Source organism: Zeugodacus cucurbitae, chromosome 2 (assembly GCF_028554725.1).
Source record: "Zeugodacus cucurbitae isolate PBARC_wt_2022May chromosome 2, idZeuCucr1.2, whole genome shotgun sequence".
NCBI classification, from domain to species: domain Eukaryota; kingdom Metazoa; phylum Arthropoda; class Insecta; order Diptera; family Tephritidae; genus Zeugodacus; species Zeugodacus cucurbitae.
This window is the reverse complement of record NC_071667.1, coordinates 37,326,330-37,470,508: the sequence shown is the minus strand read 5'-3', so window position 1 is coordinate 37,470,508 and position 144,179 is coordinate 37,326,330. Positions and strand designations below refer to the sequence as shown.

At 37.3% G+C, this 144,179-nt stretch overlaps 2 protein-coding genes and 2 non-coding genes across 7 annotated transcripts; 1 reads left to right on the top strand and 3 right to left on the bottom strand.

Annotated features, from left to right (window-relative positions):
* The first annotated feature begins 62,858 nt into the window (after positions 1-62,858).
* On the top strand, positions 62,859-111,368 carry LOC105219968 (alpha/beta hydrolase domain-containing protein 17B). The gene is made up of 5 exons (XM_054225515.1): positions 62,859-63,578; positions 89,356-89,535; positions 89,589-89,721; positions 109,623-109,878; positions 110,306-111,368. Exons 1-4 carry the CDS (start codon positions 63,115-63,117, stop codon positions 109,704-109,706), a joined length of 861 nt encoding a protein of 286 aa, XP_054081490.1. The 5' UTR covers positions 62,859-63,114; the 3' UTR covers positions 109,707-109,878; positions 110,306-111,368.
* On the bottom strand, positions 88,420-88,526 carry LOC114805062 (U6 spliceosomal RNA). The gene has a single exon (XR_003753156.1). It is a non-coding gene; the product is annotated as a U6 spliceosomal RNA (small nuclear RNA).
* On the bottom strand, positions 109,695-135,107 carry LOC114804414 (uncharacterized). 4 transcript variants are annotated; one of them, XM_054225514.1, is made up of 5 exons: positions 134,189-135,107; positions 133,988-134,051; positions 133,712-133,923; positions 123,368-127,205; positions 109,695-123,302 (listed from the first exon to the last, which is right to left on the bottom strand). In XM_054225514.1, the coding sequence occupies exons 1-2, from the start codon at positions 135,105-135,107 to the stop codon at positions 134,044-134,046; spliced, it is 927 nt and encodes a 308-aa protein (XP_054081489.1). In that variant the 3' UTR covers positions 109,695-123,302; positions 123,368-127,205; positions 133,712-133,923; positions 133,988-134,043. The 4 variants fall into 4 exon arrangements, with proteins under 4 accessions (XP_054081489.1, XP_054081487.1, XP_054081488.1 ...); XM_054225512.1 differs by having other exon boundaries at positions 133,988-135,107; XM_054225513.1 differs by having other exon boundaries at positions 133,712-134,051.
* Positions 135,108-143,163: 8,056 nt separating this feature from the next.
* LOC114805061 (small nucleolar RNA U3) lies at positions 143,164-143,377 on the bottom strand. Its single transcript, XR_003753155.2, has one exon. It is a non-coding gene; the product is annotated as a small nucleolar RNA U3 (small nucleolar RNA).
* Between the last annotated feature and the right edge of the window lie 802 nt (positions 143,378-144,179).

Genomic DNA, 144,179 nt, shown 5'->3' with positions numbered 1-144,179 from the left:
TCGTCTATGTGTTCAGCAATTCATAGACCAGCGACAACTTTGCATCAGACGTGTCGTTGCTACGGTTGCAGTTGGCTCTCTGTTTCAGGGCGACTCATAGATCAATAACAACTATAAATTGCGGCCAAACAAAAAAAACACGAGAGACAACTTTCCGTCGGATGTGTCATTGCTACCTGATGGACCAGGGACAGCTATCCGTGTTCAAATCTATAAAATGATCATGTTTGAAATTATTACAGTACAAATATATTTGTAAATTCATACATTTGTCATAACTACATTTAAAATATAAACCACAAACATTTAAAATTACTAACAATATGTTTCAAATTAGACCATCCAACAGATAGACCAACAACAATCACCCTAAAGGTTCAATAAATAATATTGAATAGGAAGTAGGCGTGGCTGTGAAGCGATTTGGCCAATTTTCACAACATATTATTGGGAGGTAAGGAAACTATTACAAACCAAGTTTAATTGAAATCGGTCGAGTAGTTCCTGAGATATGGTTTTTGACCCATAAGTGGGCGATGCCACGCCCATTTTCCATTTTGTAAAAAAACCTGAGTGCAGCTTCCATCTGCCATTTCTTATGTGAAATTTAGTGTTTCTGACGTTTTTCGTTAGTGAGTTAACCCACTTTTAGTAATTTTCAACCTAACCTTTGTATGGGAGGTGGGCGTGGTTATTATCCGATTTCAACTATTTTCATGGTGTGTGGTGGGGTACGTAAGAGAATCGACTGCAGAAAGCTTGGTTTATATAGCTTAATTAGTTTGCGAGATATATACAAATAACCGATTTGGGGGCGGGGCCACGCCCACTTCCCCAAACAAATTACATCCAAATATGCCCCTTCCTAATGCGATCCTTTATTCCAAATTTTACTGTTATTACTTTATTTATGGCTAAGTTATGACACTTTATGTGTTTTTGGTTTTCGCCATTTTGTGGGCGTGGCAGTGGTGATTTTGCCCATTTTCGAAAGCAACCCTCTAATGGTCCCAAGGAACATGTGTTCCAAGTTTCATTAAGATATCTCAATTTTTACTCAAGTTAATGAGGAGTAGTCATCCTTTAGGATGCCAGCGTTTGTTGCGAATTTCAAAAGGCTTTGTGGCTATACAAACGAAATCTCTTCCAGATTAACGTAGTGTGCAGACCCCAAATGCTGAAGCCGTTGTCTTGATAATGCAGGACATTCACAGAAGAGGTGCTCCATTGTCTCTCTGGTGCCTTGCTCTTGACATTTCCTGCAGTCTTCACGATCTATCAGCCCGATCTTGTACGCGTGCGCCGCCACAAGACATTTACCATTGAGTATGCCTACCATTTTCCTACATTTGCTTCTATCGAGCGCCAATAGAAATTTCGTGTACTTCTTATCTACCGCCTTGCACATAACTTTTGCGGTTTTGCATCCCGGCATATTCTTCCAGCGCGCTTTGAACTTTTTTACCAAGTTTTTGTCTAGATCATCATATAGACAGTGTATAGGTCTATCTACGTTCATCATATTTTCAGATGACATTTTTACGCCTCGTTTGGCAATCTCATCCACTATCTCGTTACCTTCTATGCCCTTGTGGCCTGGCACCCAGTAGAATTGAAGTCGCCTATTTCTGGCGACATCATCCACTGCTGTCCTACCACTTAAGACACTTTTGGCCGATACGCTGAAAGAGGATATTGCCTTGCTTGCCGCCTGACTGTCTACGTATATGTTTACTTTAGAGTATCCTTTTGGTGCGCTTAAGGATAGCTCAGCGGCTTTTCCAATTGCAAACACCTCCGCTGGAAATATACTGCAGTGGTCCGGTAGTTTGAATGGTTGCATTATACCTAACTCTGGGCAGTATATCCCCGCGCCTACCCCGTCCTCCATTTTCGAGCCATCCGTAAATATGTTTAAATTGCTGCGTGCAGGTGCTATGCCCTTGCGCCAGCTATCTCTTTCTAGGTTTACTTTGAACCTTCTTTCCCATTTGAAAGATGGGGTCGGGTAGTCGGTGTCCGCCAAACTGCCATTACACACTGAGCTATGCCCAAAAGTTCTATACTTAAATTCTCCTGCTGCCATAAGGCGCCCCGCCGATTTTGCCGCGCTGTTTTCGGCGAAGAAATCTATAGGCGGCAGGTTTAGTATTATTTCAAGAGCCGCCGTTGGGGTGGTTCTTAGCGCTCCCTTTCCATTGGCTTTCGATACGTTAATTTCCGTACCCCTGTCCACCACACTAGAGCACCGTAGAGCAGAATCGGTCTTACCACTGCTGTGTAGCACCAGTGCATAAGAGAGGGAGAAAGCCCCCAGGTAGTACCCAGCATTTGCCTGCACGCATATAAAGCATTGCTGGCCTTTCTTACTCTCTCCTCTACATTGTACTTCCACAGTAGTTTGCTGTCCAAGACTACCCCCAGGTGCTTGGTACGGTCCTTGAGAGGGAGTTCTATCCCATTTAGCGAGGGGTGTCTCCATGTGGGAATTTTGTACTTCCTCGTAAAAACAAGCAAGTCAGTTTTCTCCGCATTTAACCCCAAGCCTGCGTGAGTTGCCCAGTTCAGCACAGTACTAAGGGTGGTTGTCATGATGTTGCTGATAGTGTGTAGACACCTGCCCGTTATTAAGACGGCAATGTCGTCCGAATATGCTACTATCTTAGGGGCTCTGCCGACTAACTTTCTTAATAGTTTATTCACAACTAATGTCCATAGGAGCGGAGATAGCACCCCACCTTGTGGGGTCCCTCTGCGGACTTCCTTGGTCATGCTGGCGTCATTCCATTCTGCTATTATCCTTCTTGAAGTCAAGAGGCTTTTGACCCACCGTTGTATTGCAGTCTCAACGCCCATTGACTCGATACTGTTCAGAATGGCTTCCGTTGACACGTTGTTAAAAGCTCCGGAGATGTCCAGGAAAGCTCCGAGGGCATATTCCTTATATTCCAAGGCTTTTTCAATGCTGAATACCAGCGAATGGAGTGCAGTCTCCACGGATCAGCCTTTTGTATAAGCATGTTGCGCTTTAGACAAGCTGCCGCTGCATCTCTGATGTGCGCATCTAGTATTTTCTCTAGCGTTTTCAAGAGGAAGGAAGTTAAGCTTATGGGCCTGAATTCTTTCGAATAGGTTGGGTTATTTTTACCTGCCTTTGGTATAAACACAACCCTAGCCTCTCGCCATGAATGCGGCACATAGCCGAACCTCAAGCACCCCTTGAAAATCGTTTTTAACCACGGCACAACCAACCATTGAGCTTTTTGCAGCATGGCAGGAATAATTCCATCCGTACCGGGTGATTTGAATGCGTCGAAGGACTGGATCGCCCATTCTATCTTCCGTTCTGTTATGATATTTTCGGGTACACTTACAGCCCTATTCCCTTCGTTAATGGGACTAGCCGTGTTCTTGCAGCCCGGGAAGTGCACACTGAACAGGTCTTCTAATGAATCCTTACAGTTTCCGTCCACTCCCCGTCATCTTTGCGAATTAGACCAAGCGGGGCAGGGCTTTTGGAAAGTAGTTTCCTGAGCCTCGCAACCTCGTTGGTCTTTTTTAAGCTGCTACAAAAGTTTATCCAGGACTGTCGTTTAGTCCTGCGCACCAACTTTTTGTAGTCCCTTAAAAAATCCTTTTACTCGTTCCAACAGTCCTCACTTTCTGCTAGTTTGGCCCAGTTGAACATATCACGTACCATTCGTCTGTGCAATCCGAGCTCCTTGTTCCACCAAAGAGGCTTCACCTCTTTGATTAATGTCGGTGCTGCCCCAGATCGTGTGATGGGCGTTGGCATCGGCTCCCACTACTAGCGCCTGCTTCCTTTCTCTGGATGCCGCTACCAGCCTATGGACCTCCGCCATGGGTGCCTCGTCATCATGTGGCAGGTAACAGGATGCAAGGAGTATAGGCTCATCCTTGACATCCTTTACCGTCACAACAGTCAGGTCGTCTGTGGAGAGGTTAAGATCAATATGGGAATACATATTTTTGCTCACTAATATGGCTGTTCTTACCTTGTTAATAACGCTCGGGGTGTATGTAGTAAAGTTTTGTGACTTTAGTCCAACGAGCACGTTACCCGATGCAATCCATGGCTCTTGCACTAAAGCCACATCGTAGCCGCTCTTCTCTAAGTTGAGAAGGAGCTCGGCGGAGGCGACCCTACTTTTGTGGAGGTTCTCCTGTATTACCCTCAGTTCTCGGTTCTGCATTTCCAGAGTGCTGGGTCGGTGCCTTCTCCACCTCCTGTAGGACCAGTGAAGTCGCCAGGATCTCTTCTAAACCGAGATCCTTCTCCACTTCACCTTTCTCGAGCGTGTTTACATTGCTGTCTGCGGGGTGGCGCTTCTTGATTGAAGGAACACGCTACCAACGCCCCACGCCATCTTCCCGAACCTTGCGTACAGAATATTGTCCGCCGCCTTATTGATCTGGAGGATGTAGCTTTGGCCTCCATCTTCATTAGAAGATTTTGCCACGCTCAACACCCTCCAGTCGCTAGTCGGCACGTCCGGATTCTTTCGTTGTAGCAGTCGCAAAGCATATTCCGGGTCCACCACGCGAGGTATAATTACCTTCGCCTTGGGCACCGATGGAATATCATTGCGGTCCACCACCTCCAGTCTCCCATTCTCCCATAGGCTACGAAGCGTTTTTACTGCCTCCTTTACCCATGTAAGAGACGGGTCATCCTTACATTTCAGCATTTTAACTCCGCTTAGCCACCCAGCTCCATCAAATGTGAGCATGGGCGCGCTTGGCTGAGCATCCATCCTCGCGAAGAGGGCTTCTAAAAGCTTCATTTCCACTATTTTCAACCGCTCCTGTGACATCTGCCCCAGCGGGTTACTATGGTCAATGAGTGCCACGATCAGATGTCGTTTTGCAATCTCACTGGCCCCCGCCGCTGCTTTGGATATCATTGGTCTGTCATCCGCGTGCCTGACTTGTTGCTTTTCAGCAACGTCCTTGCACTTCCTCTTTTTCGCCGGTGCCTTCGGTTCGCTCTCCGTCGAACGCTGCCTCTTTTCAGCTATTTGCTCCTCAATCCGATTAGCAAATGCTGGATCCGAGGCATTGCACCAGCTCCGTGTTGCGAAATGCGCACGGCCGGTCTTCACCTCCTCTCTGGCCCAAGCCAACCGTTGCATCTCATCCTCCTTCAGGTTGGACTTGCCCTCGAGTCGGTTACATATTCCGACACTAGTGCGCTGTAAGGTTGGTTTGGCAGTAGTACTGCAACCACTGCAACCTGCTCCCGTTGCAGTGGAGGTGTGCCCGCCGGTGGTAGCAGCCTCATCTCCTGCCGACGTTTGGACTGATATCCCAGCCCGCTTTTCATTCTTCATTGCGCTCTCCATTGTGAGTTTTTTTAGTTCGGGGTCCTCTACCCCTAGCGTTTTATACCTACCGCCAGGCACCTCAATAGCAATGGCCGACATCTTCCCCCATCCATCTCCCTTTGGGGAGGCGTTAAAAGCAGTCCACCTCAGGAAAATGAATGGAGAATTATGTCAGCCTTCGCTGGGAAATCTATAGGCGGCAGGTTTAGTATTATTTCAAGAGCCGCCGTTGGGGTGGTTCTTAGCGCTCCCTTTCCATTGGCTTTCGATACGTTAATTTCCGTACCCCTGTCCACCACACTAGAGCACCGTAGAGCAGAATCGGTCTTACCACTGCTGTGTAGCACCAGTGCATAAGAGAGGGAGAAAGCCCCCAGGTAGTACCCAGCATTTGCCTGCACGCATATAAAGCATTGCTGGCCTTTCTTACTCTCTCCTCTACATTGTACTTCCACAGTAGTTTGCTGTCCAAGACTACCCCCAGGTGCTTGGTACGGTCCTTGAGAGGGAGTTCTATCCCATTTAGCGAGGGGTGTCTCCATGTGGGAATTTTGTACTTCCTCGTAAAAACAAGCAAGTCAGTTTTCTCCGCATTGAACCCCAAGCCTGCGTGAGTTGCCCAGTTCAGCACAGTACTAAGGGTGGTTGTCATGATGTTGCTGATAGTGTGTAGACACCTGCCCGTTATTAAGACGGCAATGTCGTCCGAATATGCTACTATCTTAGGGGCTTTGCCGACTAACTTTCTTAATAGTTTATTCACAACTAATGTCCATAGGAGCGGAGATAGCACCCCACCTTGTGGGGTCCCTCTGCGGACTTCCTTGGTCATGCTGGCGTCATTCCATTCTGCTATTATCCTTCTTGAAGTCAAGAGGCTTTTGACCCACCGTTGTATTGCAGTCTCAACGCCCATTGACTCGATACTGTTCAGAATGGCTTCCGTTGACACGTTGTTAAAAGCTCCGGAGATGTCCAGGAAAGCTCCGAGGGCATATTCCTTATATTCCAAGGCTTTTTCAATGCTGAATACCAGCGAATGGAGTGCAGTCTCCACGGATCAGCCTTTTGTATAAGCATGTTGCGCTTTAGACAAGCTGCCGCTGCATCTCTGATGTGCGCATCTAGTATTTTCTCTAGCGTTTTCAAGAGGAAGGAAGTTAAGCTTATGGGCCTGAATTCTTTCGAATAGGTTGGGTTATTTTTACCTGCCTTTGGTATAAACACAACCCTAGCCTCTCGCCATGAATGCGGCACATAGCCGAACCTCAAGCACCCCTTGAAAATCGTTTTTAACCACGGCACAACCAACCATTGAGCTTTTTGCAGCATGGCAGGAATAATTCCATCCGTACCGGGTGATTTGAATGCGTCGAAGGACTGGATCGCCCATTCTATCTTCCGTTCTGTTATGATATTTTCGGGTACACTTACAGCCCTATTCCCTTCGTTAATGGGACTAGCCGTGTTCTTGCAGCCCGGGAAGTGCACACTGAACAGGTCTTCTAATGAATCCTTACAGTTTCCGTCCACTCCCCGTCATCTTTGCGAATTAGACCAAGCGGGGCAGGGCTTTTGGAAAGTAGTTTCCTGAGCCTCGCAACCTCGTTGGTCTTTTTTAAGCTGCTACAAAAGTTTATCCAGGACTGTCGTTTAGTCCTGCGCACCAACTTTTTGTAGTCCCTTAAAAAATCCTTTTACTCGTTCCAACAGTCCTCACTTTCTGCTAGTTTGGCCCAGTTGAACATATCACGTACCATTCGTCTGTGCAATCCGAGCTCCTTGTTCCACCAAAGAGGCTTCACCTCTTTGATTAATGTCGGTGCTGCCCCAGATCGTGTGATGGGCGTTGGCATCGGCTCCCACTACTAGCGCCTGCTTCCTTTCTCTGGATGCCGCTACCAGCCTATGGACCTCCGCCATGGGTGCCTCGTCATCATGTGGCAGGTAACAGGATGCAAGGAGTATAGGCTCATCCTTGACATCCTTTACCGTCACAACAGTCAGGTCGTCTGTGGAGAGGTTAAGATCAATATGGGAATACATATTTTTGCTCACTAATATGGCTGTTCTTACCTTGTTAATAACGCTCGGGGTGTATGTAGTAAAGTTTTGTGACTTTAGTCCAACGAGCACGTTACCCGATGCAATCCATGGCTCTTGCACTAAAGCCACATCGTAGCCGCTCTTCTCTAAGTTGAGAAGGAGCTCGGCGGAGGCGACCCTACTTTTGTGAAGGTTCTCCTGTATTACCCTCAGTTCTCGGTTCTGCATTTCCAGAGTGCTGGGTCGGTGCCTTCTCCACCTCCTGTAGGACCAGTGAAGTCGCCAGGATCTCTTCTAAACCGAGATCCTTCTCCACTTCACCTTTCTCGAGCGTGTTTACATTGCTGTCTGCGGGGTGGCGCTTCTTGATTGAAGGAACACGCTACCAACGCCCCACGCCATCTTCCCGAACCTTGCGTACAGAATATTGTCCGCCGCCTTATTGATCTGGAGGATGTAGCTTTGGCCTCCATCTTCATTAGAAGATTTTGCCACGCTCAACACCCTCCAGTCGCTAGTCGGCACGTCCGGATTCTTTCGTTGTAGCAGTCGCAAAGCATATTCCGGGTCCACCACGCGAGGTATAATTACCTTCGCCTTGGGCACCGATGGAATATCATTGCGGTCCACCACCTCCAGTCTCCCATTCTCCCATAGGCTACGAAGCGTTTTTACTGCCTCCTTTACCCATGTAAGAGACGGGTCATCCTTACATTTCAGGATTTTAACTCCGCTTAGCCACCCAGCTCCATCAAATGTGAGCATGGGCGCGCTTGGCTGAGCATCCATCCTCGCGAAGAGGGCTTCTAAAAGCTTCATTTCCACTATTTTCAACCGCTCCTGTGACATCTGCCCCAGCGGGTTACTATGGTCAATGAGTGCCACGATCAGATGTCGTTTTGCAATCTCACTGGCCCCCGCCGCTGCTTTGGATATCATTGGTCTGTCATCCGCGTGCCTGACTTGTTGCTTTTCAGCAACGTCCTTGCACTTCCTCTTTTTCGCCGGTGCCTTCGGTTCGCTCTCCGTCGAACGCTGCCTCTTTTCAGCTATTTGCTCCTCAATCCGATTAGCAAATGCTGGATCCGAGGCATTGCACCAGCTCCGTGTTGCGAAATGCGCACGGCCGGTCTTCACCTCCTCTCTGGCCCAAGCCAACCGTTGCATCTCATCCTCCTTCAGGTTGGACTTGCCCTCGAGTCGGTTACATATTCCGACACTAGTGCGCTGTAAGGTTGGTTTGGCAGTAGTACTGCAACCACTGCAACCTGCTCCCGTTGCAGTGGAGGTGTGCCCGCCGGTGGTAGCAGCCTCATCTCCCGCCGACGTTTGGACTGATATCCCAGCCCGCTTTTCATTCTTCATTGCGCTCTCCATTGTGAGTTTTTTTAGTTCGGGGTCCTCTACCCCTAGCGTTTTATACCTACCGCCAGGCACCTCAATAGCAATGGCCGACATCTTCCCCCATCCATCTCCCTTTGGGGAAGCGTTAAAAGCAGTCCACCTCAGGAAAATGAATGGAGAATTATGTCAGCCTTCGCTGGGTGACGCCTGCCACCACTGTCATGCCTTAGCCAACCAAGCGGCAGCTTGAGTCCATGACAGTGCAAGCAGCGCCACCCATTGCCCAGTCGACACCCGCGCGGAGGATATAGCTAAGAGGATTTTTGTCGACCCGATGCTTATTAACAGAAGGATAATAGTTTCAAACGGCGCTGCTACACGAAAGAGTTATGTAAGCAGGGGGACACCTCAAGGAGGAGTCCTCTCGCCACTCTTATGGGTGGTAGCGTTGAACGAAGTACTACTCCAACTCAATGAAGGAGGAGTAAAAACAATAGCATACGCGGACGACATAGTGCTGATGGTATCAGGCATGTTTCCCTCAACAGTCAGCGAGATTATGGAAAGAGCCTTGCGAAGGTTAAACCTATGGGCCATGAATAACGGACTAGGTGTTAACCCCAACAAAACAGAACTGATGCTATTTACAAACAGAACTAAAATACCCCAATTTCATCTACCGGAGCTCAATGGTACCCCTCTCTCTCTGTCACCTACAGCAAAATACTTAGGGATTGAGATAGACACCAAACTGAACTGGAAAATGAACATAGAAAGGAGAACAAAAAAAGCATATATGGCCTACTACACCTGCAAGAGAATCGTCAGCATAAACTGGGGCCTTAGAACAAATATAATAATGTGGATGTATACTGCTGTCATCAGACCAATACACAAATATGGAGCTTTGATTTGGTGGCCTGCGTTAAAATAACAATATAATATCAGGAAATTAAATGGACTACAAAGAGCAGCCTGCGTAGGAGTTACAGGTGCTATAAGGTCCTGCCCGACCGAGGCACTTAATGTGCTTCTATACCAACTTCCCATAGACATCCATATCCATAAAATAGCTGCATGCTCTGTTATAAGAATTAATGAGATAGGTGGATGGAAACAGAAAAATTATGGGCATAGCGACATTCTGAACAGAGTTAAAGTAAATGCCAATAAATCAGATTACATTATCCCAGAGTTAGACTTCAATAGTGAATTCCAGGTGAGGATGCCCTCTAGACGAGAGTGGAGAAGAGGCATAATAAGGGAGGAGAATACTATAGTAGTCTATACAGAAGCCATTCTAGACGAATCCGAAGCTGAGCCAATACTATACCCGCTAGGAACGATCAAAAGAGAGCTCAACATTCAATTGGAACAATTAGCAGAGAACAGATGGAAGAATACAACAAAATATAAAATAGCTAAACAGATATGGCCTAAATACGATAAGACTAGATCTACGGTATTATTAAATAGGTCCAGGAAAAGTATTTTCAGGCTTACAGCTACTCTAACGGGTCATTGGCCATTTGGAGAACATGCAATGAAAATGGGCATACCCTATAATAACATTTGTCGAGGATGTGAACAGAAGGGAACTAAGGAAACAATTTTCCATTTTCTCTGTGAATGTCCAGCCCTATCGCAGATCCGACACACGACACTAGCCTGATGGCTTCAGGCATCAAGCCTTGAATGGATATCAACTAAAAACATATCGGATATAAGTAGCTTCATCGAAAACACAAAGCGGTTTGAACGGAAAGATGTAACGGGATAACAGTAAATTATAAGGTCTGCGAACAGTGTATCAAAATAGCACATCTAGTGCTAATTGGGCCATAAAATGATATGGCAGCACTCCTACCTAACCTACCTAACCTAGAACAACAGACGAAATACCCATTCACACCAAACCATTTTGGTATAGCGAAACTGAACGGCAATAAATAAGGAAACAAATGGACAGCTATTGGAACAAAACATAATTAGACATAGTTATTCTCCATGGGGTGCTCCAACGTTCTTAGTATCAAAAAAAATGGACTCCTAAAAAAATGACGTTTAGTAGTAGACTATCGTGAACTAAATGAAAAAACTATTAAAGACAAATACCCCATGACTAACATAAGTGATGTTAGAATTGGCAGGGCAAAATATTTTACAGCATTGGATTTAGCTAGCGGCTACCATCAAATCGAGATGCATCCGAAAGATTCATTATATTTTGAAATTAAAAACTTATTTATTGATTAGGTACATACATATATGTGTAACCTTTTAAATAAAAAAACGCAAAAATTGATTATTTTTTACAAGCGTTAAGTAAAAACATGTTCAAAAGGGGCCGCCAAATAGGTTTTGAACTGCGCGAGTTAGTGCTAAGTATTATAAAAACGGAAAAAGTCAACGCAAAGTCGTGTAAATGGTGAAAATGAGTCAAGGAACTATGCGACATATCATTAAACGTCACGTTCGTGAAAATCTTGTCGCAAATATAAAAAAATCGGCTCATAATAAAATATTTATTAAAAGTGATTCCCGTTGGATTATACGGAAATACGAGAAAATCCACATTTAAGTGCTCCAGCTTTATGCAACGAAGTAGAAAAAAGCCTTGGGAAGGACAGTCATCCCAAAATTTCACTTATTCCAGTGGCTGATTTCAGTGGCCGCACAGCCCGAAATAAACCATACATCAATGCTAAAATTCGAAGTGCACGGTTGAAGGTTGCAAACGAACAGTTACATATACACTAGTTTTCCGAAATACGAACACATTAATTGTCAGGCCTGTTCGTTACATCGAATTTTTCGTTAATTCGTAAACTCAGTTAGAGGTATGTTTTTCAATAGAAATGAGTTAAATATCCGTTAATTGCAGTTTAATAAATTGTTTTATTAATTATTTGTTAAAAAATTAAAAATCATAACAAAACAATTCAAATCTAATAAATTCTTCCAAAATGGACCAATAGTGACACTTATACTTCAATTTGGTGCTGATCAATAATTTTAAGCTTTTTTATAAAATTCAACATTTTTTCAATTTGCACATTTCTTTTGAATTTTGTCTCCAGATGCGTCTCGCTTCCCTCTTCAGATCTCGGTATCTATCCCAGCCCGCACGTGTTGTGGTCGTTTGCAACGTTGCGAGGTGGGCAGTCTGTTTTCTCTCCGCTGCGAGACGGCATTCCTGATCGTACCAGCTGTTTTTTTTTACTTTTCCGAAAGCCAATGGTTTCGGTTGCAGCGGTATACAGTGAGTTTAAGATGTCGTCCCACAGTTCTCTTATACCGAGATGCTGATGAGTGCTCTCAGAGAGCAGGAGTGCAAGTCGAGTAAAGTATTTCGTGGCTGTCTGTTGTGTTTGCAGCTTTTCAACGTCGAACCTTTCTTGTGTTTGTTGACGGGCGTTCTTTGCTGCACAGAGGAGAGTGCGTATCTTCGCTGCAACCAGATAATGGTCCGAGTCTATATTTGGTCCTCGGAGCGTACGCACGTCTAAAACACTGGATACATATCTTCCGTCTATCACAACGTGATCGATTTGGTTACGCGTGTTTCTATCAGGAGACAGCCAAGTAGCTTGATGTATTTTCTTATGCTGGAATCTTGTACTACAGACGACCATATTTCGGACCCCAGCGAAGTCGATCAGCCTCAGGCCGTTTGGCGATGTTTCGTCATGAAGACTGAATTTTCCGACTGTTGTGCCAAAGACACCTTCTTTACCCACCCTGGAGTTAAAATTGCCAAGCACGATTTTGACATCGTGGCGGGGGCAGCGCTCATAGGTGCGTTCCAGTCGCTCATAGAAAGCATTTTTGGTCACATCGTCCTTCTCTTCCGTTGAGGCGTGGGCGCAAATAAGCGATATGTTAAAGAACCTCGCTTTGATGCGGATTGTGGCTAGACGTTCATCCACCGGTGTGAATGCTAAGTCTCGGCGACGGAGTCTCTGTCCCACCACAAATCCAACACCAAATTTGCGCTCCTTTATATGGCCGCTGTAGTAGATGTCACAAGGACCCACCTTCTTCCGTCCTTGTCTCGTCCATCGCTCTTCTTGGATGGCGGTGATGTCAGCCTTTAGTCATATGAGGACATCAACCAGCTGGGCAGAGGCACCTTCCCAATTAAGGGTCCGGACATTCCAGGTGCATGCCCTTATATCATTATCCTTAAAACGTTTGCAGGGGTCGTCATCAAAAGGGGGTGTCTCATCCGAGGCTTTATTTTTCGATTTTTCATTGGTACTCCGTTTTTATGTGGTGGGTCCCAAGCCCTACGCACAACCGCAGAAGCGGATTCGCCTTCTCACTTTAGCTCGCCTTCAAACGGATGTTTGTTAGCTACCCAGAGGATACTTGGTCTAAAACCGGAAGTCGTGAGCTGCTTGAATCATGATGAGAAGAATCGTTTCTGGACACTCCTAAGTGAATGACAATCAAAAACTTTCCTCACTTACGTGAACTTCTACACATGATCCCATCCTCCAGTCGGCGCAATCGCGGCTTGGCTCCCACGTCACTGTTGACAGTCATAACTTTGAAGTAGTAGATAATGTACCTGGGAACCAGTATCAACAACACCAACAATGTCAGCCTCGAAATCCAGCGCAGAATCACTCTTGCCAACAGGTGCTACTTTGGAGTAGGCAATTGAACAGTGAAGTCCTCTCTCGAAGAACCAAAATCAAACTCTACAAGTCGCTTATCATCCCCGTTCTGCTTTATGGTGCAGAAGCTTGGACGATGTCAACATCAGATGAGACGACACTAGGAGTTTTCGAGAGGAAAATTTTGCGCAAGATTTATGGACCTCAGAACATTGGCAACGGCGAATACCCCAGACGATGGAACAATGAGCTGTACGAGTTATACGACGATATTGACATAGTTCAGCGAATAAAAAGACAGCGGCTACGCTGGCTAGGTCATGTTGTCCGAATGGACGAAAACACTCCAGCTCTGAAAGTGTTCGATGCAGTACCCGCCGGAGGAAGCCGAGGAAGGGGAAGGCCTCTACTCCGTTGGAGGGACCAGGTTACACTTGGAATCTCCAACTGGCGCCGAACTGCGAAGGAAAGAGAGGAGTGGCGCGCTCACATCGATTCGGCTATAACCGGCTAAACGGTTGAACGCCAATCACATACATACAATGTAACAAATTTGATTGTTCGTTATAAGCGGTTTTCTTTCAAACGAATATTTGTTATTTCGGAAAACTACGGTACAAGCCTGAAAGCTTCTGAAATACAGTAATTTTTACAGATGAAAGTAATTTCAACCTGTTTAGATCGTATAGAAATACTAGATATGTATGGGCAAAAGCAATTCCTGAGCTACAACCGCAAAATCATTGTAGTACCGTAAAACATGGTGGAGGGCATGATAAGGTATGGGGATGCAGGTCGTCTTCTGATGTCGGGAATTTGGAATTCATCGATTGTACTATACTATATATATGTACTATGTACAAGAGTGTGTATCTGAACATTTTGAAACGAAATATGCTACAAAATGACGCGAAATTAAATACTTTTTATAACTTCCGGTACTATCAAGATAAAGAGTTGTGCCAAGTTGGCTAATTTAGAACTGTCCACATAGTGCAAACGCCAGCGCAATCTTCAGACTTGAATGCTATTGAGAATCTGTGGTCAGTTTTGGAACGAGACATGTGAAAATACCAAATTAGAAATAAAGCCGACTTGAAAAACGCCCTGCAAACAGAACGGAATAAAATTGCTCCAAACTAAACAAATAATTTGGTAGAATCCATGCTGAAACGTAAGAAAGCAGTTATAGATAGTAATAGGCATCCCACAAAGTACTAATCGACTACTAATTCGGAAGAATGCCGTTCGGACTTACCATTGCCCCAGCCACATTCCAAATGGTTATGGATAATGTTCTGGCTGACCTGAATTGTAAATGTTGTCTTATATACCTAGACGATATAATGTTTTCTGCATTCCTACAAGAACGTCCTCAGAACAGTTTTCAAAAAACTTAATAATGCTAACCTTAAACTTCAACCTGCAAAATTTGAATTTTTCAGAAAAGAAATCGAAAATCGTTTATATGAAGTTTACCATAAGGCTGAGTATGAATTAAAATTAATATTCTGTATGTTAGTTGTTTGGTGGAGGGCGCTTCAAAAGTTTTCAAGACTATTTTAGCGTTTTTAAAATGCTAAAAAAGTAGCAGGGGATCTACTGCTTCGAAGCGTAGCGTCCTGACAATTCAGGAAATTGTAGGAATACACATGTCAGTCTTATTGAAAGGAGAATAGAAACAAGTAGGAGCACTACCTATCCTATTGTGATTTTCTACTGGACAGTTGGGCTTCAGCTGAACTGCACAAACGCTAGTAGTCAGTAGCAAGATCCTTCTGACCCAAGGAAGATCTCGACATCTTGGGAGCTCTTTGCCCTCAGTAATTTTTTTATTCTTAGTTGAAGGAGTTATTGTCCCATTAAAAATTGGAACTGGCTGCTAGCTGCAGAAGTTGCTTGGAAGAACATGAGGCTTTATAAACGGAATCTTCATAAAATGGCTAAAAAGAACCAATACGATTCATCAAAATACTAAAGCAAAAATATTTGCCTAATAAAGGCCGAAATTCGAATATAAGTTTTTATTCACACAAAATTTATAATACGAGATTTTCTTTTGTGTGGAAATAAAAATTCATGGGAAGGCTTTATTCACATGAAGTTTACAATAAGGCTGAATATCATTTGCTAGACGTACACTCACAGATACTGAATTAAAATATTCAACCATTGAAAAAGAGATGTTAGCCATAATATGGGATACTAAATATTTTCACCCTTTTTTATCCTTAAACAAACCAATTAACGAATATAACATACAGATTATATTTAAAATTGAGAAAAATTCTCAAATAATAAACTCAACCCCTCTTAAAAACAAAATAAGGAGAGTCATTACAGAAAGTTCGTTTGATAATAAAAAATTAACGATAATTTTAAAAACAAATTTAAAACCAAATAAACTACAGTACTTTTCGTTTAATTGACCCTATTGTTAATTGGTTTCCCCGTTTAATTGAACGGTGTTATCGGGCAAAAAATATAGCAAAGGAAAGCACATGTAAATTTTCTCGGATAATTGGACTCGGTAATTGATTTTCCCGCTTAGTTGATTCAACATATGACATATATCATCAAAAATCATTTACCTTTTCAATTTCCCCGGTTAATTTCAACAAATAATATTGTTGAAAAAACTGATCTTCTAATCAACACTGTATAATTTTTTAATAATAAATTTGAATAACAAATATATATACATATGTGCATAAATATATTCATAGATACCTATGTTAGTACGTAAAATTGTTATTGCATTTTTTTCCTATAATGGTAAAAAATATTCAAGTATTTGAAAAACTTTAAGTGCACATATATATGTGTGTATGCAGTTTCCTTTAAGGGGTTAGGTGGGTTTAAAAGGTTGAAAACATGAGTATATTTACAATTTTTTTTTTAAGTTATACAATCATATATTTCATTTCGCCATATACTGACTCGAAAAATAGTTGTAATAAAGATGTGTAGAAATTTTTCAACAGAATCGCTTCATAACTTTTCAAGAAATCGTGTCCACTGACTTCAAAATTCAAATTTTGAGATATATCCGTTTAAAGTTTTACATTCTTGAAATTTTAATCATATCGATTTCATCCTTTTGGATAATATTTTAATATTGTACTATTTAATAAGACAAACAACTTTCAAATTTTGATTACCACGTAATCGTTTAAGTCACCAAATGGTCCAAATAAGCGTGATTCCTGTAATTAAACATACTGTTCATTTAAACGGGATTCTTTTAATTGAACAAATTGTACAATTAAGCGAGTATCCGTTAATTGATTCCCCGGTTAATTGAACGAAAATTTGTGCAAAATTTGATGTGCAATTAAGCGAAAAGTATTGTATATGCTATTTTTGCTACTGACAAAATTTTTGACATCGTCCAAGATGTAGTCAAAAAATATTTGTTACCAACAAATCTTTACAAAATTGTAAGAGTTACTATAATCCTCAAAGATATAACAAATATAGAAGAATTAAACGATGAAATATAAAAGTATCATATAAATAATAACCATAGAGGCAAGAAGAAGCGATAGCTCATTTAAATAGAGAAATTTATTCTCCACAGCTTAAAACCGTCCCGATTAATTAATAATTGTGATGTTTGTCAAACCATGAAATACGATAGACAACCACCAAAACTAGTTTTCCAAGATACAGAAATCACAAATTTTCCTATACAAACAACCATTAATGGAAAAACAATTATCGACAAATATTCAAAATTTGCAATTGGATATATGATTCTAGGAAGAGACAGTCTAAACATAGTTAAAGCCATGAGAACCTCCTTTGCCATATTCCCATCTTCGGCACTTCTATTAAACTGGTCTTCGATGAAGGCGCAGAGTTTTCAGGAAGGATATTTAAAGATTTTCCAATACATTTTACTTCTTTCCAACAATCCTCTAGCAACTCTTCAGTAGAGAGATTGCATTCTTCTATAACAGAGATTTATCGAATTATAATGAATACTAACTCTCGCAATTTATTGCTATATTTTTATTAAGATAACACTAAATTAAAAAAATATAAAAAAGCATTATATATAGTATATAGACTGAGGTAATTCCTGAACCGATTTCACTCATTTTCACCACCAGCATACATTATATCTAAAATTTAGGCTCATTTAATTAGGCTAAGATACTTCACATATTAACTGATTTATAAGACCATCGTATTTTTGAAAATCCTATAATTAAGTATATGAGAGCTAGGGGAAGTTATGACCCGATTTTAACCATTTCTGTTACAGAGGCACAATATTAGAAGAAAAAACTTTCCTCTGAATTAAATTAAGATACCTGAGAGATTTACCGAAATTTTCTGTGAAAAATTACCATGGGACCCTGAGTTCTACATATTCGATATCCGGGGCATGGAAAAGTTATAGTCCGATTTCGACATTTTTTCACAAGTGATGCCAAAAATCATATACAGTATTTGTGTAAAGTTTTATTTCGGTATCTTCATTAGTTTCTTATATACTTATATATTATAAAATGAAGGAATAAGATAGAATTCAAAATTGAGTTATATGAGAAGTTGTCGTGGTTGTGAACCGATTTCATCCATTTTCCACACGTGTCATCAGGTTGTCAAGAAAATATTATATACCGAATTTCATTGAAATCTGTCGAGTTCTTCCTGAGATATTGTTTTTGACCCATAAGTGGGAGATGCCACACCCATTTTCAATTTTGTAAAAAACATTTGAGTGCAGCTTCTTTCTGCTATTTAGTGTTTCCGACGTTTTTCATTAGTGAGTTCACGCACTTTTAGTAATTTTCAACCTAACCTTTGTATGGGAGGTGGGCGTGGTTATTATCCGATTTCTTTCATTTTTAAACTGTATTAAGAAGTAGTAGAAACGATTGCAGAAAGTTTGGTTTATATAGCTTTATTGGTTTGCGAGATATATATACAAAAAACTAAGTAGGGGCGGGGCCACGCCCACTTTCCCAAAAAATTACATACAAATATGGCTTAGTTATGACACTTTATGTGTTTTCGGTTTTCGCCAAATGTCGTGGGCGTGACAAATTTTGCCCATTTTCGAAAGCAACCCTCTCTCCCAAGGAACATATGTTCCAAGTTTCATTAAGATATCTCAATTTTTACTCAAGTTATCCGATGCACGGACGACGAACGGACAAACAGACATTCGGATTTTGATTCGTCTCGTCACCCTGATCATTTTGATATACATATATAACCCTGTATCTAACTCGTTAGTTTTATGTCTTACAATGAACCGTTATATGAACAAAACTATGATATTCTCTTAGCAACTTTAGTTGCGAGAGTATAAAAATTAAAACTAACTAGATTGCGACCATAAAGATATTCTTAGCGAGACATTCGACAACTAAATACACTCCATATGAGATTTTTTATGGAAGACCACATTTAGAAGAGATGACTTTCAAAAACGAACATGACTACATATCTTCAAAAACTTAATTACTTCCAAAGAGTAATATATCTCAAAACTAAAAATGAAGATAAGAATCAGTAAGTTGAACAATAACTGAACAAACCCGGGTCCGTAATCATTAAAAGTTTTATTAAAAAAATCACAAAATAATGATTATATATTTATTTTTATGATTTTCTTCGCAGTTAATGATTAATTTTGAGTACTTTGTAATAAGCGTAGCCGCTGTCGTTTCACAGCTCCCTTATATCGAGATACTGATGAGTGCTCTCAGAGAGCAGGAGCGCAAGTCGAGTAGAGAGCAGGAGTGCTGTCGGTTGTGATTGCAGCTTTTCGACGTCGAACCTTCCTTGTGTTTGTTGACGGGCGTTCTTTGCTGCACAGAGGCGAGTGCGAATCTTTGCTGCTACTAGATAATGGTCCGAGTCAATATTTGGTCCTCGGAGCGTACGCACGTCTAAAACACTGTCTTCCGTCTATCACAACGTGATCGATTTGATTGCACGTGTTTCGATCAGGGGACAGCCAAATTGCCTGATAAATTTTCTTGTGCTGGAATCTGGTACCACAGACAATCATATTTCGGGCCCCAGCGAAGTCGATCAGCCTCAGGCTGTTTGGCGATGTTTCGTCATGGAGGCTGAATTTTTTTCTTTACCCACGCTGGCGTTAAAATCACCATGCACGATTTTGACATCGTGGCGGGGGCAGCGCTCATAGGTACGTTCTAGGCGCTCAAAGAAAGCATCTTTGATCACATCGTCCTTCTCTTCCGTTGGGGCGTGGGCATAAATCAGCGATATATTGAAGAACCTCGCTTTGGTGGGGATTGTGGCAAGACGTTCATCCACCGGGGTGAATGCCAGTACTCGGCGACGGAGTCTCTCTCCCACCACAAATCCAACACCAAATTTGCGCTTCTTTATTTGGCCGCAGTAGTAGATGTCACAAGGACCCACCTTCGTCCGTACTTGTCCCGTCCATTGCACTTCTTGGATGGCGGTGATGTCAGCCTTTAGTTGTATGAGGATATCAACCAGCTGGGCAGAGGCACCTTCCCAATTAAGGGTAAGGACATTCCAGGTGCATGCCCTCAAATCATGTTCCTTAAAACGTTTGCAGGGGTCGTCATCAAAAGTGGGGTTTCTCTTCCGAGGCTCTGATTGTTTTTTCATTGGGGAGGTTTTTTTTTATGTGGTGGGTCCCAAACCCTACGCACAACCGCCGCAGCGGGCTTCGCCTTCAAACGGGTGTCTGTTGGCTACCCAGGGGATACTTGGTCTAAAACCGGAAGTATGAGCTGCTTGAGTCATGTGTAAAATAATCGTTCCTGGCCACTCCCAAGTGAATGGCAATCAGAAACTTTCCTCACTTGCGTGAACTTCAACATATGACCCCACCCCCCAATATGGCATTATTTAAATAATATTTAAATGACAAAGCCATTTGAATAAAAATTAAGTCAAATGGTGAAACTGAAATTAATTATTTTTCACTTAAATTTGTTTCGTGAAACCGGCTGTAAGTGATGGATTTTTTATTTAAAAATCAGAACGATAATCATTATTTACGGTCCCTGTAAAAAAACCCGAAAGGCCAGAAATAAATAATGTAATATTCAGAAAAGAAAATAGAAGAAAAAAGCTACACCAATATTTACCAAACATAGAGTATTACTAGTTAAAGGTGTGACCATTGTCACAACCAAAAATCAGAAGAAGAAGATTCATAAATCAAAAATAAAAAGAAAAATAAAAAATCAAGAAACTTTGTCCACTTAAATATTTAAATTTTAAACCCAAGCTTTCTATACTATCTATAAGATAAGTTATATTTCGAAATATGGGGTTTCTATATTTCACTTATGAATTTATCTTATTTTTGCTCTATTACTTAGACACTAGATATTACTTAGTGTTTTAACACTGAATAACAAATATTTTTATATTTATAAGCAAGCGATGTAATAGAAAACAAGTAAGGAAGGGCTAAGTTCGGGTGTAACCGATTACTTTAAACTCTCGCAATTTATTTATTTAATTTTAGTAATATAACACACACTTTTGACTCACATATTCGGCATAATGGTATAAAGTCTATTGAAAGTTGGAAACCCTTATATTAGGTATATGGGAGTGAAGTTATGACTCGATTTCACTCATTTTTTGGCACCAATAAGTGGGCGGAGCCACGGCCATGATAATGAAATTTGAGTTTTCTGGTGTTTTTCCTTACTGAATTAAAACATTTTTAGTAATTTTCTATAATCTTTGTATGGGAGGAAGGCGTGGTTATAATCCGAATCTCTTATTTTAATAGCTTTATTTATGGCTTAGTTATGACACTTTATGTGTTTTCGGTTTTCGCCACTTAGTGGGCGTGGCAGTGGTCCGATTTTGCCCATCTCTGAAAGCAAGCTTCCCATGGTGCCAAAAAACTTGTGTACCACGTTTCATCAAGTTCCAGACGGACGGACAGACATCCGGATTTCGAATCAACTCGTCATACTGATCATTTATATATATATAACCCCATATCTAACTCTTTTATTTCTGGGTGATACAAAAAACTATTATAGTCTCTTTAGCAACTTTGTTGCGAGAGTAAAAAATATGTATAATAATCGCACACTAATTCCTATTAAGTTAATAAACTAAGCAATGCACAATCAATATTCCACACTGCGAGATGTACCACGCTACAAGGAGGACACCTTTGTTCGTACGATCAGATGTGTCATCTTGCTGGTCCACACTCGGCACCTGGGTGGGAGGAATCACCATCTCAACTCCCTTTGAGATGATACCACCTCGGGTCGGTGCGGGAGTTGCCAACTCAACATCTTCTGTTATGATGCCACAAAAAGCCAGCACGAATGATGCGACTTAAAACAATCGGGAACTGCCGTTACAGAACATAACGAAGAAACTTAGGAAGAATGACGCAACAGGGACCACGAGTCAGTCAATGTTTGAACAGCCAATAGGACATTGGTTGAGCCTATCGGTAACTCACGCGCACTACGTCAGGTAAATAGGGGTACCCAGCAAGGTGGCGGATGGAGAGTGTTTTCAAAGTCGGTTGTCAATTGTTCTCGAAAACTACACAACCGATCTTGACGAAATTTTCGAGATACAATATAGTCGAGCTTGAATGAAGGATTTTTTTCCAATTACTACGATTTAAAACAAAAAAAAATTCAAGCAAATTCGACCGAAATTTTTATTTTTTTTGGAAAAATAAAATAATAAAAAAATATCTGCCAAAATTCCAATTTTTTACATTTTTTGTCTTTTCTTCATTCAAGCACGAGTTTATGGTCTTACCTAAATCAATTATTTTTATTTTTTCATTTTGGATGATCCTGTCAGGAGTAATGCTGACAACTCTGTCGCACCTTTTTTCCGAGGGATCACCGGAAATGACGTCAAAATGGGGGAGTTTTAATTTTTTTTATTTCAGAAATTATTTTTTAAATGCATATGTATCTATAAGACAGAAAAAAGTTTGAATTAAATAAATAATTTTTTACATAGAAAATAAAGATTAAAACAAGTAAGGAAAGGCTAAGTTCGGGTGCAACCGAACATTTTATACTCTCGCAATTTATTGAAGAAACTTACAAACATACAAAATTGACCCATAACTTCGGCATAAAGTTTAATAGAATATGTAATAATATATACTATATGAGGGCTGAGGTAATTCTTTCATTTTCACCAGCTGGGTACACTATATCCAAGACTATACGCTCACTTAATTTTGCAAAGATATCTCACATATTAACCAATACATGTATGTGGAATAAAGCCCACCGTATTTTTGAAAAACCTATAATTAGGTATATGGGAGCTAGGAGATGTTATGACCCAATTTTAATAATTTGGGTTAAAAATTTACCCTTAGGCGCTGAGTTCAACATGTTCGATATCTTCAAAAGCCTTCAAAAGTTATAGTCCGTTTTCGACAATTTTTTCACAAGTGAAGTCAGAGATGATATGTACTATTTGTGTTAAGTTTTATTCCACTATCTTCATTGGTTCCTTATGTATAGATGATAAAGTGAAGGAATCAGATGGAATTCAAATTTGAGTTATGAGGAAAGTAGTCGTGGTTGTGAACCGATTATCCGTGTTATCAGGGTGCAAAGAAAATATACCGAATTTCATTGAAATCTGTCGAGTAGTTCCTGAGAAATGGTTTTTGACCCATAAGTGAGCGATGCCACGCCAATTTTTCATTTTGTAAAAAAAAAATCTGAGTGCACTTCCTTCTACTATTATTTATGAGAAATTTAGTATTTCTGTCGTTTTTCGTTAGTGCGTTAACCCACTTTTAGTAATTTTCAACCTAACATTTGTATGGGAGGTGGGCGTGGTTATTATCCGATTTAAACTATTTTCATGGTGTGTGGTGGGGTACGTAAGAGAACCGACTGCATAAAGTTTGGTTTATATAGCTTTTTTTGGTTTGCGAGTTATATATAAATAACCGATTTGGGGTGCCACGCCTACTTCCCCAAAAAAACTACACCCACATATACCCCTTCCTAGTGCAATCCCTTATTCCAAATTTTACTTTTATAACTTTATTTATGGCTTAGTTATGACACTTTATGTGTATTTGGTTTTCGCCATTTTGTGGTCGTGGCAATAGTCCGATTTCGCCCAGGCTGACAGACGGACAGACAGACAGACGGACAGACATCCGGATTTCAAATCTACTCGTCACCCTGATCACTTTGGTATATATGACTCTATATCTAATTCCTCTAGTTTTAGGTGTTACAAACAACCGTTATATGAACAAAACTATTATACTCTCGTAGCAACTTTGTTGCGAGAGTATAATAGTCCTTTTTTCATGTAAGCCCTAAACTTACTAACGAAAAACATCAGAAACACTAAATTTTACAGAAGAAATGGCAGAAAAAAGCTGCACTCAGATTAAAAAAAATATAATGGAAATATTCGACAGATTTCATAGAAATTCGATCACTTTATAATATATAGTACTTAGGAACCATATCTGTAAATCTCTCAGATATATAAATTTAATTCAGAGGGAATATTTTTCTTCTAATAGTGTGTCTCTGTACCAAAAATGGTTAAAATCATAACTTTCCCTAGCTCGCGTATTCTAGTGGATTTTATACCGAATATATAGGTCATTTGTATCTTATCTTAATACAACTATATCAATAAATTGCGAGAGTATAAATTGTTTGGTTGCACCTGAACTTAGCCTTCCCGTAGTTGTTTTCATTTAGAATGAAAAACACATTTATTTCTTATTAAATAACAAAATACAAAAGAAAAATAAACGTTACAAAAATATGTATATCAGGCATGTCCTACAATTCGTTTTCGTACGAAATTGTCATTTTAAGGTGAGCTTTTAAAGAGTACGGACGTGTTTAATGCACTCCGTGAAAACTTTTATAAACAAATAATAATAAAAGCAAAACAAAAAAATTAAACAACCAATAAATTGTATAACCGAAATTGAACCCAAAATACAAATTTACCCAAAACAAATCAGTATAAAATAACAAACAACATATAAAAGTGAAGAAAACAAACAAATAAAAAACAAACATGATCGCTGCGCAGCCGCAACAGCACGGTCGTAGGCATTCTCTGAACGCCTACTTCAGCTTTGTTGAGCCTGCAAAATCTGCTCTCACTAATAAACAATCCAACGGTGAGAACGAAGAGAACGAAGAGTCATCGAAGCGCTCAGCCGAGCAGCAGAAGGGATCAGCAGACACAGAAAAAAACAGCAAGTACGCAACAACAAATCAGCAGCCAACATCAAGCAGGCATGTATCAGCAAACGAGCGGACACCAAAGGAAAAAACAATGCAAGGTGAGCATGTAACAAATAGAAAAGTACAATCTGTACAGACTAGCATTGACCGTTACGTCAAGATAAAAAGGAAATCAAGTCCTATCAAGACAGCGGTTAATGCCAAAGAGTTTCAACCCGCCACGCTTAATACAAATAAGCCTGGTAATTTAAATGTTACTAAGCAAGGAGGATGGGATCATGTGTAGAAGTTCACGCAAGTATGGAAAATTTTTGATTGTCATTCACTTGGGAGTGACCAGAAGCGATTCTTCTCCACATGGTTCAAGCAGCTCAGGACTTCCGGTTTTAGACCAAGTATCCTCTGGGTAGCCAACAGACATCCGCTTGAAGGCGAGCTAAAGTGAGAAGGCGAAGCCCGCTTATGCGGTTGTGCGTAGGGCTTGGGACCCACCACATAAAAACGGAGTACCAATGAAAAATCGACGAAAGCCTCGGATGAGACACCCCCCTTTCGATGACGACCCCTGCAAACGTTTTAAGGATAATGATTTAAGGGCATGCACTTGGAATGTCCGGACCCTTAATTGGGAAAGTGCCTCTGCCCAGCTGGTTGATGTCCTCATACGACTAAAGGCTGACATCACCGCCATCCAAGAAGTGCGATGGACGGAACAAGGACGGGAGAAGTGGGTCCTTGTGACATCTATTACAGCGGCTATATAAAGGAGCGCAAATTTGGTGTTGGACTCCGTCGCAGAGTCCTGGCATTCACCCCAGTGGATGAACGTCTAGCCACAATCCGCATCAAAGCGAGGTTCTTCAACATATCGCTGATTTGTGCCCACGCCCCAACGGAAGATAAGAACGATGTGACCAAAGATGCTTTCTATGATGCTTTCTATGAGTGCAAAAGTCGTGCTTGGCGATTTTAACGCTAGGGTGGGTAAAGAAGGTGTCTTTGGCACAACAGTCGGAAAATTCAGCCTCCATGACGAAACATCGCCAAATGGCCTGAGGCTGATCGACTTCGCTGGGGCCCGTCTGTAGTACCAGATTCCAGCATAAGAAAATACATCAAGCTACTTGGCTGTCTCCTGATCCAAACACGCGGAACCAAATCGATCACATTGTGATAGACGGAAGACATGTCTCCTGTGTTTTAGACGTGCGTACGCTCCGAGGACCAAATATAGACTCGGACCATTATCTGGTCGCAGCGAAGATACGACCCGCCTCTGTGCATCAAAGAACGCCCGTCAACAAACACAAGGCAGGTTCGATCTCGAAAAGCTGCAATCGCAACAGACAGCCACGAAATACTCTACTCGACTTGCACTCCTGCTCTCTGAGAGCACTCATCAGCATCTCGGTATAAGGGAACTGTGGAACGGAATCTCAAACTCACTGCGTACCGCTGGAGCCGAAACAATTGGTTTTCGGCAACGACAAAAAAAAAGCTGGTATGATGAGAAGTGCCGTCTCGCAGCGGAGAGAAAACAGACTGCCTACCTCGCAACGTTGCAAACGACCACAGCACGTGCGGGATGGGATAGATACCGAGAGCTGAAGAGGGAAGCGAGACGCATCTGCAGACAAAAAAAGAAAGAGGCCGAAATGCGTGAGTACGAAGGGCTTGAGAAGCTGACAGACAGAGGTAATGCTCGAAAATTTTATGAAAAAATGAAGCGACTTAACGAAGGTTTCAAGACCGGAGCATCTTCATGTAGAGACCAAGGTGGTTATCTGGTAACCGATGTCCAGGGCATACTGGGATTATGGAGGGAACACTTCTCCGACCTGCTGAATGGCAGTGAGACTACAACACCAGGAGATGGCGAACCCGATCCCCCAATCGATGACGATGGAACAGATGTTCCATTACCCGACCATGAAGAAATTCGAATAGCAATTACCCGCTTGAAGAACAACAAAGCTGCGGGGCCGATAGATTACCGGCAGAGCTATTTGCAGAGTATGGTCGGAAGAAAGCATGCCTGACGATTGGAATCTCAGTGTGCTCTGCCCAATCCATAAAAAGGGAGATCCCACAATCTGCGCCAATTACCGTGGGATCAGCCTCCTAAATATCGCATACAAGGTTCTTTCGAGTGTACTGTGTGAAAGACTAAAGCCCACCGTCAACAAACTGATTGGACCTTATCAGTGTGGCTTTAGACCTGGAAAATCGACAACTGACCAGATATTCACCATGCGCCAAATCTTGGAGAAGACCCGCGAAAAGAGGATCGACACACACCACCTTTTTGTCGATTTTAAAGCTACATTCGACAGCACGAGCTGCCTTTACGCCACGATGTCTGAATTTGATATTACCGCAAAACTAATACGGCTGTGTAAGTTGACGTTGAGCAACACCAAAAGCTTCGTCATGATTGGGAAGGACCTCTCCGAGCCGTTCGATACCAAACGAGGTTTCAGACAAGGTGACTCAATATCGTGCGACTTCTTTAACCTGATGCTGGAAAAAATTATAAGAGCTGCAGAGCTAAATAGAGAAGGTACAATCTTCTACAAGAGTGTACAGCTCCTGGCGTACGCCGATGATATTGATATCATTGGAAACAATACCCGCGCCGTTAGTTCTGCTTTTTCCAGACTGAATGAGGAAGCGAAGCGTATGGGTCTGGAGGTGAATGAGGACAAGACGAAATATTTCCTGTCATCATAACTTCGAGTCGTAGATAATTTCGTATACCTGGGAACCAGCATCAACAACACGAACAATGTCAGCCTCGAAATCCAGCGCAGAATAACTCTTGCCAACAGGTGCTACTTTGGACTCGACGAACCAAAATCAAGCTCTACAAGTCGCTTAACATTCCCGTCCTGCTTTACGGTGCAGAAGCTTGGACGATGTCATCATCAAATGAGACGACACTATGGTCCTCAGAACATTGGCAACGGTGAATACAGCAGACGATGGAATGATGAGCTGTACGAGTTATACGACGACATTGACATAGTTCAGCGAATAAAAAGACAGCGGCTATGCTGGCTAGGTCATGTTGTCCGAATGGACGAAAACACGAAAGTGTTCGATGCAGTACCCGCCCGAGGAAGGGGAAGGCCTCCACTCCGTTGGAGGGACCAGGTGGAGAGCGACCTGGTTACACTTAGGATCTCCAACTGGCGCCGAACTGCGAAGGAGAGAGAGAGGTGGCGCACTATCGTCGATTCGCCTATAACCGGCTAAACGGTTGCAACGCCAATCACATACATACAAGCATTGGATTGGACGACGATACGGCGAACGGTACAGTGGTGAATGCCAAGCCGCCGCCAATATATTTGCGAGAGCGTAGCCCAAATGCAATTGTTTCTAAACTAATACCCGGTTTCACAGTCAGTGCTTAGGTTGTGCTTAAGATAAAACAGAAATATTGCGTTTTACAGTTCATACTTAAGTTTTGCTTAAGTACTGAAAATGGGAGACTTAAGCACGCTTAGGACTCTGCTAAAGACAATATAAAATAAATCTAACGGGGGATCGTGGGGGAACACAGTTAAATCTTTATGTAAACACATTGAAGTCGCAGAAAAATGATACAAAAAAATAGGTAATATAAAACACTTATTTTACTAAAAACACAAATCTCGTAAGACTTAATTAATTCACAAGTTAAAATATATACCTTTAACTTCAAAATTCATTAAAAATAATCTTAATTCGTTACCCTGATCAATTACCAGAACAAATTGAAGTTCGTTGTTGCTGCGAGATTAAAAAAAAAATTTTGATGTGCTTTAAAAAAATACAGGTATTTATGCGTTTAACTCAATTTTTAGAAAGTACCGTTAGATTTTTAGCAAAACCCGGTTTGCAAATAGGAAGTTTGGACAATTTAGAAGACATCTGTATAGATTTTGACAAAAAATCCTGAGATGGATTTTTTGATTTTTGGCCTATGGCGGAACTACTGTGGACATTTTCATCTATACTATTATTATAAAAAAGAAAGATTTGTATGTATGTGTGAAATTTCTGGAAATAGTTCCCAGGTGAGCATATCAAAAAGACTCTGTGATGGAAAATCTTAATCTGAAACTGAAAATCGTCTTGCAAGCCATTCTCTTCGCATCGCAATCGCGTGTCAGAGAGTCGAGTAACGAGCGCTCACAGCTGCTTGCTGAACAAAATTTCAAAGCCTCCCAAGTACGCGCTTGAGAGTCGAGTACGGAGCGTGCACAAAATATTAGAAAAATACTAGGGCGTCGAATTCTGAGCGTTCCCAACGCCTTCATAATCGGAGAGAAAGACAACTGACACCAAAGACTAGAGGTCATAATCAAGTTTTAGCTCATTGCAAGTAAAGTATAATTTCACGTTCGAATTTTCCTCATTTTACTTTTTTTAAATGAACCCACGCAAGTAACGGAAAAGTACATACATAATGTATGGGAGAGTGTGTATAAGTGTGTAAAAATTTATAACTTTGGAAATCTTTGTTTAAACCCGTGCGAAGCCGGATCGATCTGCTAGTCTTGAATATTTTCTAAGTCTTAAGTCTTCCAAAATTTAAAATATGAAGGCAACGAACATATGTTGTGGAAAGCACAGCACACATGTTCTATCAAGCGCTGGACCTCTGAATCCCCTTTCCGCAAAAAATTTCAACGTGCTGCTAATTTCAACTCCAGCTCAACACTATGGTCGTTGGCTTCAATATATATATATATATAACCGCGATTATAGCCACCAGAGCTCGCCACCCATTCCTCCTTTTTTTTTTTGGTGCCAACTGGGAACACCAAGTGAAGACAGGTCACTTTCCACTTGGTTCTTCCAACGGAGTGGAGGTCGTCTTCTTCCTCCAGTGGGTACAGCATCAAACACTTTCAGAGATGGAGTGTTTCCATCCATTCATACAACATGACCTAGCCACCGTAGTCGCTATCTTTTAATTCGCTGAACTATGTCAATGTCGTCATATAAATCGTACATCTCATCGTTCCATCGATTGCGGTATTCTCCGTTGCCAATGTTTAGAGGACCATATATCTTGGGCAAAACCTTTCTCTCGAAAACTCCAAGAGTCGTCTCATCGGCTTTTGTCATCGTCCACGCTTCAGCGCCATACATCAGGACGGGAATAATGAGCGACTTGTAGAGTTTGATTTTGGTTCGTCGAGAGAGGACTTTACTTTTCAAGTGCCTACTTAGTCCATAGTAGCACCTGTTGGCAAGAGTGATTCTGCGGTGCACACCCACTGGCTCTGGAAGATCTAAAGTATTTGAACGATCTCGAAAAATGCGTGGGCCAATTTTCTCATTATATTTTCGATCTTTTCGGTATTCGCAAAAATATTTGACCTAACATTGTTATTGAATGTCAGTTGTTTGACTATCAGCAGTTTCGAATTTAAGTTCGAACCAGAAACAAATCAGGTGAATTTCATCACACCTCAAATCAATTCGTGTGATTTGCCATTTCGGTATCAAAATTATCCTAAAATCCTGTTGACAATGCTCAGAGCATTCAAAACCAAAGTTTTGAAAGGCACTTAGAAGATGAAAATTGCAAATAATTTTTATGTGTGGCTTAAATGTTACAGGCATTTAAGAAATTGAAGTACTTAAGAAGGAAGTTTATATGTAAATTTCGAGAAAACGATCCCGAAAAATTTAACCACTTAAGAGGGAAGGAACTGAATCGCCGTTGGCTCTATTTTTTTCCAGGAAGTGGGCGCGTAACGGTCCCTTTCTAATTTTTTTGTACATAACTCGTAAACTTCGAAATCTATATCACCCAAACGTTCAAGAATAATTTCTTTTAATCTCTTCATTATGCAGTCTTGAATCGAAGACCACCCGACCAGACCAGATATGACCACACCTACTTTCCATACAAAGGTTCTGTCCCCATACGAGGACACCTCTTCGTTATTATTTTTTGGTGTTTAAGATATCTGTATCTGAGTTTACGATATCTGAAGTGGTGTCCTCGTATGGCGGCGATAGGCAGTAATGGATTAATTCAATAAGGAAAAACACCAGAAAGCCAAAATTGATGGTAAAGATGATACAGAAGGGCTACAGATTTGCAAAATTGCGACAATATAATTTGTTCGGTTACAACCGAAGGGTGCAAGTCCTTTCTTACTTGTGTTGTGCTTGAAATATCTTTCATTTCTTTCTTATAAGCGTTAATCTTATATGTTTAATATGGCAGTTATATTACGACGTACTTGGTGAAAGAAAAACTTTTTAATATATGTATACAATTCTTTCGTATAGAAGATAATTCTTGTAAAGGAATAATGTTTTGAATATTCAAATATAAATTACAAGAAATATTTTAATGTTTAAAGTTCCATTGCTATGCCTTTTCCGCGTTACTATTTTGTTGCACTGGCAGCATAACGCAACAAAGTATTGGTTTATTATTCCATTTATACCCTTTACAGAAAGGCAGCTACCGTTCGTAACCCTCAAAGTTTTAGAGAATTAGTGGCAATTAGTTTCGTTGGCAACATTATTAAAATGGTCGGGTTTAATCTATTGTGAATGAAAAACAAGCAACATTGCCAGCTATTTTTCAATGAAATGTAAACAAATATATAAAATGCAATAGCTAGACTTTTCTGAAATGGAATGCAAATTCTTATATTGTTATTAGGCTTTTTATTTTCTTGAACTTATTCGCATACTTTTTGAAACGTCTCTTTGGTGAAGCGAAAGTTTTATTTCAATCTTTTTCATTTCATTCATAAATTTTATATTATATAGTCTATCTCTGGCGTTTTGTCATAACATCTTAAATCCAAAAATCGTATTTTGAGATATAACCGATTTCGTGTAAAATCTGTAGTGTTGCAGTTTTTGAAAATATTTTTATTAGTTGGATTATTTCTAAAGAAAAATTTTTGAAAGTATTGTTTTTTTGGTTATTTTTAACTTAAGATGTTTTCGAACAACGGAGATGAAAGAAAATATTGCTTTATTAAGAATTAAAATTTTGTTACGAAATAAAAACGAGAAACTTAAAATATTTCAGCAGCACTGAAAGGAAGTGTAAAAATATGTAATGCCTACCTATAAATAAATAGAGAAGGTACATTCTTCTAAAAGAGTGTACAGCTACTGGCGTACGCCGATGATATCGATATCATTGGAAACAACACCCGCGCCGTTAGTTCTGCTTTTTTCTCGCCTGGATAAGGAAGCGAAGCGAATGGGTCTGGTGGTGAACGAGGACAAGACGAAATATCTCCTGTCCTGGGCACCAACATCAACACCGATAATAATGTCAGCCTTGAAATCCAACGCAGAATCACTCTTGCCAACAGGTGCTACTATGGACTGAGTAGGCAATTGAAAAGTAAAGTCCTCTCTCGACGAACAAAAACTACACTCTACAAGTCCCTCATCATTCCCGTCCTACTTTATGGTGCAGAAGCGTGGATGGTGCCAACATCCGATGAGACGGCACTAGAGTTTTCGAGAGAAAGGTTTTGCGGAAGATTTATGGTCCCTTAAACATTGGCAACGGCGAATACAACAGAAGATGGAATGATGAGCTGTATATGTTGTTCGACGACATAGACATAGTCCAGCGAATAAAAAGAAAGCGGCTACGCTGGCTTGGTCATGTTGTTCGAATGGACGAAAGTGCCCCATGCAGTACCCGCTGGTGGAAGTCGAGGAAAAAGGAGACCTCCCAGACCAGGTGGAGAAGGACCTGTCTTCGCTTGGTATTACCAATTGGCGCCAAGCTGCCGAAAGGATAGATGCGTGGCGCGCTGTTGTGGACTCGGCTATAACCGCGTAAGCGGTGGCTACGCCTGTCAAGAAGAAGAATTTATTGATATATTTTTATTAAGATAACACACAATTTGACCCAATTTGAATATCCTAGAATTTAGATATATGAGAGCTAGGGGAAGTTATGACCCGATTTTAACCATTTCTGGTACAGAGACACAATATTAGAAGAAAAATATTTCCTCTGAATGAAATAAAGATATCTGACAGATTTACCGATATTTTCGTTATATATATATTATAAAGTGAAGGAAAGAGGAAGAAGTCGTGGTTGTCAACCGATTTCACCCATTTTCCACACGAGTCATCAGGGTGTCAAGAAAATTCTATATACCGAATTTCATTGACAATTTGAGTACAGTTTCCTTCTGCAATTTCTTCTGCAAAATTTAGGGTTTCTGATATTATTTGTTAGTGAGTTAACGCACTTTTAGTAATTTTCAACATAACTTTTGTATGGGAGGTGGGCGTGATTATTACAGATTTCAACTATTTTCATGGTGTAAGATGGGGAACGTTAAAAAGCGTGGGCTCTTTTTCGATTGATTTTTAACCAAAAAACAAATATTTTTTTTATACTCTCGCAACAAAAGTTGCGAAAAGAGTATTCTAGTTATGTTCACATAACGGTTGTTTGTACGTCATAAAACTAAACGGGTTAGATATAGGGTTATATATCTCAAAATGATCAGGGCGACGAGACGAGTCAAAATCCGAATATCTGTCTGTCTCTCCGTCCGTCCGTCCGTGCAACGGATAAAAATTGAGATATCTTGACGAAAATTGGCACACATGTTCCTTGGGCCCGTGAGCAATATTTTCTTGACACCATGATAACATGGTTAAAAAAATGGATGAAATCGGTTCACAACCACGACAACTTCCCATTTAATTCAATTTTGAATTCCATCTGATTCCTTCACTTCATAAGATATACATAAGGAACCAATGAAGTGAGCGAAATAAAACTTTACACAAACATTGTATATGATCCGTGGCATCACTTGTGAAAAAATTGTCGAAATCGGAATATAACTTTTCAATGCCCCGGATATCGAATATGAAGAACTCTGTGCCCATAGTAATTTTTCACCGAAAATATCGGTAAATCTCTCAGATATCTCAATTTAATTCAGAGGAAATCGTTTTCTTCTAATAGTGTGTCTCTGTACCAGAAATGGTTACAATGGGGTCATAAGTTTCCCTACCTCTCAAATATCTAATTATAAGGTTTTCAAAAATACGATGGGCTTAATAGCTTATAAATCGGTTAATAATATGTGAAATATCTTAGCCAAATTAAGTGAGCATATACTCTCAGATATAATGTATGTTGGTGATGAAAATGAGTGAAATCGGTTCAGGAATTACCTCAGCCCTCATATACAATATATGATGATTTTCGCGAGACGCATCTGCAGACAAAAAAGAAAGAGGCCGAAATGTGTGAGTACGAAGAGCATGAGAAGCTGGCAGACAGAGGTAATGCTCGAAAATTTTATGAAAATATGAAGCGACTTAATCAAGGTTTCAAGACCGGAACGTCCTCATGTAGGAGGTAATCTGGTAACCGATGTCCAGTGCATACTGGGATTATGAAGTGAGCACTTCTCCGACCTGCTGAATGGCAGTGAAAGTACAACACCAGGAGATGGCGAACCCGATTCAACAATCGATAACGATGGAATAGATGTTCCATTACCCGGTCATGAAGAAATTCGAATAGCAATTACCCCCCTGAAGAACAACACAGCGGCGGTGGGCGATAGATTACCGGCCGAGCTATTCAAATACGGCGGCGAAGAACTGATAAGGTGCATGCATCAGCTTCGTTGCAAAATATGGTGGGAAGAAAGCATGCCGGACGATTGGAATCTCAGTGTGTGTAAGCCTCCTTAACTTCGCTTATAAGGTTCTATCGAGCGTGCTGTGAGAAAGACTAAAGCCCACCGTGAACAAACTGATTGGACCTTATAAGTGTGGCTTTAGACCTAGAAAATCCATAACTGACCAGATATTCACCATGCGCCAAATCTTGGAGAAGACCCGTGAAAAGAGGATCGACACACACCACCTTTTTGTCGATTTTAAAGCTGCTTTCGACAGCACGTAAAGGAGCTGTCTTTATTCCGCGATGTCCGAATTTGGTATCACAGCAAAACTAATACGGCTGTGTAAGTTGACGTTGAGCAACACCAAAAGCTCCGTGATGATTGGGAAGGACCTCTCCGAGTCATTCGATACCAAACGAGGATTCAGACAAGGTGACTCACTATCGTGTGACTTCTTTAACTTGATGCTGGAAAAAAATAATACGAGCTGCAGAGCTAAATAGAGAAGGTACAATCTTCTATAAGAGTGTACAGCTGCTGGCGTACGCCGATGATATTGATATCATCGGAAGCAAACAAATATACAAAATAAATGATTATGAATAAATGTTCTTTATGTTTCGATTTGTCGATAAACAACTTGCAAGAAAGTGAACTTTGATCATAAATCTGATAAAATTAAAAATAAATGATTATGAATAAATATTCTTTATGTTTTTATTTGTCGATAAACAATTTGCAAGAAAGTGAACTTTGATCTTAAATCTGATAAAAATACAAAATAAATGATTATGAATAAATGTTCTTTATATTTCTATTTGTCGATAAACAACTTGCAAGAAAGTGAACTTTGATCATAAATCTGACAAAATACAAAATAAATGATTATGAATAAATATCCTTTATGTTTTTACCGTTTGTTCTGCTTTTTCCTGCATGGATAAGGAGGCGAAGCGAATGGGTCTGTAGGTGAACGAGGACCAGACGAAATATCTCCTGTCATCAAGCAAATAGTCGGCGCATTCGTGTCTTGGCTCCCACATCACTGTTGACAGTCTTAACTTCGAAGTCGTAGATAATTTCGTATACCTGGAAAACAGTATCAACAACACCAACAATGTCAGCCACGAAATCCAGCGCAGAATCAGTCTTGCCAACAGGTGATACTTTGGACTGAGTAGGGCAATTGAAAAGTAAAGTCCTCTCCCGGCGAACCAAAATCAAACTCATCATTCCCGCCCTGCTTTATGGTGCAGAATCTTGGACGATGTCAACATCAGATAAGACGACACTAGGAGTCAAAATCGTCGTGCTCATGTTGATGATTTCTCAGATAGAGTGTTTAAACAGTCAAACATCTTGATGTTATCAGAAACATTTATGAACGACAACGAGCCTCCTGTATCCGTACCAAATTTTGATTTCGTTGTAAGATTTCAACGAAATGAAACAAGAAATTCAGGCGTTGCTATTTATCACAATGAACAAGACAAATATCATATTCTCACTCCTCATTTAGATATAAAAGCTCCGTACGCGAGTGATGCTGATGTGACGATATAAACATCAACAAGAATTGGCGATTTGTGTGCGGTAGAATGCAAAATGAACCCTAGCGATAATCATAATAATAAATAATTTAATTTAATTGCCATTTATATATCACCAAATTCATCGATGAGATATATAAAATTGTTCATCGGTAAAGCTTTATTACCGTTGTCAACAGCAGGTTCGCAAGCTTTTGCAGATATTATCGGTGAACCAGTAGAGTATAGCGAACAACCGGTACTCCTTGCGGGAGATTTAAATGTAAATTTCTCATTGCCAGAAGCTGAACAATTACTGGCATTCCTCAGAGAGAAATTTTCGTTAGAAATGATCAATGGAAGAAATGATCCTACGACAAAAGGAGGTACGACTATTGAAGCGGTATTCGCGAGAAATATATGTAGATAAAATAGATGTAAGACATTTCATATCGTATTTTAGTTATCATAATCCAATTGTAAATATTATAGATATCAATCCGTCAGAACCCAGAAATGTTAATTGATTTGGACTTTGGTTTATAAAATGTGCATAATAAATTTATAAAATGTGAATTTAAGAAAGTGTCATTTCTTGCATTTCTTGGAATATCACTAAAAAGTATAACTTCATCCGCGCGTGGGGACTCCAAAAAAAATAAATAAATTACTTAAACAAAAAAACAATACGACTTTAAATTACACTAACAAAATAGAAATCTGGTAGAATATATTATGCTGGAACTCTAATTTAGTTTTGTTATTAATTTAGAATTTAAAATGCCAAAAGCAAGTTGTGTTTTGTGCAGAACAACTTGGACGCATGAGGGTTTTAAATTGTTTCAAGTCCCAAAAAATTATTTAAAAAGAAAGAAGTGGTCACATTCATGTGGAGTCGATTTAAAACCGACTTCGAGAATTTGTTCACTCCATTTCTCATTCGAAGATTACGTGTCTGGGTCAGACCGAAAACGCAGTAAATTAGCAGAGGATGCATTACCAGTAGCTGTCGACAGCCTATGTGAATGGCAAGAAAATACGCCCAAATTTATTGATAGCTCAACGCAAACTGAGTAAAATTATAATTTATAATTTTTATACTCTATTTTTATACTAGATATAGAGTCATATATACCAAAGTGATCAGGGTGACGAGTAGATTTGAAATCCGTCTGTCCGTCTGTGCAAGCTGTAACTTGAGTAAAAATTAAGATATCTTGACGAAACTTGGCACAAATATTCCTTGGCACCACAAGAAGGATAAGTTCGAAAATGGGCGGAATCGGACCATTGCCACGCCCACAAAATGGCCAAAATCGAAAACACATAAAGTATCATAACTAAGCCATAAATGAAGTTATAAAAGTAAAATTTGGAATAAAGGATCGCTCTAGGAGGGGGCATATTTGGATGTAATTTTTTTTGGGGAAGTAGGCGTGGCCCCGCCCACAAATCGGTTATTTGTATTTAACTTGCAAACGAATAAAGCTATATAAACTAAACTTTCTGCAGTCGGTACTCTTACGTACCCCACCACACACCATGAAAATAGTTGAAATCGGATAATAACCACGCCCACCTCCCATACAAAGGTTAGGTTGAAAATTACTAAAAACGTCAGAAACACTAGAAACAGAAGAAATAGCAGAAGGGAGCTGTACTCAGATTTTTTTACAAAATGGAAAATGGGCGTGGCATCGCCCACTTATGGGTCAAAAACCATATCTCAGGAACTACTCGACCGATTCGAATTAAATTCGGTATATAATATTTTCTTGACACCCTGATAACACGGACAAATAATGGGCGAAATTGGTTCACAACCACGACAACTTCCCATATAACTCAATTTCGAATTCCATCTCATTCCTTCACTTTATAATATGTACATAAGGAACCAATGAAGATAACGGAATAAAACTTTACACAAATAGTGCATATCATCTCTGGCTTCACTTCTGAAAAAATTGTCGAAAACGGACCATAACTTTTCAAGGGCCCAGATATCGAACATGTTGAACTCAGCGCCTAAGGATAAATTTTAACGAAAATATAGGTAAATTTTTCAGATAATTTAATGTAATTCAGAGGAAATTGTTTTCTTCTAATAGTGTGTCTCTGTTCCAAAAATTATTAAAATCGGGTCATAACATCTCCATATACCTCATTGTTGGTTTTTCAAAAGTATCTTCTCCTAGCTCCCATATACCTAATTATAGGTTTTCCAAAACTACGGTGAGGTTTATTCCGCAAATATGTATTCGTTAATATGTGAGCTATCTTAGCAAAATTAAGTGAGCGTATAGTCTTGGTTATAGTGTACCTTGCTGATGAAAATGAATGAAATCGGTTCAGGAAATACCTCAGCCCTCATATACTATATATGACGATTTTCGTTATTCTATTAAACTTTATGCCGAATTTATGGGTTAATTTGTATGTTATCTTAATAAAATTTATTCAATAAATTGCGAGAGTATAAAATGTTTGCACCCGAACTTAGCCTTTCCTTACATTAATACTTACTTTGCCTGCCCACGAGTTCTTTTTAATTCGATTAGTTTCTGGTTTATACGTTGTTTTTATACTTTGAATTTTGGTTTAAATTTTATTTTAATTTATAATTTCACTTTAATCCACTTTTCTAATTCGGTACGATTTTAAATTTATTTAAACGATGGTTGTTCTCGGGGGGAACTCGGCGGGATACTCACTCACGATGATCGATGCTGCGACGGGACGGAAATCTCGATGAAAAAAGGGGCGTTTTCTTCGCGTGAGGATCCTTATAAAGTTTGTTGCGTGGTGAATATGCGTGGGTGGTGTGATGTGTTTGATGATTGTATTGTGGATTTAGTTGGTGGATGGTATGGTGAGTATGGTAGAATAGACTGTAGGGATGCCACATGATCACTTATTCTAACTCATGTGAACATTAAATATTGTTTCATTAACTTTAGTGTCTTTAGACCATATGAAGATCAAATTGCATTACTCGAAGCAAGAATTGTGGAGCTTAAAGCCCAAAATCAATATTTAGAAGATCTTCAAAAAAGCGTCTGTTCAATATTTAGTTCTGGCCAAGTAAGAAAGCTTCAAAGTCCTGAAAAACCCATTCATTGGAGTTGGGAAGACATTGCTTATTCCATTGCAATTCATGCGGCAGGACCAAGGGCTTATGTCCATTTGTGTAAGAAAGGATTTCCATTTCCATGTGAATCCACAATAGCAGAAAATAAAAGTGGGTGTGATGCGAACAGCAAGTGATATACCTTTTGCTGATAGACTCACAATTTTAAGTTTTGATGAAATGAAAGTTGAGCCCGTATACGAATACGATGCGCAAACCGATGTTGTACGCCAACCATGCAATTATGTCCAAGTTGTTATAGCACGTGGACTAAAGTCGTCTTGGAAACAAACGGTTTTCTGGGCATATGATTGCAAAATGACAAAAACAATTTTAGACAACATTATAGTGAAAATGCATGATGTTGGTTTCACTGTTGTTATAATTGTATCAGACATGGGTGCGGGAAATCAGTCCTTATGGGAGGAATTAAAAATAACAAGTGGTATGAAAACGACTTTATTTATCTTTAAATATACTGTGACGAACATGTATGCTAGAATAAACTAGAATCAACAACGAAATCGATAACTTGCCAGATTTATCCAGACATCGATATTCGTAGTTGCCAGAATGTTCGAATGACGACAATTTATTTTGGAAATCCGTTACAATACATACATATGTTATTCTTAAAATATATACTAATTTTTCTAGATAAAACATGGTTTAACAATCCGGCAATAGATGGTAAAATTTTTGTCTTTGCTGATGTACCACATTTACTGAAACTTATTCGTAATCACTTTCTCGACGTGGGATATGTATACAAAGAAAATTTGCTAACTCCGAAAACTATAGCACAGTTGCTTGCCTTGACGTTAGCATCAGACGCTTCCATTGTACACAAATTGACGGAAGAACATCTTACGGTTCATCATGCTAGACGTCAAAAAGTGAAGTTGGCTGCGCAGTTATTTTCACATAGCACATCAAGCGCTATACGTAGGTGTTATGCATTGGGGCATGAAATATATAATGCCATTGAAACCGCAGAGTTTGTGGACATTATAAACAATTGGTTCGATATTTTGAATTCGAAATTAAATACATACCAATCAGTTCCATATAAAAAGCCTTGTGGAATGGATTTGGCACCCCAAATGAAATTTTTGGGAGATGTAGATCATTGCATAAGCATTATAAGAGAAAACTCGTCAGTCATTGTTGCCATTCCAAAAAGGGATACTGTTAAGCAACAATTCGTGGTTTATATACTTATTTAAAAAAATAAGTATAACATACAGTACATCTTAACGTATCGACTCAACCAAGATATACTCGAAAACTTTTTTGCAGCAATGTGGTCAAACCAAGGGAGAATTGGTACTTTGACGCAGGATGTTTAGTTGGATTAAAGTTCCACATTGACGGGTATAGGCTTTCGATGCTTCCTCCTTTCACTGAATTATTTACATAAAATTGCTTAATTATTTAAATTTCGTATTAGTTAGTACATAAGAAATAATACAATTTAAATCCATAAATTAAATAAATAAAAGTAATAATTCATATTCATTTATTTACACAATTTGGTTGTTAAAGTATTCGTACTGATTTTAGAACAAAATCTAGTCAGTTTACTGATACTTTAGTAGTTATAACGTTGATTTATTTGAAAACGACTCTCAGTGAAATATGATTATGGACTTCACAACTGAATGGTCATTTTAGCCCGTTGTATAATTTCTTTTAATGGTCGGTAATAGATTTCATTTTGAGATATTAATTTTATATTAAACCACAGCACTTGACTCATCTACAAATTAATGAGAATTCCAGATTATTATTAGAAGATAGACGAACAGAAAGTTTATGCAATTAATTCGTTTTGTTTTGGGAATAGTAGTATATTTTATACTACAAAGAATATAATTTTTTACTACGTTCATACAAAAAGCCTATAAATTTTACCCTTTTTCCTTCCTTCGCAAATACAACATTTTGTAACGCAGTGTCAAAACTTTGCTGTCACTACTTACCAAACCTTTTATAATTGAATCATGATGATACATTCTATTAAATTTACTGAATATTGTTTAATGAATATTAAGTTTATCTAAAGATTTTATATAAAATATGATTAATAACCAATGAGACATATCAAAAAGTTTAGGTTTACTTAAGTTATTAAGATGTTAGGAATATAATCCAAAAGTATGGAGGTGGAAAAAAAAATCCAGATAACTTTGAAACGGATTCGATTAAAGACAACAAGACGAATCAGAGTATGACCTTAACTCTATTTTGACTTAACTTGGCTAAAGATGTTATAATATATTGCCACAGATATACATACATATATGTATATATACAGTTCAAATAATAACGTATGTATGTATGTGATTGGTTTTCAACCGTTTAGCCGGTTATAGCCGAATCGATGAGAGCGCGCCACTTCTCTCTTTCCTTCGCAGTTCGGCGCCAGTTGGAGATTCCAAGTGTAACCAGGTCGTTCTCCACCTGGTCCCTCCAACGGAGTGGAGGCCTTCCCCTTCCTTGGCTTCCTCCGGCGGGTACTGCATCGAACACTTTCAGAGCTGGAGTGTTTTCGTTCATTCGGACAACATGACCTAGCCAGCGTAACCGCTGTCTTTTTATTCGCTGAACTATGTCAATATCGTCGTATAACTCGTACAGCTCATCGTTCCATCGTCTGCGGTATTCGCCGTTGCCAATGTTCTGAGGTCCATAAATCTTGCGCAAAATTTTCCTCACGAAAACTCCTAGTGTCGTCTCATCTGATGTTGACATCATCCAAGCTTCTGCACCATTAAGCAGGACGGGAATGATAAGCGACTTGTAGAGTTTGATTTTGGTTTGTCGAGAGAGGACTGTAACAGTTGTTGAACAGTAACAATTGCCTACTCAGTCCAAAGTAGCACCTGTTGGCAAGAGTGATTCTGCGCTTGATTTCGAGGCTGACATTGTTGGTGTTGTTGATACTGGTTCCCAGGTATACGAAATTATCTACAACTTCGAAGTTATGACTGTCAAGAGTGATGTGGGAGCCAAGACACGAATGCGCCGACTGTTTGTTTCTCCTCGTTCACCTACAGACCCATTCGCTTCGCCTCCTTATCCATGCGGGAAAAAGCAGAACAAACGGCGCTGTTGTTGCTTCCGATGATATCAATATCATCGGCGTACGCCAGCAGCTGTACACTCTTGTAGAAGATTGTACCTTCTCTATTTAGCTCTGCAGCTCGTATTATTTTTTCCAGCATCAAGTTAAAGAAGTCACACGACAGTAAGTCACCTTGTCTGAAACCTCGTTTGGTATCGAACGGCTCGGAGAGCCCCTTCCCAATCATGACCGAGCTTTTGGTGTTGCTCAACGTCTACTTACACAGCCGTAATAGTTTTGCAGTGATACCAAATTCAGACATCGCGGCATAAAGGCAGCTCCTTTTCGTGCTGCCGAAAGCAGCTTTAAAATCGACAAAAAGGTGGTGTGTGTCGATCCTCTTTTCACGGGTCTTCTCCAAGATTTGACGCATGGTGAATATCTGGTCCATGGTGGACTTTCCAGGTCTAAATCCCCGTATGCCCTGGACATCGGTTACCAGATTACCACCTTGGCCTCTACAAGAGGATGCTCCGGTCTTGAAACCTTCTGTAAATCGTCTCATCTTTTCATAAAATGTTCGAGCATTCCCTCTGTCTGCCAGCTTCTCTTCGTACTCATGCATTTCGGCCTCTTTCTTTTTTTGTCTGCAGATGCGTCTCGCTTCCCTCTTCAGCTCTCGGTATCTATCCCATCCCGCACGTGGTTTGGTCGTTTGCAACGTTGCGAGGTAGGCAGTCTGTTTTCTCTCCGCTGCGAGACGGCATTCCTCATCGTACCAACTGTTTTTTTGACTTTTCCGAAAGCCAATGGTTTCGGTTGCAGCGGTACGCAGTGAGTTTGAGATGCCGTCCCACAGTTCCCTTATACCGAGATGCTGATGAGTGCTCTCAGAGAGCAGGAGTGCAGGTCGAGTAGAGTATTTCGTGGGTGCGTAGGGCGGGTGCGTATCTTCGCTGCAACCAGATAATGGTCCGAGTCTATATTTGGTCCTCGGAGCGTACGCACGTCTAAAACACGCATTCTTCCGTCTATCACAATGTGATCGATTTGGTTACACGTGTTTCGATCAGGAGACAGCCAAGTAGCTTGATGTATTTTCTTATGCTGGAATCTGGTACTACACACGACCATATTTCGGGCCCCAGCGAAGTCGATCAGCCTCAGGCCGTTTGGCGATGTTTCGTCATGGAGGCTGAATTTTCCGACTGTTGTGCCAAAGACACCTTCTTTACCCACCTTTGCATTAAAATCGCCAAGCACGACTTTGACATCTTGGCGGGGGCTGCGCTCATAGGTACGTTCTAGGCGCTCATAGAAAGCATCTTTGGTCACATCGCCTTCTCTTCCGTTGGGGCGTGGGCGCAAATAAGCGATATGTTGAAGAACCTCGCTTTTATGCGGATTGTGGCTAGACGTTCATCTACCGGGGTGAATGCCAGGACTCGGCGACGGAGTCTCTCCCCCACTACAAATCCAACACCAAATTTGCGCTCCTTTATATGGCCGCTGTAGTAGATGTCACAAGGACCCATCTTCTTCCGTCCTTGTCCCGTCCATCGCACTTCTTGGATGGCGGTGATGTCAGCCTTTAGTCCTGTGAGGACATCAACCAGCTGGGCAGAGGCACCTTCTCAATTAAGAGTCCGGACATTCCAGGTGCATGCCCTTAAATCATTATCCTTAAAACGTTTGCAGGGGTCGTCATCGAAAGGGGGGTGTCTCATCCGAGGCTTTCGATTATTCATTGGTACTTCGTTTTTATGTGGTGGGTCGCAAACCCTACGCACAACCGCAGAAGCGGGTTCGCCTTCTCACTTTAGCTCGCCTTCAAAGAGATGTTTGTTAGCTACCCAGAGGATACTTGGTCTAAAACCGGAAGTCGTGAGCTGCTTGTATCATGTGGAGAAGAATCGTTTCTGGCCACTCCCAAGTGAATGACAATCGAAAACTTTCCTCACTTACGTGAACTTCTACACATGATCCCATCCTCTTTGCAGTGGTCGTCATCAAAATTGGGGTCTCTCTCCGAGGCTGTTGCTTCCTTTTCATTGGGGGGTGTTAAGATACGCACCCGCCTTTGTGTAGAAAAGCGCACACTTGAAAAAACACAAGGAAGGCTCGACATCGAGAAGCTGCAATCACAATCGATAGCCAAACGATTTTCTGCTCGACTTGCACTCCTGCTCTCTGAGAGCACTCATCAGCATCTCGGTATAAGGGAACTGTGGGATGGCATATCAAACTCCTTACGTACAGCTGCAACCGAAACCATTGGCTTTCGGAGAAGTCAAAAAAACAGCTGGTATGATGAGGATTATCGTCTCGCAGTGGAGAGAAAACAGACTGCCTACCTCGCAATGTTGAGATCGACCGCAACACGAGCGGGATGGGAAAGGTACCGAGAGCTGAAGAGGGAAGCGAGACGCATTTGCAGACAAAAAAGAAAGAGGCCGAAATGCGTTAGTATGAAGAGCTTGACAAGCTGGGCGACAGGGGTAATGCTCGAAAATTTTACGAAAAGATCCAGCGACTAACTGAAGGTTTCAAGACCAGAGCACACTCCTGTAGGACCCCCAGAGGTGATCTAGTTATTGATGACCAGAGTATACTGAGTTTGTGGAGGGAACACTTCTCCAGCCTGCTGAATGGCAGTGAGAGTACAACACCAGGAGATGGCGAACCCGATTCCCCAATCGACGACGATGGAGCAGATGTTCCATTGCCCGACCGTGAAGAAATTCGAATAGCAATTACCCGCTTGAAGAACAATAAGGCGGCGGGTGCCGATGGATTACCGGCCGAGCTATTCAAATACGGCGGCGAAGAGCTGATAAAGTGCATGCATCAGCTTCTTTGCGGAATATGGTCGGAAGAAAGCATGCCTGACGATTGCAATCTCAGTGTACTCTGCCCAATACACAAAAAGGGAGACCCTACAATTTGCGCCAATTACCGTGGGATAAGCCTCCTCAACATCGCGTATAAGGTTCTGTCGAGCGTATTGTGTGAAAGACTAAAGCCCACCGTCAACAAACTGATTGGACCTTATCAGTGTGGCTTTAGACCTGCAAAATCAACAACGGACCAGATATTCACCATGCGCCAAATTTTGGAGAAGACCCGTGAAAATAGGATCGACACACACCATCTCTTTGTCGACTTTAAAGCTGCTTTCGACAGCACGAAAAGGAGCTGCCTTTATGCCGCGATGTCTGAATTTGGTATCCCCGCAAAACTAATACGGCTGTGTAAGCTGACGTTGAGCAACACCAAAAGCTCCGTCAGGATCGGGAAGGACCTCTCCGAGCCGTTCGATACCAAACGAGGTTTCAGACAAGGTGACTCACTCTCGTGTGATTTCTTTAACATGATGCTGGAGAAAATAATACGAGCTGCAGAGCTAAATAGAGAAAGTACAATCTTCTATAAGAGTGTACAGCTACTGGCGTACGCCGATGATATCGATATCATTGGAAAGAACACCCGCGCCGTTAGTTCTGCTTTTTCCCGCATGGATAAGGAAGCGAAGCGTATGGGTCTGGTGGTGAACGAAGACAAGACGAAATATCTCCTGTCGTCAAACAAACAGTCGGCGCATTCGTGTCTTGGCTCCCACATCACTGTTGACAGTCATAACTTTGAAGTTGTAGATAATTTCATATATCTGGGAACCAGCATTAACAGCAATAACAATGTCAGCCTGGAAATCCAACGCAGAATCATCTTGCCAACAGGTGCTACTATGGATTAAGTAGGCAATTGAAAAGTAAAGTCCTCTCTCGACGAACAAAAACCAAACTCTACAAGTCTCTCATCATTCCCGTCCTACTTTACGGTGCAGAAGCGTGGACGATGTCAACATCCGATGAGACGGTATTTAATTTTATTAATATAACAAACAATTTGACTCACATATTCGGCATATATAGGGTATTAAGTCCATTGAAAGTTTGAAAACCCTAATAATAAGTATATGGGAGCTAGGGGAAGTTATGATCCGATTTCACTCATTTTGGCAAGAAGACATATTATTAGAAGAAACATATAAACATAAACAAAATTGTTAGAAGAACTTATAATCGATATATAGGGTTTTGAAATTTTATGGTCCGATGTCGACGATTTTTAGAAGGCCAATTTTTAAATGCGGTATTTTTGCAAAGTTCTGTTCCGATATCTTCACTAGTGCTTACTTTATATATTGCAAAGTAAACGTTTCATATCGACTTCAAAGTTCTGGTATATGGGAAGCAAGCGTGTTTGTTAACCGATTTGGACTATTTTCACAACATATTATTGGGAAGCTAGGAAGATATTATGAACCGAATTTTATTGAAATTGGTCGAGTACTTTCAGAGGAATGGTTTTTGACCCATAAGTGGACGGAACCACGACCATTTAAATTTTTGAATACCATTTTGAATGCAGCTCTTCTGTACCATCTTTATAATGCAATTAAGGTTTCTGGTGGTTTGCCTTACTCAATTAAAGCATTTTTAGTAGTTTTCTACATAACCTTTGTATGGGAGGTGGGCGTGGTTATAATTCGAGTTCCTTCATTTTTGGACTGTATAAGATAGTACCTGAAAAAACGACTCTAGAAATTTTCCTTGATATAGCTTTAGTATTTTACGAGATATGTACTAAAAACTTAGTAGGGGGCGGGGCCACGCCCGCATCCCCAAAAAAATTACATCCACAAATGTCCCTTCATAGTGCGATCCGTCATACCAAATTTTACTTCAAAAGCTTATTTTATGGCTTAGTTATAGCTCTTTATATGTTTACGGTTATTGCCATTTTGTGGGCGTGGCAGTGGTCCGATTATGCCCATCTTCGAACATAACTTTATTATGGTGCCAAGAAATACATATTCCAAGTTTCATCAGTTTGATCTGGCTAGTTTTAGTCTTGAAATATTCGTGGAAGGCCAGGAAAAGATTATGCGAGGATGATAATAATAAGAGAGTTTTATTCGAGTTGACAACAAATATATAAAAAAAGAAAACAAAAAATAATAATATTTTGAAGGTCAATGTTGCTGTGTTAAAATATTTTTGTCATTGTTCAATAGAATAAGGTTGTGTCGATAGCCCAAAACAATTTGTAACAAATAAGAAGAGGCTAAGTTAAAATTAAGATAACACACAATGTAATTGATGTAATTCCTGAACCAATTTCACTAATTTTCAGCATCAAGGTCAACTTGGCACCTGTTAGTAGGCAAACAAACGGCATATTCGGCCTTGAAATTACTCATAAATTGTAAATCAACGAAACGACAGTCTGCAAATTGCTGGAGGTACTGCACAGTACTTTAAAAGATTTGCAGGACAACCAAAACGTTTTTCGTGGAGCCATAATTCTGTAGGCAAATGATTTACGCCAGACTCTTCCAATTATTCCTGGATCAACTGTTGCTGACTAACTAATCGCGTACCTAAAATCATGAATTTGCGACACATAAAGAATCACTAATTAACAACTAACATACGAGTGTTTTTGCAGCAATATCAAATTGCGATTGTAGAAGCGGTTGGAAATGGTAGGGTCGTAGTTGACACCTCCATGGATTAATAACATTTCCAAAAGATTTCTGTCACGTCATCGACTCGAAAGAGAAGCTGACAAGCTGAGAAGCTGTGATTTTCTTGACATGAAACAACAATATGATAACCATAAATTACTGATTTAATGACCTACTATACATTGGTGGTAAAAAACAATGATCTCGATGATCTTAAAACGACAATTTAGAATTTCGTTCCAAGAGAGTTGACACAGCTACAAACCAGGATGACGTTGCCTGGACTATCTATCCCCACTCACTTGCAATTAAAAGTTGTGTGAGTTGTCAACATTCTGCGTAACATAAATCAACCTCAGATTTGCAATATAACAAGACTGACTGTGAAGAAGATAATCAATATCGTCATCGAAGCCATGTTTGAGCAAACTTTGAAATATGCTTCTCAAAAAATCAAAGTTTTATAAATTATGATAATTTACACTTAATAAAGATCTAAAATAATTTATATCAATCATTTTAAAATTTACCGATTATAACGTTTTCATCTTTATGCGTAAGAATTTTTTCTCTGTATTGAAAAATTTACTAATGTAATGTATACCTTATCCACAAAAAGGTGTGACCGGGTCTGCTAGTTTATATATGTATATATATTTTATTGAATAGTGGTTTTGTACCAATGTTCTGGTCTGGTAAAATGAACATCAGCCAGATATCGCTACTCTATGCTCGTGGAAGAGACCACCGATGTGCCCTCCTCAACTGGCTCCAACCAACAGGCTCCCTTTAATCGTTGGATACACGCGAATGCGCATCACACGGAGTGCGGAAGCACGTTGTGCCATGCAAGGGGTGACCCTACTATAAATTTTATCTCATTTCGGAGCCATCCATATCAGATCACAAGATAATAACGTTTGTACTCGGAGTCGTAACCAAACAGCTTCCCAACCCAAGAAACATAAAACTGATGACTTATAGGACAAACCTGACTCTGAATCTAGATAGAGTTGAAATTTCTATGAAAGCGTCTCGTTGACGCCTGAGGCTGACAAATTGCAAAGGCCGTAGTAAGTGAACTGTTAAGTAGGCACTTCCTAGAGTCGATCCCGGAAAGTCAAGTTGGAGAGATGGGTCCATGCAGCAATGGCCGCACTGGCTGGGTATTTGCGAGGTCGATATTCACAGTGCACTCGGTAAGGTAGTCATTAGGAACCATTAGGAAACTTAAGGCTCCTGGAGCGGACGAGATCCTCCCAGTCCTACTACACATGAGGGAGACTTCTTGCTAAGGCACCTAGTGAGAGAGATGAGAACGAGTCTTGCGTTAGCATATATCCTACTTCATTGATGATGTTTTTTCATACCCAAAAAAGGAAAACATTACTACTCTCTGGCCCAGACCTTCAAGCCAATTCCTTTTTGTTGAAAGGCATTGAGAAGATAATTGATAATGAGATCAGAACAAAGGCACTCAAAGTTCAACCTTTGCATGGAAATCAGCACTCTTACAAAGCTGGTAGGTCTACAAATACCATACCAGTTGAAATCTCTAGAGGAAGGGGAGGTACCAATAAGTGCCTTTCTAGACATCGAAGAAGCGTTCGACAACGCCTCACATATGTACCAGAATTATTAATATTATATCAGCACGATTCAGATTGTCACCAGAAGAAGCTGTTCGCAAGGGAGGGGCTCTCTCCCTTCTACTCTGGATTCTCTTGTTGGATGACCTATTAGTGCTGTTAACGCAGAATGGAATCCGATCCGATCACGAGTTGAGGGGATGCACCTGGAATGTCCGTACCCTTATGGATGGTGAATCCTCCTACAATGCCATCAACGAAATGCGATGGACGGGACAAGGATGGTGTTGGATTTGTGGTGGGAGAGAGACTCCGTCGTCGAGTCCTGGCATTCACTCCGGTGGATGAACATCTTCTTCAACATATCGCTGATTTGCGCCCACGCCCCAACGGAAGAGAAGGACGATGTGACCAAATATGCCACGATGTCAAATGTGCTTGGCGATTTTAAAGCTAGAACATCGTCAAACGGCCAGAGGCTGATCGACTTCGCTGGGTCCCGAAATATGGTTGTCTGTAGTACCAGATTCGAGCACAAGGAAATTCATCAAGCTACATGGCTGTCCCTGATCGAAACACTGCCTACCTCGCAATGTTGCGATCGACCACAACACGTTCGGGGTGGGATAGATATCGAGAGCTGAAGAGGGAAGCGAGACGCATTTGCGGACGTAAAAATAAATAAGCCGAAATGCGTGAGTATGAAAAGCTTGAAAAGCTGGGCGACAAAGATAATGCTCGAAAATTTTATGAAAAGATGAGGCGATCTAGAGAAGGTTTCAAGACCAGAGCATTATCATGTAGGGCCGAGGAAGTAACCTGGTAACGGATGTCCAGAGCATACTGGGATTATGGAGGGAACACTTCTCCGACCTGCTGAATGGCAGTGAAGGTACAACGCCAGGAGATGAAGAACCCGATCCCCCAATCGATGACGATGAAATAGATGTTCCATTACCCGACCAAGAAAAGTCCACCGTCAACGAATTGATTGCACATTATCAGTGTGGCTTTTGACTTGGAAAATCCACCATGGAAAATATTTCACCATGCGCCAAATCTTGGAATACACCCGAGAGGGAAGAATCGATACTCACCACCTTTTCATCAATTTGAGACCTGCCTTCGATAGCACGAAAAGGTGCTGACTATATGCCGCGATGTCTGAATCATGTATATAGATTTTCTTGATATCATCGGAAGCAACAACCCCGCTGTTTGTTCGGCTTTTTCCAGACTGGATAAGGAAGCGAAACGTATGGGACTGGTGGTGAATGAGGACAAGACGAAATACCTCCTGTCATCAAACAAACAGTCAGCGCATTCGCGTCTTGGCTCCCACGTCACTGTTGGCAGTCATAACTTTGAAGTCGTAGATAGTTTCATCTACTTGCGAAACAGCGTTAACAACACCAACAATGTTAGCCTCGAGATCCAACGCAGAATCACTCTTGCCAACAGGTGCTACTTTGGACTGAGTAGGCAATTGAAAAATAAAGTCTTTTCTCGACGAATCAAAATCAAACTCTACAAGTCGCTCATTAATCCCGTCCAGATGTATCGCACGGATGCGTGGACGATGACAACATCCGATGAGACGACTCTTCGGATATTTTCGAGAGAAAAATTTTGCGAAAGATTTATTGTCCTCTGAACATTGGCAACGGTGAATACCGCAGGTGAGCGATGGAATGATGAGCTGTACGATGTATACGACGACTTTGACATAGGGCAGCAGAGAGTAGCACTGGCTCTAGACAACTGGGTTACGCCAATCAAAATGGCTATATATATAACATGATATAACACCATCAAGTGTCTAATTAACTTCCCAAGAAGCAAACGAAGGGAAATGGTGGCACTCTAAACACTGTAAGCTTAGGAAACACCTACACAATCTTGGTCTCATCGCAAAACTGCCTTTTCTGTGACATGGAGGCTGAAACTCCCTACACCTACTACTAGAATGTGTAGCACTTCACAGAATCAGGAGCGGAATTTTGGGACATACCATCCCTACTGAGGAGCGCATCGACTGCCTTACTCCCAGCGTTATTCTGGAATTCATGAGGGCGCTGGGACTAATGTAGTGGTTGTAGACATTATGAGGGAGCAATATACCTCAGGTCGCAGTGCATTCCTCTAATTATTATTATAGGAGGAGAGATTGAAACATTTTCTCCTTTATTGTCCCGCTTTCGCAAAATTGCGGATGAAGCATCTTGGCAGGACTAACTTCGGAGATCCAGCTGAATTGTTCCGATTACAAATAAGTTGCTTGCACAAATTCGTGAAGGGCTCAAAGCGTTTTGCCTTCACTTGCATCCATTTTGAGGAGCTTGAGGTATCACAAAAGACTCGAACCTGCGTCAACTTCTACATTTGGCCCAACCCCCCTCATCTAACTACGAAACTTGATATATAACTACAAAAACTTTCCAATATGTAAATATGTGTTGGTAAAAGGTAAAAAACGTCTTGTTAAGGATGCTTTCCGTGCAGCCGGAATTCCCAATTGCGAAACGTCCCACTTCAAATAAAATGAGAGTTGTAGATCTCTTTATATTTTTGGCATAAATGCTATGCATGACATTGACAGATAAGTTGAAAGTCCCTTGCATGTTGGGTTTATGAAGGCAGCCATATATCCAAATTACAATGCAGTGGCAGTGACAGGGACAGCTGCGGTAATCAGCTGTTAAGTATTGTATCGACACTGAATTACAATGACGCAGTAAGCAGTGAACAATGAATTAAACGAAAATATATTCATGAGTTCAAAAAATTGGTAAAGTGAGGCCTAAGGTTGGAAACTTAATTTAAATAATTAATCTTCCTTCATTTTCTGTTTCCTCCTGGTTTGTTCGAATTTATGTCGCCAGCGGCAGTAAATTTAGAATTAGATCTAAAACTAACAGTACTTTACTTCCGAAACATTTATTTTAAAATAACAGCTGATTTCTGTCTCTGCCACTGACGCTGCCACTGCTGCATTGTAATTTTGATAATATATATTGGTTACGTTACCGTGACAACTTTTGCTAACAATAAATTCGTAGTTGGGCAGACCAGTTTTTATTGATACGAAAAGTTCATGTACAAAAACCTGCGACAAATTCGTGAGTTTTTTCTACGTTAATATATAAATACATACGAATGTATATATATATGTTAATATTTCGATGATATTTATTTTTGTATTGTTATTTTCTTACATATATATATATATATATATATATTTGGCGTAGAAACCGCTTTAAGCGATTATAGCCGAATCCACCAGAGCGCCCAACTCGTTCCTCCTTTTTGAATTTTGGCGCCAACTGGAAACACCAAGTGAAGCCAGGTCAATTTGCACTTGGTCTTTCCACCGGAGTGGAAGTCGTCCTCTTCCGCGGTTTCCTCCAGCGGGTACTGCATCGAATACTTTCAGAGCTGGACTGTTTTCATCTATTCGAACAACATGACCTAGCCAGCGTAGCCGCTGTCTTTTTATTCGCTGAACTATGTCATTGTCGTCGTATAAATCGTACAACTCATCGTTCCATCGTCTGCAGTATTCGCCGTTGCCAATGTTCAGAGGACCATAAATCTTACGCTAAACCCCAAGACTAGTCCCATCGGATGTTGTCATCGTCCAAGACGCGAGTGCTTTGACTGTTTGTTTGATGACAGGAGATCTGAGGCCTCGTTTGGTATCGAACGGCTCGGAGAGGTCCTTCCCGATCCTCACGGAGCTTTTGGTGTTGCTCAACGTCAGTTTACATAGCCATCTTAGTTTTGCAGGGATACCAAATTCAGACATCGCGGCATAAAGGCAGCTCGTTTTCGTGCTATCGAAGGCAGCTTTAAAATCAGCGAAAAGATGGGGAGTATCGATTCTTCTCTCTCGGGTCTTTTCCGAGGTTTGGCGCATAGTGAATATCTGGTCCATTGTCGATTTTCCAGGTCTAAAGCCACACTGATACGGTCCAATCAGTTCGTTGACGGTGGGTTTTAGTCTTTCAGACAATGCGCTCGACAAAACCTTATATGCGATATTGACAAGACTTACACCACGGTAATTGGCTCATATTGTGGGGTCTCCCTTCTTATGGATTGGGCAGAGCACACTAAGATTCCAATCGTCGGGCATGCTTTCTTCCGACCATATTCTACAAAGAAAAGAAAACAGACTGGCTACCTCGCAACGTTGCGAAAGACCACAACACGTTCGGGGTGGGATAGATATCGAGAACTGAAGAGGGAAGCGAGACGCATTTGCAGACGTAAAAAGAAAGAGGCCGAAATGCAGGAGTATGAAAAGCTTGAAAAGCTGGCCGACATGGGTAATTTTCGAAAATTTTATGAAAAGATGAGGCGATTTACAGAAGGTTTCAAGACCAGAGCATTATCATGTAGGGACCGAGGAAGTAATCTGGTAACGGATGTCCAGAGGAAACTGGGATTATGGAGGGAACACTTCTCCGACCTGCTGAATGGCAGTGAAAGTACAACACCAGGAGATTGCGAGCCCGATTCCCCAAACGATAACGATGGAATAGATATTCCATTACCCGACCATGAAGAAATTCGAATAGCAAGGTGCATGCATCAACCTTATCAGTTCTTCGCCGCCGTATTTGAATAGCTCGGCCGGCTCCCGCCACTTTGTTGTTCTTCAAGCGGGTAATTGCTATTCGAATTTCTTCATGACCGGGTAATGGAACATCTATTCCATCGTTATCGATTGTTGAATCGGGCTCGCAATCTCCTGGTGTTGTACTTTCACTGCCATTCAGCAGGTCGGAGAAGTGTTCCTCTGTCTGCCAGCTGCTCAAGCTCTTCGTACACACGCTTCTCTCTCTCTTTTTTTTTGTCTATCACAACGTGATCGATTTGGTTACACGTGTTTCGATCAGGAGACAGCCAAGTAGCTTGATGTATTTTCTTATGCTGGAATCTGGTACTACACACGACCATATTTCGGGCCCCAGCGAAGTCGATCAGCCTCAGGCCGTTTGGCGATGTTTCGTCATGGAGGCTGAATTTTCCGACTGTTGTGCCAAAGACACCTTCTTTACCCACCCTGGAGTTAAAATCGCCAAGCACGACTTTGACATGTTGGCGGGGGCTGCGCTCATAGGTACGTTCTAGGCGCTCATAGAAAGCATCTTTTTTCACATCGCCTTCTCTTCCGTTGGGGCGTGGGCGCAAATAAGCGATATGGTGAAGAACCTCGCTTTTATGCGGATTGTGGCTAGACGTTCATCTACCGGGGTGAATGCCAGGACTCGGCGACGGAGTCTCTCCCCCACTACAAATCCAACACCAAATTTGCGCTCCTTTATATGGCCGCTGTAGTAGATGTCATAAGGACCCATCTTCTTCCGTCCTTGTCCCGTCCATCGCACTTCTTGGATGGCGGTGATGTCAGCCTTTAGTTGTATAAGGACATCAACCAACTGGGCAGAGCCACCTTCTCAATTAAGGGTCCGGACATTCCAGGTGCATGCCCTCTAATCATGATCCTTTAAACGTTTGCAGGGGTCGTCATCAAAAGGTGGGTTTCTCTTCCGAGGCTCTGATTGTTTTTCATTGGGAAGGTTTTTTTTATGTGGTGGGTACGCAAACCCTATACACAACTGCAGAAGCGGGCTTTGCCTTCATCACCCAGGGGAACTTGGTCAAAAACCGGAAGTCGTGAGCTGCTTGATTCATATGTAAAAGAATAGTTCCTGGCCACTCCCTAGTGAATGGCAATCAGAAACTTTCCTCACTTGCGTGAACTTCTACTTATGACCACATCCCCCGGTTGTTATTTTCTTACTGAAACTAATATAATAATACGGTATATTAACATTTTGAAAAGACTATAGAAACCCTCAATAACATACAATATTTTGTTTAATGAAAACAGTCGTCCCAAAAGTAGTAATAATAATCACATCACATGTCATCCACCAATAGCACGCTCAAAGAATGAAGTGCTGAACACATAGACAACGACAAGCGACGAGCGACATATGTCAAATATTAAAATACACGCGTTCTTATGGGCACAGCTTTTTAGACAACAAAACAACTTCGCGGCAGTAGGCTTGAAGTTGTTGCAGTCGCCAAATTCCAAATGATTATAATTTTGCCTACGACAATGGCCGCTGTAGAGATGCCACTAATATGTGAAATGTGAAATTATTCAAAGTTCTAACAAGTATTACCGTATTTTCCCAGCAATAGCGTAAAATAACCTAGAAATATCATTTGTAATAACAATCGATTATTTAAAATAATTATATCGACTTATGTCTACATTTTTTGGGTATCCCAATTCTTTTGATACTTGTCAACCACTTTCTTTAGATGTTCTTCCAAAGCTCGATTGAAAAGTTCTACCATACCATCGGACTGTGTAAAGTTTTTGTATGAGTTTTCCGTATACCCCATTTGTGGCACATTTCCTTAATTAGAGCTGATTCGAAATTTCTACCTTGGTCAGAATGTTATTCTATTGGAACACCATACATCGTTACCCAATTATTGATTAATACATCCGCTACTGTTCTAGCTTCTTGATTAGGAATTGGGTATACTTCTGGATATTTGCTGAAGTAATCCGTAACTACCAATACATATTTGTTTCCTAATTATCTGGTGGGAAACTGACCATCTACATCCATGGCAATTCGTTCAAATGGCACCCGAATTGTACTGTTTCATCTGAATACACTCAGCACAATTAGCAATACACTTCGTAACTGATTGCCGACAACCAACCCAATGAAAGCGTTGCTTTAGTTTTTCCAAGGTTTTTGTGATTCCCATGTGCCCTCTACTTGGACCGTTATGCATCTCCTTGAGAACATCAGGAATTCTTACTTTCGGAACGATTATAAGAGTTCGGGAACTTTGTCCATCTTCGCTTTCCCATACTCGATGCAAGCAGCCAGATACCAACTTTAAACTGTTCCACTGTGCCCAATATGCCTTTGCAACTGGACTCTCTGCAGCTATATCGGGCTCGCCATCTCCTGGTGTTGTACTTTCACTGCCATTCAGCAGGTCGGAGAAGTGTTCCCTCCATAATCCCAGTTTGCTCTGGACATCCGTTACCAGATTACTTCCTCTGTCCCTACATGATAATGCTCTGGTCTTGAAACCTTCTGTAAATCGCCTCATCTTTTCATAAAATTTTCGAAAATTACCCATGTCGGCCAGCTTTTCAAGCTTTTCATACTCCCTCATTTCGGCCTCTTTCTTTTTACGTCTGCAAATGCGTCTCGCTTCCCTCTTCAGTTCTCGATATCTATCCCACCCCGAACGTGTTGTGGTCTTTCGCAACGTTGCGAGGTAGCCAGTCTGTTTTCTCTCCACTGCGGAACGACAACTCTCATCGTACCAACTGGTTTTTTGGCGTTGCCGGAGACCAATTGTTTCGGTACAGCGGTATGCAATGAGTTTGAGATGCCGTTCCACAGCTCCCTTATATCAAGATGCTGATGAGTGCTCTCAAGGAGCAGGAGTGCAAGTCGAGTAGAAAATCGTTCGGCTGTCGGTTGAGATTGCAGCTTTTCGTCGTCGAACCTTCCTTGTGTTTGTTGACGGGCGTTCTTTGATGCATAGAGGCGAGTGCGTATCTTTGCTGCTACTAGATAATGGTCCGAGTCAATATTTGGTCCTCGGAGCGTACGCACGTCTAAAACACAGGAGACATGCCTTCCGTCTATCGCAACGTGATCGATTTGATTTCGCGTGTTTCGATCTGGGGACAGCTTGATGAATTTTCTTGTGCTGGAATCTGGTACTACAGACAACCATTTTTCGGGCCCCAGCGAAGTCGATCAGCCTCAGGCTGTTTGGCGATGTTTCGTCATGGAGGCTGAATTTTCCGACTGTTGTGCCAAAGACACCTTCTTTACCCACCCTAGCGTTAAAATCGCCAAGCACGATTTTGACATCGTGGCGGGGCAGCGCTCATAGGTACGTTCTAGGCGCTCAAAGAAAGTATCTTTGGTCATATCGTCCTTCTCTTCCGTTGGGGCGTGGGCGCAAATAAGCGATATGTTGAAGAACCTCGCTTTTATGCGGATTGTGGCTAGACGTTCATCCACCGTGGTGAATGCCAGGACTCGGCGACGGAGTCACTCTCCCACCACAAATCCAACACCAAATTTGGGCTCCTTTATATGGCCGCTTTAGTAGATGATACAAGGACCCTCCTTCGTCCGTCCTTGTCCCGTCCATCGCACTTCTTGGATGGCGGTGATGTCAGCCTTTAGTTGTATAAGGACATCAACCAGCTGGGCAGAGCCACCTTCCCAATTAAGGGTCCGGACATTCCAGGTGCATGCCCTCTAATCATGATCCTTTAAACGTTTGCAGGGGTCGTCATCAAAAGGTGGGTTTCTCTTCCGAGGCTCTGATTGTTTTTCATTGGGAAGGTTTTTTTTATGTGGTGGGTACGCAAACCCTATACACAACTGCAGAAGCGGGCTTTGCCTTCATCACCCAGGGGAACTTGGTCTAAAACCGGAAGTCGTGAGCTGCTTGATTCATATGTAAAAGAATCGTTCCTGGCCACTCCCAAGTGAATGGCAATCAGAAACTTTCCTCACTTGCGTGAACTTCTACTTATGACCACATCCCCCGGTTGTTATTTTCTTACTGAAACTAATATATTTTCTTACTGAAACTAATATAATAATACGGTATATTAACATTTTGTAGAGACTATAGGAACCCTCAATAACATACAATATTTTGTTTAATGAAAACAGTCGTCCCAAAAGTAGTAATAATAATCACATCACATGTCATCCACCAATAGCACGCTCAAAGAATGAAGTGCTGAACACATAGACAACGACAAGCGACGAGCGACATATGTCAAATATTAAAATACACGCGTTCTTATGGGCACAGCTTTTTAGACAACAAAACAACTTCGCGGCAGTAGGCTCGAAGTTGTCGCAGTCGCCAAATTCCCAATGATTATAATTTTGCCTACGACAATGGCCGCTGTAGAGATGCCACTAATATGTGAAATGTAAAATTATTCAAAGTTCTAACAAGTATTACCGTATTTTCCCAGCAATAGCGTAAAATAACCTAGATATATCATTTGTAATAACAATCGATTATTTAAAATAATTATATCGACTTATGTCTACATTTTTTGGGTATCCCAATTCTTTTGATACTTGTCAACCACTTTCTTTAGATGTTCTTCCAAAGCTCGATTGAAAAGTTCTACCATACCATCGGACTGTGTAAAGTTTTTGTATGAGTTTTCCGTATACCCCATTTGTGGCACATTTCCTTAATTAGAGCTGATTCGAAATTTCTTCCTTGGTCAGAATGTTATTCTATTGGAACACCATACATCGTTACCCAATTATTGATTAATACATCCGCTACTGTTCTAGCTTCTTGATTAGGAATTGGGTATACTTCTGGATATTTGCTGAAGTAATCCGTAACTACCAATACATATTTGTTTCCTAATTATCTGGTGGGAAACTGACCATCTACATCCATGGCAATTCGTTCAAATGGCACCCGAATTGTACTGTTTCATCTGAATACACTCAGCACAATTAGCAATACACTTCGTAACTGATTGCCGACAACCAACCCAATGAAAGCGTTGCTTTAGTTTTTCCAAGGTTTTTGTGATTCCCGTGTGCCCTCTACTTGGACCGTTATGCATCTCCTTGAGAACATCAGGAATTCTTACTTTCGGAACGATTATAAGAGTTCGGGAACTTTGTCCATCTTCGCTTTCCCATACTCGATGCAAGCAGCCAGATACCAACTTTAAACTGTTCCACTGTGCCCAATATTCCTTTGCAACTGGACTCTCTGCAGCTATTTCTTCTCTCGTTGGACGATTGTTCAGCTCCACTCCATGCATTACCAGTTTCAAATCTGGATCTTCTTGCTGACATTTTCGTAAATCCTTTGGATCCCAGCCTTCTGTCGAAGTTGTTGACATTAATCGGAGATCTATAATGTCTTCTTTGGCCTCAGCTCTTGAACAATGTCTACATACTAAATTACAAGGACGACAGGACATCGCATCCGCATTCCCATGACTACTACCTTTGCGATGTTCCATGAAAGTCATAACTTTGGAATCTCTCAATCCACCGTGCCAACTGTCCTTCTGGATTCTTGAATTGCAGAATGCACTTCACAAAGCTAGTAATTCTCTTCGCGTTACGCAATAATTCTTCTCTGGCTTACTTATCGTCTGGCTATAAAACGCGACCACTTTGTCATTCCCGTCAAACACTTGTGATAGAACGCCCCTTATTGCATAGCCACTAGCATCCGTGTCCAAGATGAACGTTGAGCCTGGAACTGGATATGCTAACATTAGCGCAGTACATAATCTCTCCTTCAGAGTTTGGACAGCCAATTCCTGTGCTTCATTCCATCTTTTTTGTGAGTTCATGGAGGCTACTACGCTAGCAAAATTTGGAACGAATCGTCGGTAATAGGTACACAGTCCAAGGAAACTCCGCAATTCATGTAAATTTTGAAGTCTGGGCCAATACTTTACTGCCTCTATCTTTTCTTGAGCTGTACAAATGCCCTTCACTGTCACTTTGTGTCCTAAATAACTCACTTCCTTCTTGAATAGTGAATACTTCTTCGGGCTCAGTTTTAAATCAGCGTTGGCTATGTGTTGGAACACCTCTTCCAAATTTTTGAGATGCTCATCAAAGTTTTTACCCAACACGATGATATCGTCTAGGTACACCAAACATGTCTTCCAGTGCAATCCTTTTAACACTTGGTCCATAAGTCTCTCAAAAGTGGCAGGAGCGTTACATAACCCAAAGGCCAGTGCGGTAAATTGCCATAGACCATCTCCAACGCTGAAAGCCGTCTTTCTTTGTCTTCTTTGTTTACCTCCACTTGCCAATAGCTTCTTTTCAAATCGAGTGTTGAAAACAAATTCGTGCCTGATAGCGAGGCTAGAGTGTCATCTATTCTATTTAATGAGTAACTGTCTTTCTGCGTGACATGATTCAAGTTTCTGTATAATACACTTCGTAGTCCACACAGAACCTCATGTTGCCATCTTTCTTCTTCACAAGTGGTCTTACTTCCTTGTTGACCAGATCCGATCAAATTACGGAATGTGTTGTGCCCGTATCCACAGTCAGTATGCACCTTCTACCGTAAACACATCCATTAACAGTAACGTTGTACGTTTTTCTATTTATTTGAGAGACAGAGATTATAGGGCTTTCACCTTGGGGGATCGAGCACGCGCCCCTTTTGACTCGCTCGCTTTAGTTTAACGACTGATAGTTTTTTTGAGTTGGGTGATCTTCTTCAGCTTTGCGTTTGCGCCAAACTAGATTAATTGACCGATTATATTCCATATTGCAATCTCGTGCAATATAGCCGCTTTTCCCGCAGTTGAAGCACTTAACCACGTCCTAATTTTTCGTACGTGTTTCAGCAGCCCTTTTTAAAGCCACGAATAACACAGCAACTATGTCTTCCGCATTCCATTTATTCGTAACTGCCGCCTTTTCAAATTAGAGTTTGAAAATCTGGAACGGAGTTATGCCGTCAAATGATGGAGTTTTGACTTTGACTTTGACAGATCCTGTTGACACCATTGGTCATGATCGATTTAATTGTAGGTCACGGAAACGATCTTTTAGTTCTTCTACATCAGTCTAAAGCTTGTCTTTCAATTCTTCCACATCAGTCTTGATCATGTCTTGCTCTTCAGAAATCTTTGTTGACACTTCTGCTATTTATGAAGTCAGTTGTGATATACGGGCGTCCTGTTCTTCCTTTTCCTCAATTTTCGTTGTTGATTCCTCTAACAGCGACTCAAAAACAAATTCGTCTACTTTGTTTTCTTCTTCTATAGCCTCTCGCAAACGGGCTTGTAACTCAGCTTTCAACCTATCGTTGCTAAGCCTCGTGGTTCCAACTCCTTTTTGAGTTGTTGTATCTTTAAATCGTTGAACTTAACCATTATCTCCTATGGAATTTTATTTGTCAATCCCACTTCTGACACCAATTGTAACGGATTTCTAAAATCTATCGTTAACGCTGAAACTCTAACCTGAGTTCGATCACTGGATTGTTAAATAAAAGCCACACTTGAATGGCTATACACTAATCTTTATTTCTAATTCCTTATAACTTAACTCTTTATTACTCAATACTCTACAACTCTAACTTATAACTTGTTTACACTTTACTCGACAACTCTCTCCTTAGAATTGTCCTCACCCGGCAACTCTTTTATCAGAACTGTGTTGTGCTGCCAGTCCGGCAGTCCTTATATAGTCGATTGTTAGCAAGTTATCGTCACTCGAACATTCTGGCAATTACGAAAATCGATGTCTAAATAAATCTGTCAAGTTATTGATTTCGATTGTCGATTCTAGTTTATTCTAGCATACATGTTCGTCACAGTACATTTATGGAACATGAATCTTCCGACGTATTAGAGAATGATTTAAAAATAAAAACTTATGAATCCATTTTGGCGATAAATGGAAGCAGTTCTCTTGACGACGACTTCTCTGTAACTATTTTTGAATATCAAGTTGCCTGCAGCCTACATCATGGCTTTCAATTTATGTAAATTTTGACAAATAGTTCGTGTGATCAACATGAAAGCAAGTTCTTTCCCGTGCAACGGCAGCGTTACGAAATACATTGAGCATCAATTTGACGCTGGTATTGCAGTAGTTATACCCTGTGTTGGGTCGGCTTTAGTATAGTATTATCCGATTTCAGGGTTGAAATGGATATGGTTGAAAAGAGGAGGATATAATTGTTGCCGCCGGAAACTTATAGTTTTCGAGATATTCGCATTTTAAGTTGAAAATTTCACAAATTTTATGTGGCAATTTTTCGATTATTAGTTAATTTTTAATTTATATAATACACTTATTATTCGCTATCATTTCACTAAATTGTTTCCACATTTTTATTTTATATCAATCAGTTTAATATTTGCTTTAAATAATCATTTTAATTTTAAACAATGTTGTTTATATGCACAATAACCATGTTGACAGAAATCAAGTGTTGCCATATCTACAAATTTTACAAACGACTAAAGGGAATAAAAAAGGATATGAATTATAATAATTTTATTATTTCTTTCTCATGATAAACCATGATATTGGATCGACCAGAGTTATCAAAGCGCGGCCGAAGGCCTCAATTGCAGAAAAAAGCAATGCACTGAAGATCCTTTATTTATGTTCTTTATTTTGGATATGGCAACACTTGATATCTGTCAAATTTGTTATTGTGCATATAAACATAATTGTGTAAAATGATTATTTAAAGCAAATATTAAACTAATTGATATAAAATATATATGTGGAAACAATTTAGTGAAGCGATAGTGTATAATACATGTATTATATAAATAAAAATTAACTAATAATCGAAAAATCGCCACATAAAATTTGTGAAATTTTCAACTATAAATGCGAATATCTCGAAAACTACAAGTTTCCCCCGGCAACAATTATATCCTCCTCTTTCCAACCAAATCCATTTTACCTTGAAATCGGGGTATATTATTCTAAAGTCTCCCTCCTGTGTTGATACCCCAAAAACAAACTCAATGATTTATTGGTTTTGCAATTATAACGCGTTCCCAGTTTCAAACATAACGTTATGAATTGTGTAAAGGAAATATATTTCTTTTAAATATATGTCGAGATGGTTGCAATTGTTGAAATTAATCGATATCGACGCTGCTTTCATTAATTATTTTCACCATTCTCTTGTAGGTACTTTTCAGAGGTTTTGTCAATCCCTGTATTTATAGTTTTTGATAACAGTTTTTAATTTTTTTTAGGTGATAATTGTGTAGAACATATAAAGTGGTTATTTATATATTTAATTGTTATACAGGTACTACGAAATATTAATAAAATGTGTTAAGAAATATAAACGTATATAAAAAACTATTTTCGTATTAAACTTATATATATTAAATCCATCAAGTGTTTAAACTTGTAATTTGGGAGAGCGTCATATATAAATTGTAGCATGTTTAGTATCAGTGAACTTTGCTGCATGTTTTGTTGTCCGCCTTGTCCCGGACCCATTGCCGCTAAACTTGCTTTCCAACCACCTGAGCCAACCTATAAGTTGACTCCGGCTGATGATGCTAATGTGAAGTATAACTTGCATCTCTTTGAACGTGCAGAATGGCAGTATTCTGAACGTGATAAGTCGAAAGTTGAATCATTTTTCACGCGGACATCTCGTGGAAACTTAATTACTTGTATATATGTGCGTTGTAGCAGAAATGCGAAATATACGTTACTATTCTCTCATGGGAACGCTGTCGACTTGGGTCAAATGAGTAGTTTCTATATATCTCTTGGAACACAGCTGAATTGTAATATATTTGGCTACGATTACTCTGGCTATGGAATGAGTGGTGGGAAACCTTCAGAAAAAAATTTATATGCTGACATTGAAGCTGCTTGGCAAGCACTTAGAAACAGGTGAGTAATACGAAGTATATGTATATACATAAATATTTTGAACTCAAAAGTAGTGGAATTGGGATACTTCACCAAATTAAATAATTATACAAATAAATGGTGGAGTATCTCAATTTCTTTATGGGTATAAACTGTTTAGAATACCGAGCTGTGACATAAAATTGAATGTAGTAGTTTGTAAATAAACTACAAATTGATCCACAGTATTGCTAGGAATATCATACCACGCAATTCCCTACTTCTTGTCTTGTGAGTGTAGTTAGATTCATAAGTTTTAATTGTCTTGTATAGAGAGAAAAATGTTACAAAAAAAATATATACAATTTTTTTTTTAATTTGGTAATTGGATATCTAAATTCTTCTTCTTTGTGTCGGCTTTAGTATACTATCCCAGGCTTTCGGTAATAAAATGGGTATCGTTGGAAAGAGGAGGTTCTCCAGATTAAGAATATATATATATATAAAGCTGCAGCTGACTTATAGTTTTCGAGATATTCGCGCTTAAAGTTAAAAAAGTGCAACTTTTATCTTAAATTTTCACAATATATACCGAATATTTTATTAATATTATGCGCTTATTTTACACTTACACTTCACCACAATATTTCTGCATATTTATTTTATAAAAATTATGACGAAAATAACTGTAAATAAATATTTAACATTTTACACAAATCTTCGTTTAAAAAATAGCAAAATGGTTGCTGTGGACAAGTAATAAGTGTTGCACCATCAAATATTTTGCAAAAATTAAAAGAATAAAAATAAACCGAAAAAAGAAAGATTATACCCCAAATACATAAACTATAATGGTGTTATGACTAATGCAAAATCTTTCGGTATTACCTTTTCTTTGATAACTCCCAGAGCATGACCAGAGTTATTTTTTTGAAGCCCCCCTCTTTGATAACTCCCGGTGTTGGCTCGACCAGAGTTATTTTTTTGAAGCGCGCCCGAAGGACGTCAATGCGGAAAGTATTTCTACACGAAAGAACTTTTCATTTCCCTTACTTATAGTACATAGAGTTAATATCATAAACTTTCTTTATATTATCTTTATACAATCTTTTTATAGGGCAGTTGTTTTCTTCATTTGGCGTATTTATTTATTTTCATTCTTCTCATTCGTTCGTAAAATGTTAAATATTTATTTACAGCTATTTTCGTCATAATTTTTATAAAATAAATATGCAGAAACAATGTGGTGAAGTGTAAGTGTAAAATATGTGCATAATATTAATAAAATATTCTGTATATATAGTGAAAATTCGAGATAAAAGTTGCACTCTTTTCAACTTTAAGTGCGAATATCTCTTAATCTGGAGAACCTCCTCTTTCCAACGATACCCATTTTATTACCGAAAGCCTGGGATAATATACTAAAGTTTCCCCGTAATTACTAAAGCAAAGAATATGTACATGATCTAAAGTTAAGGTGTTTTTATAGAAAACGGAGAATTTGTTCATTTGTTTATCAATAAAAGGATCGAACAAAGAAGACGGCAACAGAAAATTACTTTCGCAGTTTATTAATTTTTTTTTTAATCTAGGAACTGGAATCCTCACTACACTATTAAGTTGTTTTTGGATCATCCTGTGGTCAGACCACGTGTGTATTTGGTTGTTTCCGCTGAAATTCAGCTATATATACAGCATGTTTTTCGATTAAATCTGCACGTAGCCAGAGGTATGTAAATTTCCTCTATATTAGACATCTAATTCTATGGTGGTATTCAGTCTGGTTAGTGCATATGCTTCGCAGTTTACAGGAATATCACTATGTCCCGGAAAGTATTGGTGATTTATCGTGAAATATAACATTATTATATGCGGAAATAATAAATAAATATATTTCTGGCATTAACACTCTTTAACCGATTGGAAGACTCTGTAATTGTCCAGTAACCGGAGAGTTTCTCTTCTGGTATCTAATTTTGCTATAAAGACACCAAATTCCACTCGTTTAACTAGTTTGAATCCTTCATTATAGATACTTTTTTCTAAATCTTTGTTCATCTTGGGCCTTTATCCCACTCCTCCATAGAATGAAGGCTATGTTTAGTTTTTATTCACTTCTAAACATTACGAAAGTAATACTAATAATACCGTAATATTTATTGCACTTATATTATGACGATTTTCTCAGTCTGAGTGCCGATTTCGCCGTCTACTGCTTACAGAATAAATATTAGGCAGTATATACATAATAACATCTGCTTGCTACATTTTGTAAACTTCCCATACGTTTTACTGCGTACTTCTTACACCAATATAACATATTAGGTTGGCAAATATCTCTGTATTCAATGCTTTATAAAAAGTGTTCAGTGATCGGATTTAGTTCAAATATCCTTCTGCATGATTATGGAGTGAATTTGACAGGCGTTGCGTCAAACCCCGGTTTTATCTCTCACCGCACTAAAAACACGGCTCCAGGAAGAATGGTATAAATATGCAATAATTACATTCTGAAAATTATATCTAATATGTCAAATCGCTTGAGCGAAGTTATAAAAAGCCAAGGCAGTAACACAAAGTACTTAAAACTGAAAAAATTTGTTTTTTTTAAACGTTTTTCTTTTAATTTATAAAAAAAAAACCGAATATTAAAGTTGCGTGAATTTTTGACTGTTTTGTAATTTTTAATTACTTTGTGGTATTATTCCAATAAAAAAATTTTGATATGTACAAATATTCTTAGCTAAAATATAAAACTACACTTTGGCATTCAAAAATTTTACTTCTTTATTGATTTGAACCATTTTATCCGCACTTAAAGTGCTTGAAATAAAAAACCGAATATTAAAGTTACTCACTTTCCGTTCATATGTTCCAAAACATCTCTATAAAGCCACTTAGTAATGCCTAAGATAGACATATGGTTTCTGTACTACGATGTGTACTACAATAAAAGCTCAAGAAACCATATACCTGCATAGTGACACACATGTAGTATTGTACTATGTTTACATCCATCAGTTGATATAAATAAATTGAAGCAAAATATAATTATGAATTACAGGCTGGAAAATTGAACCTGACTTAGTTATAACTTCAAGCAATCTTAAAATATTATTGTCCAATATAATTATTACATATTTCATATTATTACATACATGTTACATATTTATCACTTAATTTTTTCAAATTTTATTTTTTGATTTCAATTAATTTTGAATTTAATTTGTTTTCTGTATGTCAAAATGTCAGAAAACATATGATTGTGGCAGAAGAGCTTAAAGCTTTCGGTGTGTTCCATTGTAGTAAATTTCACAACACCACTTCAATGTTTTCTAGAACTCTATTGTAGTACGGAACACTATTTGCTTTCAAACAAAATTCGGAAAACCGGTGATACACATATGGTTTCTGAAGCATACTACAATATGTACTACATGTCTGTCTCAGGTATAACACTGCCTAATTATCGATTATGAGATTTCCCCTTTTAGCAGAACTGTTTACAGCGTAATATCAAATTAAAATGTTATGAATAAATATAGTTTCAAAAACACGCTTTTAAACCACATCAAACTAAAAAATTAAAAATAATTCTTAATATATGCTGACAAAATAATTAACGAAACATATTTGTATTTTAGGTTAAAAAGCGTGGTTGCTTTGTGTTATATTTTTCTCATATTGAGCAACTCACGATTTTTAACATGAAATACAAAATTGTTTCCTTAATTATTTTTGTCAGCATATTTTAAGAATTATTTTTAATTTTTTAGTTTGATGTGGTTGAAAAGCGTGTTTTTTAAACTAGAGTATAGAATGTTCGGTTGCACCCGAACTTATCCTTTCCTTACTTGTTTAAACTATATTTATTTTTTACAAACATTTTTTAAAACGATAACAATGTTGGATATCACTACAACAAGTTTTATAAACTAAAGGGCAGTTTGTTTTAATGATTTACAGATAAACAGCACAGAAATTAATTATAACATTCGTATATATGAATAATTCAGTCCAACTAAATTATGTGGGTTTTATTGACATAAGCGGAAGAATCTGGAAGAGGTATCGTTAATAAAACCTCAGAACTTACTAAAATTCGCAACAAGCGTAGACATCCTAAAGGAAGACTATTCCTTATTAACTACGGGACAGCACTCCATCTGGTATCGCAAAGGACCAAAACTGGTCCATGTGTGGCTTTGGCCAACCAGACTAACCTAACCTATTGACATAAGCAATTAGAGGTCTAAGAGATAACTTCTCGCCTCCTCGTTCACATGCAGTCTGCCTCTGTCTGAATCCTTATTTCTTTGGCGACTGTATTAATTTGTTATGTATGGACAGGATTGATCTTCGTCAAAATTGTCACTTAATTTTTGATAATTTCAGGATAAGTTCAGTCCTTTTTATCTTGATATGCTCTTTCTAACGTAATCTTGTCTTGCGCATAATTCCAAGATATTTGGCGATATTTGCAGACATTACAAATACTTAGCGGTTGATACGTGATTATTTTGTTTCTAAAATTCACATGAACCAGTTGTTTTCTTCTCCATTACTTGGTTAAATTTACTACGGATTAATGTATTTAAAATATAGGTAAGATTTAATAATCTTTTGTATGGTAACTGCTTTAACACTTCAGTTGTAATTAGATCGAATCCAGCTGCTTTCTTAACGTTAAGATTTTTATACTCTCGCAACAAAAGTTGCTAAAGAGAGTATTATAGTTTTGTCCACATAACGGTTGTTTGTAAGTCCTAAAACTAAACGAGTTAGATATAGGGTTATATATACAAAAGTGATCAGGGTGACGAGTAAAGTTCAAATCCGGATGTCTGTCTGTCCGTCCGTCCGTCTGTCCGTCCGTGCAAGCTGTAACTTGAGTAAAAATTAAGATATCTTGATGAAACTTGGAACACGTGTTCCTTGGCACCATAAGAAGGTTAAGTTCGAAGATGGGCGGAATCGGACCACTGCCACGCCCACAAAATGGCGATAACCAAAAACACATAAAGAGCTATAACTAAGCCATAAATAAAGTTATGAAAATAAAATTGGAACATAGGATCGCGTTAGGGAGGGGCACATTTGAATGTTATTTTTTTTGGAAAAGTGGGCGTGACCCCGCCCCCAAATATGTTTTTGTATATATCTTGCAAACCAATAAAGCTATATAAACCAAACTTTCTGCAGTCGTTTCTTTTAGCCGTTTCCTTATACAGTCCAAAAATGAAAGAAATCGTATAATAACCACGCCCACCTCCCATACAAAGGTTAGGTTAAAAATGACTAAAAGTTCGTTAACTCACTAACGAGAAACGTCAGAAACACTGAGATCTTTTAAAAAATGGAAAATGGGCGTGGCATCGCCCACTTATGGGTCAAAAACCATATCTCAGGAACTACTCGACAGATTTCAATGAAATTCGGTATATAATATTTTATTGACACCCTGATGACATGTGTGGAAAATGGATGAAATCGGTTCACAACCACGACTACTTTCTTTATAACTCAATTTTGAATTCCATCTGAATCCTTCACTTTATAATATATACATTAGGAACCAATGATGATAGCGAAATAAAACTTTACACAAATACAGTATATGATCAGTGGCATCACTTGTGAAAAAATTGTCGAAAACGGACTATAAATTTTCAAGGCCCCAGATATCGAACATGTTGAACTCAGCGCCTAAGGTTAAATTTTAACCGAAAATATGGGTAAATCTCTCAGCTAATTTAATGTAATTCAGAGGAAATTGTTTTCTTCCAATAGTGTGTCTCTGTTCCAAAAATTATTAAAATCGGGTCACAACATCTCCTAGCTCCCATATACTTAATTATAGGTTTTTCAAGAATTCGTTAGGCTTTATTACGCATATATGTATTGGTTAATATGTGATATATCTTAGCAAAATTAAGTGAGCGTATAGTATTGGATATAGTGTCCCTTGCTGGTGAAATTGAATGAAATCGGTTCAGGAATTACCTCAGCCCTCTTATCTATATATGACGATTTTCGTTATTCTATTAAACTTTATGCCGAATTTATGGGTAAATTTGTGCGTTATCTTAATGAAATTTCTTCAATAAATTGCGAGAGTATAAAATGTTCGGTTACACCCGAACTTAGCCTTTCCATACTTGTTAATTTAATTTTTAAGTTCACAAATGGTGATTGCTGTAATTGTTCCATGATCTGGTTGAATACTACTGGGGGAAGTGATTTCGAAGATTTCTTATTTCTTTAGGGTAATTTGAACCTATAATTTTCCGCTTTAACTCCTAATCAGCTTGTTGAATTTCTTTAATAAATGTGTCAACTTCTAGCTCTAGATGTTCAAATGTAGTGATTTGTGGACAGTTTATTTTAGTCTGAAGTGTTTTTTGAACGAAGTCCTGTCCGCATTTTCGTTGTATAGTTTTAAATTGAGATCTCTTTTAATGACTGTTTCACTTATTGTAAAATTTATTGAGGAGTGATGAGGGCGTAGATCTAGCCAACTATTTATTTCGATGAAATTTCAAGATATTTTTTTAGTAATATCTGGTAACATCTGGTACTTTGTTGGTATCCATTGGCTAGTAAGTTTGTGTTCCGCTCGATACAAACTTGCTCCCCGTTTCTTGAGCTGCCTAGAATAAATCTCGCACTTTAGCTGTCGTTTGTCGCGACATGCCTTGCATTAAAGTAGCCTCCCATAATAAATATGTCTGTGTGCGTATTAAAAAGTTATTTATATTTATCAACGAGGATTTTGTGCCTATTCGGACAACATATTGTAGTAATTGACAGGGGTTGCTTCATTTCTTTTAATGTAATGAAAAGGAATATATTGCACTGCTATGTCAAACACGACGACATTGACATAGTTCAGCGAATAAAAAGATAGCGGCTACGCTGGCTAGGTCATGTTGTCCGAATGGACGAAAACATTCCAGCCCTGAAAGTGGTCGATGCAGTACCCGCCGGAGGAAGCCGAGGAAGGGGAAGGCCTCCACTCCGTTGGAGGGACCAGGTGGAGAGCGACTTGGTTACACTTGGGATCTCCAACTGGCGCCGAACCGCGAAGTATTGACGGTTGCAACGCCAATCACATATATACAAGTCAACCACACCGATATAAGTATGAATAATATAGCAATTTTTTTTAGAAACTGGCTAAAGAAATATAAAATTAACAATTACATAATATTTTTCCCGTCGGATTTTCCCAAGCGAAAACATCTGCTCTCGATTACTACTAATTCCCTAACCTCGAATAGTGTAAGGCTTCGGAATATAGTTACAGGTATAGAGACACGAAAATCTATGATAATCATTTAAATTGAAAATCGTTGTTTAATATATTAAAATAAATTTATATATTCGTCATTGAATTACCAGATTTTTGTACATTTAAGTATCTTCTGTTGAAGTTGGGCAGTATTAATAACTCTGAAGGATCTGAATAGTGATTTTTATATTCTCAAATTATAAAGGTGCAGCGTTTAGGTACTCTTGCAATTATAAATATTAGTTTGATCATATTAATACATCTAGATTTTTATGTTATTAATATCCTTCTATATAGAGAGAGCCACGAAACAAGTGATTTACAGACACTATCTTTAATTTCGTCGGTATAAAATCAAGTTTCAAATATTATTATTTACAATAATCTTGTTTGATTTCATAAATTGTGTAATATTTTTTTTTATTATACATATTTCTTTATTTATTGAATCTGCTTTGTTTAAAGCCTAACAATAAGTAATAAAATCTTAAATCTATTTACATCTAAAAAAGCTCAGGAATGTGTTTGAGCTGTTTTGGTAGAACGGTGCTCTCTAATAGGCTGGTAGATCTCTCCTTTTTAAACGTGTTTGATTGCAGGAATGTACCAATGCATTTGCCAATGGGTTTGGATATTCACGAAGTTTAGATATATATTTCTTTCTGCTGTCCTCTATTTCCTTCTTTACCATAGGAATATCAAGATCTATGAATATTTTCGTTACGCATGTACCATGGTGAACCCGTGTGATTGTTCTAAGAATTTTAGATTGGAATCTCTGAATTATATCAATGTTGGTTGCACATACATCCAAATCGGTTTTATGATTGCATTGTGTAACAGGACTTTGTTGTCTAGGCTTAGTTTAGAATTTTTGTTTAAAAGCCAATTTAAATTTGCTGCTCTTAATTTCATGCATGTTATTTTACTCGCTATATGTTTCCGCCACATGAGCCTTCGATCCAGGTGAATTGCAAGATAAGTTACTTCATTCCCTTGGGGTACTAGCACATTGTTTATTTTAACTGTCCGACACGTTTCTGATCTTAGCGAAAATGTAACATGTTTGAATTTTATCATTAATATTTATATGCCAGTTGGCTGGCCATTCTTCGACTAAAGTTAAGTGCTCTTCTAATACTCTTGATGCTCTGATAGGGAATTGTTTCGGCTTACTAGAGCTGTGTCATCCGCAAAAGTGGATGTCAATATGTTATTAGCTGTTGGAATGTCTGCAGTATATATTATGTACAGTTGGGCCTAACACACTGCCCTGAGATACACCAACCCTTATTGCTCGTTCTTTACCTATCATAATAATCTGCGACTTTTTCCGCGAAATTGGATAGTACCCGAAACCAAGAATTGCATTAAAGAGCAAGGAGAGCACTGTTTTGCAATATTTGGTAACTCAATTAACATTTTTGGAGTAATATTATCGTGTCCTGAAGCCTTTTTCGGATTTAGTTCTTTTATTATCCTAGTAATTTCAGAAGTAGACGTCCTAATAGACATGCGGTATTGGGCAAAGTTGGCAACTTAAAATTGTTCTTTGGGCAATTAGATTAAAATACTTTTTCTAGGTGATTTGCAAAGCAATTTGCCTTTTCCTCATTACTTCGTGCCCAATTACCATATGACTGTCTTATAGGCATGTTGGAATTTACCGGTGGGTTAAATACTTCTGGGCTTTCCAAAGAGAGATTTGCTTGCTAGAATTTAGACACAGTTTCTTTATATAATTTACAGTGCTGTATTCAGAGAGCGATGTATCTGCCATTCGTGTCTAGCTCGCCTTTTTTCGTTCACAAGCTTTTCTATTTCATTATTAGTGATTTTTATAAAAACCTTAATGTTTCTTTTTGGTATTGCCAAGACAGCTGCATTAGTTACTACATCATTAAATTCTTCTATACCGTTATCAATATATCTTCCTGTATTTATTTTTAAATCTATGTTAATGTGGCTACTGATATATTTTCTATATTTCAACCAGTTTGTTTTATGAGTTATTAGAGAAACTTTCGGCTCAACTATCATGTGCTGTCCGCATAACTTTATTAGTACAGGAGAATAATCAGCAGATAAGTCAGTATATGTGTCTACTGTTATTAGCGATCTATCTATATATTTAACTACAGCATTTTGTTTCTATCACTGGGCCAGTATGTCGGCTTACCAGGAGATATTATATCAAGGTTATTGTGCTTATTTATAATAGTGTAATAGAGCTGCCGTCCTTTCAGATTAATAAGACGTGAGCCCCAGTACATATCCTGGTATAAAGAAATTGTTCATATTTGTTAATTGAGTTTCTGACAGTAGTAGTATGCTTTTTTCAGTCAGAAATCGTATTATCTCCAGTTTGTGTTGGATTATACCGTTGGGATTCCATATACAAATATTTAGTATACTCATTTTTTAGATAATAAGGTCTGTAGCATTTGGTTTTGTGATTTGATTAAATCTTGGATCATGTTTTGCATGCTAGACATAAATTGTGTCATACATTGAGTAAGATTTAGAATTATATTTTCAATACCTCCATTTGGTGGATTTCGCGGTTGTTGCATTTGCACAACGCTACCTTTTAGCACATTTGCATAACTTCCTTGGGTAAGACTATTCTTAGAATTACCAGGTTTCGAATTCTGATCTGTAATTTCTACATTTTCGTTACGAGGTATATTCATCATTTGGTTACGACGAGCTTGAATTCACAGTAACAATTTTGATTTCAAGTCTTTATATACAGGGCAGCACCCTGTAGTTAGCAGTGTGATTTATTCCACAATTACTGCATTTTTTATTTGTATCCTCTTTTTTAAGAGTACATTTTGAAGTAGGGTGTAAATCACCACATACCACGCAAACACTGGGTAGAGTGCAATAAGACTTGGTACGCCCATACTCTTGGCAGTTGGTGTACCAGTCCATTTCTTTTATGAGGTTCTTCAACGGTAATTCTACGATGTAACAAATATTTTAAGTTGTATATTGGATGGGTTTCATTCCTTTTAATTGGATTAGAGTTTGACAACAATTCGATTTTGAACATTCGTTGTGGTACCATATTTCTATTGAAGATATTTACCACATTTTTAATTCCAAAGCCGCATTCTACAAGGGCTTCTTTGACATCATTAGATTCTACCGAAGACTATGCCATTTACAACAACAACTAGGCCTTTCGAGCTCTTCAGTTGATAAGAATAATAGTTTTTATTGTTATTTGACAAAAATTTCACTATATACATAAAACTTTTCTCAGTGTAGGGTTGTGATTTAGTTTCATCTATATTGCCTTTTTTCAAAGGCACTATATGAAAATTGTTAGTACCTACAATTTCACTTAGTTTTGCAACGAGTACATTTGAGCTACGCTCTCGCAAATATATTGGCGGCGGCTTGGCATTCACGACTGTGGTGGTACCCTTCGCATCGTCGTTCGATCCATTGTTTAGTATGGCAAGTCTGTTGCCATTTAAAGTTCCTGGCTTATTTGTATCAAGCGTTGAGGGTTGGTTTTTTGGAATTGACCGCTGACTTTAAGGGACTTAATTTCCTTTTAATATTGACGTAGCGGTCAATACCAATCTGTACAGATGGTGTTTTTCTTTTTGATACATGCTCACCTTGCATTGTTTTTCCCTTTGGTGTCCGCTCGTTTGCTGGTACCTGCTTGCTTGCTGTCGTCTGCTGTTTTGTTGTTGTGCACTTGTGTTTTGATCACTTGAATTGTATTATTATTTATTTTTATTGTAATATATAATATATAATTATAATATTATAAATTGTGTAATATGTGTGAAATATACACCTCAATTGTGTAAAGCTACTGGCGAATAATCGCCATTATAGTAGCCTTGGCTACTGAGTTTTTTTTTTTTTCAATATTTCTTTATTTATTGAATCTGATTTGTTTAAAGCCTAACAATAAGTATTAAAATCTTAAATCTATTTACAACTAAGTAAGCTCAAGAATGTGTTTGAGCTTTTTGGCAGAACGTTGCTCTTTAGTAGGCAGGTAGATCTCTTCTTTTTAAACGAGTTTGATTGGAATGTACCAAGGCGTTTGCCAATGGGTTTGGATGTTCACGAAGTTTAGAAATATATTTCTTTCTGCTGTCCTCTATTTCCTTCTTTACCATAGGAATATCAAGATCCTTATGGATATTTTCATTACGCATGTACCATGGTGAACCCGTTATTGTTCTAAGCATTTTAGATTGGAATCTCTGAATTATATCAATGTTGGTTGCACAGGTCGTACCCCACAGTTGAATACCATACATCCAAATCGGTTTTATGATTGCATTGTATAACAGGACTTTGTTGTCTAGGCTAAGTTTAGAATTTTTGTTTAGAAGCCAATTTAAATTTGCTGCTCTTAACTTCATGCAAGTTACTTTACTCGCTATATGTTTCCGCCACGTAAGCCTTCGATCCAGGTGAATCCCAAGATAAGTTACTTCATTCGCTTGGGGTACTAATACATTGTTTATTTTAATTGTCCGACATGTTTCTGGCCTTAGAGAAAATGTAACATGCTTGCATTTTTGCTCATTAATTTTTATACGCCAGTTGGCTAGCCATTCTTCGACACAAGTTAAGTGCTCCTCTAATACTCTTGATGCTCTAATGGGGCATTTGTTTCGGCTTACTATGGCTGTGTCATCCGCAAAAGTGGATGTCAATACGTTGTTAGCTATTGGAAGGTCTGCTGTATATATTATGTACAGAGTGGGGCCTAATACACTGCCCTGAGGTACACCGGCCCTTATTGCTCGTTCTTCTGATATAAAATCTGCTACTTTAACCGTAAATTTCCTATTTCTTAAATATGACTCCAATGTTTTATGCAATTCGTAAGGTAAAACGTTTTTGATTTTCCATAAAAGGCCTTCATGCCAGACCTTATCGAACGCCTGAGCTACATCGAGAAAAATAGCTGAACAGTACTCTCTGTGCTCGAATGCTTTCCTGATTTCGTTTGTAATTCTATTCACTTGCTCTACTGTGCCATGTTTAGCACGAAACCCGAATTGATGGGTTGGTATTATATTATTTTCGTGGAGGAAAGGAGACATTTTTGATAGTAAAACTTTTTCGAATATTTTGGAAAGACATGGTAAGAGACTTATTGGTCTGTAGGAAGATGGTTGTGCTAAGTCTTTTCCAGGTTTATCTATCATGATGATCTGCCACTTTTTCCACGAAATTGGATAGTACCCGAAACCAAGAATTGCATTAAAGAGCAAAGAGAGCACTGATATAGCAATATTTGGCAACTCAATTAACATTTTTGGAGTAATATTTTCGTGTCCTGAAGACTTTTTCGGATTTAGCTCTTTTAGGATCTTGATAATTTCATAAGTAGACGTCCTAATAGACACGCTTGACTCGTTTGCAATATTGGGCAAAGTTGGCAACTTAAAGTTGTTTTTTGGTACATTGGGTTGAAATACCTTTTCAAGGTGATTTACAAAGAAAAGCAATTTGCCTTTTCCTCATTACTGCGCGCCCAATTACCATTCGACTGTCTTATAGGCATCTTGGAATCTACTGGAGGCTTAAAATACTTTTGGGCTTTCCAAAGGGAGTTTTTCTTGCTAGAATTTGGACACAGGTGCTTTATATAATTTTCAGTATTGTATTCTTCATCGCGTTTAAGTGCTTTTTTAACTTACGTACAGCCGATTTCAGTTGACGCAGAGTTGAAGGGGAACGACTTAACTGCCATTCACGTCTCGCTTGCCTTTTCTCATTTACAAGCTTTTCTATTTCATTATTAGTCATGTTTCTAAAAACCTTAACTTTTCTTTTAGGTGTTGCCAAGGCAGCTGCATTTGTTATTACATCATTGAATTCCATTACGCTTTCATCAATGTCTCTTCCTGTACTTATTTTTAAATCGATATTAATGTGGCTACTGATATATTTTCTATATTTCAACCAGTTAGTTTTAAAAGATGTTAGAGATACTTTTGGCTCAACTATCATGGGCTGTTCGAGTAACTTTATTAGTACAGGAGAATGATCTGAAGATAAGTCTGTACATGTATCTGCTGTTATTAGCGATCTATATATATTTTTGACTACAGCAAAATCTATTAAGTCTGGTATTTTGTTTCTATCACTGGGCCAGTATGTCGGCTTACCAGGAGATATTATATCAAGGTTATTGTGCTTATTTATAATAGTATAGTACAGCTGTCGTCCTTTCGGATTAATAAGACGTGACCCCAGTACATGTGTTTTGCATTATAATCACCACCAGCTAGAAATCTTGGACCTAGCGTTCCAAAAAAATCTTTAAATTCGCAGTCTGTAATTTTAAAACGAGGTGGACAGTATATAGCCGTCAGATTGAGGTCAGAGCCTCGATTTTTCAATGATATTGTTGTAGCTTGTAGCTGCGCTGTAGCATGTGGTTCTAAAGCATGGTGGTTTAGCCGATTTCTAACCAATACTGCTGTTCCACCGTGCGCCTTTCCATCTGGATGATTTGTAACATGAAGTCTATATCCCGCTATAAAGAAATTGTTTTTATTTGTTAAATGAGTTTCTGATATCAGCATAACATCTATGTTTTTTTCAGTCAGAAATCGTATTAACTCCAGTTTGTGTTGATTTACACCGTTGGCATTCCATATACAAATATTTAGTATACTCATTTTTTAGATAATAAAGTTTGTAACATTTGATTTTGAGATTTGATCAAATCTTGGATCATGTTTTGCATCGTAGACATGAATTGTGTCATACATTGAGTCAGATTTAGAATCATATTTTCAATACCTCCACTTGGTGGATTTTGTGGTTGTTGCATTTGCACAGCGTTGCCTTTTACCACATTTGCATAGCTTCCCTGGACAAATATATCCTTAGAATTACCAGGTTTCGAACTCTGGTCTGTAATTACTACATTTTCGTTACGAGGGATATTCAACATTTGGTTACGACGAGCTTGAATTCCCAGTGACAATTTTGATTTCAAGTCTTTATATACAGGGCAGCCCCTGTAGTTAGCAGTATGATTTCCTCCACAGTTACTGCATTTTTTATTTGTATCCTCTTTTTTAAGAGTGCATTTTGATGTTGGGTGCAAATCACCACATACCACACAAACACTGCGTAGAGTGCAATATGATTTGGTATGCCCATACTCTTGGCAGTTAGTGCATTGTACCGGACCATTTCTTTTATGAGGTTCTTCAACGGTAATTCTACGATGGAGTAAATATTTTAAATTGTATATTGGGTGTGTTTCATTCTTTTTTATTGGATTAGAGTTTGGCAACAATTCAATTTTAAACATTGGTTGTGGTACTTTATTTCTATTGAAGATATTTACCACATTTTTAATTCCAAAGCCGCATTCTTCAAGGGCTTCTTTGATATCATTAGATTCTACCGAAGACTCAATGCCTTTTACAACAACAACTAGGCCTTTAGAGCTCTTCAGTTGATAAGAATAATAATTCTTGTTGTTATTTGACAAAAATTTCACTATATCCATAAAACTTTTCTCAGTGTAGGATTGTATTTTAGTTTCATCAATCTTGCCTTTTTTCAAAGGCACGATATGAAAATTGTTGGTACCTACAATTTCACTGAGTTTATCAACAAGTGCATTTGAGCTACGCTCACGTAAATATATTGGCGGCGGCTTAGCATTCGCGACTGTGGTGGCACCCTTCGCATCGTCGTCCAAACCATTGCTTAGTATGTCAAATCTGTTGCCATTTAAATTTCCAGGCTTATTTGTATTAAGCGTGGCGGGTTGAAACTTTTTGGCATTAACCGCTGTCTTGATAGGACTTGATTTCCTTTTTATGTTGACGTAGCGGTTAATGCCAGTCTGTACAGATTGTACTTTTCTCTTCGGTACATGCTCACCTTGCATTGTTTTTTCCATTGTTGTCCGCTCGTTTGCTGATACCTGCTTGGTTGATGTTGCGCACTTGCTGTTTTTTTCAGTTTCTGCTGATCCCTTCTGCTGCTCGGCTGAGCGCTTCGATGACTCATCTTTCTCACCGTTTGATTGTTTATTTGAGAGAGCAGATTTTGCAGGCTCAACAAAGCTGAAGTAGGCGTTCAGAGAATGCCTACGACCTTGCTGTTGAGACTGCGCAGCGCTAGCGCTCATATTTGTTTTTTTATTTGTTTGTTTTGTTCACTTTTATATGTTGTTTGTTATTTATTGTTATTTTAAACTAATTTGTTTTGTTTATGTTTTGTGTTTTCATTTCAAATTTCGAATACACAAGTTATTGGTTGTTTATTTTTTGTTTTGCTTTTATTATTAATTTATTATGAAAGTTTTCACGGAGCGCATTAAACACGTCCGTACTCTTTGAAAGCTCACACTCTGTGGCTACTGAGTCTAGATTTTTTATTACGATAAGCTATTTATCTCAGTTGCCAAGAATACGCAAATAACAGCCCTGAGTTTACAATTATTTTGTAAGTATTTGGCAGCACTGTTAAAATGTGAGTGACAATTTGTGCAGTTAACAATACAAATACGCGAACAGAAATATTTTATTTGAAACAAAATACAAAAAAGAACTATAATGAGTAATTATTAATTATTTTTCGTGAGTCGGGAAGAAAGCTTGAATGTCGCATTAATTCGACGGTTAATTAGAGATCGTTCCAGTCCTTTGGATATTTCACTTATGAAGTACGCTAAGGATTCAAATGTTGTTATTTGTTATGTTTACTATATTTTGTATATTTTCAAATAGATCAAACAAAGCATTTTCATACTTATTGGCCACATTTTAAATCCATCAACCGATCAACTGATGTCTCTCCAATTCTGAAGGTAGCTATCAAAAAGGTCACAATGACTTCGGAATTTCACAACTCAAACACAATGTTAGCGATTCTTAAAGAAGTGACCACATTTATGCAACAGAAAATATGCCGAAAACATATAAAATTTAGCATAAGTGTATAAGAGCAAAATACAACTAAAATAATAAGCAATCAAACAGAATTTCCTGATGTAATCCGATGTATGAAAGGAACAAATGTGCACATTTCAGCACCTAAAAAAGAACTGCAACATCTGTATATTAATATCTATATCTCAGAAGTAAATATAATTTAACAAATTGCTCAAAAATAGAGTATTATTAAAATATTAGCTTCTGCTATTCTTTTCCAGTCCTATGTGGTGACCTGAATCGGCTTCAAAGCCATTCCATAGTTTTGCATTTTTTTAAATAATATTTAAAAAGCAACTCATTCAATTATATATTAATGTAAACACATTTTTTATTTGTATTTACAATTTCTTCGCCCTCTGAATATATGTATTATACTGCTTTACTCAAAACTACAATCTATAATGAAGAAACTGGTCTTGATCAGTAGCCTGCTTTTGACATATTTGGATACTGTAATGAGGGTTGATAGTAATAGATAATATGCAAAAAATGGCGACTGGCGATCAGTAGCCTGTCATATTCGCCAGTAGCCTCTCTTAATGTATTTTTCGGGCTACGATAGCCTGAAGGCGACTGAACTCAGGATATTATATATACATAATATGGGTGATAATAATACAGTAGTTTTCCGAAATAACGAACATATTAATTGTCAGGCCTGTTCGTTACATCGAAATTTTCGTTAATGCGTTAACTCACTTAGAGGTATGTTTTTCAATAAAAATGAGTTAAATATCTGTAAATTGCAGTTTAATAAATTGTTTTATTAATTATTTGTTAAAAATGAAAAACCATAACAAAACAATTCCAATACAATAAATTCTTCCAAAATGGACCAATTCTGACACTTATACTTATATTTGGTGCTGATCAATTATTTTAAGCTTTTTTTTATAAAATTCAACATTTTTTCAATTTGCACATTTGTTTTGAAGTTTTTTCAAGTTTTATTTTTAATTCTGGTTCGATGTTATTTGAATTTTTTCTCTTTTTTCATATGTCTTCTTCATGTTGTTCGTTAAACCGAGTACGTACAAATCCCCGATGTTCGTTATTTAAGGTACTCAATGTAACAAATTTGCTTGTTCGTTATAAGCGGTTTTCGTTAAAACGAATATTCGTTATTTCAGAAAACTACTGTATAACATTTCTAGTTATAGGATCCGCAAGTACATCATATCGCTCATTTACTTGAAGCGTCACAACTCAAAAAAATCGATTTTTCAGGAGAGCGATTTAAAGTTTTCAATTGTCTCTTATTTAGCAAATATAAAAAAATGCCATCAGTTTATTTACAAATCTAGTGGCCTGTAATATATTAATACAATGTTGAGCATTAATGGTCAAATAGAGTGAACTAATGCTTTTTCTTGGGCATAAATGTGACCCATTTTGAATTATGTCGTTATTTGTGAAAAATATAAATCAATTTCGCCGTCATAAGTCAAATGTGTCGTTTTTGCTAAAAAAGCAATATGAAAGATTTAATTAATATTTCACCAATATCGTTGTAATACAAAATGTGTCGTTCTTTCTGAAAAGAAAACCAAATTCACCTTTTCACAATATGTGTTGGAACACAAAATATGTCGTTATTTCGTAAAAAAAATTATAACTAATTCAGGCACAACTGAGAAGTGTCGTTATTGTGGTTAAAAACTAATGCAACATAACAAGTTTAAGAACGGCACATTCTTATATCACGGTTTATTTTCCCACGCATCGGAATGAAGTTTGTATACAATATGGACGATGAAATTGCGCACAATTCTGCATACTCAACTCAAAAATCGTGTTTTTTGAGTTATGACACTATTCATGTAAATGAACGATATGATGTCTTGTTTTATGCTATTAATTTTATACTCTCGCAACAAAAGTTGCTAAGAGAGTATTATAGTTTTGTCCACATAACGGTTGTTTGTAAGTCCTAAAACTACACGAGTTAGATATAAGGTTATATATACCAAAGTGATCAGGGTTACGAGTAAAGTTCAAATCCGGATGTCTGTCTGTCCGTTAGGGAGGGGCACATTTGAATGTAATTTTTTTGGAAAAGTGGGCGTGACCCCGCCCCCAAATAGGTTTTTGTATATATCTTGCAATCCAATAAAGCTATATAAACCAAACTTTCTGCAGTCGTTTCTTTTAGCTATTTCCTTATACAGTCCAAAAATGAAAGAAATCGTATAATAACCACGCCCACCTCCCATACAAAGGTTAGGGTGAAAATGACTAAAAGTGTGTTAACTCACTAAAGAGAAACGTCAGAAACACCAAATTTTACATAAGAAATGACAGAAGGAAGCTGCACTGAGATTTTTTTTACAAAATGGAAAATGGGCGTGACGTCGCCCACTTATGGGTCAAAAACCATATCTCAAGAACTACTCGACAGATTTCAATGAAATTCTGTATATAATATTTTCTTGAGACCCTGATGACACTGGTGGAATATGGGCGAAATCGGTTCACAACTACGCCCACTTCCGATATAACTCAATTTTGAATGCTTCTGATTCGTTCAATTTAATGTATACATAAGGAACTAATGAAGATAGCGAAATAAAACTTTACACAAATACTGTATTTAAGCTGTGACATCACTTGTGGAAAAATTGTTAAAATCGGACCATGACTTTTCAAGGCCCCTGATATCAAACATGAAGAACTCAGTGCCTAAGGGTAATTTTTCACCGAAAATATAGCTAAATCTCTAAATAAATTGCGAGAGTATAAGATGTTCGGTTGCACCCGAACTTAGCCTTTCCTTACTTCTTTTATATGGATCAATGTTATTCTTAAAGTGAATACAAACAGGAGCCACATTCCATTCGCCATCATTGGGTTAAAGTAAAAACCTTTCTTCAATACTATCAAACTAGCAGATTAGTTTTTACGTATTCAAATGACACTCTCACAGTCCTTATATAGTAGATCTTTATCAACATATCGCCATCCGAACAATCTGACAATTCGCCATAGTATGCATACATACAGTGAGTGCCACTCAAAATGGCCCACCTGTGAAAAATTTACAAAACGTGTTAAAAACACCAAAACTTAGTTTTTATTTGTAATTTTTTTTTTTATTTTCTTAAATTTTAGACAATAGCCAACAGAAACAAAACAAAAACGGTTCATTTATAAAATAATACTTTCAATATTTACACAAAACAAGCAATTCACATGAAATTATATGTTCCACATCAAATGGCCCACTTATTTAAATATATGAAAATTCATAAAATAATCAGAAATTTTTTGGAATTAGTACTTAGTGGGATAACCTCTTTGATTTATAACTGATTTTAATCTATTTGGAATAGATTCTACCAATTTTTTTGTATACTCGGGAGATATTTTCTCCCATTCCTCCATTAGGGCAATCTTGAGGTCATTTGTATTTGATATTGCGTGCTTCCGAATTTCTACTTCCAATTTATGCCATAAGTTCTCAATTATGTTTAAGTCGGGAGATTGCGGTGGAGTTTTTAAGACTTTAGGACAATTATACAATAACCATTCCTTTACGATATGGGCGGTATGCTTCGGATCGTTATCTTGATACAAGTGAAATGTACTCCCAATTTCCAGCTTCTGTGCACTTTGTTTTAAATTTTCTTGCAGAATTTGTAAATATTGAAATTTATCCATATTCCCTTCAACGAAGCACAGTTTTCCAACTCCTGCGGCGGAACAAGCACCCCACACCATCACATGTCCACCACCATGCTTCACTGTAGGTCTAAGATGTTTCGGATCCAGCTCTTCATTCGGTCTTCGCCATACGTTAACTCTCCCGTCTGATCCAAATAAGATAAATTTGGATTCGTCCACAAAAATTACGTTTTTCCAAAACTCAAAATCTTTCATTTGGTAGTTGTGAGCGTATTCTAAACGAACTTTCTTGTTTTTCTCACTAACAAATGGTTTTTTCCGGGCAATTCTTCCATGTAAACCAGCCTTGTGGAGAACCCTTCTGATCGTAGTTGCACTGCATATGGTATTAAATTGTTCTAATAACATATCTCGAAGATTTGGAGCACTCAGACGTGGATTTACTTTTACTTTTTGGAGAACCCAATGCTCTTCACGCTCACGCTTTGTTTGTGATCCGATTTTCTTCGGTAAAGCGTTTTATTATATTTTTTATAGTGCCACGTGGTCTTTTAACCATTTCTGCTATTTTTCTTTGACTTATTCCATTTTTATAATGTTGAATTATTAAATTTCGTATTTCGTTTGTAGTTTGAGGACCCATTTTACGAAAACTCACAATATCTTACACTTCCAAAGTCACAAATAGAACTAATTGATCGATATCATAGTAAATATGTCTAAACTAAACAAACAGACACAAAATTGTTAACGGTTTTAATAAAATACAGTTATTTGAGTTGCTTTCAATGCGTGGGTCATTTTGAGTGACGCGTCATTTTTCGGTGTGTTTTTATGTTTTCTTGTAAATATTGGAAATATATCATTCAAATTTAATAATTTTTGCTTTTTCTTATTGGTTACTAATTAAGCTTTGAGGAAAATAATAGAAATTCAAAATAAATAAAATAGGCCTGGTGTTATAACATGTTTTGAAAACTTTTCGCAGGTGGGCCATTTTGAGTGGCACTCACTGTACATACATATATACTACTGTGTTCGAAATAATAGCAGTCGCTTATGAAAAATTAAAATTGATATTTTTCTCTTAAAAAAATCTTACCATTTAATTTATTCTATGCGAGAACATTAGACCAAATATTGATTTTTGCTATCACATTCATAGCAGTGTGAGCCCCTAAATTAGCATTTTTTATAACAATTTAAATTGTTGCCAGATCAGACAAAATATTAATTTTTGGGCTATTAATTAAAACACCCAATATTTATTGGAATCGATAATTATTATATACTAATATAAAGAATACTTAATTAAATCTCGGTAAGAGAAATAGTGGTATATAAAAACAATCGGTTTTCGAACTTTCAATGGTAAATAAAGTGAATTAATACCTATCAATTAGTAAATTAATTTTTAATTTTCATGAACATTTTTTTCCCCTTGCTGCATATCACAAATCATTTCCTCAAATACCTTAAAATTTCACTTTTACATTTATATTTATTGTTTTAAGTTCTTATAAGTGATCCTGCACGGAGGTTAAAAATGTCTCCGTCGTATAATTTTTTTGCAACATTTCAATCTGGCCGTTCCAGTTTCCCCTTTCAAAACCTCCTAATCTATTTCAACTGTTAAAAGATTATTAGGTTTTGACGTTTGATATAACGCTCTCACTTCCAATGAGATGAAAGTTGTACATCTCTTTATCTCTGTTCATAAGGTCCCTTTATTAGTTGTTATTTGTTTAAAATAGAAGGTAAGGAAAATACAGTACTTATTGCAAATAAGAAAGGTACAAAATGCACAGAAATAAAGTTCTTTTTAAGTGTATAAGTATAAACAAGTTTCTTATATGAATACTAAATTATGAATACCAAATAATAAAAATATGTATGTATGGTAGTTTCCATCTTTATTTCTTTAAATAAAGCAATATTTAAAAGTATTTCACACTATGAATCCTCGTTGTCGTTGTCGTTGTTAACTTCGCCGAAACAATTGTTATTTTCGAGAACTAAGGAATGGCTACTATTTCAGGAGCATGTACATAATACAAAATTTAGACAATTGGACTTTCCAAACCCGTACACTTTTAAATTTTACAATTCCCGCTATTTTTTTCAAAACATGGATTTGTTTATTCCTTCTTATTTATACCTATATATTAATTAGGATTTTTAAAATATGACGGATAAAAATACAATGAAGGTACAATGTTTTCTGCCAAAGTACTATTGTATTGGCGCACAGTTTCATGAGAAACCTAATAGTGGCACTCTTCCTAGAACTCTTTCGTAATAATACTAACCGAAAATTTTGGAATTTGGCCAAGTTTGGCCAGTCATTAAGTGCTGTGCTTCTTGTTCTGTTCTTGTTTTGTTTATGCATTGCTTTTGCATTTTTTATACTCACGCAACATGTTGCACAATAGTATTATAGTTTTGTTCACATAACGGTTGTTTGTATCACCCAGAAATAAAAGAGTTAGATATGGGGTTATAAATACAGTGGAACTTCCATAACTCGAAGATCTCCTAACTCGAACACTTGAATTGGCAATAGCGTTTAGAAGTCAAATTTCATACAAATTTCCTTCCTTAACTCGAATTTCTATAACTCGAAGCTCTCCATAACTCGAACTTCTGAAGTGGCAATAGAAGGCAACTTTCATCCAAATTTCCTTCCATAAATAGAACTTTTTGGTCAGGGCATAATACAAAAATTAAAATTTTTCTATCGAGCCAAAATTTTAACAGATTCCCTATATATCCTATGGAGGCGAACAAAAAATATGATTTTACATTTAAGAATTGCAAAAATCATATAACAAAGGCATAGGATACAGACGTAAAGAGCCAAACAATAGCAAACTGCAACCAACAAAATTACAGAATACATATTTTAACGTATGAATATAAAACTTTTTCCGAAGTAAATAATTAAAACTGGATATAAATCTATATTTTACAGTTTTTTGACAAATTATATGTTTTAATGAAATTCTATAACTCGAAGTCTCTCTAACTCGAAGTTGTTTTGTGAATTATGGTGATTCAAGTTAGAGAAGTTCCACTGTATTTAAATGATCAGGATGACGGGTGAAGTTGAAATCCGGATGTCTGTCCGTCCGTCTGTCTGTCCGTGCAAGCTATAACTATAAAATTGAGATATCTTAATTAAACTTGGAACACAAATTCCTTGGAGGTTGCTTTCGAAGATGGCCAAAATCGGTCCACTGCCACGCCCACAAAATGGCGAAAACCGAAAACACATAAAGTGTCATAACTAAGCCATAATTAAAGTTATAAAAGTAACATTTGGAACAGAGGATCACATTAGGCAGGGGCATATTTGGGTGTAATTTTTTTGTATATATCCTGCAAACCAATTAAGGTATATAAACCAAACTTTCTGTAGTCGTTTCTTTTAGCTATTCCCTTATACAGTCCAAAAAGGAAAGAAATCGGATAGTAACCACGCCCTCCTCTTATACAAAGCTTAGATTGAAAATTACTAAAAGTGAGTTTACTCACTAACGAAAAACGTCAGAAACACTAAATTTTACATAAGAAAGGCAGATAGAAGCTGCACTCAAATTTTTTTACAAAAAAAGGAAAATGGCCGTGGCTTCGCCCACTTATGGGTCAAAAACCATATCTCAGGAACTACTCGACCGATTTCAATGAAATTCGGTATATAATATCTTCTTGACACCCTTTCAACACGGATAAAAAATGGGCGATCGGTTCATAAGCACGCCAACTTCCCATATAACTCAATTCTGAATTCCATCTGATTCGTTCAATTTATAATATATAAATAAGGAACCGATGAAGATAGCGGAATAAAACTTTACACAAATACTATATATCATCTGGAAAATTTTTCGAAATCGGACTATAACTCTTCAAAGCCCCTGATATCTACATGAAGAACTCAGTTCCTAAGGGTAATTTTTCACCGAAAATATCGGCAAATCTTTCAGATATTTTAATTTAATTCAGAGGAAATTATTTTCTCCTAATTGTGTGTCTCTGTTCCAAAAATTATTAAAATCGGATCAGAACTTCCCCTAGCTCCCATATACCTAATAATGTGTGGGATTTATTCCGCATATATCGGTTAATATGTGAGATACAGTGGAACTTCCACATCTCGAAGATTTCCATAACTCGAACACTTGTCATGGCAATAGCGTTTAGAAGCCAAATTGCATACAAATTTCCTTCCCTAACTCGAATTTCTATAACTCGAACATCTTAAGTGGGAATAGAAGGCAACTTTCATACAAATTTCCTTCCATAAATCGAACTTTTTGGTGAGGGCATAATACAAAATTTAAAATTTTACTATCGAGGCAGAATTAAAAATAGTCCCTCTATATCTAAAGCCAATATTTACGTGAGTACCTGCCGACGACGGCCTTACCTCACGGTGCTCAAAAACACAGCGGATCAAATCAATGCGATGATCAGCGCCCCGAATATGCAAAGCATTATTCGGTACCAATTGACATGTGGAATGGACACACTAACCACCTTGGTGACGTTCGAGGCCTATCTAAAACCTCTGCAGTACTTTGGGTCCGGCACCCGGTTGCAATGCAACTCCACATTGAGTAACAAGGATCACTCTCCCCGCATTCGGGTATTAAACCACAACCACCACGATACTCCCCGAGGGGCCAGTCCGCACGTGTAGGTTGGAGCGAACTCCAAGGGCTCCTACTCTCCGTGGTACCAGAATTAAGTCTCCGGTCAGACCTCGTAGCCAAAAAAAAAAAAAAAAAACAACCTACTACCAGTTGAGCTTCCATACTGCTCTGGACTGGTGACCAGGGGTTGGACCCCATCCTCTCATCCAATACACACACAATACACACACCATTCACACAAAGGAACTATCCTTAGTTTCCAGCTAATTGTCTTCGCCGCTTAAACACCTCACGCGCAAACACACCAAATCAAACCAAACACACTCTAACCGTTCGGCATTCCAACTAGTGGAGATCACACCACTGATCGCTTCACGATTTTGCGTGTCATCCTTGCGCAGGGGCCATGCTAATCTTCTTTTTATCGTTCCAATTTTAGTATATGATCTGCCGAAGCAAGAACAGTTCCTCTATATCGTACGGAGGCGAACAAAAAGTTTAATATTATACTTATGGGTTGTATAAATCATCTAACAAAGGCATGGGATACAGACTTCAATAGCCAAACAATAGCAAACTGCAACGAACAAAATTACAGAAAACATCTTTTAACGTATGTCCATCAAAATTTTTGCGAAGTAAATAAATAAAATCTTATATTACAGCTTTTTGAAAATTTATATGTTTTAATGAAAATTCTATAACTCGAAGTCTCTCTAACTCGAAGTTTTTTGTGTATTGTGGTGATTCGAGTTAGAGAAGTTCCACTATATCTTAGCAAAATTAAGTGAGCATATAGTCTTGTATATAGTGTAGTTTGGTGGTGGAAAGTGAAAAATTTTATTTATTTTTAATGTGTAAACTGTAATAAATATTGACAAACTTACGAGGTATTTTAAAAAATTAAAAATGGAATTTTCTGTTTTTTTTTTTTTTAATTTTTCATTAGTCAACATTATTGTTGTCGCCTTAAAACTATTCATACGCTTCTTCCGATCGTCGAAACACGTCTCAAACACTATTTTTGGGATAGCCTGTTCAAATCCATAATATTTTAAATTTTACAATTTCCTTTATTTTTTTAACCAGAGACTTGATATGTTACATGGAGAGGTAATGAGAAGCAATTAATCCGAAAGGAATTATAGTGAATGTATTTTTGTAATACCAAAATTATATTATATTCCTTTAACCTGTACAATTTCTCCCCGAAGCCTACCATTATTTACTCTTGATACGTACGTACTTATGTATATATGCCATTAATAGATATAAATATGTATTCAATATAGGTTTAATATCAGTCCAGAAACTATAATTTTATACGGTCAAAGTATTGGTACAGTCCCAACAGTTGATTTGGCAACAAAGCATGAAGTTGGAGCAGTAATTCTTCATTCTCCACTGATGTCTGGACTAAGAGTAGTTTTCCGTAACACAAAAAGAACGTGGTTTTTCGATGCATTTCCAAGGTATGTACTTTATTAGATCCATATTATGTATTAATCAAATTAATTTTTTCCAGTATTGATAAAGTTTCGAAAGTCAAATCACCAGTTTTAGTAATACATGGAACTGACGATGAGGTCATAGATTTTTCACATGGGATAGGTATTTATGAACGCTGTCCAAAAGCCGTTGAACCTTTGTGGGTCGAGGTAAGAATATATATCTATATATACATATATAATAATGTCTTACATTTTTGGAGCAAATGCACCATTAAACAACCTTTATGATTTTAATACAAAAAAGGCTGCATGTTATAAAGAAAAAAATGCGTTGTTAAAATTGTTTGCTATTAGGACTATATATATAAATTTGGCTTGGATTACGACACAAATTATATTCCGGATGTGTATCTGTCTGTCCGTGCAAGAGTAATTTGACTAAAAATTTAAATAACTTGTTGAAATTTACTACACGTCCTATAACTAAATTACTGTATAAAAGGGAAATTTGGTCCAGAGGATTACAGTTTGGAAAGTGGTCATGACCCTGTTTTTTAATATTTATTATTGTACATACCTCACCAACTATTAAAGCTATCTCTGGTATTTCATTGTTCTATTTAGTCTTGCCATAAATTCTGTTAAAAGGACAAATCACAGATAAAAGTGCCTTTATTTGTATTGTAATATGTATGTAGTAGGAGTAGACCTATACATATGTATAATAATCAGTTCGATTTTTGCTAATAATAAACCAAAACGATCACCCTCCTCCCGGTTCTTATCCATTGAGTGGATAACTAAAAAATCGTATTGCCATGATTGATTTACATAAGTTTTGAATGGTTATGAAAGCATCTTTTTACAAATGAAAAAATGTTTTAGAAGCCGTGTTTAAGTACTACTACTCAGCATTAGTGTAAAAATATATTCATGGCAGATAATTGGCCATCTGGAAGTCTACATTTCGTTCCATTGAACTGTAGTCTCAAAATATCTTTGGTTCGGGCAGTGTCACCAATACCAACGAATACTGTATGAAAGCAAAAGGTGACCATATCGAATAAAATGTGTACATCGTTCATTTAATATATGCAATATTATATGAAATTAACTTAATTAAAAAAAGTTGCATACAGCACAGTACACATAATAGAAGTGAATATTTCTTTACCGATTCATTAAGAGATATACTGCTTCCTATTATACTATTATTTAGTATTATAGTGTTTTTTTATGTTGGCACACTCGTCTCGTCATATGTTCAGACCCATATTCGCAGAGCCAAAAGTTGGTCTACCATCTCACAATATGAACTGGTTAACATATAAAAAATATGTGAGTAGCCACATTAACATTGATTTAAAAATAAAAACGGAAAGAGAAATTGACGAAGGTATACGAGATTTTAATGATCTAATAACTAATGCAGCAACGAATTGCATAAACAGTCATATGCATAAACAGGAAATTTACAGTTAAAGTAGCAGACTTCATATCAGAGAACGATCAATAAGGGCTGGACTACCTCTGGGTAGTCGGTTAGGACCAACTCTGTACATTCCTACAGCTTCTGCTATGCTTCTGTTGGCATGTGATTTACGCCAGTTGTTCCTCGATAAACTGTTGCTGGTAGAAACAGTTGCTAGATATTTTAAATAATAAGGTCGCAGTTGACACCTCGGTATTTTAATAACATTTCCAACAGATTTCTGTCTCATCACAGACTTGAAAGAGGAGCTTATATATCGTGTTTTCCGGACATAAAACAAATATATAATAACCATAATTGGCAGATTGAACAACCAATATTGGTGGAAAAAGTTCTGATCCGATTTTAATAATTTTTGGAACAGAGACACACAATTAGGAGAAAAAATATCCAAAAGATTTACCAACATTTTCGGTTAAAAATTACCCTTAGGCACTGAGTTCTTCATGTAGATATCTGGGGCATTGAAAAGTTATTGTCCTATTTGTACAGTTTTATTCCGCTATCTTCATCGGTTCCTTATGTATATATTTTAAAGTGAACGAACCAGATGAAATTCAAAATTGAGTTATATTGGAAGTTGATGTGCTTGTGAAAGCGACCGATTTCATCCATTTTCCACACGTGTCATCAGGGTGTCAAGAAAATATCATATACCGAATTTCATTGAAATCGGTCGAGTAGTTCCTGAGATATCGTTTTTGACTCATAAGTGGGCGACGCCACACCCTTATTTTGTCAGAAATTGTATGTTAAAATCGAAGATCTTTTTGAAGCTATTGTCACTGACCAAATAACTTTCTTAATCTCTCCTTTAATTTCATTCTCTCAGCATGGATTTTGTAAAGGGAAATCTACAGTAACTAACTTGCTTGAATTTGTAAACCATGTGTCAATGGGTTTTAGGGATAATAAGAATACTGATGTTATATATACAGACTTTAGTAAAGCATTCGATAGAGTAAACCACTCAATTCTTTTGCAAAAACTGAATCTTCTTGGTTTTCAACCAAGACTTCTTGAATGGGTATCCTCATATCTTACTAACAGAAAACAACAAGTTTTATTTAATAATACATTATCCGATTCAATTAGTGTCACTTCAGGGGTTCCACAGGGTAGTCATCTCGGCCCGATTCTGTTCTTGTTGTTCATCAATGATATACCTTCAGTAATTAAGTTTTCAGAAATTTTATTATATGCGGATGATGTAAAACTTTTTAAATCATATACTTCTCATAATGAAAGGACTGAGTTGCAATCGGATTTAAATAATTTAGTTACTTGGTGTCACAAAAATGATATGCCACTGAATCTTAAAAAATGTAAAACGATGTGCTTTTCCCGTAGAACTGTTGATCTTTCCCCCTATGTAATAAATAACTTCAGTTTAGAGCAAGTTTTTAGCTTTGTTGATTTAGGAGTTAATATGGACCCTAAACTAAATTTTAATTCTCATGTAAATTCAATTGTCTTAAAAGCTAAAGGTGCTCTTAGCTTTGTTAAACGTTGGTCTAAAGAATTTAGTGATCCGTATATTACTAAAATTCTTTTTACAACATTGGTAAGGCCTATATTGGAGTATGGTTCTGTGGTATGGAATCCTAGCTATCAATCCCATTCTGATAAGCTTGAGTCCGTTCAAAAACAATTTTTACTTTTTGCTTTAGGCCACTTACATTGGGATTCAAGATTGAATCTTCCCCCGTATACTAGTCGTTTAAAACTTATAAATCTTCCCACACTCACTAGTCGCAGAGAAATGCTAGGTATAATTTTTCTAGTAAAACTTCTGAATGGTTTAGTTTGTAGTTCATTCCTTTTGTCTGATATTAAGTTTAATGTCCCATTGCGTTCATCCAGGCAGTTTAGACCATTATTTCTAAAATCTTCTATAACAAATTTTGAGTTAAATGAACCATTTTGCCGAATATGTCATGATTTTAATTCGCATTCCAGCACATTTGATCCATCTGACTCAATATTTAGCATCAAAAAAACTATTTTGTCTTCTCTTAATAAATAATATTCAGAAATTTTTAACTTTTTGTTTTTATAAATTTTTAAATCTCAGCTGTTGAAATGTTTCTTTCTGTAGCTGAGCAGTTTGAGAACCGGACGCTTAAAAATCTCTTGCCTTTCTAGACTCGGCAAATTCCGCTCGTATGCGGACTGCGCCCCACGCGTCGGTTGGGCGGGAGGAGGGTAATCGTTTGGGTTAATAATAATAATAATAACTGTTTTGCTCTTCGCAATTGAACGTAAACTTAAAATAAATAAAGATGGGCTAAGTTCAAATGTAACCGAACAATTTATAATTCTTGGACTCATTCACTAATTTCACTCATTTTCAAGCGAATTTCGTGGAAAAAGTCGCAGATCATTATGATAGGTAAACCTGGGAGAGACTTAACACAGTCGTCATCCTGCAGACCAATAAGTCTCTTCCCTGTATTTCCAAAATATTCGAAAAAGTTTTACAATCAAAAATGTCTCCTTTCCTCCACGAGAATAATATAATACCAACTCACCAATTCGGTTTCGTACTAAGCATGGAGCAAGTAAATAAAATTACTAACGAAATCAGGAAGGCATTCGAGCACAGAGAGTACTGTTCAGCTATTTTTCTAGATGTAGCTCAGGCGTTCGAAAAGGTCTGGCATGAAGGCCTCTTATGGAAAATCAAAACCACTTTACCTTACGAATTGTATACAACTTTGGAGTCATATTTAAGAAACAGGAAGTTCACAGTTAAAGTTGCAGATTTCATATCAGAAGAACGAGGGCAATAAGGGCTGGTGTACCTCAGGGCAGTGTATTAGGCCCAACTCTGTACATAATATATACTGCAGACATTCCAACAGCTAATAACATATTGACATCCACTTTTGCGGATGACACAGCTCTAGTAAGCCGAAACAATTCCCTATCAGAGCATCAAGAGTATTAGAAGAGCACTTAACTTTTGTCGAAGAATGGCCAGCCAACTGGCATATAAATATTAATGATAAAATTCAAACATGTTACATTTTCGCTAAGATCAGAAACGTGTCGGACAGTTAAAATAAACAATGTGCTAGTTCCCCAAGCGAATAAAGTAACTTATCTTGGGATTCACCTGGCTCACGTGGCGAAAACATATAGCGAGTAAATACCTTGCATGAAATTAAGAGCAGCAATTGAAATTTGCTTTTAAACAAAAATTCTAAACTTAGCCTGGACAACAAAGTTATGCAATGCAATAATAAAACCGATTTGTATGTATGGTATTCAACTGTGGGGAACGACCTGTGCAACCAACATTGACATAATTCAGAGATTCCAATTAAAATGCTTAGAACAATCACGGGTTCACCATAGTATGTATGTGATTGGCGTTGCAACCGTTTAGCCGGTTATAGCCGAATCGACGATAGTGCGCCACTTCTCTCTCTCCTTCGCAGTTCGGCGCCAGTTGGAGATTCCAAGTGTAACCAGGTCGCTCTCCACCTGGTCCCTCCAACGGAGTGGAGGCCTTCCCCTTCCTCGGCTTCCTCCGGCGGGTACTGCATCGAACACTCTCTGGGCTGGATTGTTTTCGTACATTCGGACAACATGACCTCGTCATCGTTCCATCGTCTGCGGTATTCGCCGTTGCCAATGTTCTGAGGACCATAAATCTTGCGCACAATTTTCCTCTCGGAAACTCCTAGTGTCGTCTCATCTTATGTTGACATCGTCCAAGCTTCTGCACCACAAAGCAGGACGGGAATGATAAGCGACTTGTAGAGTGTGATTTTGGTTCGTCGAGAGAGGACTTTACTGTTCAATTGCCTACTTAGTCCAAAGTAGCACCTGTTGGTAAGAGTGATTCTGCGCTGGATTTCGAGGCTGACATTGTTCGTGTTGTTGATGCTGGTTACCAGGTATACGAAATTATCTACGACTTCGAAGTTATGACTGTCAACAGTGACGTGGGAGCCAAGATGCGAATGCGCCGACTGTTTGCTTGATGACAGGAGATATTTCGTCTTCATTCACCTCTAGATCCATTCGCATCGCCTCCTTATCCATGCGGGAAAAAGCAGAACAATCGGCGCGGTTGTTGCTTCCGATGATATCAATATCATCGGCGTACACCAGGAGCTGTACACTCTTGTGGAAGATTGTACCTTCTCTATTTAGCTCTGCAGCTCTTATAATTTTTTCCAGCATCAAGTTAAAGAAGTCGCACGATAGTGAGTCACCTTGTCTGAAACATCGTTTGGTATCGAAAGGCTCGGAGAGGTCCTTCCCAATCATGACGGAGCTTTTGGTATTGCTCAACGTCAACTTACACAGACGTATTAGTTTTGCCGGCATACCAAATTCAGACATAGCGGCGTAAAGGCAGCAGCAGCTCGACAAAAAGGTGGTGTGTGTCGTTCCTCTTTTCACGGGTCTTCTCCAAGATTTGGCGCATGGCGAATATCTGGTCAGTTGTCGATTTTCCAGGTCTAAAGCCACACTGATAAGGTCCAATCAGTTTGTTGACGGTGGGCTTTAGCCTTTCACACAGTACGCTCGATAACACCTTGTATGCGATAGTTAGGAGGCTTATCCCACGGTAATTGGCGCAGATTGTGGGATCTCCCTTTTTATGGATGGGGCAGAGCAGATTGAGATTTCATCTGTTCCATTGTCATCGATTGGGGGATCGGGTTCGCCATCACCTGGTGTTGTAATTTCACTGCCATTCAGCAGGTCGGAGAAGTGTTCCCTCCATTATCCCAGTATGCCCTGGACATCGGTTACCAGATTACCATCTTGGTCTCTACATGAGGATGCGCCGGTCTTGAAACCTTCGTTAAATCGCTTCATTTTTTCGTAAAATTTTCGAGCATTACCTCTGTCTGCCAGCTTCTCAAGCTCTTCGTACTCACGCATTTCGGCCTCTTTCTTTTTTTGTCTGCAGATGCGTCTCGCTTCCCTCTTCAGCTCTCGGTATCTATCCCATCCCGCACGTGTTGTGGTTGTTTTCAACGTTGCAAGGTAGGCAGTATGTTTTCTCTCCGCTGCGAGACGGCATTCCTCATCGCACCAGCTTGTTTTTTGTCGTTGCCGAAATCCAATTGTTTCGGCTGCAGCGTTACGCAGTGAGTTTGAGATGCCGTTCTACAGTTCCCTTATACCGAGATGCTGATGAGTGCTCTCAGAGAGCAGGAGTCCAAGTCGAGTAGAGTATTTCGTGGCTGTCTGTTGCTATTGCAGCTTTTCGACGTCGAACCTTTCTTGTGTTTGTTGACGGGCGTTCTTTGCTGCACAGAGGCGGGTGCGTATTTTCGCTGCAACCAGATAATGGTCCGAGTCTATATTTGGTCCTCGGAGCGTATGTACGTCTGAAACACTGGAGACATGTCTTCCGTCTATCACAACGTGATCGATTTGGTTATGCGTGTTTCGATCAGGAGACAGCCAAGTGGCTTGGTGTATTTTCTTATGCTGGAATCTGGTACTACACACGACCATATTTCGGGGCCCAGCGAAGTCGATCAGCCTCAGGCCGTTTGGCGATGTTTCGTCATGGAGGCTGAATTTTCCGACTGTTGTGCCAAAGACACCTTCTTTACCCACCTTTGCATTAAAATCGCCAAGCACGACTTTGACATCTTGGCGGGGGCTGCGCTCATAGGTACGTTCTAGGCGCTCATAGAAAGCATCTTTGGTCACATCGCCTTCTCTTCCGTTGGGGCGTGGGCGCAAATAAGCGATATGTTGAAGAACCTCGCTTTTATGCGGATTGTGGCTAGACGTTCATCTACCGGGGTGAATGCCAGGACTCGGCGACGGAGTCTCTCCCCCACTACAAATCCAACACCAAATTTGCGCTCCTTTATATGGCCGCTGTAGTAGATGTCACAAGGACCCATCTTCTTCCGTCCTTGTCCCGTCCATCGCACTTCTTGGATGGCGGTGATGTCAGCCTTGAGTCCTGTGAGGACATCAACCAGCTGGGCAGAGGCACCTTCTCAATTAAGGGTCCGGACATTCCAGGTGCATGCCCTTAAATCATTATCCTTAAAACGTTTGCAGGGGTCGTCATCGAAAGGGGGGTGTCTCATCCGAGGCTTTCGATTATTCATTGGTACTTCGTTTTTATGTGGTGGGTCGCAAACCCTACGCACAACCGCAGAAGCGGGTTCGCCTTCTCACTTTAGCTCGCCTTCAAAGGGATGTTTGTTAGCTACCCAGAGGATACTTGGTCTAAAACCGGAAGTCGTGAGCTGCTTGAATCATGTGGAGGAGAATCGTTTCTGGCCACTCCCAAGTGAATGACAATCGAAAACTTTCCTCACTTACGTGAACTTCTACACATGATCCCATCCTCTTTGCAGTGGTCGTCATCAAAATTGGGGTCTCTCATCCGAGGCTGTTGCTTCCTTTTCATTGGGGGGGTGTTAAGATACGCACCCGCCTCTGTGTAGAAAAGCGCACACTTGAAAAAACACAAGGAAGGCTCGACATCGAGAAGCTGCAATCACAATCGATAGCCGAACGATTTTCTGCCGACTTGCACTCCTGCTCTCTGAGAGCACTCATCAGCATCTCGGTATAAGGGAACTGTGGGATGGCATAATGGCGAAACCATTGGCTTTCGGAGAAGTCAAAAAAACAGCTGGTATGATGAGGATTATCGTCTCGCAGTGGAAGGAAAACAGACTGCCTACCTCGCAATGTTGAGATCGACCGCAACACGAGCGGGATGGGAAAGGTACCGAGAGCTGAAGAGGGAAGCGAGACGCATTTGCAGACAAAAAAGAAAGAGGCCGAAATGCGTTAGTATGAAGAGCTTGACAAGCTGGCCGACAGGGGTAATGCTCGAAAATTTTACGAAAAGATCCGGCGACTAACTGAAGGTTTCAAGACCGGAGCACACTCCCAGAGGTTATCTAGTTATTGATGACCAGAGTATACTGAGTTTGTGGAGGGAACACTTCTCCAGCCTGCTGAATGGCAGTGAAAGTACAACACCAGGAGATGGCGAACCCGATTCCCCAATCGACGACGATGGAGCAGATGTTCCATTGTCCGATCGTGAAGAAATTCGAATGGCAATTACCCGCTTGAAGAACAATAAGGCGGCGGGGGCCGATGGATTACCGCCGAGCTATTCAAATACGGCGGCGAAGAGCTGATAAGGTGCTTGCATCAGCTTCTTTGCAGAATATGGTCGGAAGAAAGCATACCTGACGATTGGAATCTCAGTGTACTCTGCCCAATACACAAAAAGGGAGACCCCACAATTTACGCCAATTACCGTGGGATAAGCCTCCTCAACATCGCGTATAAGGTTCTGTCGAGCGTATTGTGTGAAAGACTAAACCCCACCGTCAACAAACTGATTGGACCTTATCAGTGTGGCTTTAGACCTGGAAAATCTACAACAGACCAGATATTCACCATGCGCCAAATTTTGGAGAAGACCCGTGAAAAGAGGTTCGACACACACCATCTATTAGTCGACTTTAAAGCTGCTTTCGACAGCACGAAAAGGAGCTGCCTTTATGCCGCGATGTCTGAATTTGGTATCCCCGCAAAACTAATACGGCTATGTAAGCTGACGTTGAGCAACAACAAAAGCTCCGTCAGGATCGGAAAGGACCTCTCCGAGCCGTTCGATACCAGAGAGGTTTCAGACAAGGTGACTCACTTTCGTGTGATTTCTTTAACCTGATGCTGGGGAAAATAATACGAGCTGCAGAGCTAAATAGAGAAGGTACAATCTTCTATAAGAGTGTGCAGCTACTGGCGTACGCCGATGATATCGATGTCATTGAAAACAACACCCGCGCCGTTAGTTCTGCTTTTTCCAGACTGGATAAGGAAGCGAAGCGAATGGGTCTGGTGGTGAACGAGGACAAGACGAAATATCTCCTGTCGTCAAACAAACAGTCAGCGCATTCGCGTCTTGGCTACCACGTCACTGTTGACCGTCATAACTTTGAAGTTGTAGATAATTTCGTCTACCTGGGAACCAGCATTAACAGCAATAACAATGTCAGCCTGGAAATCCAACGCTGAATGATCTTGCCAACAGGTGCTACTATGGACTATGTAGGCAATTGAAAAGTAAAGTCCTCTCTCGACGAACAAAAACCAAACTCTACAAGTCTCTCATCATTCCCGTCCTACTTTACGGTGCAGAAGCGTGGACGATGTCAACATCCGATGAGACGGCACTAGGAATTTTCGAGAGAAAGGTTTTGCGGAAGATTTATGGTCCCTTAAACATTGGCAACGGCGAATACCGCAGATGATGGAACGATGAGCTGTATGTGTTATTCGACGACATAGATATAGTCTAGCGAATAAAAAGACAGCGGCCACGCTGGCTAGGTCATGTTGTTCGAATGGATGAAAGTGCTCCAGCTCTGAAAGTATTGGATGCAGTACCCGCTGGTGGAATCCGAGGAAGAGGGAGACCTCCACTCCGATGGAAGGACCAGGTGGAGAGGGACCTGGCTTCGCTTGGTATAACCAATTGGCGCCAAACTGCCAGAAGGAAGGATACGTGGCGCGCTGTTGTGGACTCGGCTATAACCGCGTAAGCGGTGTCCACGCCAGTCAAGAAGAAGAAGAATTAACTCCCTCTTAAAAAACTATAGCTGAAAATTTTTAAGGTATGTCCATTTGTATCTGTACCCAAGAATGATTGAATACAAGATTACGTCATTCGTTTACAATTGGATTTTTCGGGTTTAATTTTCCGTTACGGGACCCACAAACACGCGAACAAAACAAACAACGAAAGAAAAACTAACAAATTGAACGGTAGTACAAAACAATAAAACAAAAACAAAGAGTTGATGTCAAGGTTAGTGCTTAATTAGTGTTAAGTACAATAAAAGCAATAATCATTTTCACAATAAAAGAAACTTTTGAGGAAAACATCGCAAACACACATTTTTTTTAATCATTCACTCAATTTTTTATTTATTTTTAGTTGAGGAAAACTTAAAAATATTTATTTAAATATGATACAAATGTGTTTTCATAAGAGTTTTCTGTTTTAAGGTCACGTAAATATCACTTTAGTGAACAAATATGATTTATTTAAATATTGTTAACTAAAGTAATCTATTTCATGATCACTTTGTTTCACTGTTCATAACATTTCCGTTTTCTTCATGTTGCCTATTCCCATGAGGGGTGTCTATGTAAAGTTGGAGTTATATAAAAAAAAATTATATAGCTCACAAATCCACCGAATTCTTTGCTGATGCTCCCTGCGTCTGAGGTGGTTCGGCATTCGTTTTGATGTGAAAAGAGCCCACCACCATTTGTTTCCCCGAAACTTTTAACGGTAATCATACAAAGCTTGGTCATGAGGTCAACTCAATCGAAATGAGCGCGGTCGCTTTATACCTGAGACAGACATGCAGTATACATTGCAGTATGCTTCAGAAACCATATGTGTATCACCGGTTTTCCGAATTTTGTTTGAAAGCAAATGGTGTTCCGTACTACAATAGAGTTCTAGAAACCATTGAAATTTTGTGGTGTTGTGAAATGTACTACAAGGGATTGCATTGAACACACCGAATTCTTTAAGCTCTTCTGCCACAATCATATGTTTTCTGACATTTTGACATACAGAAAATAAATTAAATTCAAAATTAATTGAAATCAAAAAACAAAATTTGAAAAAAAAATGATGTGAAAAATATATTGAGAAGTAATAATTATAATGTACAATATTATTTTAAGATTGCTTGTAGTTATAACTAAGTCAGGATCAATTTTCCTTCCTGTTATTCATAATTACATTTTGCTTGAATTTATTTGTATCAGCTGATGAATGTAAACATAGTACAATATACTACATGTGTGTCAGTATGCTAGTTCATGGTTTCTAGAGCTTTTATTGTAGTACATATTATAGTATGGAAACCATATGTCTGTCTTAGGTATTATCCAACATAGTCGCTGACCACAGAAAGTTTCCTGAACTTTTTACCAAAAAATGTCAATTTAAAAAATTTTTTGTCCTGAAACAAATTGACAATGACAATTTGTTGTATTGCATTTTTTATAAAGAAATGTAAAAAGTAAATAATTCGAAATAGCAATGGCTAATCCCGTAACGAGTAAGCATCGAGAATTGGATTTGGAGACCATATCTGAAGAGCAGATAGATTGTATCTTAATTTGAAAATACAGTGGAACTTTTCTAACTCCGAATCACCATAATCCCCCCAAGTTAGAAAGTCTTCGAATTATAGAAATTTTCATTAAAACATACACTTCTCAAAAAACTGTAAAATATAGATTTATACACAGTTTTAATTATTTACTTTGCATAACGTTTAATTTAAATACATTAAAACATGTTTTCTGTAATTTTATTCTGTTTGCATTTTGCTATAGTTTGGTTCTTGACATCCTTATCCCATACCTTTGTTACATGATTTATGAAATCCATTAAAGTAATCGCCCCTATTCCCGTTGTCGTTATCGTTTTAAAACGACTTAAGAACGTCTATTTGGCATTCCTGTTGGCGTTAACGACATTTATCGAAAATAAATTGAGATTCCCCAATTTGAAACGACTATAGACACGACATAGAAACAGTCGTTTTTTGCCGTTGCTATAATTGTGAGCGACATAGAAACGACGCGGTTGTTTGAAGGAATATTTGAAGTGAAGATGAAAATTCAAAATCGGAAACAGTTTGAAATTTTAATTTCTGAAATGGAAAAATATCCTGCATATGCCAAGGACTTTAAAGAAGGGATAAATCCTTTAAATTTCGATTTTTTGGGAGAGATATTTTTTTTCTAAAAAAAACTAAATCCATTCCACCGCCATCTCGCGTCGGAAATTGTTGGCATTAATAAAATTGCATTTTTATATCTAAGAGTATATTTAAGATATGAAAGGTCTTAAAATTCAAAATGAAGAAAAAAATAATACTCCAACAAGACGAGAAGTTAATAAACAGATACCCATGTCTCCTTTGGCTGGACCACTAGGTAGAGTAGTCGGATTAGCCAGAAGCAAGGAGCATGAGACGCTGGAAGTATAACATATTTTAGAAGAAAGTTTGGAGGACGCAGATGGATGCCACCACTACTTCTTTTAAAAAATCAAATAAATTTGGAAGACTAACATTGTTGTACGTAAGTACAATAATTACAGTGATAACGTTGTTTAGAGTCAATAGAGAATAGCATAAAATCCATTAAAGACTGCTTTAAAAATGTGTCTCGTTACATAAGAAAGAAATTTTCATTTGGGAAAAGAGCGCCTTAAAGTACACTATATAAAATATGTAGAAAAATTTCGATAACTTTTCTTAAGCGTTACGATATACTTCAAGAATACCAATTTTGGAACGAAACGACGATACAATTAAAACGACAACTACAACGGGAATAGGGCCGAATATAATTTTTTTGTTCTCCTCCATACGATATAGAGGGACTCTTTTAAAATTGTGCCTCTATAGTAAAATTTTAAATTTTGTATTATGCCCTGGTCGCAAAATTTTATTTATGGAAGGAGAATTGTATGAAATTTGACTTCTATTACCAATTCAAGAATTTGAGTTATGAAGAAAGGATTATCGTCTCGCAGTGGAAGGAAAACAGACTGCCTACCTCGCAATGTTGAGATCGACCGCAACACGAGCGGGATGGGAAAGGTACCGAGAGCTGAAGAGGGAAGCGAGACGCATTTGCAGACAAAAAAGAAAGAGGCCGAAATGCGTTAGTATGAAGAGCTTGACAAGCTGGCCGACAGGGGTAATGCTCGAAAATTTTACGAAAAGATCCGGCGACTAACTGAAGGTTTCAAGACCGGAGCACACTCCCAGAGGTTATCTAGTTATTGATGACCAGAGTATACTGAGTTTGTGGAGGGAACACTTCTCCAGCCTGCTGAATGGCAGTGAAAGTACAACACCAGGAGATGGCGAACCCGATTCCCCAATCGACGACGATGGAGCAGATGTTCCATTGTCCGATCGTGAAGAAATTCGAATGGCAATTACCCGCTTGAAGAACAATAAGGCGGCGGGGGCCGATGGATTACCGCCGAGCTATTCAAATACGGCGGCGAAGAGCTGATAAGGTGCTTGCATCAGCTTCTTTGCAGAATATGGTCGGAAGAAAGCATACCTGACGATTGGAATCTCAGTGTACTCTGCCCAATACACAAAAAGGGAGACCCCACAATTTACGCCAATTACCGTGGGATAAGCCTCCTCAACATCGCGTATAAGGTTCTGTCGAGCGTATTGTGTGAAAGACTAAACACCACCGTCAACAAACTGATTGGACCTTATCAGTGTGGCTTTAGACCTGGAAAATCTACAACAGACCAGATATTCACCATGCGCCAAATTTTGGAGAAGACCCGTGAAAAGAGGATCGACACACACCATCTATTAGTCGACTTTAAAGCTGCTTTCGACAGCACGAAAAGGAGCTGCCTTTATGCCGCGATGTCTGAATTTGGTATCCCCGCAAAACTAATACGGCTATGTAAGCTGACGTTGAGCAACAACAAAAGCTCCGTCAGGATCGGAAAGGACCTCTCCGAGCCGTTCGATACCAGAGAGGTTTCAGACAAGGTGACTCACTTTCGTGTGATTTCTTTAACCTGATGCTGGGGAAAATAATACGAGCTGCAGAGCTAAATAGAGAAGGTACAATCTTCTATAAGAGTGTGCAGCTACTGGCGTACGCCGATGATATCGATGTCATTGAAAACAACACCCGCGCCGTTAGTTCTGCTTTTTCCAGACTGGATAAGGAAGCGAAGCGAATGGGTCTGGTGGTGAACGAGGACAAGACGAAATATCTCCTGTCGTCAAACAAACAGTCAGCGCATTCGCGTCTTGGCTACCACGTCACTGTTGACCGTCATAACTTTGAAGTTGTAGATAATTTCGTCTACCTGGGAACCAGCATTAACAGCAATAACAATGTCAGCCTGGAAATCCAACGCTGAATGATCTTGCCAACAGGTGCTACTATGGACTATGTAGGCAATTGAAAAGTAAAGTCCTCTCTCGACGAACAAAAACCAAACTCTACAAGTCTCTCATCATTCCCGTCCTACTTTACGGTGCAGAAGCGTGGACGATGTCAACATCCGATGAGACGGCACTAGGAATTTTCGAGAGAAAGGTTTTGCGGAAGATTTATGGTCCCTTAAACATTGGCAACGGCGAATACCGCAGATGATGGAACGATGAGCTGTATGTGTTATTCGACGACATAGATATAGTCTAGCGAATAAAAAGACAGCGGCCACGCTGGCTAGGTCATGTTGTTCGAATGGATGAAAGTGCTCCAGCTCTGAAAGTATTGGATGCAGTACCCGCTGGTGGAATCCGAGGAAGAGGGAGACCTCCACTCCGATGGAAGGACCAGGTGGAGAGGGACCTGGCTTCGCTTGGTATAACCAATTGGCGCCAAACTGCCAGAAGGAAGGATACGTGGCGCGCTGTTGTGGACTCGGCTATAACCGCGTAAGCGGTGTCCACGCCAGTCAAGAAGAAGAAGAATTAACTCCCTCTTAAAAAACTATAGCTGAAAATTTTTAAGGTATGTCCATTTGTATCTGTACCCAAGAATGATTGAATACAAGATTACGTCATTCGTTTACAATTGGATTTTTCGGGTTTAATTTTCCGTTACGGGACCCACAAACACGCGAACAAAACAAACAACGAAAGAAAAACTAACAAATTGAACGGTAGTACAAAACAATAAAACAAAAACAAAGAGTTGATGTCAAGGTTAGTGCTTAATTAGTGTTAAGTACAATAAAAGCAATAATCATTTTCACAATAAAAGAAACTTTTGAGGAAAACATCGCAAACACACATTTTTTTTAATCATTCACTCAATTTTTTATTTATTTTTAGTTGAGGAAAACTTAAAAATATTTATTTAAATATGATACAAATGTGTTTTCATAAGAGTTTTCTGTTTTAAGGTCACGTAAATATCACTTTAGTGAACAAATATGATTTATTTAAATATTGTTAACTAAAGTAATCTATTTCATGATCACTTTGTTTCACTGTTCATAACATTTCCGTTTTCTTCATGTTGCCTATTCCCATGAGGGGTGTCTATGTAAAGTTGGAGTTATATAAAAAAAAATTATATAGCTCACAAATCCACCGAATTCTTTGCTGATGCTCCCTGCGTCTGAGGTGGTTCGGCATTCGTTTTGATGTGAAAAGAGCCCACCACCATTTGTTTCCCCGAAACTTTTAACGGTAATCATACAAAGCTTGGTCATGAGGTCAACTCAATCGAAATGAGCGCGGTCGCTTTATACCTGAGACAGACATGCAGTATACATTGCAGTATGCTTCAGAAACCATATGTGTATCACCGGTTTTCCGAATTTTGTTTGAAAGCAAATGGTGTTCCGTACTACAATAGAGTTCTAGAAACCATTGAAATTTTGTGGTGTTGTGAAATGTACTACAAGGGATTGCATTGAACACACCGAATTCTTTAAGCTCTTCTGCCACAATCATATGTTTTCTGACATTTTGACATACAGAAAATAAATTAAATTCAAAATTAATTGAAATCAAAAAACAAAATTTGAAAAAAAAATGATGTGAAAAATATATTGAGAAGTAATAATTATAATGTACAATATTATTTTAAGATTGCTTGTAGTTATAACTAAGTCAGGATCAATTTTCCTTCCTGTTATTCATAATTACATTTTGCTTGAATTTATTTGTATCAGCTGATGAATGTAAACATAGTACAATATACTACATGTGTGTCAGTATGCTAGTTCATGGTTTCTAGAGCTTTTATTGTAGTACATATTATAGTATGGAAACCATATGTCTGTCTTAGGTATTATCCAACATAGTCGCTGACCACAGAAAGTTTCCTGAACTTTTTACCAAAAAATGTCAATTTAAAAAATTTTTTGTCCTGAAACAAATTGACAATGACAATTTGTTGTATTGCATTTTTTATAAAGAAATGTAAAAAGTAAATAATTCGAAATAGCAATGGCTAATCCCGTAACGAGTAAGCATCGAGAATTGGATTTGGAGACCATATCTGAAGAGCAGATAGATTGTATCTTAATTTGAAAATACAGTGGAACTTTTCTAACTCCGAATCACCATAATCCCCCCAAGTTAGAAAGTCTTCGAATTATAGAAATTTTCATTAAAACATACACTTCTCAAAAAACTGTAAAATATAGATTTATACACAGTTTTAATTATTTACTTTGCATAACGTTTAATTTAAATACATTAAAACATGTTTTCTGTAATTTTATTCTGTTTGCATTTTGCTATAGTTTGGTTCTTGACATCCTTATCCCATACCTTTGTTACATGATTTATGAAATCCATTAAAGTAATCGCCCCTATTCCCGTTGTCGTTATCGTTTTAAAACGACTTAAGAACGTCTATTTGGCATTCCTGTTGGCGTTAACGACATTTATCGAAAATAAATTGAGATTCCCCAATTTGAAACGACTATAGACACGACATAGAAACAGTCGTTTTTTGCCGTTGCTATAATTGTGAGCGACATAGAAACGACGCGGTTGTTTGAAGGAATATTTGAAGTGAAGATGAAAATTCAAAATCGGAAACAGTTTGAAATTTTAATTTCTGAAATGGAAAAATATCCTGCATATGCCAAGGACTTTAAAGAAGGGATAAATCCTTTAAATTTCGATTTTTTGGGAGAGATATTTTTTTTCTAAAAAAAACTAAATCCATTCCACCGCCATCTCGCGTCGGAAATTGTTGGCATTAATAAAATTGCATTTTTATATCTAAGAGTATATTTAAGATATGAAAGGTCTTAAAATTCAAAATGAAGAAAAAAATAATACTCCAACAAGACGAGAAGTTAATAAACAGATACCCATGTCTCCTTTGGCTGGACCACTAGGTAGAGTAGTCGGATTAGCCAGAAGCAAGGAGCATGAGACGCTGGAAGTATAACATATTTTAGAAGAAAGTTTGGAGGACGCAGATGGATGCCACCACTACTTCTTTTAAAAAATCAAATAAATTTGGAAGACTAACATTGTTGTACGTAAGTACAATAATTACAGTGATAACGTTGTTTAGAGTCAATAGAGAATAGCATAAAATCCATTAAAGACTGCTTTAAAAATGTGTCTCGTTACATAAGAAAGAAATTTTCATTTGGGAAAAGAGCGCCTTAAAGTACACTATATAAAATATGTAGAAAAATTTCGATAACTTTTCTTAAGCGTTACGATATACTTCAAGAATACCAATTTTGGAACGAAACGACGATACAATTAAAACGACAACTACAACGGGAATAGGGCCGAATATAATTTTTTTGTTCTCCTCCATACGATATAGAGGGACTCTTTTAAAATTGTGCCTCTATAGTAAAATTTTAAATTTTGTATTATGCCCTGGTCGCAAAATTTTATTTATGGAAGGAGAATTGTATGAAATTTGACTTCTATTACCAATTCAAGAATTTGAGTTATGAAGAACTTCGATTTAAGGATGTTTGAGTTATGGAAGAAAATTTGTATGACATTTGATTTCTAAACGCTATTGCCAATACGAAAGTTCGAGTTATGGAGATCTTCTAGTTATAGAAGTTCGAGTTATGAAAGTTCTACTGTATAAGCTCAAACATTGAAATGAAATATAGATAGTTGTGAAATTGAATTTGTTGCAATGGAAGATATTTTACTTTTGTTGTTATTTTTATACAAAGAGGAAAATTGTGAACATGCTGATGGCCCGCGTTATTCAGAAGTTTCTATATTAAGATGTTTATTTTTTCTTGTTTGTATAAAGTAAATGAAGCTAACTTTGTTGAGACATTTATTGCATACGATTACAACTTAGGGGGGGGAGGGGTGGGATATGGAATCGAAAAGCGAATATATATCCCCTGTCATCCAATTATCAGCCTCATCTATGCGCGGCACTCTCTGTATGGTTAGCAACCGAGGTTCTGGCGACCGAGTAAAGGCGATATAACCTTATTATTTGTATAAAAACCAAATCAGAATCGAATAGGTTGACTGATATCCGGTCAATCTTAAACCAAATTTATCCACGAAGTCACAATAAAAATTCAGAAACTTCACATTTAGCCCAAGATTATTATTGTTAAATTATTAACTATTTTACAACAAATATTGAAATGCATTTGAAAACTTACGTTATAGAGTAATTCAATTAAATTTTTCAATTCAATTCGTATATAATTGGACAGAAATCAGCTGTTTCTGTTTACATTATTTTGTTTCCCACACATGTGGGGAAAACCATTCGTACTGAAGTTTTCATTTTATAATGCCTAAGACAGACATATGGTTTCTGTACTACGATGTGTACCACAATAAAAGCTCAAGAAACCATATACCAGCATAGTGACACACATGTAGTATTGTATTGTGTAAACATACATCCATCAGCTGATACAAATAAATTCAAGCAAAATATAATTATAAATAACAGGCAGTAAAATCCTGACTTAGTTATAACTTCAAGCAATCTTAAAATATTATTGTCCAATATAATTATTACATATTATTACATACATATTACATATCAAATTTAGTTTTTTGATTTCAATTAATTATACTCTCGCAACAAAAGTTGCTAAAGAGAGTATTATAGTTTTGTTCACATAACGGTTGTTTGTAACACCTAAAACTAAAAGAGTTAGATATAGAGTCATATATACCAAAGTGATCAGGATGACGAGTAGATTTGAAATCCGGATGTCTGTCCGTCCGTCCGTCTGTCCGCTGTAACTTGATTAAAAATTAAGATATCTCGAGGAAACTTGGCACAAATATTCCTTGGCACCATAAGAAGATCAAGTTCGAAAATGGGCAGAATCGGACCATTGCCACGCCCACAAAATGGCGAAAACCAAAAACACATAAAGTGTCATAACTAAGCCATAAATGAAGATATAAAAGTAAAATTTGGAATAAAGGATCGCACTAGGAGGGGGCATATTTGGATGTAATTTTTTTGGGGAGTGTTCGTGGCCCCGCCCACAAATCGGTTATTTGTATTTAACTCGCAAACTAATAAAGCTATATAAACCAAGCTTTCTGCAGTCGGTTCTTTTACATACCCCACCACACACCATGAAAATAGTTGAAATTGGATAATAACCACGTCCACCTCCCATACAAAGGTTAGGTTGAAATATACTAAAAGTGAGTTAACTCACTAACGAAAAACGTTAGAAACACTAAATTTTGCACAAGAAATAGCAGAAGGGAGCTGTACTCAGATTAAAACGAGAGCTTAAAACTTTCAGTGTGTTCAATGCAATCCATTGTAGTACATTTCACAACACCACAAAATTTCAATGGTTTCGAAAACTCTATTGTAGTACGGAACACCATTTACTTTCAAACAAAATTCGGAAAACCAGTGATACACATATGGTTTCTGAAGCATATTACAATATGTACTACATGTCTGTCTCAGGTACAAAGATTGTCAGAATAGTGCTATTAATCTTCTTATAGAAAAAAATAATATTAATTTTATTTTTACAAAAAATTGTATCAAACAATTACGATATATTTTTGCGAGTAATAAACTTTTTTCCCCATAGGGTGCTGGTCATAATGACGTGGAATTGCATTCACAATACTTTGAGCGGCTTAAACGGTTTTTAACTGTTGAGTTGGTGAAATGACAATTAAAGAATCAACATGACGTCGGACACAATAATTCCGTTCCAGTAGGAAAATCTAACGAATTACCTCCAACGTCATCATTACTGAATAAAAAAAACATAGAAGATCCTAACATTTCCACTCCTTCAGGACTAAGCTGCCAAACAAACAGTTTAAAAGACGACATTGAAGGTAATGAATATTAATTACATAGTCAGGGTTGTTGTGGAATCCAATAGTTGTTGAAATTCGATTTTAAACCGATGATTAGTAATAGATGTAATTAACTCTGATAGCAATAGTATGATTTTCTAATAGAACTAAATATGTACATTTTATATAAAAGAGCGCGACCCAATACCATACTTGTATCACATATACTTTATCATAGTATACAGAAGTTTTAAACTCAGACAACTGTTCAACTTATTTTTTAATTTATTCAATTAAATTAACCAATAATGGTTTCGGGTAGCCATTGAAAATTTACGAAGCAATATTCCACAACAACGTTTTGAGTATCAGTAAGGCAATTTAGACTCATGACCAATATTTTTTGTTTAACATTTTTAATTAATAACATGCCATTTAATTGATTCATTTTATTTTTTCTTTTCAGCTTCCACGTCAAGTTCCATATCAACCAAACCTTCAATTGAAAAATTTCTTTAGCGAAAAAAATATAGGTTCTTATCTTTCTCACATTCAATATTCGAACATTTTCCATGGAATTCAACAGTTGGTTATAAGAGAAAGCCTGGGACCTAATTGAAAATAATCGAATACCGTCTTCCACCTTGTGTGTAAATATTTTCTGATACACAAGCAAACCACGGATGCTAAAAATTTGGTAGACAACGCTTTGCATGTCATGATTTACTAAAACATCTGTATCTATTGAAAAGTAATACTAAAAATCATAGTAAATCTAAATCATCTTCATCTCTTAAGAACTTACCAACTTAAGGGCAATATATCGCCTGATCTCTAATTTTAAAAATACAAATAAATCTATAAATCTAATGGCATCAACACTGCCCAGCCAGTTTGAAAGGCAAGTCATATTGAATCTTTAGATTATGAAGTAATGTAAATGCATTTCATTATATAAATTGAATCAAGAAAATTATTAGAAGAAGAATCTTACAAATAGTTAGAGAAGTACTTAAGGATAAGACAAGATTTCATTATTCCAAAACACAAAAATATATTTCCAGCGGAAATGTAATGTTTAATATTTTTTTATTCAACTTACTGATACTGATAATAGAGTTAAGGTTATTTTAATTAAATAAACGACACATATACACTCTTTTTAACAATAGAAAATAATTGAGGAATAAGCTTTTCAATGCTAATGTCTCTTTATTACTTATTGTGTTTAACGACATAATATGTAATTTTTCAAAACATTATTTCTGTCGTAACATTTACATACATAAGAATACTTGTAACACTTATTTCTAATAACTACAAAAACAACACATTATGCTGATTATAGATCGGGAGATATTGGAAGTATTTAATATTTAATTAAATGATTTTGAGATATGCATGTAATTAAAAATAAGATAGATCATTAGTACTAAATGAGTAGGCAATGTGTCCTCCTAGGTCTAAATTCGTTATGGTAACAATAAGTTCATATTATAACATTAAATTAGTTATAGCAACCCTTTAAATTTATTAATTTTTATTGAGGGTACCTTTTCTTTAGACATTTACCTTCACTAAAATTACCTACATTTTTCATTGATCTTATATTTTTACCTTTTGTTAATTCGTCTGTTGCGACCTGGTGGAAAATATAAATTAATCCCGAGACACACATGTAAAAATAGAATGATAAAAATTTTATGATATTGTGTTTATTACGTACATTGACACACCTCGATACCAGCAAAATACTACATTGCTCACATGGTAAAGTGCTGGTATTTGGAGACACACATCTGGTATTCGAACGAACCATAGTATAGTTACTACATGTGTGTCTCGGCTATTACTAATAGCCGGTGGTAATTGAAAATTAAGTTCCCTTTAATTTTTATTTTTATTTAACTTTGCACTTAAGTTTCCTGCGTTTCACCATTATTGACATTTGGCATCCAAAAAATTAACAGGTAAGTTAGTAAGAATAACGCTGATTTATGTAAAAAAGTTGTATTTGTTTGTCAAAATGGAAACAAATTGGAAATCAGCTGACAGAAAAACGTTACATATGACAGTATTTAAATAATATTTAAATGACAAAGCGTGACCATTTAAATAAAAATTAAGTCAAATGATGAAACTGAAATTAATACTTAAATTTGTTTCGTGAAACCGGCTGTAAAACTCATTTCGATGGAATATTCAACAACTTCAAGCATACAATTTTATAATACCATTATCAATTTTAAGATAAATGGCAATTGCTTTGTTTAAATTACACAGATAGTGTGGAAGGTTTTTTTTATTTTTAACTTTTTTATTATTTATTTTTTATATATTTTTAATATACATTTTAATTTTTTTTTCACACGAATACACGAAACGAAATAAAATATACATATGTACTCACGCATTTAAATATGCTCGTTAAACAAATTCAAATGTATATATTTAGTAAGGCGGATGCAAATAAGAACACAAGTAAATTTAAATAGTTGACGTCAGTATAAAAATAAATAATATTATGTATTTATATATTGAAGCTATAAAATATACATAATTGTAGTTCAATAAAAATCAGCACAAATTTAATTAAACGAAACAAACAAATTTTAACCAATAATGGGTGAATATTTAAAAAGAACGTGTCAGGAAAATGGGATATGAAAAATTAACTTCTATGCCAGAAACTTGGTAGGTTTCCTTTAAGGGGTATTCTGGTGTAGAGGCATGAATTTCAAAGCTTTTTTCAAACGCAGTAAAAAAACGGTGCATATTTTTACAATAATTTTTCTATAATTTATTTATTAACATTACAAGAATACAGCAAAACAAAGAAAGTTAAAAATTCAACAACCGTTACCATACCCACGATTCCAACCATTCTAGCAATATGACAAAAAAATATATTATTAATTAATTAAGTAATAATTTGAGACATATTCTTGCCGTTTTCCAAGGAAATTTTTGTAAGTATAAACTATAGAATAAGCAAAATAATTTTTTGAAAGTGTGACACTGGTATAGCCCTCTTAAAATCGCCTATTTTTTTATGGGTTACTCTAGTATAGCCCCTTAAACTGTCGAGAAAATCTAAAGAAATAAGCCTGCAGATGCACAACCAGCTGAGGGATCGTGTCCTCAGAGTTGTGTGCTATCATAATTATTGCCTCGTTTTCGGTTTCGGTTGCAAATTATGGGCGTTTTTGACAATCGCTCGATTTAGTTTGCGTTTCCCATGTTTCATGCAAAAATGATTCCTTTTTGTAGCTTTTAAGCGGCATTGCTGACATTCAAAATCGTATTTCAACGTCTCTTGGCACTCAATTTCCATGTTTTTGAATTTATCCGGTTTTAAGCATTTTGAAGTGATTGTTTGAATGATTCCAAAAGATTTTGCAAGCTCTTGCATTTGGAAACAATCTTCATCGAGTAATGTTTCCAGTTCCTATTCTTCAAAAATTTTTTAGTTCCCAGAACGCTTTTCTTTCGTCTTCCAAGCACCACTTTTGGTATAGTATATTCATATATTTTGCTAGAGAATATTCAGCATCAACTTGGCAAAATACGTAGAATTTCTGCAGAGGCTTTGTTCATATTAAAGTTATGAAAAAGAACTCCTGGCACAAAGTTCGACATATTCGAATGAACTATAATATTTGCTGCCAAATCATATTCGGAATATTTCAACAATGCAATAATAATCAAGTTACGCCATCTTTGGTAAACTGCACGAATTTAGTTAAAACCCCAATATTAAGCGGTTACATGTATGTACATTGATCCAAGAATGATAGAAGACAAGATTACGTCATGCGTTTACAGTTAGTTATTTTGAGTTTTGAGTTCCTGTTGAGTGACATGTTTCACGACCACGAACACGCGAGCAAAACAAAATTGCACGGTGGTACAAAACAATAAAACCAAAACAAAGAGCTGAAGTCAAGGCTTGTGCTTAATTATTATTTAAAATTTTAAGTGAAAAATGTATTAATTTGAAAAAGAAGTCCGCAATGGCGGAATTAAACAACAATAGTACAAAAAAGTCGTCTATAAAGATTTTTTTCTCACTTTTCCAAACAACAAAAAAGTTGGCAAAATGGCGAACTTTTTGTAACAAAACATATAATTTTAATTATAAATATGCATGATTATATTAGATCATTTTATAAATGAAGATTTTAAGAATTACGTTCAATGTGATATTTTCAGCCCTATTCTGAAAAAACCTCATAACTGAGTTGTGAGGAAAAATTTGTGAGGTTTCTTGTGACGTATATTTTGTGAGTCTATTCTGGCTCGAACCTCATAAGAAAAAAGCTTGAAAAAGTCACCAATTGAGGTGAAAAGCATTTTGCTGTCAAACAGTTGTTTCAAAAGAAATAAATTCAAAATAAATTCAACTTGATGTAAAATTTGTAAACAAATGAAACAAATGAAATCGCGTATTTACAGTCGAAAGTTAAAAAAACAAAAGAATTATAAAACAAGTAAGGAAGATATGGTTTTTGACCCATAAGTGGGCGGAACCACGCTCATTTAAAATTTTGTATACCATTTTGAGAGCAGCTCTTCTGTACCATCTTTACAATGAAATTTAAGGTTTCTGGTGGTTTTCCTTACTGAACTTACTGCATTTTTAATAATTTTCAATGTAACCTTTGCATGGGAGGTGGGCGTGGTTATGACCCGATTTCTTTCATTTTTGGACTCTATAAGGTAGTACCTAAAAGAAACGACTCTAGAAAGTTTCCTTGATATAGCTTAATTAGTTTGCGAGATATGTACAAAAAACATAGTAGTGGGCGGGGCCACGCCCAATTCCCCAAAAAAATTACATCCAAATATGCCCCTTCCTAGAACAATCCTTTGTACCAAATTTTCGGTTATCGCCATTTTGTGGGCGTGGCAGTGGTCCGATTACGCACATTTTCGAACTTAACCTTCTTATGGTGCCAAGAAATACGTCTTCCAAGTTTCATCAAGATATCTCAATTTTTACTCAAGTTACAGCTTGCACGGACGGACGGACAGACGTCTCGTCTCGTCACCCTGATCATTTTGATATATGTAACCCTATATCTAACTCGTTTAGTTTTGGACTTGCAACCAACCGTTATGTGGACAAAACTATAATACTCTCGTAGCAACTTTGTTGCGAGAGTATAAAAATAACCTGGGTGTAAATCATCGTCTATAGAGGATGTGCGTCAATGTCTTTTGCTTTACAAAAATAATGCGTCCTTATCGGATCGTAGAGTTTTAGGACTTAGGCAGCAAATCGCTCAACAAATGAAAATGCAAGGTACGTCCATATTGCTCCAGATTCGGTTAAACACAATTATTCGATAACTGAACTTTTATAGAGGCCATTTTTTTCAAAGAACAATTCCTCCATGCTCGTTATAGCACGCAAATATTTACACATTTGTTTACAAACGCAACGGATATATCATTTTCGTGCACACTCGAATGTCCACTCTGATTTTGTTTGATCAAACTTTTCGGTATGAATACACGTATTGATCGCTTGGAGACATGTTCAAAACGAACGAGCCTTTCGCGACACTCGAACCACAAGCATATATGCTTATTTTAACAGAGTGCCGAGTTGACACTCGTTTGTGAACGAGCTGGAACTCTAACCCGATCGTATTGAATGTGATCGAGTCACACACGAGTGTGCACAAAATTTCAGAATATGTATGTATGTAATTGGCAGTCATGCTATTATTGCGTAGTGACTGTCAACGATTATTGGTTTTGTTTGTTTTGTTTACTTTTTATAATTCATAATGACAACGATAGAAAATTCGGGTTGTGAGAACATTTCCAATGGCACAAACACCTTATCTGGTCCAAAGTGTATTCAACAAAGTGAACCAGGTATATGACTTATCACAATTTTTTACCCGAATGTGACATGTTTGTTGCCATTGATTTAACCCATACATTTATTCAAAAATTCAAATTTTGAAATTCAAAAGTAAACAAACTTCAAACCAAAAAAAAATATTTTTTAAATGAATAAAAGAAAATGCCGAATACTTTCTGCTTAGGCAAAACAACTCATGGAAGCAATTTACTAAGGTTTTGTGCTCCAACTGACAAATTGCAAACAATTTTATCAATATATATTATATTGTTAAAGTTAAAAAAGACGGGTTAATGTAAACAAATACATGTATTGTTTACTATTTTATTGTCAAAAGCGGGTGTGTCAAATACTTAGTTCACTTTGTTGAATACACTTTGATCTGGTCTACACCTGAAATTTGTGATTTAAAAAAAATTAAAATATTTAAGTGCAATGAAATGTTTTTTATTTATGATTTATGAATTAATAAATAAAATAAGTTTTGAGTGAATTCTATTCTTAAATTGAATTATTCTTTTATAATATGTACTATGTACGTCTAATATTCAAATTATTCAACCAAAAAAGCTAAGACAGAACGCGTCATCCCGACGCCAACATACATACATATGTGTGTACGTATGTTTATCTATTATTTTTTGATCTTCGAGTGCCACTCGAGTGTGTCGATCACAATCAACACGTGCACGACACACCCGAAAATATAATATACATAAAATCCGAGTTTGCTGCTTGCACTCGAAGATAGGACCGTCTTGATTGTTCGTTTGCGTTATTTTCGCTTCGGGTTCTAAACTCGATCGAACACGTGTTTGAAGAGTGTTACGACACACTCGTACCATGTGGACAAAACTATAATACTCTCGTAGCAACTTTGTTGCGAGAGTATAAAAATAACCTGGGTGTAAATCATCGTCTATAGAGGATGTGCGTCAATGTCTTTTGCTTTACAAAAATAATGCGTCCTTATCGGATCTTAGAGTTTTAGGACTTAGGCAGCAAATCGCTCAACAAATGAAAATGCAAGGTACGTCCATATTGCTCCAGATTCGGTTAAACACAATTATTCGATAACTGAACTTTTATAGAGGCCATTTTTTTCAAAGAACAATTCCTCCATGCTCGTTATAGCACGCAAATATTTACACATTTGTTTACAAACGCAACGGATATATCATTTTCGTGCACACTCGAATGTCCACTCTGATTTTGTTTGATCAAACTTTTCGGTATGAATACACGTATTGATCGCTTGGAGACATGTTCAAAACGAACGAGCCTTTCGCGACACTCGAACCACAAGCATATATGCTTATTTTAACAGAGTGCCGAGTTGACACTCGTTTGTGAACGAGCTGGAACTCTAACCCGATCGTATTGAATGTGATCGAGTCACACACGAGTGTGCACAAAATTTCAGAATATGTATGTATGTAATTGGCAGTCATGCTATTATTGCGTAGTGACTGTCAACGATTATTGGTTTTGTTTGTTTTGTTTACTTTTTATAATTCATAATGACAACGATAGAAAATTCGGGTTGTGAGAACATTTCCAATGGCACAAACACCTTATCTGGTCCAAAGTGTATTCAACAAAGTGAACCAGGTATATGACTTATCACAATTTTTTACCCGAATGTGACATGTTTGTTGCCATTGATTTAACCCATACATTTATTCAAAAATTCAAATTTTGAAATTCAAAAGTAAACAAACTTCAAACCAAAAAAAAATATTTTTTAAATGAATAAAAGAAAATGCCGAATACTTTCTGCTTAGGCAAAACAACTCATGGAAGCAATTTACTAAGGTTTTGTGCTCCAACTGACAAATTGCAAACAATTTTATCAATATATATTATATTGTTAAAGTTAAAAAAGACGGGTTAATGTAAACAAATACATGTATTGTTTACTATTTTATTGTCAAAAGCGGGTGTGTCAAATACTTAGTTCACTTTGTTGAATACACTTTGATCTGGTCTACACCTGAAATTTGTGATTTAAAAAAAATTAAAATATTTAAGTGCAATGAAATGTTTTTTATTTATGATTTATGAATTAATAAATAAAATAAGTTTTGAGTGAATTCTATTCTTAAATTGAATTATTCTTTTATAATATGTACTATGTACGTCTAATATTCAAATTATTCAACCAAAAAAGCTAAGACAGAACGCGTCATCCCGACGCCAACATACATACATATGTGTGTACGTATGTTTATCTATTATTTTTTGATCTTCGAGTGCCACTCGAGTGTGTCGATCACAATCAACACGTGCACGACACACCCGAAAATATAATATACATAAAATCCGAGTTTGCTGCTTGCACTCGAAGATAGGACCGTCTTGATTGTTCGTTTGCGTTATTTTCGCTTCGGGTTCTAAACTCGATCGAACACGTGTTTGAAGAGTGTTACGACACACTCGTACCATGTGGACAAAACTATAATACTCTCGTAGCAACTTTGTTGCGAGAGTATAAAAATAACCTGGGTGTAAATCATCGTCTATAGAGGATGTGCGTCAATGTCTTTTGCTTTACAAAAATAATGCGTCCTTATCGGATCTTAGAGTTTTAGGACTTAGGCAGCAAATCGCTCAACAAATGAAAATGCAAGGTACGTCCATATTGCTCCAGATTCGGTTAAACACAATTATTCGATAACTGAACTTTTATAGAGGCCATTTTTTTCAAAGAACAATTCCTCCATGCTCGTTATAGCACGCAAATATTTACACATTTGTTTACAAACGCAACGGATATATCATTTTCGTGCACACTCGAATGTCCACTCTGATTTTGTTTGATCAAACTTTTCGGTATGAATACACGTATTGATCGCTTGGAGACATGTTCAAAACGAACGAGCCTTTCGCGACACTCGAACCACAAGCATATATGCTTATTTTAACAGAGTGCCGAGTTGACACTCGTTTGTGAACGAGCTGGAACTCTAACCCGATCGTATTGAATGTGATCGAGTCACACACGAGTGTGCACAAAATTTCAGAATATGTATGTATGTAATTGGCAGTCATGCTATTATTGCGTAGTGACTGTCAACGATTATTGGTTTTGTTTGTTTTGTTTACTTTTTATAATTCATAATGACAACGATAGAAAATTCGGGTTGTGAGAACATTTCCAATGGCACAAACACCTTATCTGGTCCAAAGTGTATTCAACAAAGTGAACCAGGTATATGACTTATCACAATTTTTTACCCGAATGTGACATGTTTGTTGCCATTGATTTAACCCATACATTTATTCAAAAATTCAAATTTTGAAATTCAAAAGTAAACAAACTTCAAACCAAAAAAAAATATTTTTTAAATGAATAAAAGAAAATGCCGAATACTTTCTGCTTAGGCAAAACAACTCATGGAAGCAATTTACTAAGGTTTTGTGCTCCAACTGACAAATTGCAAACAATTTTATCAATATATATTATATTGTTAAAGTTAAAAAAGACGGGTTAATGTAAACAAATACATGTATTGTTTACTATTTTATTGTCAAAAGCGGGTGTGTCAAATACTTAGTTCACTTTGTTGAATACACTTTGATCTGGTCTACACCTGAAATTTGTGATTTAAAAAAAATTAAAATATTTAAGTGCAATGAAATGTTTTTTATTTATGATTTATGAATTAATAAATAAAATAAGTTTTGAGTGAATTCTATTCTTAAATTGAATTATTCTTTTATAATATGTACTATGTACGTCTAATATTCAAATTATTCAACCAAAAAAGCTAAGACAGAACGCGTCATCCCGACGCCAACATACATACATATGTGTGTACGTATGTTTATCTATTATTTTTTGATCTTCGAGTGCCACTCGAGTGTGTCGATCACAATCAACACGTGCACGACACACCCGAAAATATAATATACATAAAATCCGAGTTTGCTGCTTGCACTCGAAGATAGGACCGTCTTGATTGTTCGTTTGCGTTATTTTCGCTTCGGGTTCTAAACTCGATCGAACACGTGTTTGAAGAGTGTTACGACACACTCGTACCGAATTTAAGCTAGTGTGATTGAACACACTCGAACATACCCGAAGCTGCTCTCTATTTCACACGTCACAGATATTTGAGAAAATTGTGAGCATTTGAGCTTTTGAATTTTCTCCAGCATAAGGTAATCATCACAAAATCCAAAAACCTCACAATAGTGAGTGTGGTGATTTTTGTGAGGGCATGAGAATAGGGCTGTTTATCTGCACATTATTCAATTTGGTTCACTCTGTTTCACATTTCCGTTTTCCATTTGACAATTCTTCTGTTGCCTATTCCTATTCGTTGGTCGTGAACGCTCAGCCTGTCGTAATCTTGTCTTCTATCATTCTTGCATTGATCTGTAAAAACATGGATGGTCGGCCAGATCGATAAATGCCAATAAAAACAAACTTGAGCATTAGTTTAATTTTATGAACAGAAATCAAGTAATTTTACGACCAATGTATGTATATCACGATGTAAAACATACATTTTAAATGAACCAAGATAATGTGTAAATGTGAACAAATACACCAATTAGATAATTCAGCAGAAGCGTAAATCAGCTTTGATATATCATTTATAATAATCGACCTGTTTTTACATTTTTGCACATACAATTTCACTTTAAACTAAATATGTGCATTTCCGCTGGAAGAATTACAAAGTTTTTGCATATTTTCTTGAGAAAATATTTATATTTATATTAAATTAATTAGACTAAAGCCAAGTCGCATAGGAGCTACTTTTCTCATTTCGGTTGTTAAAAAAAACATATCATGTATTAATTTTTGCTTTGTGTAAAACCTTTATAAGGGTACAAAAGGGCTCTTAAAATTATTCGATTAACCTGAAAACCGATTATTCGAATATCCGGTTTGTAACCGCTCGTACGAATATTAACCGGTTAGCACTATTCGATTAGTCGCAATGTTACGACTATTCGAATAGTCGTTCTACTGCGGTTATTCGAATAGTTATACTGTCACTATTCGAATAAATGAAAATTGTTTGAAATCCAAGCAGCATTTGATTTTTGTTTGTTTTTACTTGTGAAAATGTCAATTGTGCGCATTTTTCTTGTGTTTCACATTTTTCAATAAAAATAGAAATTTAATGAACAGTTAACAATAGTCGGACGTGAGCGGTTAATCGAATAGTCGATGACTGACGACTATCCGAATAGTGCAAACCGAATATTATTATTCGAATAATGCCCTATTCGGTTAATTCGGTTAGTCGATTAGTTGAATAAAAAGAGCTCTAGTACAAAGAGCAAAATAAAATGCATAAGAAAGCATGCGATTGCACATAATGCAAATCCAAACTGTAAGTTTTTGTTCTCTTATTATCTTATATTTCAATGTCCCGTGCGACATCAAAAAGTAACACTTGCAACCACTGCATCAAAAAATTAAGCAGAAAGTTCGCAAAATTTTGAGTACAAACGGTAATTTGTATACAATTAAAATAAAAAGCCTTGTTCAAAAATCTGAAGATTTGTGATTTTGGTAACTACTTAAAAAAGGTCACGTGCGTAGGGATGGCAACGATTAATCATTTGATTAAATTAATCGATTATTTTCATTCAATTTACGATTTAATTGCATCGAAACACCTTTTCTAATTACTCGACTATTACTCGAGTAATTGCAAAATAATCGCAAACAGTATTTTGAAATATAATACATTTTATGTTCATCTAAGTTACCTTGCAAGGGTCGAAATTGGTCACATCAGTCATTAATGACTGCAAACGTTGTAAACATAGTTAAATTCTAATATGTCATGGTAGTTTAATATCAACAAATGAAAGTCTGGTAACACTGCATTTACAGTTAAGTCAAACGCATTTTACGTTCAGTTGTTTGAAGTGCAATGGCGCCAGTTAAAAGCGAAGTATGGACATTTTTTAATAAAATAAGCAATAACTACGTTAAATATCAACTCAAATATCAAAAGCGGGTGCAACTGCGACCGAAAAACGCAATCTTTTGACAACAAAACGTTTATCGAAATTGCTTTTTCTTCAAACTTGGTTGAACAGACTTCTAAATTTTCTTGACTTCAATAAATATATTTTCCTTTATGCTAAGACAAATGAATTTTTAATACGATATTTGAATTTTATTTCCGTTTTTGTTTTTGTGTATATACCAACACAATTTGAATGTCTGAAATAAGAATATAGTCTCCTATATTTTATTGGTTTTATTTTTACGCAAAGTTGCAAAACATAGTATTTCAAGCAAGAGGCAATTATTTTACTTTAAGATTTCTGTGCATATTTTGAAAAATTTAATGTCATTGTGCTACTTAACTTCAAATGTAGGCCATTTTCTCTTTTTGGATATGTCTGGGACTCTGTGATAGAGCATTATAATAGAAGATTCGGCGCTGAAACTGGTGGTGGTCTTTATGCAATTTAGTATTATTTGAAATCATTGGAATTAATAGATTAATCGATTTTTTTACATTAATTGCAATTAATTGCAATTATTTTTTTATATCTTGCAATTAATCATTTGATTATTTAATCGATTAAAAAAATTTTTTTACCATCCCTACACGTGCGACATCGTAGGTGTGGAGTTCAAAAATTGAAAATTATTTTTTGTCTTATAAAAGTAAATAGATACGTTTACATTAAGTATGAGCAAAACCCGCACTTTAAATTCCACTGAAATAGCTATTCAAATAGATTTTGGCGAAAATTATAGGCTTACAAATCAAAATAAGAGTGCTCATTTTAACAAGGTTGTCAGGAAAATCGTTTGCTTTTATAAGTGGCAAGCATAACATATTATTTTCTTGATAAAAATCTTAACTAGAATTAAGAAATTCTTTAGTTGATTTTCTAAAATATTTATATTTTCTGATGGTAACTGTTCTCAGTTTAAAAACAAATTTATATCATCAAGCCTGGTTGATTTTATAAAATAATTAAAATGCTCTTCACTAGAATGGAATTTTTTTGCAAGGAGCCGTCGAGGGTGTGGGAGCAGTTATCAGGGAAAGTCTGGTAGATAACGAAATCCAAAAATTTTTTATACCCGAGGACAGCATTTTCTGGAAAAAAATTGTATTTCACATTCATAATACTATTTTCATTTCATACTACACAATTTTTGTTGTGTTTCTCGTTGGATGTTAGTTAAAATAAATAAATACATTTACTACTTTTTTAAACCATTTTATTGTATTTGTTGTTAAATAATTCCGTATTATAACAACACAATCAACATAAATATTATGATAGAAAAAAATGTCTCGTGCGAATGTAGTAAATATTCAATTAAAAAAACTATAAATTATTTTTGGGTGAAATTCATATCAATTTTAAAGGCATCAATGCGCAACATTTTACAATCAAAAACATTTGAATATTACCTCACAATTCGCTGAAATCGCCGTTTGAATCGTTTTCCCCAAAAACGACTTCCATTTTTTGTCTCGCACGTCTGGTGCGTACATGCAAAACCAAAAATAGAAGCAGAACAAGGATTATGCCACTGGAGGCAGATGGGTGAGTTGATAATATAAATCCTTACATATGTATATGTATACTATAACATAAAAACTTTTGTTAGAATATACTTTTATATAAAGCTTACTTTTATCTTTTTATTACTCTTTTCAGATATTTGCAAACTTTAGAAGAAAAACATAAGCTCCAGTTACCGATGCTTGACTTGACTCAGCTTCGAAAAATTTGGCTTGGAAAACTTAGATGCAGTTATACTTCACACAACTTCAACTTCAGCTGTTATTATTATAGTTTCTGGGTAGAGTTGCCAGATGTTCAGATTTAGCTTTAAAACTAAGTTTTTTAAATTACAATATCACCAAGATTGAAGATTTTAAAACTAGTATACAAAAAAACTTAACTATTAGGAAATCTGTGAACACGTTAAGATTTTCTGTTTGAAAGGAAACTCTTTAATAAATACATAAATGAATATAGCTTTGAGCAGAATAGCACAAAAGAAACGTGCACGCGTAGTTCAGTTTTTCGATATTTAGAATTGTTAGAAGATGTAATAAATTGGAGCCAGCCAAGCGTATAAATGATAGGTGAATAAATAATTTATTCAAATTGTATTTGAACATTCACAATCAATTTTTCATTACATAAATTCGCAAAATATTTTTTCTGAGCAGATCACCACAAATTCTTGGAGAGATTCGCAATAGTTATGTTTCTGTTGCAAAAATTATCCTCATATCGAACCTATTTGATTTGATTTGTTTATTGCACTTAAAGTTAAACAAGTATTTGCGTTATAAATAAAATAAAAGATTTTTTTATTAAACACATTAAAAAATAATTGTTGTGAAAAGGGTATTTTCCTCTGAATTATCTAATTTTTTCTTTATTTGAAGATTTATAAATATTAAAGATTAGAATTTTAACATATTTAATTTTAAACGAAAACATTCAGGCAACACTGGAATAGTGTCATAATGAGAATGAAAAGAGAAGCAGTGAGAGAGGGAGAGCAGTACAAATGTCAACGTAACATAGAGTTCTAAATTCAACAGACTTTCAAGTCAAGTCATGCGTTCGGTAATCAAATACATGCAAGGCCCATTAAACGGATCTTTTATGTGACAGTTCTCAAGTCTCTCTAGGTCAAGTCAAGCATCGGTAACTGGAGCTTTAAGCTTAAGCTGGATACCACCTTAGACAGAGCTTTTAATAATGACACAATGATAGTATCACAACTCCAGGTAGAGAACTCATAGAAACAGATTAGATTGCATTATTATACACCAACATTGCAATAATAACAACGTAATGGATGTTATGGTGATAACAAAAATAGAATTAGGAACAACAAAGCGTAGATAAAGTATTACTCCCATATGGGAAGGGTGCTATACTTGGTATGGGTGCGGGGAATCCAACCAGCAGTTCTTCAACACATACAACGGCAATCGCTCCTAAATCGTATAATACAAATTTCGTACTAGAATTCGCCGTGTGATCGAAGAAGCACTCGTAGTCCTTTGTGTGAAGAAGTAACAAAAATCATGGACCTAGAAATACAACGCAAAATATACAACAACAACAGGTATTATAGAAATGAAATTAATTGCAAAACTAAAACAAAACAATAATTTTCATATTCTTGGTATTATCACTTCCTATGCTTACAATAAATAATGGTGGATAATCGCCAAATATAGGTATATACATGTCATATATAAATATTTTAATTATTTCTAACCAACTACAGTACTTTTCGTTTAATTGACCCTATGGTTAATTGGTTTTCCCCTTTAATTGAACGGTGTTATCGGGCAAAAAATATAGCATATGAAAGCACATGTAAATTTTCTCGGATAATTAGACTCGATTAATTGATTTTCCCGCTTAGTTGGTTCAAAATATATGTCATCAAACATCATTTTCCTTTAAAATTTCCCCGGTTAATTTCACCAAATAAAATTATTAAACACTGTATAATTTTTTAATAATAAATTTGAATAACAAATACAGTGGAACTTCTCTAACACTAAAGTTTTATGTTCATACGTTAAAACATGTATTCTGAATTTTGTTTGTTGCAGTTTGCAAATATTTGGCTTTTGACGTTTGTATTCCATGCTTTTGTTACATGATTTATGCAATTCATAAGTGTATTATCCCACTTTTTGTTCGCTTCCACTATATATATATGTAAATAAATATATTCATAATGCCTATGTTAGTACATAAAATTGTTGTTGCATTTTTTTCCTATAATGGCAAGAAATATTCAAATATTTGAAAAACTTTAAGTGCACATATGTATGTATGCAGTTTCCGTTAAGGGATTAAGTGGGTATATATATATATATTTGGCGTAGAAACCGCTTTAACCGATTGTTGGCGCGGTTGTTGCTTCCGATGATATCAATATCATCGGCATACGCCAGTAGCTGTACACTCTTGTAGAAGATTGTACCTTCTCTATTCGCTCTGCAGCTCGTATTTATTGGGTTTAAGTGGTTGAAAACATGAGTATATTTACAATTTTTTTTTTATATAAGTTAACACCAAATAAGCTACCCCACACAAAACATAATTATTTTTTAATTAGTTATAAGTGGCAATATAACCCTTTTTATTTTTACCAATAAGCTATATTGCACCCGCAACAAGTGCTGACAAATCTAGAGTAATCCTGTGGAACAAAATGTTAACCGTTTCCAACAGTGTCAGCGTTGCTTTAGAGTTTTCAGTTGTCAATTCAGAGTCGTTCAGTTGTAATTTACACCTCAATAAAGGAGCTACATATGCTCCAATAAAAAAAATGTTTTTTTATAATTAAAAAACCTAATTGGCGCCCGAGCTAAATTTTATAAAAGTTAAGCGATTCGGCATTTTTTCAAAGAGAGGTCCACGGAAAAAAGGAAAAAATTGCAACAAAAAATGTAAATACTTAAAAAAAAAAAATAATAATAATTATAAAATATAAGTAAAAATTTGGGACCAACTCAAATTATATTGGCGCAAAATGACACAACATAGCAACGTCATGTCAGCACATCAGCAACGTGCTTACGTGCTGAAAGAAACGTAACGTAAAAGCAAGACGAATGCAGTTATGCTGACCTGACCTGTTGCTGACGTGTACTTAAACATTCCTTTTTAAATGTGGCGGCGAACGTGTGCAGAGCTTTAGGCACAACCACAAATTAAAAATTATACGTTGTGGCACTGAAAAATTTTCCACGTGGGAAAATTTGTTCACTTTCAAAAAAAGGAAAGTGAAAGTAAAATAATTTGAAAAACAAAAATTAAAAAATATAAAATTGGAAAACCCGGATCGCTGGCTTCAAACCGTGTGAGGAAGGAGGCCCCTCAGTAGCCCTGGAGAAAGGACAAAAAGGACGATGACCAACCAAGGAGCGTCAGCCGCCTCACCAAAATATTATCGTAAGACTTAGAATAAGAAAAAAATATAATTGAAATAAATATTAAGATTTATTATTCTATGTATACATTTATTTATATTATTATTTAAAATATTTAAATATCGATATATAAAATCAGGGTTGTACACCCTATAATAAGAAAAAAATCATACTGCGATTCACCACCTACGGGGGACCCTCCAGTATATAACATTAATATAACTCTGCGATTCACCACTAACGGGACCCTTCAGAGATTATTAAAATTTATTAAAAAACGAAAATTATATATAAAAAGAGACTCGTACAGGCTAGAAAATTAGCGAAAAAATTTATAACATTTATATAACTCTGCGATTCACCACAAACGGGACCCTCCAGTGATTATTAAAATTTAATAAAAACGAAAATTATATTTAAAAAGAGACTTGTAAAGTCTATAACATTAAAAACGAAAGAAAATATATATATATTATAATATTCATATAACTCTGCGATTCACCAAAAACGGGACCCTCCAGAGATTATTAATTTACCATCACATTTCAAAAAGTTAAAGCTGAAAGCTAAAAAAACAAAAAAATCAAATTGAGTATTGAAAATAGGTATATAAAATTATTCAAATTTATTGAAATTAAATAATAATAAAGAATTTTGGTATATATTTAAAAGTAAAATTCCTTCAAAATGACTAACCCACACAAAATAATTAGACCATCATTACTAAGTAATAATCCTACACCAACCCAACCAACAACTTCTAATCCTACAACCCAAGTGTCTCCCGAACTAAATAACTTAATAAAAAACATCGTAACTCAAATACTACAGACAGACGGACAAAACATAATTCAATCATTCTTAAACAATAGTTCGAATCACAACATTACAGATCAGACCCCGACGTGGTTCGTTCATTAAGAGAGTTTTCAGGAAACGCTTCAGAGTTTAGTTCCTGGAAAAAAAGCGTAGAACGTATCTTAAAGATATACGAACCTTCAAAAGGTACAGCCCGATATTTCGGTATATTAAATGTTATTAGGAATAAAATAATAGGTAAAGCAGACGTAGCATTAGAATCACATAACACCCCTCTAGATTGGACGGCAATATCACGTTGTTTAACAACCCACTACGCTGACAAACGAGACATTGGTACATTAGAATATCAAATGATCTGTCTTGTACAAGGTAGGTTAGCTATTAACGAATTCTACCAAAAAGTATATTCGCATTTATCGTTAATTCTCAACAAGATAGGATGCATGGAGGTAGGAGAAGAATCAATACACTTACTAACCGAAAACTACCGTGCAAAAGCACTAGATACATTCATTAGGGGACTTTCAGGAGATCTCTCTAGACTCCTCGGAATTAAAGAACCGAAAATTCTTCCCGAAGCTCTAGATCTTTGTTTAAAACTTGAAAATCATAATTTCCGAGCCCAATATGCATATAACCAAAAATGCAATTTTTCACCAAACTATCGTCAGCAACAAAATCCACAACAACAATTCGTTCAATTAAAACAGTTCCAACCAAAATATATGCAGCCTCCAAACCAACAATTCCATCAAACTAAATTTCACCCTGAATTAGCTTACATCCCACAACCAAATCAAAATTTTAATTCTTATGGTGAACAACGGTATCCTCAATATCCTGTGAACCAACAACATAATAACCAACAACAAAGAAATCCTCCTCCAAGGCCACCAAAACCACCTCAACCAATGGATGTAGACGTTAGCTTTAGAACAAATGCTATTAACTATGCAAACCGGCCAAGTCTCCAAGATTCAGGCAAAAGGCCACTAAATAACACTTCCATGATTAACCATCCACCACCGAAAATTCAAAGACATTTCCATGTAAATTCATGCTTTGAACCTAAAAACGAACAGAATTACCAGTACCAAACTACCGACTACCAATACAGTGACTACAACTACAATACCTCTAATAATGTAGAAAGTTATAAAGACGAACCATCTGTAGATCTGACAGATATACATTTTTTAGGTCAAATAGCTCTTCGTTGCCTTATTTCAAATGCGAAACGGAGGGCGGACAAATTTTAAAAATATTAGTAGATACAGGCTTAAATAAAAATTATATTCATTCAAATTTAGTTCCAAATCCTAAAGAAAACGATAACCCAGTTTTCGCAAATTCTATTGGTGGTAAAATAAAAGTTACCCATCACACTTTCTTAAATCTTTTTAATATCGAAGAATGTAAACTAAAGTTTTTCTTATTACCAGCTCTTTCAACTTTTCACGCAATTCTTGGAAATGACAGTTTAAAAGAATTATCAGCAGTAATACATACTACAGAAAATTTTATGATCATAGCAAATAAAAGTAAAATTAAACTCCACCAATATAAAGCTCAAGGCGTTAATGCTATTTTAATCCGAGATGAACATATGAATGCTTCAGAAAAATACCAAATTAAACAACTTTTCCATAAACATAAAAACTTATTTTCAGAACCCAACGAAAAATTAAACTATACGACAAAAGTAATAGCAGAAATTAGAACGAACTCAGATACTCATATTTATTCAAAATCTTACCCATATTCTATTAGCCTAAAACAAGAAGTAGAAGAACAAATAAATAAATTACTAGAAGACGGTATTATAAGAAAATCTAGATCACCATACAATTCACCAATATGTTTTGTACCAAAAAAAGACGACGCATCTGGTAAAAAGAAATTCAGACTGGTTATCTACTACAGAAAATTAAATACGGTCACTATTGCAGACAGATATCCCATACCCGAGATAAATGAAGTATTGGCACAATTAGGAGAAAATCGAGTATTTTCGGTAATCGATTTAAAAAGCGGTTTTCATCAAATTCCCCTTAAAGACTCCGACGTGGAGAAGACAGCATTTTCAGTGAACAACGGAAAATATGAGTTCACTAGACTCCCCTTTGGACTAAAAAATGCTCCATCCATATTTCAACGGACATTAGACGACATACTCAGACAACACATAGGAATAATATGTTATGACTATATAGACGATATAATCATATTAAGCAAAGACATAGAATCACATATAGAACATATTGATTTAATTTTTGATACTCTTTGTAAAGCTAATATGAAAGTGCAAGCAGACAAATGCGAATTCTATAAAGGTCAAGTAGAATTTTTAGGGTTCATAGTTTCTTCTGCTGGCATTTCCACAAACCCATCTAAAGTAAAAGCCATTGAAAATGTGCCATATCCCAAAACACTTAAAGATCTTAGATCATTTTTAGGTCTTTTCCGATATTATAGACGCTGCATAAAAGACTACGCAAAATTAGCGAAACCACTTACGAATTTACTTCGAGGTGAAGAAGGTAGAATTTCTAAAAATATTTCAAAGAAAATTAATATCCATTTAACAGAAGAAGCCAAAGAAGCATTCGGCAAAATTAAATCTGCTCTCATCTCAAAAGACGTAATACTGCAATATCCGAATTATAATATAGAATTTAATCTCACAACAGACGCTTCAGAATATGCACTCGGCGCAGTATTAGAACAAAACGGTAAACCCATAACTTTCATTTCTAGGACCTTAAATAAAACAGATGAAAATTATGCAGTTAATGAAAAAGAAATGCTTGCTATAATTTGGGCACTCAATTCTCTCAGAAATTATCTGTATGGTCAAGCAAAAATTATAATACATACCGATCATCAACCATTAACATATGCACTTAGTAACAAAAATAGCAATTCGAAACTAAAACGATGTAAATCCATTTTAGAAGAGTATAATTATGAAATAAAATATAAGCCTGGAAAATCCAACATAGTAGCGGATGCACTCTCTAGACCATTCCAAATAAATTCATTATCAGTTGCTACTAATTCAGATGAAAGTTCATCTCATAATTTAATTCCCTCAGTAGAAGCCCCAATGAATGTTTTCAAAAACCAAATATTTTTATTCATAGGACAAGAAAATAGCTATCAATTTAAATTACCTTTCCCAACATACCACTGACATATAATAACCAAACCACCCTGTGGTCCTAATGAAGTGAAAAAGTTCACACAGTTTGACATTAGCTACTTCGCCCACATCCTCGAGAAAACCGCGTCCAATAGTTGCGATTCTTTTTCTGTACAGAGCCTTGCATTCACAGAGAAGGTGTGTAATAGTTTCTTCTTCTTCTTGGCAGCTCCTGCAGTAATCATTGAAAGGTAGGCCTAGTCTGCTGGCGTGTCTCCCAATCAGACAGTGTCCCGTTAGCACCCCTACAAGGGTTCTTGTTTCATTCCACTTAAATTTCAATAAGCGGCAAGTACGGCTCTTATTCCACTCTGGCCACGTTTGTCTACTTACGGAGCAAGTCGTTACTTGTTTCCATTGTGATTCAGCCGTATCTACTGCATGTTTATCGATTAAGTATTTGCAGGTTGCCAGAGGTATATAGATTGCCTCTTTATCGGCCTCCTAGTCTGGCTAGTTCATCTGCTACACAGTTCCCAGGGATGTCACTATGTCCTGGGACCCATTGTAGGCGCATCGTGAAATATGACGTCATTGTCAATAATAAATCCAAGCATTCTTTCACTATCTTAGAATATATTCTATGAGACTTTAATGATTTTAGACCCGCTTGACTATCCGAAAATATGAATATCTGTCTGGCCGCTAACACTCTTTTTGACAGAACGAGAAGGCTTTCTTTAATTGCGGTGATTTCTGCTTGGAACACACTGCAATGATCCGGTAGCCGGAAGGCGATTCTGGTATCTAGTTTTTCCGAGAATACCCCACCTCCAACTCGTTTGTCTAGTTTTGACCCGCCCTTGTTGATACTTATCGCTGAATCTTTGTCTACTTTTCCCATATCCCACTCCTCTCTAGAGGGGAATGATATATATAGTTCAGATTTTAGATTCATTTCAATAGGATTGCGAAAATTCGTCCTATTTGGTAGAAATGGGAACTTGCCGAGTATACTAGAATGTCCTCTGTTGCAGGTGTGCAGTAGTGAAGATTCTCTCAGTCTAAGTGCCGATTTCGCCGCCTGTTGCTTACAGAATATGTCTATAGGCAGTAAGTGCAGAATAGCCTCTAACGCCTGGCTCGGCGTTGTTCTGAGAGCTCCGCTGATACATATACATGCCGCTCTTTGTAGACTACCCATGCTCTTTACTGCGTACTTCTTGTCGATTATTGGCCACCAGACCAATATACCGTATGTCATAACCACAGCTGTGTAGAGCCAATGCGATATGCGGGGTGTTAGCCCCCATTTTGGTCCGACCATCCTTTTACAGGTGTATAAGGCCAAAGCTGCCTTCTTTACCCTAACTTCCAAGTTTGGTTTCCACGATAGCTTCCTGTCTAAAATTAGTCCCAGATAGCTTGCTTGCTCACTTATTGTTAGTGATGTGCCATTTATTGAGGGTGGTGTGAACTCTGGAATCTTGTGTTTCCTCGTAAACAGCACTATCTCAGTTTTACTTGCATTCAGGCTTAATCCACAAGATTTAGCCCATCGATTTAACTCAGTTAACCTTGTTTGCATAAGGTCCGCGAGGATACTTGGGAATTTTCCTCTAATTGAAACCGCCACATCATCAGCGTAGGCCACAGCATGTACACCCCCCTTCTCTAGATGTAACAACATACTGTTCATTATTAAGATCCATAGAAGGGGGATAGCACGCCTCCTTGAGGTGTACCCCTTTGGACAGATCTGCACATCGTTGAAACCCCCAGTGTTGAAGTTATGAACCTGCATAGAAGCATCTGTTCTATAAGCTTCGTGAGTGATTCCGATACATGCAGATCTTTAAGCGCGCTGATAATGGCCTTAGGCTGGATGTTGTTAAAAGCTCCCTCTATATCCAGGAAAGTAATGAGAGCGTATTCCTTTACCTCCAGGGCCCTTTCAATCTCTGTCACCACAGAATTTATAGCTGTTTTTGTGGATTTTCCTTTGGAGTACGCATTTTGCGAAACTGCTAACCTTTTTGGAGGTAGTCTGCTTCTTATGTTAATTTCTATTAGTCTTTCCAACGTTTTCAGTAGAAATGAGGAAAGACTGATTGGTCTAAAGTCCTTTGGACTGCTGTGAGAGCTTTTGCCCGCTTTAGGTATGTATATTACCTTCACTTTTCTCCGTAGAGAAGGAATAAAGTTCAATCGGAGAGTCCCTTCGAAAATGGTTGTTAACCAATCCATTACGTAACTTATCGATTTTTGTAGTTGAGCCGGGATTATCCCGTCGGGTCCCGGTGATTTAAAAGGCTTGAAGCTATTAACAGCCCATCTTATCTTGTCCTCTGATATTAAGTCGGCCATATTAGGATCTGGCTCAATTCCAGTATCAAATGTATATTCCGCGGTGAAGCTATCTGAGCTGCCCGGGAAGTGAGTATCCATCAGTAATTTTAGGGTTTAGATTTCGCTATTACTTTTCTTAGCCGAGACGCTTCTGCTGTGGTCTCGATTTCTTCACAGAAGGATTTCCACGAATTACGTTTAGATTTCCTGATTTCCTTTTTGTATGACCTCAGAAGGCTGTGGTAGCGGTCCCATTCCTGTTGTTCTTGGGATAGTTTTGCTACATTAAATTGCTTCCTGCAATCCTTCTGAGATTTCTTAAGCTCGGGGGACCACCATTGTGGCCTAATTCTTCCCTTACTGCGAGTAAGAGGACATGACATTGCCAAAGCTTGCTGATAAGATTCCGTGAATCGTTCAACTAAAGTGTCTAAGTCCTCTTTGTACTTAGGTTGGAATGGAGGAAACGAAGGAATGTTTTTTTTAGCTCTTGCATGTGCACTAGCCAATTTGTTTTCCTATGACTCCTGTATTTGTTCTCATGGTCTACTTTTTCACTCAGTACAAAATCAATATACCGATGATCGGAAAAAGAGTGTTCTTCTAGAATCCTCCATCGTATTACCCTATCTATCAGCTCTTCCGACACAAGCGTAATATCTAATACTTCTTGTCCGTTTCTAATGATGAAGGTTGGCGCGTTGCCTCTATTGATCAACAATAGTTTCGTACCTACTAAATAATTAAAGAGCAACTCACCTCTTACGTTGGTATCAGAGCTGCCCCACAGTGAATGATCGGCGTTTGAGTCACATTCAAGTATTAATGGCCTCTTGGACGCTTTGCTATCGTGTACCAACCTTTTTATAAGCAGAGATGGCACCTGCTCCTCATCGTATGGCATGTAGCAAGAGACTAGCCGGTAACTACCTCTGCCCGTCTCCCAGCTTACTGCCGTGGTGTCCTTGTCACTATATTCGTATAATATAAACACATTAAGATCCTTCCTAGCCAATATACATGTCCTATTCTTACCTTCGCAGTGTCCTCTGGCTGATCTGTTGCCATGCGGTTAATTAGAGCTACTGACGCTAGTTTGCTATGGTGAAGATTTATTTGTAAGAGATGCATTAGTTATGGTTACATCTACATCATCTAGATAATCGCTGAAAAGCTCTTTCTCGGTATATAAATTTGAGAGCCTGCCCGCTAGTTCACACTCTGAGGAGCACTCACCTTGTTCGAGGCTGTCGATATCGCTCGAGGACTCCATTGGATCTTCCTCTACCTCACCCACCTCGTTATCCGAGGTAAGTTGGTCGATAGCGCCGGCATCTGCTTTGTAGGTCTTCACTTTGACTTTAGTGAAGCCATAATTAATTACGCCGCCACTTCTGTTCAGCGGTTCAATTGAGTCGTTAGTTAGCAACAACAGAATCTGCATCGTGGCCCTTTTGGTCTCCACGCCTGATTCAGTTGTTGCTTCTTCGAAAGCTTTCACAAATTTCCAACGCTCTGTTGGTAGGTTTTGGTTGCAAGCTTTGATCAGCTGCATGAACTGTTCCGGCTGGGATGGTGTAGCCGGTATCCAAACTCTTGCCCTCGGCCTGGACGGAATGTCTTTTTTGTCGACGGCTATTAGCTTGGCTCCGGGATACACCTCTCCCACCTTCGCTATAGCGGCTTTATATAGCTGCACCGACCTTTCGTCATCACAAGCTACTAGCTTGATCTGACCCTGGTACCATCCAGCATCTGTGCATGACGGCGGCGGGCCTGGATTGCTTAATAGCACTTCCAGAGCCACGTTAGCCAGCGCAGCCTGTACCCATTTCCATTGGGTTCTTGGGATTTTTCCTTCGGGGTCTCCCTCATCCAGAACACCAATGATGATGCGGTTCCGGGCCCCTTGTTTTAGGCCGCTTAGCTGACGGCTTAGCCTCTTCAGCTGACCTTTGCCTTTTAGTAGCGACAACTGGCGGTTCCAAGCTAAAGTTGGGTAACACCGCTTTAGCACACTCCAAGGTTTCCTGGAGCTCTTTTGTGAGCTCCTCCTTTGTTGGTGGGTACCGGTGCGCTCTTTGTAAGATGGAACTCCTCCGGACTCCCTTGGTTTATCTTTAATTTCTTCTGTTGTGCTCATATTTAGACCCATGAGTGTAGGGGAATCTATGTCCACTTGCGCATAGCAAGACTTTCTTATTACGGAGGGCGCCAGGTATCCGTAAGCTCCGTTCAAAACTGGGCTATTTAAGGGCCTCCAGCCAGGTTGATCCTCGGCACGGGTCACATGACACCTTGATCCAGCCCCTGGTTTTACCCCCAACCATGATACGACTACATCACCGAATGCTGTGCTATTGAAGAGCAACAAACACTCAATAATGGACTCGTACCTTAGCTAGATACCCCACAACTCAATTGCGGCACTGTGGTAACTATTACCAGCCGGCACCCTCGCGGAGGGTTCAGCGGGAACCACTTAGACAAATAATTTTCAATTTCGGAGTACCTCAGAATATTATAATAGATAACGAAAAATCTTTAAACGCACATTCAATAATTTTTATATTAAAAGATCAACTTAGGATTAATATACATAGAATACCTCCACACACCAGCACAGCTAATGGACAAGTTGAACATTTCCACTCCACTTTATCAGAAATAATAAGATGTTTAAAATCAGAAAATACTGAAAGATCCTTTTCAGAGCTTCTCGACAGAGCAGTTTACGAATACAACTACTCCATACATTCAACTACGAGACAAAAACCTATCGAATAATTTTTTGGACGCAGAATATATACCAACCCTGAACAATATGAAAAAGCAAGACAGAATAACATTCAAAGACTTAGACAGAAACAGGAACAAAACTTAATTTTTCACAATAAAAATAGAAAACCGTTTAAAGCATATAACGTTGGAGAAACCAATTACATCAAAATTAATAAAAGATACGGCAATAAATTAACTTCAAGATATAGGAAAGAAATAGTAAAAGAAAATCATAATTCTACAGTGGTAACTCAAACGGGCAAAATAATTCACAAAAGCCGTATAAAAAAATAAAAGACAAATCGGAAAAAAAATAAAACAAAACACTAATTCTAATCTTTTGAGATTGTTTGCTGAGGCAACAACAGCAAAATTGCAATCAAAAATTTTTTAAATTATTCAAATTCTTCACATTACAGAAACAGAACAGTACGAAAATATAATTAATACATTATAAACAATAATAATGAAAAAAATAATGTTCAAACCTATATCTTTATCATATTCCATAACCTTTACTTTATTATTATTTCATTACAATATTATAAAAAAAAAATAACCATTTAGAAACCAACACTAAATTTTATGGATGCCGCATGGGAATAAATAGAATGAAATCCTAACCATAGCGATTGTAATAATGTAACTAATAAAATTAAAATGTAAAATAAAAACCAACAAATTATAAAGATGAATAATTATAAAAAAAAAATTATCATAAATAAATTATCAAAAAAAAAATTGAAAATAAAATATAAAAGTCGGATATAAGTTAGTTTTAAGTATATAATTTAAATTTGAAATTATAAAAATGATTAATTATGCGATTGTTTGCGCCAAAACCAAGTAAATTCATATATTTCATAAGGAATAAAATAATGTAAAAAAAGTATACAGCAAACAAAAATTAATTATATAATGAATAACAAAAAATGTCACTACCAACACTATTGCAACTACCATTAAAATATTTTAATTGATAAGAAATATTGTTATTAAAACCTATATTCAAATTATTAAACTATTCATTTACTATTTTCTAAAAACAAAAAAATGTACTTCTTGAAAAAGATGTTATAAAATTTTCAAATTATAATTTGATAGTAGTAATGATTAAGAAAAGAAAATGAAATTAATACTAATGTAACCGAAAACAAATCGAATGAATTTGGTAATTAAAAACAAAAAAAAATTGTAAAGACGTCGAACGAGGACGTTCGATTTTAAGAGTGGAGGAGTTAACACCAAATAAGCTACCCCACACAAAACATAATTATTTTAGTTATATTTATTTATTAGTTATAAGTGGCAATATAACCCTTTTTATTTTTACCAATAAGCTATATTGCACCCGCAATAAGTGCTGACAAATCTAGTGTAATCCTGTGGAACAAAATGTTAACCGTTTTCAACAGTGTCAGCGTTGCTTTAGAGTTTAAGCCTAATTTTAAGAAAAATTAGAATTAAGTCGTTCAGTTGTAATTTACACCTCAATAAAGGAGCTACATATGCTCCAATAAAAAAAATGTTTTTTTTATAATTAAAAAACCTAATTTATACAATCATATATTTCATTCAGCATATTAAAGATACATATTTAAACAGAATTTAGTGAATTTTATATGTATATATAAATTCCGAAAGCTTAGCCGTTGGTATCTCATATTCCATAAAGTGTTAAAAAAAAAGGTCCGTGGAAATCATAACTCATTATTGGTTCATCCAAATCAACAAACCAAAAATATTTGTTGTTAATGGACGAAGGAAAAGAGAAAAGATTAAAAATTGAATTTTTAATAGATTTTGAACAATAAAACTAACTTTTGTGGTCAAATATTCGCCATATACTGACAGGAAAAAGTAGTTGTAATAAAGATGTGGGGAAATTTTTCAACAGAATCGCTTAATAACTTTTCAACTTATTTTCAACGTGCTAAACAGTGTCTCCTATGATGCCCTTGGATCTACACAACGGATAGTTAACATAGTAACAGGGCTAGAAAAAAAATATTGAGGCGCAAGAAGTTGTTTATCCTGCTTCTGATTTGACTATGCAGGAATTATTAAGAAGAACTAACGATTTATTACTTTCAATATTATAATTGTTAATTTATAAATTTTGAACGTTCGAAATAACACTAAATGTATTAATTTAAATGTAAAATATTGTTAAATCATCATCTATATACAAATGAATGTACGAATATTTGTAACAATCGTAATAGTAGTGAAATTTAATTTGTATTGTATAACAACACAAAAAATCAATACTTAAAACTTTTGAGAAATTGTAAATTATAAAAATTTAATAATTAATACTAACTGTATATGTAAAATATGTAAATTTTGTCAATGTATAAATGATAGTCACAAAAATGTTTGTAAAATGAAAGTTTACTTTGTACTGAAATGCTAATATTTTAAAATTAATCTCTAATAAGTATTAATCTATATTAATATTATAAAGAGGAAAGGTTTGGTTTTTTTGTTTGTTTGTCTCGAATAGGCTCCGAAACTACTGTTCCGATTTGAAAATTTTTTTCATCGTTGGAAAGCTATACTATCCCTGAGAGACATAGGCTATATTTAGTTTAAAAGAAAAAATAGGGTTCCTTACCAAAACTCCGATGATGTAAAAAAATACCAAACAACTTTCTTTAATCGCGAATGCTGCGAAAACGATTGAAGATATAACAAAGTGATGTACTACAATTTTGTAGAACTTATCATTACCAAAAAAAAAAAACGTCGCGACATCATATCTCTAACTATTAAAATTAATCAAAATACCACTAATTGAAAAGGCCTTAGTATTATTCCTTATCGAAATAAATGATTTATTATTTAAGATCGCTTCAAAACCTTAATAACTTTTTGAATTATTGGATTCTGACAATCTCCCTACTGAATGGTCGTGTGCGAAATTAAAAAAATTTGTCGCTTGATAATAATATATATAAAAAAATAATATTTTGAAGGTCGTCATTGTTGCTTTGTTAAAATATTTTTGTTATTGTTCAATTGTATAAGGTTGTGTCGATAGCTCAAAACAATTTGTAACAAATAAGGAAAGGCTAAGTTCGGGTCCAACCGAGCATTGTATACTCTCGCAATTTATTGATGCAATTTTATTAAGATAACACACAATTTGACCTATATATTCGGCATAAAGTCCAATAGAAAATCATCATATATAGTATATGAGGGCTGATGTAATTCCAGAATCAATTTCACTTATTTTCTCCACCAAGGTGAACGGGAATAGGGGCAACTTGGCACCTGTTAGTAGGCCAACAAACGGCACATTCGGCCTTGAAATTACTCCTAAATTGCAAATGAACGAAACACCAGTCGGCAAAATCGCCAAAAATAGCGCTATAACGAAGATTTTCCAAATATTCAAAAAATCGCTGGAGGTACTGCACAGGACTTTAAAAGATCTTGATTGTCGATGAACGTTTTTGGTGGAGCCAGGATTCTGTTAGCAGGTGATTTACGCCAGACTCTTCCAATTATTCCTAGATCAACTGTTACTGACGGGCTAATCGCATGCCTAAAATCATTTAATTTGTGGCGACACATAAAGAATCGCCAATTAACAACAAACATATGAGTGTTCTTGCAACAATACCAACTTGCGATTGTAGAAATAGTTGGCAGTTGACACCTCGATGGATTAATAACATTTCCAACAGATTTCTGTCACTTCATTGACTCGAAAGAGAAGTTTTCCTGATATGATAACCATAAATGACTGATTGAATGACCTATATTGGTGGTAAAAAAAATATCGATGATCTTAATGCGACAATTTAGAATTTCGGTCCAAGAGAGTTGACACAGCTACTAACCAGGATGACGTAGTCAATTATCCCAAACTATTTAAAATTGACTGTACTATAACCACTCAAAACGTGTGGCCGGGTCTGCTAGTAATGTAATATACCATACTAATTTATAAATGTAAATACCTCATACAATTAAATAAATAAAAATAAAAAAATATAAACTGTTTTTTATTTCTAAACAAAATAAAAGGTAACCGATAGCATGAACGAGGTGACCACTTAAACAACTTTTAGTAACGAGGCGTTGACCACACAAATGATCACTTCCTATTACTAAGCGGTGACCATAAAAATGATAAAGCAAACAAACGACTTCAGATGGCTCTGCTAACCACAGAGTGACGTGTGGCTTTCCAAAACAATAGAAAAATTAGAGCAGAAAGTCATATGCAGCATTTGCACCAAAATCAATGAGATAGAGCGAGCAAGGTAATCACACCGACGTGTTGTAAAATCGGAGAAGTTGTAACCTTTTTCCTGATGCTGGAACAAGAGTGACCACAAAAATAATACGGTCATTTTTTTACTAGTAACCATCGTTCCATAAGATAAGTAACTCTATCCGTCTTGCAGGGTTAGGCTTTAGTATGAATTAGCTTGGGAGCTTTATTTACAGTTGTAATGGCTCGCACAATTTGTACGAAGGAGATGTAAGGAAAAGGGATATGTAATGATATTTGAAAATGAATTGTGTTGTCAAATGTGTTCAGTATGATGTGTCCCCACACGTTGTGGTTTGAAGGTAAACATTAACGTTGAGGGACGAAACAATATCAAACACCGAAGCTCTTCGTCCGATGCTTGTGCGGATGATAGTTCGTCATGGTCAATGGGATCCCATTGCATTGTTTCGATCCGATAAAATATTTCGGTTTATCGGAATCTCTAATATATTAGATGGTTGTGGTAAATTCACTGATGAATTCCAGCCGTCTATTTTGTCAAGGCGAAGATTTATCGGATTGTGGATGTCAGAAGTAGTTAATTGATTTGTATACAATACAGCACTGACCTTCCTGTCATATGTGTTGTAATTCCTTTGGGTTCGTAAAAGTTTTTTGGAAAAGAATTCCAGTGGTTGCCATTTATTCTGTAGCTGATCAAGTACTGCTCCTAAGGCAGTATACGTCACAGGTGATGCGAAGTTCTGCTGCTGGTATAGGTTGCGTCAGCGAGCTGCTCTTTGATTGCGATGGATTGGTACAATTTAATATGGTACAATCGTTTAAATTGTAAGTGAAAACATCTTTTATTCAAATTGTATTTGAAATTTTAAAATAAGTACATGTTCGATATTCGTACGAAATTCATCAATCGTCACTGACTTGTTGGAATAGACCAATTGACGTAGCCCCACAGATAATAGTTTGACGGCGTCAAATTGCCGATACGACATATGAGATCGCCTAATAAACATTCACCACCGCTTCTACCTTACAGTACCGACTTTAGCTGTCCATGTGGGAACCCTTCGTGACAACTAACATAATCTATCAAAAACTGAATCAGAATGTCAAGAAAATGTTATGTAGGTATTCTTAAATATGTCCAACTCAATTTATATCAACTTTTTTTAGTGAATGAACACGAATATCTGCATATAATTATTGTATATTTCTTTACGTTCTTTCCACAAAGTTAAAAATATTCGAAGGTCAATAATTGTGTTTAGAACAATACTAGTGGATCGATAACCTATTTGTCTCAGTATCCTAGAATACGAAGATAACAACCCTGAGTTTACATTTTTGGTAATTATTTTTAAAGAACTTCGCAGCATTGCTCAAATGTGAGTGACAATTTGTGCAGTTAAAAATAGAATCGAGAACAATTGTTTGGATTAAAATATAAAAAGAACCATTTAAAATTAGAGAACGTTCCAATCCTATTGATCTTCCATTTTGTGAAATAAGTTAAGAATTAAAATATTGTTATTTGTTATGTTTGCTATATGTTGTATGTTCGGCCTAATCATTGAATCCGTTTCGATCGAAATATTTTACGTCGTTACCATTGAAACCGTATCGAAAATAAAATTTACGATCACATTGAACTCACTTACCGGCTCGAAAAAACACATTCCGCGGCTAACAGATGTCGCTAATTACGAAATCGTTGAATCCGCAAAATCGAAAATTTCAAAATCTATCCGTTGAATTTACAATATGTAAACCATTTGGAAGTTTTTATGTAAACAGTTACTGATGATGAACTAAATTATTTTTTAAATGGGTATTTTAGAGACAAGAGACAAAAACAGATTAACAAAAATAAATTAAAAATGTTTAAAAGCGATATAAAGTTGCCACCCTCGAAATAGCAGAGTTTTCTCAAACATTGTCGATCGAAAATCTTTATCGTATCAAATAAACTTAAAAGATATTTCGGTACATCAAACAAAACAATTGGCCTCATCGATCAGTCTGCTATTTAACTAAATAATTTAAAAACAACTAATTTAATTATATATTAATGTAAATGGAAATTGTATATGTACTGCTTTACTCAAAACCACAAACTATAATGAAGAATGCGGTCTTGAACAGTATCGTGATTGGATACTATAATAAGGGTTGAAAGTAATAGATAATATGAAAAAAATTTCGATCAGAAGTACGTTATATTCGCCAGTAGCCTCTCTTAATGTATTTTTTGATCTGTGGTAGCCTGAAGGCGACTATACTCAGGCTATTATAGATACTCAATAGAGGTAAGATTCACTCTAGCCTACTTTAGATACCCTATTCCAAAATAGCCAATTATTATACTGGCGGACTAAACAAAATATTCTAGGCTCACTCATAAATAAAACGTGCGTGGAGTCCCTACGCGCGGAAGAAGTTATACTTCTTAGTAATATTCCAAGAAATGCATATAATTTTGTATGAAAGAAAACTAGCGAGAGGGAAAGGATAAAAATATGGTGGAGTGACCAACACTTTCTTAAATTCACATTTTATAAATTTATTATGCACATTTATAAAGCAAAGGCCAAATCAATTATCATTTCTGGGTTCTGACGGATTGATATCTATAATATTTACAATTGGATTATGATAACTAAAATACGATATGAAATGTCTTATATCTTTTTTATCTATATTTCTCGCGAATACCGCATCAATTTCTCTCTGAGGAATGCCAGTAATGGTTCAGCTTCTGGCAATGAATAATTTACATTGAAATCTCCCGCAAGGAGTACCGGTTGTTCGCTATACTCTACTGGTTCTCCGATAATATCTGCAAAAGCTTGCGAACCTGCTGTTGACAACGGTAATAAAGCTATATCGATGAACAATTTTATATCTCTCATCGATGAATTTGGTAATAAATAAATGGCAATTAAATTCAATTTTTTACTAATATGACTATCGCTAGGGTTCATTTAGCATTTTTGCATATTTGCAATTGCAAATGAGCGAGGCATATTGTTCTTTTACACTAACAAAATGTACAGCGAATTTGCAATTGCAAATAGGCAACACCATTTGCACCAGATTGTGAATTGCCCTACTGTACTTAATGACTGCATTATTATATATAATTATTTGTATAAAACCTTGTAATTTTTTCATTAAAATTATCACTCAGAAGTCGTTTTATCCATTGTAACCGAGCGATCATCGAATAAACATCATTTCTAATATGCCACAAGACAAAACTAGAAATGAAGTTCATAAACCTGATGCTGTCAGATAAAACGATATACCTCCTCATCGCGGGTGCTAATACTTTCGATTTGCAAAGAAAATAAATGAAGACTGACTACAGAAATGATCCTGTGAAATATAGTCTTAACTTTTCAACGGCCAACGCAGAGTATTTAAACCAAAAGTCACATAAACTAGTTGAGAATTCGCAGAAATGAAACAGAAACGAAAAAAAATAATGCGCAAGCATACAATCATACATGTGCGTACACATTTTTTTTTTTTTTTTGTTGCCGGAGGGGGAATTTTACATAGATACTGCTACTTTGCAGTAGCAGCATGCACGATTCGTACTGCCCGCTATATGTGCACCTTATTTGGGACCACTCCCAGCCAGTATTGTTCTGGACTTGCGAGACGGTACGCCTACGTACTAAACCCTAACTCCGTCTCCTGTAGCTTTATCTAGGCCCTGTGGGACCGCCGTTAGGCATTTCATCGCGTCGTTACTTCACTATTAGCTGCTCTAAGTATACTCTTTCGTTGCTGTTCGGCTCTTCTCAAATCATGCAGGACCATGGTAGTCATCTTCTCCACTATATCCCACACATTTCTCGAATGCAGCATATATGGCACTATATTATCTGGTGTTATTCGATCAGATACTTTCTTTTCCAAAAACAGGCGCTCACTTATATATTTCCGACAGTGGAAAAATATGTGTTCTGCGTTCTCATTACTGTCTCCACAGAAAGAGCAAACTAATCCTTCATCATGACCATACTTATGCAAGTACTCCCTGAAACATCCATGTCCGGTTAGGAACTGGGTCATGTAATAATCTATTTCGCCGTGTTTTCGTTCCACCCATGCTTGTATGTTTCGGATTAAACGATATGTCCATCTACCTTTGGCTGACGAATCCCAGCGTGTTTGCCATTCGTTTAA

What these genes read in the sequence shown, in the direction of transcription:
- LOC114804414 (XM_054225511.1), bottom strand. Translation starts at nt 135,107, where the DNA reads ATGGGTCTAAATATGAGCACAACAGAAGAAATTAAAGATAAACCAAGG.
- LOC105219968 (XM_054225515.1), top strand. Translation starts at nt 63,115, where the DNA reads ATGTTTAGTATCAGTGAACTTTGCTGCATGTTTTGTTGTCCGCCTTGT. An exon ending in TTTTTCGATGCATTTCCAAG is followed by an intron (nt 89,536 to 89,588) that starts GTATGTACTTTA and finishes AATTTTTTCCAG; the next exon opens with TATTGATAAAGTTTCGAAAG. An exon ending in TTGAACCTTTGTGGGTCGAG is followed by an intron (nt 89,722 to 109,622) that starts GTAAGAATATAT and finishes TTTTCCCCATAG; the next exon opens with GGTGCTGGTCATAATGACGT.